The sequence below is a fragment of the Carassius auratus genome, chromosome 14 (genome assembly GCF_003368295.1).
Source record: "Carassius auratus strain Wakin chromosome 14, ASM336829v1, whole genome shotgun sequence".
NCBI lineage: Eukaryota > Metazoa > Chordata > Actinopteri > Cypriniformes > Cyprinidae > Carassius > Carassius auratus.
The window spans coordinates 32,320,636-32,430,212 of NC_039256.1; the positions used below are offsets into that span (position 1 = coordinate 32,320,636).

General features: G+C 41.5%; 6 protein-coding genes, 1 non-coding gene and 1 pseudogene across 9 annotated transcripts; all 8 read right to left on the reverse strand.

Annotated features, from left to right (window-relative positions):
- Positions 1-3,503: 3,503 nt before the first annotated feature.
- On the reverse strand, positions 3,504-14,990 carry LOC113114417 (ras-related protein Rab-28). Of its 2 annotated transcripts, XM_026281351.1 has the most exons (7): positions 14,606-14,985; positions 13,633-13,729; positions 12,812-12,900; positions 12,352-12,481; positions 7,592-7,695; positions 7,187-7,264; positions 3,504-4,017 (listed from the first exon to the last, which is right to left on the reverse strand). In XM_026281351.1, exons 1-7 carry the CDS (start codon positions 14,678-14,680, stop codon positions 3,925-3,927), a joined length of 666 nt encoding a protein of 221 aa, XP_026137136.1. In that variant the 5' UTR covers positions 14,681-14,985; the 3' UTR covers positions 3,504-3,924. The 2 variants fall into 2 exon arrangements, with proteins under 2 accessions (XP_026137136.1, XP_026137137.1); XM_026281352.1 differs by lacking the exons at positions 3,504-4,017; positions 7,187-7,264; positions 7,592-7,695 and adding an exon at positions 10,679-11,319 and having other exon boundaries at positions 14,606-14,990.
- A 5,679-nt stretch (positions 14,991-20,669) lies between these two features.
- Positions 20,670-23,917, reverse strand: LOC113114409 (homeobox protein Nkx-3.2-like). Its single transcript, XM_026281343.1, has 2 exons — positions 23,308-23,917; positions 20,670-22,430 (listed from the first exon to the last, which is right to left on the reverse strand). The coding sequence occupies exons 1-2, from the start codon at positions 23,621-23,623 to the stop codon at positions 22,015-22,017; spliced, it is 732 nt and encodes a 243-aa protein (XP_026137128.1). The 5' UTR covers positions 23,624-23,917; the 3' UTR covers positions 20,670-22,014.
- Positions 23,918-27,835: 3,918 nt separating this feature from the next.
- Positions 27,836-36,753, reverse strand: LOC113114432 (AP-3 complex subunit beta-1-like). Its single transcript, XM_026281369.1, has 13 exons — positions 36,748-36,753; positions 36,615-36,669; positions 36,175-36,227; positions 35,045-35,114; positions 34,908-34,963; positions 30,638-30,689; positions 30,485-30,537; positions 30,337-30,394; positions 30,180-30,241; positions 29,870-29,927; positions 29,540-29,630; positions 29,391-29,465; positions 27,836-28,769 (listed from the first exon to the last, which is right to left on the reverse strand). Exons 8-13 carry the CDS (start codon positions 30,377-30,379, stop codon positions 28,670-28,672), a joined length of 429 nt encoding a protein of 142 aa, XP_026137154.1. The 5' UTR covers positions 30,380-30,394; positions 30,485-30,537; positions 30,638-30,689; positions 34,908-34,963; positions 35,045-35,114; positions 36,175-36,227; positions 36,615-36,669; positions 36,748-36,753; the 3' UTR covers positions 27,836-28,669.
- Positions 36,754-37,720: 967 nt separating this feature from the next.
- Positions 37,721-47,441, reverse strand: LOC113114364 (biorientation of chromosomes in cell division protein 1-like 1; annotated as a pseudogene).
- Positions 47,442-48,507: 1,066 nt separating this feature from the next.
- On the reverse strand, positions 48,508-48,589 carry trnal-aag (transfer RNA leucine (anticodon AAG)). The gene has a single exon. It is a non-coding gene; the product is annotated as a tRNA-Leu (tRNA).
- Positions 48,590-49,020: 431 nt separating this feature from the next.
- Positions 49,021-53,448, reverse strand: LOC113114393 (aurora kinase B). The gene is made up of 9 exons (XM_026281324.1): positions 53,371-53,448; positions 53,052-53,090; positions 52,889-52,946; positions 52,745-52,778; positions 52,413-52,601; positions 52,079-52,217; positions 51,723-51,871; positions 49,993-50,167; positions 49,021-49,522 (listed from the first exon to the last, which is right to left on the reverse strand). The coding sequence occupies exons 1-9, from the start codon at positions 53,374-53,376 to the stop codon at positions 49,352-49,354; spliced, it is 960 nt and encodes a 319-aa protein (XP_026137109.1). The 5' UTR covers positions 53,377-53,448; the 3' UTR covers positions 49,021-49,351.
- Positions 53,449-56,579: 3,131 nt separating this feature from the next.
- LOC113114382 (tripartite motif-containing protein 16-like) lies at positions 56,580-91,827 on the reverse strand. 2 transcript variants are annotated; one of them, XM_026281309.1, is made up of 7 exons: positions 91,136-91,827; positions 86,309-86,404; positions 85,996-86,229; positions 78,312-78,471; positions 78,124-78,171; positions 76,394-76,942; positions 56,580-57,356 (listed from the first exon to the last, which is right to left on the reverse strand). In XM_026281309.1, exons 1-6 carry the CDS (start codon positions 91,703-91,705, stop codon positions 76,422-76,424), a joined length of 1,629 nt encoding a protein of 542 aa, XP_026137094.1. In that variant the 5' UTR covers positions 91,706-91,827; the 3' UTR covers positions 56,580-57,356; positions 76,394-76,421. The 2 variants fall into 2 exon arrangements, with proteins under 2 accessions (XP_026137094.1, XP_026137092.1); XM_026281307.1 differs by lacking the exon at positions 56,580-57,356 and having other exon boundaries at positions 75,562-76,942.
- Positions 57,382-64,459, reverse strand: LOC113113334 (tripartite motif-containing protein 16-like). The gene is made up of 6 exons (XM_026279447.1): positions 63,750-64,459; positions 63,147-63,242; positions 62,834-63,067; positions 62,282-62,441; positions 62,094-62,141; positions 57,382-57,950 (listed from the first exon to the last, which is right to left on the reverse strand). Exons 1-6 carry the CDS (start codon positions 64,317-64,319, stop codon positions 57,382-57,384), a joined length of 1,677 nt encoding a protein of 558 aa, XP_026135232.1. The 5' UTR covers positions 64,320-64,459.
- Positions 91,828-109,577: the final 17,750 nt, after the last annotated feature.

Sequence of the window (109,577 nt, forward strand, 5' to 3'; positions counted from 1 at the left end):
CCTGTTTCAGGCTTGAGCTGAAGTGATGAGTCCAGGTCCACAACGTCTCCTCTGTTCTCGTGTGTGTGTGTGTGTGTGTGTGTGTGCCAGGGTTCACGGGAAGAGCCCTAAAACACTCCTCTGTGTAAAGGTCACGCGCCTCGAGTTACAGGTCAGCGTGGACGAGACGAACACATGCACGGTTAACACCAATCACGTCTGACGTCACTGCGACAACACTCGTAAAACACACACACACACACACACACACACACACACACAGACACAGACACAGACACACGTTTTGTTTTTGTGAAAAGTGGGGGGCCCGAGACTAGAACTCACACAACCCTTCGATCGGAGTCCGACTCTCTAACCATTAGGCCCACAAGTAAGACATATTGAGTGCAATTAATCTAAAATATTAGAAGAAATATATATTTGGACAACATTTTTTAATATCTTTCAACCAGATTTCGTTCTTTAGAAAATGTTATGCTAATCTTTGAAGATCCTATTTCTGTTTTAAAGAAAACCATGAACAGCAAAACGTTTTTAACGTGTATTAAATCATAGTTTAGGCCGAGATGGTTTCCAAACAATTACAAAAATAATAATATGGCTAATGTTATGAATGTTAATTATGATCATTAAATGGATAGTCCACCCCAAACTAAATCTTTCTGTCATCCTTTATATTGAAGAACATTTTTATCCAAACAATTAATCCATTTTGTGTTAACTACACATGATTGGAATGACAAGAGTAGCTTAAATAAATGACAGAATTTTAATTTCTGAGTGAAATATACCTTGAAGTTCTCGTAATATTAAATAAAATAAATAAACATCCTTCAGGTAACATCTTTTAAACTAGATGTTATGCTAAACTTAAAAAAAAAAAACGCCCTGTTCCTGTTAAGAAGAAAAAGTGAGGTTTTTAATGACACAAAGCTGTTAAATGTTATCTTCTTACCGGTGTTAAATCACACTTTGCGTTTGGATGTTTCGTACCTCTGTTAATGTTGTTTCGAGATGTTCACTTAAAATCTTTCTTCAGTGTTAACGACAAATAATTCGCGCCATCACTCAAAAGCCCGCGCGCGGTCCCCCGGCGGATCGCTGCACATCTGTCAAAACTTCAGCTCTTTTCCTCGCAGTATTTTCCATCATATATTATTCTTTCCTCGCGTCTTCTTCGAGTAGGCCGGGAGTGTGGTGGGTGTTTGAGCTGGAAGCGTCTTACTGTTGTTTTCTTTCCTAAAACACCTGAACAAACAGCGGCCGCGTCAAATGACAGCTTGGCCCTGAGCGGAAGCGCGGGAACCGGACTCTCACGTGCTCAAATCTTAATTTATTCATTTAGGACCGCTGTCAGCACTGCACAACAACAATAATTAACATAAATAAATTATACTTAAACAGATATAAAATGTAGATTAAAAATATTACAAGGTATAATGATATATATATTATATATATATATATATATATATATATATTTTGTGTGTGTGTGTGTGTAAAATCATACACCTTAAAAGTCCAAGGTTGGATAATAACTGTTACATTTAAGTAGATTTAATAAACGTCTTCTAAGTTCTCGTTTTTTTTTTTTTTTTTTTTTCAGAAGATGAAGATCAGAAACACTGGCAGCCAATCAGAATCCATCCTGCTTTAAAACAGCGCAAGCATTTAAAGCGACAGCGCTCTTTTTATTAATAAAGTGTTATCGGGTGCCAGTGTTGATGCTATGGTGTACGGTTTCATGCGTTTTTGTTTTCTTCTCTAGAACACATTCACACCAAAGATGATAACTAGCTTCTGTCACGAAACAAATTCCTCGTATGTTAAACATACCTGGCAATAAAGCTCATTCTGATCTGATTCTGATTCTGATTCTGAACTATATAGTAAAAAATAAAAAAAAACGTTCTAGATTTACCATAATTAATGAAATTTAAAATATAAAATGCTTATTTTTCAGCTCATTAACGATAAATAACAGCACTTAAATGTGACAGAAAGAAAAAAAACTGCAGTACGCTTCTAATAAACGCTAATTACAGTTATCGTTCTTGGTGTGTAACACATCTTTATCCAGGGCTAAAAATACTATAAAGATGCATTAATGATTATTTACTGTAAACCTATATATAATATTTATTATACGGGCTGAAAGCTTAATATGTTTCTCTCTGGTCTTAGCGAAGGTCAAGGAGGAACGGTCCCCCATCGAGGGAAACATATGAACACTGAAGTTTGGAGCGTGTGTTAGTTCTCCATCAGAAGAAGTGATGAGCGCTGGACTCGTTCTGAGCAGCTCGTGTGTAAGTGCTGTCAAGTCGAGACTATTTCAAGCACAATTACTCACTGGCATCACGTTTCAGTAAAATTACAGGCAGACGTTTGAGTGATATTAATATTGGACAATATTCCTGACCACATGTCTACATCCTCCTCCGCATTAATACATCTTCTGACCGTTAGGGATTTGAAAAAACATATTTACTTTTCCAGAGGAATGAAGACGATGGAGAGGGAAGAGAAAAAAAAAACAGACATCCATGTCAACGTGTGTCGTGACATTTATTCCTAAACTACAGCGCTCTACAACACCTGGACAGGCCTGAGTTTACAAATACAGCCAATATTCAGAGATCATACAATGAAACTTCTCTAAGTACAGGATCCCGTGGAAATGAAAACACTCACGCTCACACAAACCAACAAATCACTCAAACAGAGTTAACAGGCCGTCTGCAAACACTCTACACAAGACGTCTCTGTGTGACTCCTGCTTTACTGCAGATCACGGCTCCAATATGATGCTCATAAACGTCTAATATCAGTCATGAGCAAGCAGTCGAGAGACTCCCTCCGGATTTGATCTAATTTTAAGCATAAAAAGGGGGAAATACGTTGTAAAACAAGTCATTATTTCTATAAAATTGATATTTAGTTCTATAAAAAGTTTTTGAACAGTTTTTTTTGTATTTTTTTAAGGTTTCTCTTCTGCTCACCAAGCATTTTTCGTTTTTTTCTGTGAATCTGTGTTAAAGTGTAATGTATTTCTGTGATGCTCCGCTGTATTTTCAGCATCATTCCTCCAGTCTTCAGTGTCACATGATCTTCAGAAATCAGAATAATATGATGATTTACTGCTCAAGAAACATGAAGATTTTGAAAACAGCGGAGTAGATTTATTTTCTTGAAGATTTATTTATTTTTTTTTATGAAAAGAACAGCATTTCTCTAAAATAGAAATCCTTTGAAACGTTATTAATTTCTTTATCATTATTTTGATTAATTTAAAGCATCCTTGCAAAAAAAAAAAAAAAAAAGTATAAATTTCTGTAATTTGTAAAGGTGTAAAATTATGTTAAAAAACCTATTTATTTCAGATAAATACTGATCTATGGATACTGAATAAACATGTTTTAATTGGTTCTATAAATAATAATCAGAACTGTTTTTTGAGCAGTAAATCTGATTTAAACTGTAATAATATTTCACTATATTACTATTTTTGCAAATAAATGCATGCTTGGTGAGCAGAAGAGAATTCTTAAAAAAAAAAAAAAATCAAACTGTTCAAGAACATTTGACTGGTTGTGTACTTTCTCTCCTAACACACACACACACACACACACACACACACACACAGTGTGAGCGAATTCTCCCGCAGATGTGAGATCTCGGCTCGTTCTCAGCTAAATGAACTCCAGCAGCATTTACACACACCGCAGCGCTCTAGAATGACCCGGCATCCGTCTGTCTCGAGCAGATGTTACTGGGTGAAGCTCTGGTACTTGCACACATTAAAGACTGTACATAACACAGCATGTCTACTTGGCAAATGAACGAGGGAGGACAGTATGAAGCAGAATGTGTGACCATGAGTTCAGAGTCCGTCTGCATCAGACGCGAGCGAGACGGAGACGATGATCACTGTATGATGCACATGGAGCTGCGCGGAGGGTTGACGGTTCGAGCCACAGACTCCTGACTGTAGTTCACGATGTCTGCTTTGACCACGTGCTGCAGAAACACAACACACACACAAGAGAAAGAAGAACCGCTATCAACAACATGAGGTGTGTTAAACATCACATCACATCAAGGTTCCTCAAACTGAGCTTGTGAAGGAGCTGCAGGGGGTTTAGGAGCTTAAGGAAAAGCTAATAATCAATTAGATCATAAAAATGTTACATTAAAACAAATCATTTTAAGTGAACCAAATAACACACTAACTGAAATTTTTTTTTAATTTGTTTACCTTCATGTCATGTGATCATAGCCATCATCAGAGAACCTTGAACATACACATGTCATACTACTTAAAATCTCAGGGGTACTTCAAATAAAACTATATTAGAAAGAGGATCAGATAAAAATAAATAAAACAAAGTTGGTGAATTTGTGCATTTTAATGTGATCTGGGTATTTTACATTACATCACACAAAGCTCAGTTTGGGAAACCCTGGTGTAATGCATTTAATAATGCAGATTTAAAAGAAAAACACACCGAATATATATACGTACATTCTTTATCTTTGCTTTTTATAGAACAATATTTACATTTACATTTATTCATTTAGCAGACGCTTTTAGCCAACGCGAATATGTTAAATTTAATTCATCTTTTTAAAGTCTAAAATAAGTCAGATCAGAAAGTAATGTAAAAGTAATCTAAAAAGTAACCTTAAATAAGTAGCCTAGATTACATTAATAACTAAAATTTTCATCATGTAATGTGTAAAAAGTAATGGACTGACTACAATTGGTAAGTAATCCACCCAGCACTGGTAGTGCATCATACAATACAAGATAATAATCATGATTACTGAGCCACACGACTGATGCTACTCACACATAGAGCACACACTACAGAGCAACAAACACACTTCACATCTACACTAAACAATAAAGGGATAGGAGTTTTTGATTGATCTACACAAAACAAAGAAAGAACACACTCACTCTCTCACAAACACATACACTAGCATTAACTCACTCTCGCACTCACTCACACACTCACTCTGGCACGCACGCACTCACTCTGGCACGCACTCACTCTCGCACGCACTCACTCACTCACTCACTCACTCTCGCTCGCACGCACGCACTCACTCTCGCGCACACTCTCTTGCACGCACACACGCACTCTAGCATTCACTCACTCTTGCACTCACTCACACACTCACTCTGGCACGCACTCACTCTCGCACTCTCTCGCACTCACTCACTCTCGCTCGCACGCACGCACTCACTCACTCACTCTCGCACGCACTCTGCTGCACGCAACGCACTCACTCTCGCTCGCACGCACTCACTCACTCACTCACTCACTCACTCACTCACTCACTCACTCACTCACTCACTCACTCACTCACTCACTCACTCTCTCTCTCTCGCACGCACGCACTCACTCTCGCGCACACTCTCTTGCACGCACGCACGCACTCTAGCATTCACTCACTCTTGCACTCACTCACACACTCACTCTGGCACGCACTCACTCTCGCACTCTCTCGCACTCACTCACTCTCGCTCGCACGCACGCACTCACTCACTCACTCTCGCACGCACTCTGCTGCACGCAACGCACTCACTCTCGCTCGCACGCACTCACTCACTCACTCACTCACTCACTCACTCACTCACTCACTCACGTCACTCTCTCTCTCTCGCACGCACGCACTCACTCACTCACTCTCGCGCACACTCTCTTGCACGCACGCACGCACTCTAGCATTCACTCACTCTTGCACTCACTCACACACTCACTCTGGCACGCACTCACTCTCGCACGCACTCACTCACTCTCGCACGCACGCACTCACTCACTCTCGCACGCACTCTGCTGAACGCAACGCACTCACTCTCGCTCGCACGCACTCACTCACTCACTCTCGCACACACTCACTCACTCACTCTCGCTCGCACGCACGCACTCACTCTCGCGCACACTCTCTTGCACGCACGCACGCACTCTAGCACACACTCACTCTCGCACGCACGCACTCACTCACTCACTCTCGCACGCACACACTCATGCACTCACGCACTCACTCTCGCACGCACTCACTCACTCACTCTCGCACGCACGCACCTCACTCTCGCACGCCACGCACTCACTCACTCTCGCACGCACACACTCTCGCACGCACACACTCTCGTACGCACGCACTCTCGTACGCACGCACTCTCGCACGCACGCACGCACTCACTCACTCACTCTCGCACACACTCACTCACTCTCTCTCGCACGCACACACTCACTCACTCACTCACCTCACTCACTCTCTCTCGCACGCACGCACGCACTCACTCTCGCGCACATTCTCTTGCACGCACGCACGCACTCTAGCATTCACTCACTCTTGCACTCACTCACACACTCACTCTGGCACGCACTCAGTCTCGCACGCACTCACTCTCGCACGCACTCACTCTCGCACGCACTCACTCACTCACTCTCGCACACACTCACTCACTCACTCTCGCTCGCACGCACGCACTCACTCACACTCTCTTGCACGCCCGCACGCACTCTAGCACACACTCACTCTCGCACGCACGCACTCTCGCACGCACTCACTCATGCACTCACGCACTCACTCACTCACTCACTCTCGCACGCACGCACGCACTCACTCTCGCACGCACGCACTCACTCTCGCACGCACTCACTCACTCTCGCACGCACTCACTCTCGCACGCACGCACTCACTCACTCTCGCACCCACGCATGCACGCACTCACTCACTCTCGCACGCACTCACTCTCGCACGCACTCATTCACACACACACTCTGTCACTCACTCACTCACTCAGACTGTTATTGGACAGAGCAGATTTTGCTCTGATTGGTCTCTTGTCTGATTGGTCCCTCATCCTGAGGATAGTCCACCAACTCTGCTTTGACAATACGCTACATACACACACACACACACACACACACAGACAATGGAAACAGAGAAATTGAGAAAAACAGAAGAGTAAAATGAGGTTACATGCATTAGATAAAGAAAAAAATAAAGATAAAATGACAGAAGATGATTTACAGATATAAGAGAATGTGTTTAAATGTGTAATAGCTGAACACAAACACACACAGTGTCAGATGTGAACTGATCGAAGTCTTAGTATGAATGTGTTTGAACAGAGGTGGAGTAAAGAGAAACAAACACAGATCATAGTCACCTGTGACTGCTCCATCTCAGCCTTATTCAGCTTTATGCCTAAAATCTCAGCTGCCAGCCTCTGGAAACACAGAAACACCTGCAAACACACCGAATAAACACTGACACGCAGCAGAACACCACAGAGAATCGCTCACATGTCCAACCCAGTCTCAGGAGAAGACATTTGTGCAATGTGGCAAAATCATGAGATTTCACAACTGTACAAAAACAAGCCAAGTCTAAACCTAACCATAAGACCAGAAACACACTTAACACAAGTATTAAAAACAGTCAGAATTGTTATATAAAAAGTAATAAGTACCTTTTTATATTTATATTCTGTTTATTATTATTTTTATATATTTGTTTGTGTGTGTATATAAATATATGTAAATACACGTTTATGTGTTTGTGTGTTACTCACAGAGTCTCCCGTCTTCGCAGACACAAACTGACTGACCAGTCCATTTTCCTGACAGAATCGCTGATGTTTCTCCATCTTCACTGTCCGCATGTGCTCCAGATCAACTGCACACACACACACACACACACACACACACACACACACACACACACACACACAGTAGTTGAGTGGCTCTGAATTCTGCTGGTTTGACTGGAATCACTGATATACACCTCTGGCCGACACACCACAGTAAAACCCAATCATCACGTCTGATTCTGTCTGCTGGCATGTAAATCAGAACGATGTGTTATTTCAACAAGCTGATTTTATGAGTTATTTGTGTCTCACACTGAAAACAACATTCAGCTGAGCTTCTGATCCACAGAAAATGACGGTCATCTAGAGTCTGAACAGAAGTGTTCTGAGCTGCTTTCACACACCTGCACACACAGGATACCAGACCTGAGGGCACACACACACACACACACACACACACACACGTGTCCTGTGATCACGCTGCTCAGCGTCATGTGTGATCCAGCATCACTGTCAGCAGGACTGTGATTCAGTGAGAGCTCAACAATGGTGCTGTGACACAGTGTGTGTGTGTATGTGTGTGTGTGTGTGTGTGAGGTCACTGCAGGGTCACGCACAGGTCAGGGCACAGGGGTCACGCAGGAGATTCACCCCAGCTCCATTTACACTGCTCTTACAGACACACACCTGCATTTGTGTGTGTGTGTGTGTCATATTTCACCAACTCTGAATAAACAAACAACCAGAACCAGCTCAGTGGTAATAATAAATAACTATAATATAATAATAATAATAATAATAATAATAATAATAATAATAATAATAATAATAAATAATTTTGAAAAATGAAATCTTTTTTCAATCCTATATTAAATTGCAATTGTCATTTTACAAAAACTGTCAACTGAACAGTAAAATGAAATCATCATTATTACTATTATTATTAAATGCTTTTATTTTACAGTGAATGTTTCTTATTTCAAGATATTACAGTAATACAAATTAGAGCAAATTAATCACTTTTTTGGCCAAATTCCTCTGCAAATTGGAGCTTTTGAAATCTTATTTAAAAATATGTTTTTATCAGAAGAAACCCAGTTGGATCTGTTCCCCAGACAGCAGCGTTGTCTCCGGGACGGCCGTGTGCTCGTGTGCGGATCACTTTCACGTCACAGGATCTCAGTGACAGGCCTCATTCATTACCAGCACAAGCCCTGAACAGAAATATTTAGCTAAAAGCTATTGTTACCAAATATAGCGTCCAGATCCCCAGAACAGAGTTATTGTAGATCTCTGCTTACATCCTGAAGAACAGAGCCATGTTATTCTGCTCCGAGCTGAGCGTCACGGTGAGACACACACACACACACACACACACACACACACACACACTCTCCTCCAGGGGCCGGCCGCGGATCAGGGGCCACTTCTCTGCTCTCATCTAATCTAAAGCTAATCTCTGTCAGACAGATTCAGAGGAGGCTCAAGATACTGAGAGACCGATGGCTGCTCCTGCCCTGTTTACCTGGAGCCCTGCACACACTCACACACACACACACACCACAGCGTTCACTACAGGCATCGGAGCCCCCACAGAAGAGAGAGGGGCGGGGTCAGCAGAGCTCATTAACATTTAAAGGGACATGCACCATAACGGCTCACAGTGAACAGAGCTGTTTTAACACTATCACTGAAACATTTTAACCAAAGCATGTTACAGACTTTTCATTATGACCCTGAAGAATCATGTCAACTTGTGGAAAATTGGCATCCAGTGACTCCTTTAAAGTAGATCCATTGTCATGAATGTCAGCATTTCTGTCTTGTTTCCAGTACAAATATCTAAACATTCTTGAAATCAAGTTACACTTAGCTAAGTGATGACAAAAGATATGAACAAAAACAGAAATACTAAAGAAAAGCACAACTTTCTGCAGAGCATGAGCTGCAATATCCTCAAAAAGCATGTTGAACTGATGTAAACCAGAAGTAGAGCTCAAGACTAATTTATTCTGAGGATGTCCCGAGCTGATCTCAAGTATCAGAGCTGATAGAGTATTCTTTTTAATTATCGGTATCATAAGCCGATCCTTATTTTAAGTCAGCTGTAATGCTGGTGTCATACAGGAGGTGTCAGTATTCTCCTTCCAGCAGATTTGCCAACCACCATTAAAACCAAAAGAAGAAAAGCAGGACCAGTGAGGTCTGTTCTAGTGCGTCACACACCTTTAACCTTCTGCCTTCAGTGTATCTGATGCACACTTCTGTAAGGATTACAGTCTCACACACACACACACACACACACACACACACACACACACACACACAGCATCAGACGTGACGTCAGTGGCAGCTCTGGACATTTAACAGAGACTGACTTGACTCAAACACATTAGAGAGCATGAGCAGAGTTTACCGTCCACTCTTCCCCATTAGCAGGACAGCAGGCGAGTGAGAGGTCAAAGGTCAACACCCGCTGATGTGCGACGCTAAGTGACTGTAAACACAGGAGCGTCGGTTCACGTCAACACTCGGGAGCTGTGATCTAGTGCAGATCCACACGAAGCCATTACAGGAGGAGAGTGTGTGTGTGTGTGTGTGTGTGTGTGTGTGAGAGAGAGACTCATACAGCTTTATGGATCCTCAGGCGTGTTGAAAGCCAACAAAAGCCCCAGTGCTGAAGAGGCCACACAAGACGCTCACACACACACAGTATCAGACACACACTTTCCTTCTGTACTGGTATAGACACACACACACACACACACACACACACACACACATACACGCGTGTGTGAGGCGTAATGGCCCGTGATGTACCACACAGGCTGGTCTCAGCAGCACCATGTGCACCAATATTTACCCAACGACTCAAGCGGCACATGGAGAACTTTCCACACACACATGTCACTGAAAGAGATCACATGACCCTGATCCTGAGCTCTGATTGGTGCTCTGACTCGAGTCATCTGACTGCTGAATGCTACAACAAACATCAGCACACACACAGATACATGTTACACACACACACACACACACACACACACACACACACACACACACGTTACAAGTGCACACACACACAGTGTAGTGTTGTGGTCAGATTGTGTTTTATCATAGACGCTAGTAGTAGTTTATTTCAGAGAACAGGTGAAATGGCTTTCAGTGCTGAATCTGTGTAGCAGGTTTGAGCCGAACACAACAGCAGGGTTAAACTAGAGCTCGGTCAATCTTTCCTCTCTGAAGAGGTCCACATGCAGTCATACTGAAACACCATTACAGTTATGTTATGTTTGCAGGAAGCACAGATTCACTTGAATCGTTACGTTGATACATACAATAAAATTGAATAACATTCTGTCAGTTTAATACGAGCGAGAGATCTGTGCTGAAACGGCTTTATTCTGATCCTCAGATCGATGATGTGTGTGTGTTATGAGTGTGTGTGATAGATGGGGGGGGGTTTAATCAGAGAATGTATGATTCTGACCTGTGACCTCTGCTGACCCCTGTGTGTGTGTGTGCGCAGATTAAACATGACCAGTGCTGTGATGAAGTGCTGGAGCTGTTTGTGTGTTTCTTCAGGATGCCGTTCATGGGTTTAAGAGCTTGTAAATGATCCGCTGCTCTTCTGATCATGAGCAGACTCAAACCTCTTTCTTTCGTCTAGGACGCTGTGTCTGTCTCTCTCTCAGTCTTTTGGGAATCGTCTGCAGAGAAAGTGAGCACTGTTTTTCTTTCTTCTCTTTTTGTTTTAGTTGTTAAGCTTGTGTGTGTGTGTGTGTGTGTGTGTATATGTGTGTGTGTGTGTGTGTGTGTGTGTGTGTAGACCTACATGTTCCCATGAAGATGAAGAGTTGAGGGCAGACCTCACAAATATAGATTCATTTTTATAGCGGTCTCACACACACACACACACACACACGCACACACACACGCACACACAGTATAATGATGATTCTATTTAAATTCTAAAATGTAATGATTATTTACTGTTGTACAATAAAATAATTGATCACTGTACAGTATTTATTTTTAATCAAAGGTGGTACAACAATAACCAGGATGTAGACTGTATTCAAACATGGACGTAATGTCTGTGATGTCACCCACAGGTTTCAGAAGAGAGTTTTTGAAACCAAAAGTGGGCGGAGCGTCACCGCACGTCACTCTGGGGTGACCAAAAATGGGTAAAAAGGCGGGAGCTGGTGCTGAAGCCACGCCCACCTAGCGTGACGGCAGTGTCAACAGCGGAAAACCACCTGTCACTCAAGTGGCCACGCCCTTAATTATGCAGAACTTTAAGGCTTCATATAATTTAAACGGATGAGTTATAAAAAAATTCACCCTCCTACAGTTGTCATGAAGGGCAAAATTAGCAATATAGACCAAAATCTTTTTTTGCACCAGGCTGTAAACGTTTTTTTCTGCTGTAAAGTTGGGCATTTTAACATGAGGAGTGTATGGGAGTGACCCCCTTCTGCACCAGCCTCAAGCGGCCGGTCGATGAAATACAGCTTTAGTCACTTCTGTGTGGGCTTCACGAGAGAGAGAGAGAGGCTGACGCATGGTCTGTACGTCTGTGAGTGTGTGTGTGTGTGTGTGTGTGTGTGTGTGTGGGTCTGTGAGTGTGTGAGTGTTTGTGTGTGTGTGTGTGTGTGTGTGTGTGTGTGTGAGTGTGTGTGTGTGTGTGTGTGTCTGTGTGTGAGTGTGTGTGTGTGTGTGTGTGTGTGTGTACTCACTCTTGTTCCCGATCAGTGATATCGCCGGCTGTGTGTCAGACTCTTCGTTGGCTTTTCTCACCATGTTCAGCCAATCTTCAAGATTCTCAAAGCTCTGAGAATTAGTGATGTCATAGACCAGGAGCACACCCTGCTCACACACACACACACACACACATTAACATCATCACCTGGGTTTCATCACAAGACATTTAGCAGAATTACACAAACACACACACACACCTTCCCAAAAGCAGCAAATGTGTGTGAGCAGCAGGTGGCGCTAGAACCTGAATGTGTGTGTGTGTGTGTGTGTGTGTCTGTGTTTGTTGTTACCTGCTCTCTGTCTGTGTGTGTGTGTGTGTGTGTGTGTGTTTGTGTGAGTATCTTTGTTTGTTGTTACCTGCTCTCTGTCTGTGTGTGTGTGTGTGTGTGTGTGTGTGTGTGTGTGTGTGTGTGTGTGTGAGTGAGTGTGTGTCACCTGTGCTCCGTAGATGTACTTGTCGAGCATCTTTCCTCCAATCGTCTGTCCTCCGATGTCCCACACCTGCAGCGTCACGTTCAGGTTTCCTTCGACACGAGTGAAACAGGATTAGAGCTGAACTCATCATCATCATCATCATCATCATCATCATCATCAGTGCTGAACTAATCCTGCTCTGAACACCATCTTCTCTTTAACATCCCGGTCACGACTCCAAGAGGAAGTTTAAATCTTACAGTTAAACACTATATAAAACAATCAAAGTGTCAGTAACACTTTATGTTGTTCAAATCAAGTTCTTAGCAATGCATTTTACTAATCAAAAATGAAGTTTTGATATATTTACAGTAGGAGATTTACTAAATACCTTCATGAACATGATCTTTACTTAATATCCTAATAAAAGAGAAATGTATAATTTTGAGTTTTTGTGTGTCCTGTGCTGCTGTGTGATCATATAGAATGTAATATAATAATATATGACGATGATAGATGATGAAACTGTAAACAGAATAGTTTCTGTCCAGTCACTGAAGCTCCGAGCGTTCCAGTCAGTAGAGTCAGACTATACAGTCATGTGTAGATACTGCTCTTCACGCGCTTCTGTAAAGATGGGTTCTTTATTTATTCTACAGTTCAGTCTTGACGGTAAGAGACGAGCTGCTTCTGAATGTGCTGACGCTCAGAACACATCCAGAACATCACAAGATCAAACACAGACTGGTCTAGATTGGGCACTTATTATTATAGAAAGTAAATTCTGCTTGTGTGTGTGTGGGGGGTGTGTGTGTGTGTGTGTGTGTGTGTGTGTGTCTAACCTGGCAGGGTGATTCTCTTGAGGAAGAAGTCCAGTCCTATTGTTTGTTTATACTGTTTCCCAAAAGCCTCTTGTGCAAATCGGATGGCCAGAGAAGTCTGAAAACACACACACACACACACATTAGAACAGTTGAAATCGAATGACATTGTTCTAAGCTCCGCCTCCCCTCTGGTTATAAAGGGAGGGGAGTGGCTAAAGGATGAGAACATCTTTGATTGACAGGTGTTTCACACAGAGTGCCACAGCCAATCAGATCGTGTCTGTGTGCTGTGAGAGACGGCCCAGATTCCCATCACCACACACACACACACACACACACACACACACACTGTGGTCAGGTTGGTGTGCTGATGATGGCTGTAAGTTTAACAGACAGCACTCTTCACAGTGAGACCAGCAGCAGATTCACTCACTACCCACAGACTTCAGCTTGTCATCTTAAGATTTCATTCAGTGCAACCCAACACAGTTAAACAATAAGAAATAACAGCATATTATCTAACCAGTGTATAAAGTCAGGCTCATAATTCTAGTCTAATTTTGTCATCATATTAGAGTTGTAGGTTTGTCCAGAGAGGATTGTGGAGTCCTCTTTTTACCAGAAATCAGAAAACAAACACATTTCACCATGTTTTTAGGAGTAAACTGTAGTAGAAATCCTTGTGAAAGATATAAGAAAACACCTCCAGAATACAGAGAGGAGTAACACTGAGAAGTTTGGTGTTTGTAAGAGAATAAACTCTGTAAAGATTGAGATCTACAGACACAAACAGAGTAGCATACAGTGTGGTATTTCATTAGGCTATAATAACATGTCTGATTCGTGTTTATTGGTGTATATATCCATTAATGTGAAGGCTATTTGCATGTAATCCTCCGTGTGTTCATTAAGCGAGTGTGTTGTGCAGCAGGACTGAATCTGATCTGCTGATGATTGTGATCAGATGATAAGAGTTCTCCTGGATCTGTACCTTCCCGGATGCTCCGTCTCCCAGCAGCACGATCTTCAGCTGCCGCTCCTGGATCTCCTCCTCAGAGTCCGACATCCCTCGCAGATCACGACACACACACGCGGTCACGAACCGAACTCACGCCGTTAATCACGGAGAAGCGGAGATTTAAGAGCAGCGCGATGATAATCTGATCACGATCCGCTCGCCGCCATCTTTCCTCGGAGCGAACCAACACACCTTCATCAACGCCACCGCGAGCCGAGCTCCAACACGAGGTTCAACCGCTGTGTGACGTCACCGTCTCACAAATATCCAGCTAAACTCAGCAGTTATCAGTTTACTGTTTAATTCTGGAGCGAGCGCGATTTACTGTGTTTGTGTGAACAGCGCACCCTCGATGCGCAGGAGTGGACTCGTCCTCCGTGACGCTTCCCTGTCGCCATGGACACAGAGAGCGCGCGCGCGCGCGAGGGAGATGGGCGGGGGGTTAAATAAAGCATATTTTAACATTAAATCAAAGATTTACAACAACATTGTTGTTTTATCAATTAAAATAAAATTAAAACTCCATCATCAATAACACATAAAACTTAAATAATACCCCAAATAAATAAAAAACACATTCATAAACACACACACACACACACACACACACACACACACATTTATTATACATGTATAATATAATAATTATTTTATTCTGTTCGTGCAATAATCAATGCTTTGACAATACTGTGCAAGTCAAGGCAATAAAGCTCACTTGAATTGAATTGAAACGAGAGATGATATTTGTTCTACTGCTCTAAAAGCATAGCCTTCATGCATGTATTATTTATTTATTTCATTTCTGTTGTAGAATTAATGTAAATATGATTTGTCATGACAACAAATCACACATTACATAGACATGATAAAAAGTATACTGTACTGCCAAAATATCCAAAATTAAAACAGTTTAGAACAATGGAAATATGATTTGAACAAGATTTCGTGAAAGCATTGATGTGTGTGAAGAAAGTCACAAACATCTCTTGATGAAACAATAAAAACGCCAGACCCAAACAAAACCACTAAACTGGCTAATTACTTTAACCAAACTAAGGAGAGACTAATTCTCTCTAGATGAGATGAAGTGACCAGGATCTTGGAAAACAAAAACAAGCCAACGCAGAAAGAGTGAGGATTCACTGGAGAGATCCTGAATGATGTTTTTTTAGAAAAAAAAAAAATTTTTTCAATGCAAAGTATTATATATCCATCAAATATGTTGGTGATACTAAACTCGTTGTCATGCCAAACAATATTTGAGCAGTAAAAGGGTTAAAATATAGAATATGTTAGAGAAGATGAATATGTGATCTGATCTCATGAATCAATCAATAGACTTATGGATATATTGAATAAAACTATACTATATTTGATGTGAATGTTATTACTGAGAATGTACTATGTGATATATCTGCAACTTTGATTATGAGGATATTGGAGCCTTTTATTCACTAGAGCAAACAATATAATTCAACTTAATTATAATAAACTGGGAAGATCACAAAGTATCTTTACTTTACTTTATTTATCTGAACTTAAAAGTCAGGAATCAAATGATAAAACCACGGTGCATTGATACTTATACTGCGAGTAAAACCATGTACAAACACTTGCTACTTTTAAACATTATTATTAATAATAATAATAATAATATAGCACTATAGCACTGTACTTTATTTTACGATTTTAATTTATTATTAAAAAAACACTTTGTATCTGTATTATATGATCTTGGTCTTAATAAAGCACTGTTTTGGGTGTGTCTGGTGTCATATGATGAGGGAAACACACACACACACACACACACACACACACACACACAGTTCCTCCTTACAGAAAGCAAATCAACAAATATCACCAGGATATCTCTTTAGATCTAACTTCATTTGACTGCAATTACACAATCACTTGTTAAAGTGAAAATAAATGGCTCAACACATTTGTCTGAGTCTAAATGTTAAAGATTTCTCCACCCCAGAGATCAAATATCACATGTGCGTTTCTATTTCATCTATTATCTGAGTGTGAATCTGGCTAAAAACCTACAGACCTGAGCTCTGATAACACACAAAAACACACTCCGCTGTACTCTCAGAGATCTCAGACCCTCCACAGACTCCAGATCACTCCAGAGTCCCGTCTCTCAAGCTTTCATTCATCAACACATCATCTGAGAACATTTCCAAGGTGAGATTTCAATATGCTGTGCACAGTCAGAATGAGAAAAACCAACAACAAGAATAGATCTGCTCTGAAAGTTTTCATAAAGTCATGGAGAGGTTTGACCTAATGCAGCTCCCGGGATCTCTAGACTGAAATAAATCATCAGACAGACACAGAGAGACGGTGAGATCACCACTGGCTTTCCACAAGTGCTAAACGGACCGTTACGAACTCTAGGAACATCCCTCACTATTATAACAGCATTATAACACTATTATATCAGTATAAATGATCGAGAGGCTCGGATCACTATTCCAATTTATTCAATAAACATTTGCTTGCTTTAAGAGTTTATCTGAGATAATGCACACAAAATATACACTATGCATTTGGATTATTGCAATTTAAATTATAGCTATTAAAGAGAAAAAATATATTTGCAAACTGTGCACTGACTTAGGCCTACCCTAAGACATAAACTGCAATAAGATAAATAAAAAATGTGTTTTATACTAAATATAGGAACATAACAGCTTCATAAAAAAAATAAAAAAATAATAAAAATAAATAAATATGCCTGAATCTGTAATGTTAACACACACGAGAGGTTTGAGTTAAAAAATAAACTTGAGTTCAGATTAGGCGCCTAAACTGCTGAAGAAACGCTTTTAGTGAGCTATTGTTTTTGTTTTTATTCATGTAGTTGAGCATTAACATGCCATTTTGTTTCATCAAATTTATAATTACACTTATATTTATCACAAATGTATATACACACACAGAGAGAGAGACTAGAACAGAGAAAAATCACTACATACAATGATAAAAATAATGAATTGTTATTATTATTATTGACCCAAGTGTGTTAGCCTATTTATAATTATTACAAGGCATAACTGACATTACATGAGCGCTTAGACGAAACAATTGTAATAGTTATAATAATAATAATAATAATAATAATAAAAGAGTCTTAATGTGAGTTGCCTGATGTGAATTTTTATTTTTATTTAAAAGCAAGGAAATGTTTTCGGGGCGCTCTTAAATATTCCATTTATTGCAGAAACATCCCAAAAGTCAAGTTGGAGTGTAATTGGACATGATAATTAGACAAGATAATTAGAGTGATGCTGTGACATGTTAACTGCTGGAGGCGCGAGGTTAAACACGCACGCACCTGTAAAGCATTTCCACGCGCGAGACATCTGCTTCACATCACACTCTTCATCTGCGGGATTACCGACGATCCGATGACCGGAGAACCGAGCAGCTGCAGAGAGATCCACCGAGAAACCGCTGCAGGGCCCGAGCACGTGAAGAGAAAACAGAGGTTAATTCAATTAGGAGTTAAATGACTGCCTCGCAGGTGGACCGCGAGAGCCAAGTGTCTGAAATGGCCATTTTCTTTCATTAAACGTGAAACTTGATCTAGAACAACAACTGGCTCATGTCTGTGCGCGGGAAATGATTGCCCTGATTACGCGCCATTATGTGTGACAGGCGCGCTCTATTAGCGTGTATAAAGAAATGGTCTTTGACGTCCGAAATTTGACCAAAAATATACAGGCATTCACGGAATAGTAAAAGAGTAGGCTACTTATGAACTGGGAAATTGCGAGGCCTCGTTAAAATTGCAAGTCCTGTCAAAATATGAACTAGACTATAGTAGACTAGATGACAAATGACACGCGGGAAACACAACAGAGCGATCATTACACGACGACATCTAATAACTACGACAAAACTCCTTGCCCTCTTCAGAATAAAAACTTCAATTCGAATCAGCTAGAGTTTGACATCATGACGTCACCGACAAGCGTCCATAAATGGCTTTTCCATTTCTAAATACACTGGTTGTTTGTAAACAAATGAATCGATATAAAAAGCTTGTAATGAAACATTAATCTCCAGAAACATGAACTGAACCACTGGAGCTTTGTTATGTGTGTGTGTGTGTGTCATACCTGTCAAGTATCCCGTTTTGGCCGGGAAAGTCACGTATTTTACCCTTCTTTCCCGCCGTCCTCCCGAATTAGTATTTTCCCGTAAGTCTCCCGTATTTTTATTATTATTATTTTTTTTACCTGCGTTATTAATAAAATAATAATAATAAAAACATTCCCAATCTGAGCTCTGTCACTAGTCTCGCGATAACTCCCACCTATAGTAGCCTGTCGCGAGGGGTGTGTGAGGTCAGATGACATGAGTTAAAACGTGGGAAAAACAACAACAACAAAAGAAAAAACAGAGACGGATGATGGATGCTACAATAGAGAGTGAAGGCACACCTGCCAAAAAAACCAAAACCCATGTGTAAATACCGTGATAAATGGGACAGCGAATTTACTTTTTTAAAGAATGCAAAGTCTGCAACAAATTGGTACAACAACTCACTAAAAGAGTAAAAGAAAAGTTATGTGAAATGAAAAGAAAAACTGTTAAAGAAAAGCAATATGAAATGAAAAGAATGTGTGGAATTAAAATAAAATGTAAATGTAAAGACAAGCAATGTTAAATTAACAGAAAATATGCAAATAAGCCTTTAAATAAATGCTCTTCATATATACCCTTTTGTGTTTTAATTTGGGCTATAACACCTGTCTTAAAATGTAAGGGATACTGGAGCTTTGTTGGGGTGGTGGGACTGCTCGCAATGGGCGCTGGAAAATTTCCCTTATTTTCAAATCCAAAACTTGACAGGTATGGTGTGTGTGTGTGTGTGATCATTTCAATGCCAGTAGAATCTGGAGTGGCAAAATGAAGCTCCATCTGCGAATGATTTCTAGATCAGCTCCAGCGAGTCCCGTTTGAGCTTGAGACTAAAGCTGCTCTCTCTTTCTCTTTCTCTCTTTTTCTTGGTCATTACACACATTTTCCCGGAAAGTTGAACCGGACTCGCTGCATTTATGCTGAAGAATGTAAGGACTCGTGCCCGTCTTTGCACGTGCACGCGCTCGCTGAGAAATGACCTCAAAATATCGACCATCAATTTAAACACGTTAACCCGAATCAGAGACACGCTTTTAAAGGAAAATGCTCGTGTTGAGAATGGTTTTGTGTTTTTTAACTCCGCATGGGCCTCAGAACAACCTCTCAAATTGACATAAACGGACTCAAAACCAACAGCAAGGCATTAATGTCAAATATGCCTCACATTTCCCAGCATTCATCATAAATCTGTCCTTGTTTTACACATTAAAATCTGAAGAAAAAAAACTGGATGAATTGCGATAAATATTCGGTGTTTTTAAATTGATATAACGCGCTCATACAGACCTCATGTGTAATCAAATATATTTCTATAATTATTTCAATTCAAACTGCATGCATTTAAAATGTAGCGCAACTATTTTGCATTGAAAAATTTACTGGTGTTTGGCATATACGCAGCAAGGGTTAATTATTAGTTTATTTGATTGTCTCCACACAAAAACCTTATTTGAGCTCAGAGACTAAAACTGAAAAACAAGAACACAATGTCACCAGCTCGAGGAATAAAAGTAGCCAATCTTTGCGTGTATTAAAATGCCACGTGCTCAGAAAGCAGAGATGTGAAAGTGTGTTTCATCTCTCCATCCATCAGAACAGAGACGATCTTCATCATGTGTTCATGAGAGTTTAATGAGAAGACAGAGACAGAGTCTTACCGTGTCTTAGAGCTGCTTGTCTTTTCGTTTTTAGCTCGCAATAAAACACCATCAATCTGACAGGATTGAAAGAATCTGATCTGATGTAGCATTAAACAAACGCTTAAAACTTTAAGTTTATTCCACTAATCACTCAGTTCCGAGAATAACTCGGTATGTCAGTCAGAATAACCACAATAAACCAAGCGAGATGCAAGCTATGCTAATCTTTTATTGAAATATAATTCATACATTTATATACACAAAGTTAAACCGAATTAGCTCTGTAATATAGTCAAGTGTATTACAGAGTTGATGCCTTGATCTGATCATAAATCAAAGTGTTTGAAACGGCCGACAAAACAACATTAAATCATAACCCGATGCATGTGTTATTAGTTTCATGATTATTATTTTTGAACAGGGCTGTGATGGTTGCATAGTTTGGTTTTATGGTTTGCATTATTAATAATCTCAGTTACTTTATGTTTATTGCTGTTGCGAATTTCAGTCATTTTAATATTCCGAAGTTCCTTTTTTGTCTCCAATACATGAATGAGACTAAAATGCGTAAATGTGGAGAGAAGATTTTAGTTATTCTGAAATATGGATTCAACTTTAAAGCAGAATTCAGCAGTATGATAGCCTAAAATACCATACAGCACCCTCGGAGGAACAACATTTACATGCTTCTAAACGTGGATTTAACGATTATTCAGCGACTCTTCTTCTCTTCTGTCAAACTTACACTAGTTTAATGACTCCAGAGGGCTCGTGTCACGGGTCATTAATTCCATAATTTGACTTTGAGGATCTCATAAAATGCAGAGAAACACGACTGAAATTATGCTTTTAATGTGTGATTTCTTTTCCATTAAACAAAACAGGTAGCACTAATATGAAAGCACACATAGGTGGAGTAAACTCTGAGACGTCACTGTTCTCTCGTGAGTCCATGTTTCCTGCCGTGATGAACTGTGGGAAAGTGCCGGTCTTACCGTTACCGAGAACAAACAACAGCAACGGCTGCTTTCCAACCAGAAGAGAGACAGTTTGCTAAAACCAGACATATTTTCCAAACATTGTGACACAAAATCCTGGTTTTATAGAGTGTAAAACTCATATAGTAGCCGAGTTCTGAGCTCCAGAAGCACATCTCTGAGGGTGCTTCTCAAAATAGTGAGGGGGCTCGAACCTTAATAATATCTATAAAGGTTTTATAAAGGTGCCGTCCATTGCTGTGGCGTAAAGAGCTGTTTACAATCTCTAAAACTCGCTCTTAATTATTGTAAGTTCTCTTCGATGCTCAATGAATCTCTCTACACTTCTTTATAATGAGATGATTCGTGCTGAACACAAATAGCGGAGGATGATTCTAGCATAAACGCATCTGATTGGCTGTTGGGTTCAAGAACTCGAGAGAAGTGTCTGTGATGCTGATGTGATCCGTAAGCCGTGGTTTGCCAAAATCCTCAGTGAAATGCCATTAATGCAGCTTTAGCTGAGAGTTTGAGCACCCCGTAGAACCGGGCCTGGCGTGTTCAGGTAACGAATGTCTTGAGTCGAATAAATATAGTGTAAGTCCCGGTGTCACTGGCTTCCCGTGCACGCGGAGGACAGGCTCCAGGCGGGCAGGCAGTACGTGTACGGGTAGTAATAGGAGAGCAGCGGCGGTCGCAGTAGTTCTCCGGGGCTGTATTGTCTCCGGTCGTCCCGGACCAGCACCTTCACGGCCACCTTCTTCGCCGCCGGGGCCGAGGCCAGCAGATCGGCGGCCATCTGGCGTCGCTTGGTCTTGTACCGTCGGTTCTGGAACCAGATCTTGACCTGCGTCTCGGTGAGTTTGAGGGAGGCGGCGAGGTCCGCGCGCTCCGGTCCCGACAGATAGCGCTGGTGATTGAAGCGACGCTCGAGCTCGAACACCTGCGCGTGAGAGAACGCGGCGCGCGAGCGCTTCTTCCGCTGCTTGGGCTGATCGCTGCTCTTCTCCTCGGCGCCGGTGCAGTCTGCAAAACAACCCACACGCGTTACTGCATGCGCTGTTTGTAGATATAACTGTCTCTGAAGTTCAAAATAATAGAATAGAATAGAATAATATAATACCATGGTATCACCACGTGCGCGATAAACACCACCAACAACAAAGTCTACATTAATTAAAAAAAAGGTGCATGGACGTGCCATTTTGTTTGACTTGGAACATTGATACACACGTTTACAGGCATATAGCCCACCTTTCTCTAACGATTTTATAAAGCATGTTGTTTTTGTACAATTACCTCAAAAGTATCCTATATATGTATAATATAATACCATGGACTTAGCACATTTGCGATAAACATAAAAGTATTTTATAGTTTGAAAAAAAAGTGCACGGCAGTGCTATTTTTGTCATTCAACCTTGAGAATACATAAACGCGTTTATAAAAGACACATTTCTCCGAAGTCGTTTTTGAAAGCGTGCGCTTTTTGCACAATTACCTCCAAAGTATACATAATATAATACAATATTAGGACATGCGCGATAAACAAACAAACAAACAAAAGTCTACTATACTTAGAAAAGACTGCAAGGTAGGCCTACACGGTTATAAACATATATAGCACATCTTTCTCTGATGAAGTCTTTCAAAGCATTCCCTTTTGTACAACTGCCTCTAACACCGTGATATTAGCAAATGTGCAACAAACAGAAAAGTTTATTAGTCTATAGAAAAAGATGCATGTTAGTTCTTTATATATAAATGGATGTGGATATATATATGGATATATATACACATTAAAGACTATTATAACTAAAACATAAAAATAAGTTTGTGTTTGATCAAGTATATTTCCAGACTCCGTTAATCCGTGCGAGTGTCGGACGGAGATGTTACTCACCGGACACACGCTCCCGGGCTCCGCAGTGCTCCGCCGTGGACTCCGGGTCCGTGTCTTCCGCTAAATCTGCGTCTTTCTCGGGCTTTGCGTCGATCTGCGCTTTACTGTCGGTGTCCTCGCTCATCCCGGAGTCCGAGTCGTAGTTCTTGTGCTCTCTCTCGTCGCTCCTGTCCGGTTCATCCATGCCACCGAAGATCTTCCAGCAAGCGCTTTTTGAGAAACAAACCTCCAGATCGTTCAAGTGTCGAGACTCGTCTTTTCGGTTCAGGATGGCTTGAATGGAGAACGGCATCAGAGAGTTACTGCGCACAGCCATCCTCGGCAGGAGAAGTCACTGTTGATTGTAAAGCGGCGGGGTTAGGAGCTCCAGATCCGGGTCAGATGGAGATTGAGCCCCGAGGCGGCAGCTCGCTCGCATCGCGGCGCGCGTGAAGGGGAGATCGGTGATGCGCGTCCACGTCGCCAGAACGCGAGTGTGAACGAACACAGCGCTACTGTACACTTCACCTGCGGCTGACACTGACCCTCAGCGCACTCCCATTGGCCAGACAGACACCCGTCCCAACTTCTGATTGGCTGCGGGGAGCGTCCACAGATTTCAGAACACCCAGAACGCGTAACCCCTTAACCCTTAAACACCCGAGGAGAGCTGCAGCCCTGTGTGAAAAGAGATCAGTGACCCTTTAAATGACAGTGACGACTAAATACGAGCTGATGATAAAGTCGATCTACAAACACGAACAGACGCAAAAACTGAGTTTCAGGTGATTACGCATCGTTCAACTGAACATTTATAAGAAACAAAATAATTAAGGTCAACTCTATAATATTCAGTGTTCATCACATAAATCTCGCTTATGCGTGATTTTATTCTCAGGTCACTCGGATCAAATGGATTTACACTTGTAAGTAGCTATTTCTTTTAGATTAAAGAGCTGTCACTGTTTTCTTCTTTTCTTTTTTTCTTTTTTCTTTTTCTTTTTGGTCGCGACGGCCTTGTGTCCTTCGAGCTAATGGTGAATTATTTCTATATTTTGATTAATAATTTTAAATGTGATTATTAAAAGCACTGCATAACATATTTCGTTCATTCCACAAAAATAAAGTCGCTAATAAAAAATATGATAATAAATAATGTTTCGTCAAAATATTGTCGAATAATTTCGAACACATTTATGAAAGTGGAAATGAATGAGGCCTAGGAACTGTAGCAGAAAATATTAATTCGCTATAGACTATGAATATGCGACTCTTGTCTTAATTTTCCATGTAACAGCAACAGCATTAGTTGTTATACTACTACTAGCCTACTACTAATAATATATATATATATATATATATATATATATATATATATATATATATATATATATATATATATATATATATATATATTTATCTTAATTGATTCTTATTCTTGATGCAGCTGATTTCGGCAGACTTTCATTCAAATACATTGCGAAGTGTCATTAAATAATTTATTTTTAGGCTATCTGGTTTAGATTCATATATAGGCTATATATATATATATATATATACTATATATATATATATATATATATATATATATATATATATATATATATATATATATAGTTATGGTAGGCTATATTGTGAGGATTTACGACAAAAATAGTATTAGTTTAAACTGTAATATATTATATTACGGCTATCTGTAAATATCTGAGGTTAATGTACATTTAATGAACCAATCCGGTTTGTTGATCGTTGACGGGTAATTATCAAATGTAATACAAATTTTTTTAATTCAGTGTTAATTCCGATTCCGATTAATAAATCGCGATGTTGGACTTTAATCGTCATATTGTTTTTTTCGTGTTGAAGTTATAGCCTAAAGCCTTAATTCGATTCCTACATTAATAAAAGTAAAACAATGTTTATCTATCTCGCTTCTTTTCTCACAAACACAATCGCACTGCATTTAAACTGGTTTTCTATCGTTTTATTTTCTAATCCAGTATAATTGTATATATTTTCTGTCCTGCTTTTACCAAAACATCAGAACAGAAAATATAAATTCTGCTTTATTCACTATTAGCCTAATCAACACAAATAACTAAATTACGGCTGAAGTTTAATATAAATAGATCAAAGGATACAATATATCAGGCTACCATGAAATATGCAAGCCTACACTGAAAAAAATAGGCTACATGTTTCTTTTTTTATAAATGTAAGTATAGTTGCAAACAATTTATTTTACCTACATTTAATAAAGAAACTATTTTGTTAGTCAACTAAATGTGTTTATTTAAATGTATCTAAAATAAATTGTTTGCAACCACTTACCATAAAAAAATTAGTAAATTCAATAAATCATTCTTTTATTCAGTATAACACAGTTAATATCTAAACCTTCAGCAGTTAAACGGCTATGATAATTCAGAGGCTGACATTGAGAATAAAGCACATCATTTAGCTACGAGCGAATTTAAATCTGAAGTTGTCTTTATTTAAGGGTCTTAAAATCTTAATCTGTTAACATTATGATCCAAAAATGATTTTCTTGGTAAATATCAGTAAGTGTGCTGAACTCCAGCGCGCGCAAGACTCTCTCTCCATCTAGCGGCCGCGCGCCTCACTCACGCGCGCTGCTATCTGTCTGATAAGTGACTTGAACATTGTTGTTCTGCGCGTGACCGCAGATGTTTGCGGTGGTTCACCGCGAGCGTGCACGCAACATAATTTGCGCGCGCACGCGAAAAATAATAAAGGCTTCAGTAAACTTCAAAGCACTTCATTCCCGCTGTTTAACAACGACGCTCGGAACCATCGAATCTACGTTTGAAATAAAGTCTCAAAGTCAAAGGTGGTGCATGCAGTCATAAATAGCCTATTTATTAGCAAATAACCCTGGAGGACAAAAGCAGTCATCAGTAGCACAGATGGACATTGGGTCAAAATTATACATTTCTCTTTTATGCCCAAAATCATTAGGATATTAAGATAAGATCATTTTCATGAAGATATTTAGTAAATTTCCTACCTTAAATATATCAAAACTTAATGTTTGATTAGTAATATGCATTGCTAAGAACTTAATTTGAACAATTTTAAAGATGATTTTCTCAATATTTACATTTATTTGCTCCCTCAGATTCCAGATAGTTGTATCTCAGACAGATATTGTCCTCCGAACAAACCACACATCACTGAGAGATGATTCAGATACTGTATAAACCTCAGGGTCACACACACGTCGGCAAGAGTGAGTTAATCTGACTCAACTATGACCTCAACGGGAAAATGATTCATAAAAAAGTAATAATAAATGTGCAGTTTAGCGTTGGTCTGTAGTCATTATAATTAATATTATTTTCATAGAGATCTCTGTGTGTGTGTGTGATATGACTGTCAGATGAGTTTAACAGTATATGACGGAGCTTGTGTGTGTGTGTGTGTGTGCAGGACTCTTCAGGAGAAGACATTCGTGTATGAAAGTCCTTCTGTCTGGCTCTTCTTCCTGACAAAACTCATGCGCGGCGATTGAAAGCTCCATCTCGTCCACATGAGTGTGACCCGGTCCCTCATCCTCACGGACACGAGCACAGACGCAGAGACGCGAGGGATGCTTATACTCACCTGAAAACGGAGAAGTTCACGCGCTGAACTGCGTTTAAGGCGCGGTCACGCGCCCCGCTGCTCGGAGACATTTCAACAGGAATCTATTTCCCGAAGGAGAGAAACTTTTCCACATTCACATTTCACTCTGGGATAAATGGCTCATTGGAACTGGCTTTACTGACCAGCAGGAGAAAAAAAGGTTAGGAAGTTTACTACATCTCTGCACTATTACACAACAGACCTCTGTCGTTAATGTTCGTCAAGCACACGGTGCATTCAGATCTCGGGAAGTGTGTATCGAGTTGGTTAGGGGTAATAGCGACTGGCTTTGGCCGTGCACCTTTTCCCGCATCGAGAGCAAAACAATTATATATATATTGTGCAGAAGCCTTCTATCATAATTTGCACACACAACTTTATTATAAACGTATTATATGCACGCCAAAGTCAATTTAGCGTATCAACAGCACGCTTTTCTGTTTTTATTTGGCTATTTAAACGATTTTCTATGAGACGGGGCTGCTCGGAAAACAGATTTAAAAGAGAATCCCGTTTCCTGAATTTGACCCTTATAACTGCTCTTGTGGTTCAGGGTCTCACACACGATCTTCCCGATGTTTCTCTTGCTCTGTACTTCTGTGTTGTTCTGTATTCCCCGTGTGAGTACAGCTGCAGGTTCAGTTTGGAGGTGGCGCCACCGCGTGGAGAGCGCAGGTACTGAGAACAGCTCAAACTCCACAGAAACACTAGACACTAGTACATGCATTTTAAACGGAAACATTGGAAACTGACTGAATTTTAGCATTGCAGGTGTTTGCATATTTGTTTTGTGTATATATATTTTCATGGCGATTCGGAAAGACACACCTGTAAAAAGTTCTTAATTTTTTAACTTCAGTGGCTTTCTTTGTTAAAGTAAAAAAATAAAATAAATACATCATAATTAGCTTCGTGTCATTATGTTTATTTATTATTATTCTTTATTAATTTAAATTCTACACTTTTATTTTATCTACCAAAATTAAGTGCCAATGGGATCAGAAAATAAACTCAAAGTGAGAGCATGATTATTTTCCTGACCACATCGGCAGATGTTTATGTTTTCAGCAAAAACTCAAACCATTTTGATATCTTTCATCAGGTCACTTTGCTTCTTCGGTAAATGTTTCTTGATTTCAGAATGTTTCAGTATTTGAGCTGAAAACCAGACAGAGACACTGAGAAACATCATATGTTTTAGCATTATACAAGGGATCAGGTTTTAATTACTGTAAGCACAACTGTAAAGGTTTTTCTGTCATGTTCTGATCACTTGTGCAGTGTGTCTGAGGGACTGAGCTGTAAATGAAGGGAATAAGTGAATGGTTCATCTGAAGAGATCCTCCTGCTGGAAGAAACGAGATCACAGCTGTGTCCTGCAGCAGTAAACGCCCAATAACACCCGAGACACGGATTCTGAACCACACACACAAGCTCACAGAAACATCAAATAACAATTAAAAACTTGCAAAAAAAAAAAAAAAAAAATCTAAAAACACCTAAAATTGGATCAGAGCAATATTAGGGTTTATAATAAAAAGGTAAAATATAAAATAAAAAATACTGACATTCACAGAATGAGCATCTCTGACACACACACACACACAGTTTCTGATGAACTGGATGAGTTACACACACAGCAGCTCTTCTTCCTCCGTCTGCAGATCTCCATCATGTTGATTCTCGGCTCTGATTCAGATTGATTTCCCAGTGAACTCCAGGAGATCAGGCAGACTCTTCATCGTTTGCCTCTTTTTGGAGGCGGCTCGTCAGATTTCTGTGCTCCACGTGTGCGAGGAAGTGCAGGACTGGAGTCACGCTTGCGTCCCCTCGCCGACCTGAGACACACACACACACACACAGTATCATTGTTCATGACCTATCATTAAAGAACACATTGCATCCCGTAAACCAAAGCACATGATTGTTCTTTCATTTCCAGTGTGACGATTGAACAGTAAGTGATTTTTAACATCTTTTTTGACTCATTATTATTAGATCAGATTCACTTTCAGACATTTTTTAAAAATTTGTCAAAATGCAAAAGCGCTGTGTGCTGCTCAGTGTAGGATACAGGAGCGCCCTCCGGCGGCTGGAGACGGTAATGTTTCTCTTGGTTCTAAATAAATGCGACTTACAAGATATATAAAAAAATAGATAAATATCAAAATAAATATATAAAAAAAAACAGCAGTACTGAAAAAATGTGTTAGACACAAATCTAACAAGAATAAATATCATGGCAAAGGAGTTTCCAAATGTTCGTTTGTGTGATATTTTGAACACAGTGCTTCATTCTGCAGGAGATGTGAGACATTCTGCATCCTGTGTGCAGTTCTTGGATTTGTGTGTAAGTTTTGAAAAGAACGAGGTTAGGTGTTGAAAATGTGAGTAAGCAGCTGAAACATCTGTAAATAGAGTAAGAGGCTCTATATGAGCAGCTAGTGTTTCAGACTGACCGTGTGTTCGGGGAGCTTTCCTCTTTCCCGCTGAGTTTACTGAGCGCTCGAGTGGACGGTTTGCTGGGTTTATTCCTGAAACACAGAGCAGAAGAATGAGTCTGGAGAGACGGATCCGTGAGCTTCAGAGCATCAGACGTCTGTCGTACCTCTCTGCCTCCAGACGAGACGCAGCTCGAGTCGTCGCTCTTCCTCTGCTCTCCTCTTCATCATCCTCTCTCTTCTCTGACGCTCCGGTGTCTGTGAACCACACAAACAGACTGAACACCCTCCTTACAACTCTTCTGATCAAACACTACAATACAGGGAAATTAGATTCAAATAAAATAAGATAAGTATAATAAACAGTACTAAAACCATACAATAATGAGAAGTATACTTTAACACAGCTTCATAGAACTGAAATGTTTTCAAATAATATTTTATAGATATTTACAGTATTCATATTTTACAGCTGGTTATTAATTGAGTCTACACACCCGAGTCATCTGTGGCAGAAGACGTTTTGGAGGGTCGTCCGCGACGGGTCGGTCTCTGCTGAACACACACACACACACACACACACACACACACAGAGACACACAGACACACACACACACACACACAGACACACAGAGACACACACACACACACACACAGAGACACACACACACACAGAGAGACACACACACACACACACACACACACACACAGAGAGACACACACACACACACACACACACACACACTAGTGTCAGTCACTCATACACCTTTGCTCGCACACAGATAGTGTTTCAGTTTGTTTGCTCACGGTCACATCTTCCTCCTCCTTCCTCTCCTCCTCTTCATCACTCGCTTTGATGGTGTCCTGATCTTCAGACGGAAATGAGCCCCAAAATGAGACGTTTAACAGAATGATCACGCTGCTCTTCCTCACACAATGAAGATTAATGTAGACGACTACTGACCTTCATCTTTTCTCTGTTTGGCAGATTGGTCTGGTTCCTCCATCTCTACTGTTGAGTCCTGCAGAAACACTCATTATAAAGCTCTTCATCTGTCACACACACACTCACACTAACACACACACACACACACACACACTTGCTGACTTACTGGAGCCGAAGCAGGAAGATCGTCTGATCTCTTCCGTTTCAGTCCAGGTTTCACTAGAGAGAGACAGAGAGGTGAAGTGATGATCCACAGACGTGTGTGTGTGTGTGTGTGAGAGAGAGAGTGTGAGAGTGTGTGTGTGTGTGTGTGTGTCACCTGCAGGAGTGTCTCTGGTCTGAGCTGTAGAGCGGAGACTCCTGCGGTTCTGCTGAAAACAGCATCAACACAAACACTTCAGTCCCATCACAAACTAGGATTCATCTGAAATCTGATCACATGACCTGGAACGAATCTCATCAGAGTCTTCAAGAATGATATTTTATTATAAGATATGAGTCCAATATTAAAGTAATGCTGGATCAGATAGAAGAAACAGTCGAGCAACATAGAAGGACAGCATCTTGTGAGTGTTTTGTCTTGTTTTCTCATCAGACTAGTGTGTGATCATCATTGCTAGGAAAGTTTTTGTTTTGGTTTAAATTGTGTGTGTCTTACCATGGTTAATACGTGCTGAAAGTGGCGCTTGGTTTTGCGTTTGCCTATCGCGGGACTGCCTGGTTTCGATCTGCTAAATAGTGAGGCGTGGCCAAAGCCAGTGAAAGTACTTAATTAGCTGTTTGGAAAGCACTTGTCAGAAGAAACAGTCGAGCAACATAGAAGGACAGCAGCTTTGAGGCGTGTCCAGCTGACTTCAATCACAGGTAATCAGGCTAATACAAAGCGCTAGGTTTCACCGCGGCAGCGGTCGCGGCAACCCTCGTGTGAACCCTCCTCGTGTGAAGACCGATGAGTGTAAAGACAATCGACTCTACCTGCGCGACTCCACCGAGCAAGGACACCGACAGGGCACCTGAGTATTGCTTCTCTCTTTTTTTGCACTCTTTGTATAGTTTGTTCTCAAATATATCTTACACTTGTAGTCACTATGTGCTTTCAGATCTCTACTATCACTACTAACACTCGGAGACCACGCAATGTACGTCGCAGGAAGGACTGTCTGACAAACCTACGCCATGTCCCTCTGACCTCTACTACTACGCTCTCTATTCCAGTTGGTCTCTGGAACTGCCAGTCTGCTGTTAACAAAGCAGACTTCATTTCTTCTATTGCTACTCATTCCGGTCTCAACCTCATGGCTCTGACTGAGACTTGGATCAAACCTGAAGATACTGCCACCCCTGCAGCCCTCTCTACTAATTTCACTTGTTCCCACACTCCTCGTACCACTGGGAGGGGTGGAGGTACAGGTCTCCTTATATCCAAAGAATGGAAATTTGATCTTCAACCATCACCTACAGGTACTGGTTCATTTGAATCACATGCCATTACTGTAACCCACCCTGTTAAAATCCACTTTGTGGTCATTTATCGTCCTCCAGGTCAACTGGGAAACTTCTTGGAGGAGTTGGATGTGCTGCTATAAAACTTTCCTGAAGATGGTACTCCTCTGGTACTGCTTGGTGACTTCAACATCCACCTAGATAAACCCCAGGCTGCTGACTTCAAAACTCTGCTCACCTCATTTGATCTCAAGCTAGTGTCCACTACAGCGACTCACAAATCGGGCAACCAACTTGACCTCATCTACACGTGCTGTTGCTCTGTGGACAACTCTTCAGTTGCTCCACTGCACACATCTGATCACTTCCTCATTACTGCTAACCTAACACTTACTCCTGAAGTGGCACACACTCCAACGCAGGTCACCTTTCGACGGAACCTACGCTCACTCTCTCCATCTCACCTATCTGCTGTGGTTTCATCCTCTCTTCCACCATTCTCTCAGTTTTCTGCTCTGGACACGAACAGTGCTACGGACACTCTTTGCTCCACTTTAACATCTTGCTTGAACAACTTTTGCCCACTGTTGTCTAGACCAGCACGCACTGCCCCATCTGCCCCCTGGCTGTCCGAGGTTCTCTGTGAACATCGCTCTAAACTCAGGGCTGCAGAGAGGAAATGGCAGAAATCAAAAAACTCTACGGACCTCAGTGTGTATCAATCTCTCCTCTCTTCCTTCTCTGCAAAGGTCTTAACAGCTAAAACATCCAACTACCACAACAAAATTAACAGCTGCTGTGACGCTCGGACACTATTCAAGACTTTCTCTTCTCTTCTTAATCCGCCGCCTCCACCTCCTCCTCCATCGACTCTTACAGCGGACGACTTTGCAACTTTCTTCACAAATAAGACGAGATCCATCAGTGAACAATTCTCCACACTACAGACTGAGGAAAACTTCACAATGACCGATGCACACTCTTTCTCCTCCTCCTCCCCACTCTCAGAGATGGACGTCTCCAAAATTCTCCTCTCCAATCATCCTACTACTTGTCCACTTGATCCTATCCCCACTCACTTCCTTCAAGCGATCTCTTCTTCAGTCATACCTTCGCTTACTCACATTATCAACTCCTCTCTTCAATCTGGAACATTTCCCTCAGCATTCAAGCAGGCTCTGGTAATCCCACTGCTCAAGAAACCATCTCTAAATCCAGCGCTTCTAGAAAACTACAGACCAGTATCCCTTCTTCCATTCATTGCAAAGACACTTGAGCGAGCTGTGTTCAACCAGCTTTCTATGTTCCTTGGACAGAACAACCTCCTGGACAGCAACCAATCTGGCTTCAGAAGCGTCCACTCAACTGAGACTGCTCTGCTCTCGGTTACTGAAGCCCTGCGACTAGCAAGAGCAGCTTCAAAATCCTCGGTACTCATCTTACTGGACCTGTCTGCTGCTTTTGACACTGTTAATCACCAGATTCTCCTGTCCACCCTCAGAAAGATGGGGATCTCTGGAACTGCTCTCCTGTGGGTTAAGTCCTACCTCTCTGACAGATCCTTCAGTGTGTCCTGGAGAGGTGATGTTTCAAAGTCACACCACCTTGCTACTGGGGTTCCTCAAGGCTCAGTACTTGGACCACTTCTCTTCTCCATCTACATGACATCTTTAGGATCTGTCATTCAGAAGCATGGCTTTTCTTATCACTGCTATGCTGATGACACCCAACTCTACTTCTCATTCCAGCCTGATGACCCGACAGTAGCTGCTCGTATTTCAGCCTGTCTGAGTGACATTTCTAGCTGGATGAATGACCATCACCTTCAGCTTAACCTTACAAAGACTGAACTACTGGTGATTCCAGCTAACCCATTGATTCATCACAACTTCTCTATACAGCTGGGCTCGTCAACCATAACTCCTTCGAGGACAGCCAGAAACCTAGGAGTTGTGATGGATCATCAGTTAAGCTTCACGGACCACATTGCTACAACGACCCGGTCCTGCAGGTTTGCCTTATACAACATTAGGAAGATTAGACCCTTCCTGTCAGAGCAAGCAACCCAACTTCTTGTCCAAGCTCTTGTTCTCTCCAGACTGGACTATTGTAATGCTCTCTTGGCGGGCCTTCCTGCATGTACTGTCAAGCCCCTGCAAATGATCCAGAATGCAGCAGCGAGGGTTGTCTTCAATGAGCCAAAAAAAGCTCATGTTACTCCCCTCCTCATCAGGTTACACTGGCTACCAGTAGCCGCTCGCATCAGATTCAAGGTACTGATGCTTGCCTACAAGACGACCACTGGCACGGCACAAACTTACCTAAACTCACTGGTTAAATCCTATGTGCCCTCCAGAAGTTTGCGCTCTGCAAGTGAACAACGCCTTGTGGTGCCATCCCAAAGAAATTCAAAATCACTCTCACGGACCTTTTCCTGGACTGTGCCCAGCTGCTGGAATGACCTCCCAATCTCAATTCGTACAGCGGAGTCTTTACTCACTTTCAAGAAACATCTAAAGACTCATCTTTTTCGCCTGCACTTAACCTACTAACACCAGTACTTTTCCTTTTCTTGTCTTTTTCATTTAATTAAAAAAAAATAAATAATAAATTATATACACCTGGCTATGCGTTCTATACTAGACTAACTGAGACTTGTCATGGCACTTGTATTCTGTTGTTGTTCTCTTGTTGACCTGACTGCTTCTATTGTTCTCATTTGTAAGTCGCTTTGGATAAAAGCGTCTGCTAAATGATTAAATGTAAATGTAAATGTATTTCCGTCCTACACCAATAAAAACACATGTAAACAGTTAAACCATCTGTAAATGTTTGGTGTGACGATGGCATCAGTCCTGGACAGTGAGTCTTTATCTACACACAAATAAATATAAACTGAAACTAGGATCTTAAGAAAAGCAGTGTCTCCCTGATTTTAAAACATTATATAAAATGATTATAGACTTTAACTTCAGTAGTCTAGGTGAACACATTCTCCAACAATTCAACACACTTCAAAATTGGGAAAGAGACAAAAAACAAGTTTAAAGCTATATGTGTAAGTCTTTTAAAAAGAGAATTATTAAGTATTTTTTCTTTAAATCATGTTTTTCTCGAACTGATCAGGTGAACACAATCAAATGCACCTCTTTTGGCTCCTCCTCCACGGCTGGCTCCGCCTCCTTGGGCTGTGAAGCAGAGCCTTATGGGAAAGAAGAGAAACGGTCACATGATCTGAGTGTGAGAGGAGAAGGGCTCGCTGCAGGCGTGATGAGACTCTTACGTGTTTCAGATGCTCTGGAGGATCTTCCTCTGCGTGTCCTGCTCGATCTCTCCTCCTCTTCATCCTCACACTGTCACATTACAGTTACTTCATTTATTTATTCACTGACAAACAGCATAGTTAAAGAACTGACTATGGAAGAAACTTAGACAAAATTATGACATACTAAGTTATGAGATGAAAAACACTAAATCGATCACAAGTGCAGTATGGAGTACCTCAAGGCTCAGTACTAGGGCTGCTACTCTTCACGCTTTATATGTTACCCTTGGGAGATATCATCAGGAAACATGGTGTTAGCTTTCACTGTTATGCTGATGATACTCAGCTCTATATTTCCTCGCAGCCCGGTGAAACACACCAATTTGAAAAACTAATGGAATGCATAGTTGATATAAAAAACTGGATGACGAGTAATTTCTTACTGCTAAATTCAGAAAAAAACAGAGGTGTTAATTATAGGGCCTAAAAACTCTGCTTGTAATAACCTAGAACACTGTCTAAGACTTGATGGTTGCTCTGTCAATTCTTCGTCATCAGTTAGGAACCTAGGTGTGCTATTTGATCACCATCTTTCATTAGAAAGCCATGTTTCTAGCATTTGTAAAACTGCATTTTTCCATCTCAAAAATATATCTAAATTACGGCCTATGCTCTCAATGTCAAATGCAGAAATGTTAATCCATGCATTTATGACTTCAAGGTTAGACTATTGTAATGCTTTATTGGGTGGTTGTTCTGCACGCTTAGTAAACAAACTACAGTTAGTCCAAAATGCAGCAGCAAGAGTTCTTACTAGAACCAGGAAGTATGACCATATTAGCCCGGTCCTGTCCACACTGCACTGGCTCTCTATCAAACATCGTATAGATTTTAGAATATTGTTTATTACTTATAAAGCCCTGAATGATTTAGCACCTCAGTATTTGAATGAGCTCCTTTACATTATACTCCTCTACGTCCGCTACGTTCTCAAAACTCAGGCAATTTGATAATACCTAGAATATCAAAATCAACTGCGGGCGGCAGATCCTTTTCCTATTTGGCTCCTAAACTCCTAAACCAGACAGAGAGAGAGGGAGAGAGAGAGAGAGAGAGACAGAGAGAGAGAGAGAGAGAGGAAAACTGACCTCTTTAGTAGCCGCTTGCTCGTTTTCAGCATCAGTTCTGGTTTGATTCGCTGCTGTCAGAAAAACAGCATTTGAATTCAGATTCCACAACTGATTCAGGAATCATGACATCTAAAGTCAGTAATATGCTGTAAATATCAAAGTTTACATGAATCTTTGCTAGAACTACTAATGTTATGTAGTTATGAGCAGTGAGTGGTTTTCTCTATAAAGCAGAAGGTTTATTAGGCTGCTGTCACTTTAAGACCTAATGTACAGATCCAATACATTGGCACACATCTGACTTCTTTCTCAAACTGTTTACATTCACTTAAGACATAAATGACCGTGTTAACAAAGATACTCAACAAAGGGTATTTTAACATAAATTAAGTACCTACATTTCAAAAAATACAATTTTACTTCAAGCACCTTGTAAGCATCTTGAAACACATACACACCTGTCCTCTGAGCGGATGACCGTCCTCTCCGCGTGCCGCTCTCCGTCTGCTCCACCTGATCAGACAACATCATCAGTGACACACACAGGATTTCTGTTGAAAATCTGCAGATGAAATGATTCTGGTTCATTACCGTCTCAGAGGCATCTGATGACAATCTGTTCCTGGTCGTCTGAGACGGATGCAGCGCCTGGATCAAACACACAGGATACACTCAGACGTGGCTCCACACAATCACACTCTCACCATCAGAAACGCACAACTCATCATCACTAACCTGTGTCTGTAGAGTCTGTCTGCGCTGGCTCCGCGGTATCAGTGTTCTTTACATCTGCAAAGAGGGTCTGCGCAGACTCATCAGTTTCAATCTCTTTTGTGAGGATCTGTGCAGATTCTGCTGTATCTGTGTTCTTTATATCTGCAATAAGGGTCTGTACAGACTCAGCTTTATCTGTGATTTGGGTCTGCGCAGGCTCGGGTGTGTCTACATTGAGGGTCTGCGCAGGCTCAGCTTTATCTGCGATGAGGGTCTGTGCAGGCTCGGCTTTATCTGCGATGAGGGTCTGCGCAGGCTCGGATGTGTCTGCGATGAGGGTCTGCGCAGGCTCGGCTGTATCTGCGGTGAGGGTCTGCGCAGGCTCTGCTTTATCTGCGATGAGGGTCTGCGCAGGCTCGGATGTGTCTGCGGTGAGGGTCTGCGCAGGCTCGGCTTTATCTGCGATGAGGGTCTGCGCAGGCTCTGCTGTATCTGCGATGAGGGTCTGCGCAGGCTCAGCTGTGTCTACGTTGAGGGTCTGCGCAGGCTCGGCTGTATCTGCGATGAGGGTCTGCGCAGGCTCGGATGTGTCTGCGTTGAGGGTCTGCGCAGGCTCAGCTTTATCTGCGATGAGGGTCTGCGCAGGCTCGGATGTGTCTGCGTTGAGGGTCTGCGCAGGCTCGGCTGTATCTGCGATGAGGGTCTGAGCAGGCTCTGCTTTATCTGCGATGAGGGTCTGCGCAGGCTCTGCTTTATCTGCGGTGAGGGTCTGCGCAGGCTCTGCTTTATCTGCGATGAGGGTCTGCGCAGGCTCGGATGTGTCTGTGGTGAGGGTCTGTGCAGGCTCTGCTTTATCTGCGATGAGGGTCTGCGCAGGCTTGGATGTGTCTACGTTGAGGGTCTGCGCAGGCTCGGCTTTATCTGCGATGAGGGTCTGCGCAGGCTCGGATGTGTCTGTGGTGAGGGTCTGCGCAGGCTCTGCTTTATCTGCGGTGAGGGTCTGCGCAGGCTCGGATGTGTCTGCGGTGAAGGTCTGCGCAGGCTCGGTTGTGTCTACGTTGAGGGTCTGCGCAGGTTCGGCTGTGTCTACGTTGAGGGTCTGCGCAGGCTCGGCTGTGTCTACATTGAGGGTCTGCCGCAGGCTCAGCTTTATCTGCGGTGAGGGTCTGCTCAGGCTCATCAGTTTCAATCTCTGTTGTGAAGATCTGCGCAGACTCAGCTAAATCTGTGTTGTTTTTATCTGCATTGTGGGTCTGCGCAGACTCGGCTGTATCTGGAGGGACCGCTGGCGAGAGTTCAGCTGCATCTTCAGTAGTGAAGGTCTGCATGGATTCAGCAGTGTCTGCAGTGAGAGTCTGCGTGGACTGAGCTGCGTCTGCATTGATCGCAGGTGTAGATTCAGCTGCGTCTCCTGTACACATTTGAGCGTCTCTCTCATCCATCTGCTCATCACCAGTCTAAAAAGAAAAGCATAAACACATTACAGAAAACATAATTTGAACAGCAGATTAAAAACAACTTGGTTAAAAGCAGCTGCGTCTAACAACTGTGATCGACATGATGCCTCTAGAGTATTTTACTCCAGCAAGATGTCACTGCAACTCAGACAGCATTTCAACACATCATGTATTTACCTCTGATGTCACTTCCTGTGACCCGGGAGCCTCTGTCTCCATGGGCTCCGCTGCGGCGGCAGATGTAGTGATTACACCGGACTCGGTCTCAGAGCACTCCAACACACTTCCTGTGTCCACAATGCCTACAGGAAGTGTCTCCACTGCGATCTGAGAGTCTGTGGCTGTGAGATCCGAGGAGCGAGTGATATCCGGATCCATGGAGAGCAGCGTGAGCGCCGCCTCCTTCATCTTCCTATCGGCCTCCGTTTCTTGCTGTGAGGTGCGGACGTCCATCAGGCTCAAGAGGGCGTCGGCTTCTGCAGACAGAGGGCGGGGCTCTTTAGGCACCGCCTCCTCGTCCTCAGATTCGGGAGTGACGTCGCTCAGGGTGGCGTAAGGGTCGTCAGGTAAAGGTGTGGTACTGGAGACGGTATCTGACAGATTCTCCTTCCCTCCCAACTTCCTGTCTGAATCTTTCTGCCCCTTCTTCTCAGTCGTTTTCTTCACAACCTTCGCGTCCTTCATTTTCTCCTCTGAAGTTTTCTTGTCGTCTTTTTTCTGTTCTAAAGTTCCTGGTTTAGTCTTGGCTTCTATTTTTTTCTCTGATTTGGGATTCTGGGATTTAGACTTGTGTTTCTCCGTTAGGGATTTGACCTTCAGTCCTTCGGTTTCCAAGCCAGATTTCTGCGGATGAGTCTTGTCCACAGACGAATCCTTCCTATCCATCCGTACCTTGGGCTTCTCTCCCGGTTTAGCCTCCGAGAGGCTCTTTGACCTCTTGGGAATCTCTTTAGGCTGCTTGTCTTTCTTCTGGCTGACCTCTGAACCTGTCTCGACCTCTGACCTCTCCTCTGAGGAGCCGGTGGAGTCCAGACGCCGGAGCTGCTTTGAATCACCCTTCGGTTTCTCCTTCTCATTTACAGCCATCTTTCCTTTCTTCAGATTCCCTTCATCTGTCGCTTCAGACACACTTGTCTTGCCTTCTCGGGAAGACACAGAACTTTTCCTGTCATGCTTGACCTTTGACCCCTTCTTCTCATCAGCTGCTCCTTTCGCAGTCCCTCCGTCTTTCTCGTCGGCCGTGGCGTCTCCGCTCTTCCTGCTCTCCGTCTTGTGTTTGTGCTTGAGCCGTTCGTCAGGGACGCCACGCTCTTTCTCCTTCTCTTTGCGCTCCTTTTCTTTGGAAAGCGAGTCTTTGCGAACGGTTTTCCGGCGTTCTTCTGTTCCCAGCTCCAGGTCCAGGATGAAGGAGTGAATGCGGTTTTTCTCAGGGACTTTCTCCTCGCTGTCTGTCTTCCTCCTGCGCTGCTGCTCCTCCAGATCAGACGGCCGTCGCTTCAGACCCGCGGGCTTCACCTGCAGAGACACAGAAGTGTTCACTACAGAGAGAGACAGAGAGAGACAGAGAGAGAGAGAGAGAGAGAGAGAGAGACAGAGCGAGAGAGAGAGAGAGAGAGAGACAGAGAGAGAGAGAGAGAGAGAAAGAGAAAGAGAGAAAGAGAGAGAGAGAGAGAGAGACAGAGGGACAGAGAGAGAGAGCGCTGGAGACTGAGACACACTTACATCTTTATTGACTGAATCACCTTCAGTATCACTTTTCTTCCTCTCATCCTCTTTTCTGTAGGACACAGTTGTACACACACAGCAGCGGTCAACCATTTGACGGCAAACAAAAGAGCATGGCTTCAACAACACCATTGTCTGTTTGCATGTATAGCTTGAGAAATAATTAATTGCACTTGAAGCTTTTGTAAAATTCTGATTATAAAACAGATCATCCTGGTCCTTGATTCTGATTGGCTGAGATGTGTTGTAAGTTACTCTACAAACACACACCTCTTTGTTTACATTTGTGTGTTGCTCAGCAACCACTTTGTTGCAACCACAACTGTTTCTGAGGAAATTGTTTGGTGGAAGAAAACTGTTTTTATCAATATCATTAAACTATATCTGCTCTGTTTTATTCTGTGAAACCTTAATATGTATATATGGAATAATTGTTTAATAAACCCAATAAGCCCCTGTGAAGACGTGGTTTACAGTGAATTTATAACAGCTAAGAATGTTTTAGGCGGGCAAACAATGCCTCTTAGCTGTAATAAATTCAATGTAAACCACAGTACTTTGAACTTATTGCTTGAAACAAACACCCAAAACTGCATATGGCATCATACAGGCAAACAATGTTTAAACTTGAAATTGTGGAGAGGACATGATGATGTTGGCATTGCTTGGGAATTATTTGCCATTATTTGATGATGTAAACACCTTAATCATAATATTGTCTAATTTAGAATAAGGTAAATAATTTAATTACTAATAATTTTGTAAACGTAGTCAGTGAGTAAACGTAACCGTAGTCTGTTTTCAGGGCTGAAACAATTACACAACATTATCGGAAACAAAAAACTGTCGACAAATATTTTGTAGTTGAAAAGTCATTTGATCTCATGTAAGGGCCTGTAATAACGCGATGTTGACCAGTGTGGCGCTGTAGAGCAAGACTGAAATTCGGCTCTCCTGGATGCAATTCAAGAAAAGACGACGCACATAAGGCTTCTCAATTAACGAAATAAAAACACAACAAAAATGACAGCGGTGAGAAAACAGCAGTTAAGAAAGCATCTGATCATAGCCATGTGGATAAGTTTGCATGACCTCAGCAATTGGTCCTCCAGTAAATTAGGACCGATTGATAAAAAAACAAAAACAAAAAAAAAACAGTGGCAATGACACTTTCAATCAGAATTACAACCTGATTTTCTGTTATAAAACAGCTCTCCAGTGTGGTGCAAACTAATGACTAATGAATTTATAATATTTTTTATGTAATATCAATATTTTTACTACCTGTAAAAGCTGAATAATATAACAAAGCCTACTGATTAACCAAGTCTCTGAATTTCTGCACACAACAACCTCCTTGACAGCAACCAATCAGGCTTCAGAAGTGGACATTCAACGGAGACAGCCTTGCTCTCAGTTGTTGAAGCTCTAAGACTGGCAAGAGCAGAATCCAGATCTTCAGTACTCATCCTGCTTGATCTGTCCGCTGCTTTTGACACGGTTAACCTCCAGATCCTCCTATCAACCCTACTGGCAAAGGGCATCTCAGGAACAACACTTCAATGGTTTGAGTCTTACCTATCGGATAGGTCCTTCAAAGTATCTTGGAGAGGTGAGGTGTCCAAGTCTCAACATCTAACTACTGGGGTGCCTCAGGGCTCAGTTCTTGGACCACTTCTCTTCTCTGTCTACATGGCATCATTAGGTTCTGTCATTCAGAAACATGGCTTTTCATACCACTGCTATGCTGATGACACTCAACTCTACCTCTCATTCCATCCTGATGATCCGACGGTAGCTATTAGCATCTCAGCTTGTCTAACTGACATTTCTTCCTGGATGATGGACCATCACCTTCAACTCAACCTTGCCAAGACAGAACTGCTTGTGATTCCAGCAAACCCATCGTTTCATCACAATTTCACCATCAAGTTAGGCACATCAACCATAACTCCTTCAAAAACAGCAAGAAGCCTTGTAGTTATGATTGATGATCAGCTGACTTTCTCAGACCACATTGCTAAAACTGTCCGATCCTGCAGATTTGCTTTATTCAACATCAAGAAGATCAAGCCCTTTCTTTGGGAACATGCTGCACAACTCCTTGTTCAAGCTCTTGTTCTGTCCAGGCTGGACTATTGCAATGCCCTCTTGGCAGGTCTTCCAGCCAATTCTATCAAACCTTTACCATTAAATCAGAACGCGGCAGCAAGACTAATTTTTAATGAGCTGAAAAGAATACACGTCACACCTCTGTTTATCAATTTGCACTGGCTTCCAATAGCTGCTCGCATCAAGTTCAAGGCATTGATGTTTGCCTACAAAACTACCACTGGCTCTGCACCCATTTACCTAAATGTGTTACTTCAGACTTATATGTGCCTCTAGAAGCTTGTGTTCTGCAAGTGAACGTTGCTTGATTTTTAATCCCAAAGAAGCACAAAGTCACTTTTACGGACTTTTAAATTAAATGTTCCCTTCTGGTGGAATGACCTCCCCAAATCAATCCGAGCAGCTGAGTCCTTAGCCATCTTCAAGAATCGGCTTAAAACACATCTCTTCCATCTTTATTTGACCCTCTCACTTTAACACTCACTATTCTAATTCTATTCTTTAAAAAGTCTTTAATCTTTTTGTATTTATTTTCTTTTCATTTATTTGGCAATTATGTGTGTGTGTGTGTGTATATATATAAATTAATAAATGTAATGATTAATCAGTGAAATAATCAACAATTAGTCAATGAATCGCTGTAATAATCATTAGATGAATCGATTATCAAACATAGATTGTTGCAGGCCTAGTGTGTTTATACATTATATGGAGCTTCCTGAAAACCACCAGCACCAATCTGATCATCTGACTTTAGAGAACCAAAGTGTGACCCACAAACCTGGAGTCTCTCTTTCTCTGTCTGCTCAGAGCCACTTTCTTCTCAAGAAACTTCTTCTCTTTTCGAGCCTCTTTGGCTCGAGGTCTCTGATCCGCAGAGAGACTGGCCAGTTTCTTCCGATCTGAGGAGAAGACCTTGTCAGAGATCCGATCATTGACACACACACACACACACACACACACTGCATGTACCCTGTTCCTCGTTCTGAGCTGCTCTCAGTCTGCGTTTCTCCTCCATTCGCTCGCGGTTCTGCTGCCGCTTCAACAGACGCTCCTCTTTGTCTTTGGCCTGAAGAGTGAAAGTGAGATTTATATCAGAATCAGATCGGAATGGTTTGAACTTGGGATTAATCGATGATTGATTGATTGTCGCTAAGAGATGCGATCGATTAAGGCAGTCGATGGTCGGTTGACCAGTGTAGTATAGTGCTGCGTGCGGCTCATGATCAGAACACGAGCGAATTCTTAATTCATGAAATCTTTCATTTCCCTTCCCATGTTTACCACACACAGTAAGAGATGCGATTAAAAGTGAAAGATAATCAAATAAACCTCTGAAATTAGAGGCTTAGACTGTGAAGATTTAGGAAAAGAGACCGGCAAACCTATATTAATGAACGGCATCCAGAGGCACGCTCACCATCTAACATTCTCCTAACCCTGTAAGAGCACGAATCTTCTGTTTTTATTGTGAGTACAAATGAAACTAAAAACTTTTGCGAAAAAGTTTTTTTTTTCTTTCTAAAAATGTTTTGCTGTTTTGATTGCATCAGAGCCTGGCGCACACGTTAGGATTGGGAGGTAATACAGTAATATACGGGATATAAAAATATCAACGGTATCAGTTTCAATACCGTAAAAAAAAAGCACTTATATATGAGACAAAGATTAAATATTAAATAATATATTTAATGCCTAAAAATGCGTATGCTCATATGAAGAGGATCACCTTTTCTGTCTGTGTGCAAATGTGTAAGTAGTTTACTTTATAAATAATAGTTTAACATTCAAATACATCGGGAATATGGAAACATTTGGATTTGTGCTGAATGAGACATGAGCAGTAATCTCCAAATAAATGTAGTCAAACCCGCGCTCGCTCGTTCTCGTCTGCACACACACACTGTCAGGATCTAATGCACTGTAAGCTGGATCTTTAAAAACAATTAGGCTAGGCCTACCTGAACACAAAAATACAGAATCGGACATTTCCTAGAGTTTTGCAGCAGTATTGTTCAGACCTCAACACAAAACATTGCAATTGTGTTTTAAAATTAAATTACCATTAAAAGAGGCTCGTTCAGCGGTCTCCGTGCCAGAAAACAATAAGAACAATTGTGGGCTGGGCTGAAAATGTGAATTTTCTATTTTACAAACATTCTTCAGTTGGATAAACAAATATTGATTCTTAAATCCTAAGATTCATCAGTGTGGGTTTTAGGACAGCCATTGTTTATATGTTTATTAAAAAACACACACATTAGAATTGAAACAATTTAATTATTCAAATGTATTGTAACGTCATTATTATATCAACTGCTTTATGAGCAATTCAGACGTTTGTAAAGAAATATTTAACTAAATTATCAATTTTATTAATATAATAGTGTTGTTAAAATAGTCATCAGTTTGCCTAAATGTATTTATTGATTAACTGTTTTTCTAACGTTACATCGTGTAATTAATATAAAAACACTACAAAATATAGTTTAACTACAGAAAATGTTTGTTTTACACATATTTAACATGTGTTTAGTACTTCCTTTTTTTATGCAAAAAAATTGATTTATAATTTTACCCCTAATGAACTTTCGAAATATAGACTGTTTCAAAGCAGCTTAATGGTGATAAACAAGATTTTTATTATGAATGTCTTCTAGTTTCATTATTCATTGTACAGTATTTGGTAAACACAAGTATATTGTATATTTCTGTGAGACCGAGCAGCTTCACACATGATGAATTCTGCGGGTGTTTGGTGAAGTGTCTCACCACCGAGCGTCTGCGCTGCTCCACCGTCACCTCGTCATCAGAGTCGCTGTAGTAGCGCGAGTACAGGAAGGGCTTGTGTACGTATCCCTGTCTCACACCACGAGGCTTCTTCTCCGAGTCGTCCCCGGCCGGCGTCTCCCGCCCCCCCTCACCTACACACACACACACACACACACACACACACAGGTGTCGGAGCGCTGCAGTGACACACACACACACTGATCACGTGATGCGCTTCTCACCCCCCGAGCTGATCTCTCCCTCCTCGGTGGACTCCGACAGAGGCTCGTTCTCATCGCTGTCTCCCTCGAACGAGGACAGATCGCTGGTGTGGACCGAACTCACTGTGATGTCACTGAGACCGTCCAGATCAGAGTCCTCCAGAGAGTACTCTAACACACACACACACACACGCTCTAGAATCAACACTTTCACTTTAATTATTAGTCACTTCTGACTCAAACTCTTATTTCATTATTTCAGTGAAGTGATGAAGAGGATTCTTCTGTCTGCTGTACCTTCTCTGAGTCTCTCTCTGGTCTTCTGTTTGACGCTGGAGGGTTTCTGGGAGTCTGTGTCTGTGCGGTTCTCCTCTCGGATCTTCCCTGAGGATTTACTGCTGTTCCCGGCGTCTCCCTCGTCCTTCACCTCCTCCGTCTCCTCCTCTTCCTCTTCCTGTTTCCCAGGCTGTGGTTCCTCCGGCTGCTCCTCCGTCTCCTCGGGGAGGCTGATGTCCATCTCCTCGTCTCTGTGCTCAAGGCTCGGGTCAGTGCCGCTGGTCTCCGGGATCTGGACATCATCAGCGCCGGAGCGCCCAGCCGGAGCTGTCAGAGAAACACCACACAGCCGGACTCATCCTCCGGATCATTTCTAATGAGAAGACTGTATGAGATATTCATTTGTGAGAAGCTCACCGGGATCATTTCCGATGTCTGCGGTCAGCAGTTCGACTTCCTGGTTTTCCACAGGAAGGGGCGGAGCTACAGGAGGAAGCTCATCCTCCTCCACGTGGCTGTTTGGAGACAGAAACTTCCGGACGACGCGCTCCACCTGCGGCCGAAAGGAGTGATGGACCTTTGGATCGACGACCTGAGCCACGATTCGGTCCACTCCCTGCTCCAGCATCCCTGACCTGCCGCGCACACACACACACACACACACACACACGGTGAAGCTCAGGACACACACAGATGGACAGACAGACGGACAGGACACGTACTGCAGGACCAGCTGTCGGATGCTGTTTCTCAGCTGGTTCTTGTTCAGCTGTGGGCTCCATGTGTGGTTGCCAGATGATTGGACACGAAGTTATCCACTCGCTGTCGAAGGTGCAAATACGCCGGCTGAGAGGAAGAAAACAATCACATTAAGCCTATAAAGTTACCGTATCATACCTGAGATGTGTGTGTGTGTGTGTGTGTGTGTGTAACGCCTCTTAATGATCAGTTCAGAGTGTTTTATCCAGTCAAAGCTCTTCTAGTGTAATTGTACTTCACAAGTCTTTCTCGTGTCAGATCTTGTCTGATTGCGATGAAGTAAAGGTCAGAATAAGGTCAGTAATATCTCCAGATGAACTCTTCCTGGACTGAAGCAGCTCAGCTTTACTTGATTCTCCATCAATCATGTTTTAGAGTCTCAAATCTGATCCTCAGGATCTTTTGAGGAGCGTTTGTTTCCAGAAGCTTTACTTTCACTGTTCCTCAGCGGAGGAATGATCTTCACAAGCCTCCAGAACATCTCACATCTTCTGAGGAGCCTTGATTTCTTCAGCTCTCCATCACTGTGTTATATGTGCGGATCATTTACATCTCATCTCATTACTGGAGATATAGAGCACAGACTCATATTCAGATCAGTTTATATCAGTATCTGCTCTACTGTTAGAATCATCTCAGTGGTTTACATCACAAGCAGCAGAACTTTTTGTTTTAACAAAACATAACACCATACTCGGTCACCATTACAGGCGAGATTTCAACCCAAACCCTATCAAAATACACCCACTAACACACATCTGTGAGCTGCTGAACTGACCGTTAGCTGATAAAAGAGCGGTTAATCGATATTGTCATATAACGTAATCAATTACGTTAAGACTATAAAAACATTATTAGCTGTGTTATGGTATTATCGGAAGCACGTCACAGCAGTGACGCTATTTCCTTCAGAGAGCATCATGTTATAACAGTGTAAATCATGGTAAAAGCGTGGTACTTCGGTGTTGTTGTGAGGTAAATGTGTGCGTGTTTTGCCTTTGTGTCCACGTCTGCCAGACAGTCTCTGCGGAACTGATCGAACAGACCCTCGGTCTTCAGGTGACTGACGATCATCGACACCAGCTGCGGGTCTCCGGGGTGAAGCGCCGACATCGCGGAACACAAACACCGGCAGAACCTCCGGGACGAACCGAGCCGAGCCGAGCCGAGCCGATCCGAACCGAACCGAACCGCCGCCGCGTCACAGAATAAGCACCCAGGCGGAAGTTTACACCGCGCGCAGGAAACAAGAGAAGAAGAAGAAAACACGCGCGAAAATTCAGCGCCATCTGAAGGATGGAGTTATTAATGCTTTATTTAGTAACAATTCGCACAGTATACAATTATAATATTAATAATAGCAATAATTATAACAATTAATAAAAATGATGATAAAAAAATGATCCTGATATTGTAAAGGTATGCACTTGTTCTAAACTTTTTTTACCGTCCATGATTTTTACACGAAACGCCACCCCCTGCTGGTCAAACGGTGTACATGCAACAGTCTTCTACAAACCGATTATAAATTACTGAGGGTGAAATCTATTAAATGCAATTATTAACAGACCACCAGATACTATTAATTATGATATGTCTGTATAATTTCTCTTTTGCGGAGCTAGTTTGTTTAAACCAGGGAAAATCTGGGGAGAAACGAGCCTTTTCGAAGCTTGGAATACTTGGATTGCTTCTCAAAATGATTCATGTAGCGACGCCTGCTGGTCAAACTGTGTAAACGCACCTAAACCCTAAACCAAATACATTACATCTACATTTACTCATTTAGCAGACGCTTTTATCCAAAGCGACTTACAGATGAGGACAGTGGAAGCAATCAAAAACAACAAAAAACTAATAAATACAGCTTTTACAAATGTTTTATTGAATATTTATGCAGTTAACCTAATCCCATTAAATATGAAGTGTTTGTATAATGTGTTATTATATTAATTTGCAGGACTTGTTTTGTCTGTTACATGGAGGACAATAAGAGACTATTAGCTAGTACTCTTCCTTTCAATTCTATAAATGTCTCATTAAAATGTCTACAAAGTAATGAGCTGATCTGAGATTTAGTGGTTCACCGCTGGGGGGCGATCTCCGTAGAGTTAATCGCTTCTCTGCAATTTCGAATCCATTTGAAACCACGTGACTTTGGCAGTTTATTAAAAGACATAATACTTATTACATATGTATCATGTCTATGGTTTGATATGCCCTACAAAAATATAATGGGCTGCTCCACGAAACTGGCATCATTAGCGATAGACGTGTTTTAAATCCGATTTTAATTAGATTGTATAAAAACGATATGGCAGCGGTGGGATTCGAACCCACGCCCCCGAAGAGACTGGAGCCTTAATCCAGCGCCTTAGACCGCTCGGCCACGCTACCCCTGCGCCACTACCCCTCTCGGCTAATCAAACCATCGCGGACATGAAAAATATATACAAATCATTAACTAACTTTACAACGGTCTCATAATCGTCTAATTTATATCTTCTACACTACTACACAAACCTAACTGAAACAACCAAGAGCTAGTTCTTTATTTACCGTCGCAACCCCCCCTTCCCAAATAAAGGGATTCAAATATTCCTTCAAGTTGTTTCACCAAAATAAAAAGCTAATTAAACTAAATTAACTTCAGAGGAACTATTCTGTATTATTCCAGTATTAGCCAAACTACTATTAGACTGAACAAGGAAGTTAAAACAACGGTTTAGTGTTTCTAACGGTCTGTGTATTCTGCAGAAACTGAAACCTGAATGCATCAGGAGTAAATTCACTGTGCGCTAATCAAAAAGCTACACCACAAAACATACTTAAAACATACTGGTTTATATTTAATAGGTTCAGTAGAAGACAGATTCATAGAATATAAAACAACATGAATATGAACAGAACACACAAGACTGTGTAAAAGAGAAGGGACTAACTTTAGAGTTCGTTTACATCTGGACTCATTAACAGTCACAATTAAATAAGTTTGTGACCAATTAATACAGCCCTCACACACACACACACACACACACAGGGACAACTGAGCCCTCGATCCGATGTTTCTGACACGGTGCAACATTCAGCTCACAGCACAACCATCACCGGTGGAGGCCGGGCTGTGTGTCTCAAACAGGTCCTGGAGCAGTGTGTGTGTCAGTGGTGTGTGTTGCAGACGGGCGGCAGGACGCGGCGTGAGTTGGCTTTGACCCAGGGATGCTCCATCACGCTCCGGAGCGGCAGACGCATGGATGGACTGTGACGCAGCAGCTTGGAGATCAGATCACGAGCACCGTCAGACACCAGCTTGGGGAACTGAAGATCCACCTGCTCACACACACACACACACAGAATGTTACTCACACTTTCCTTAAAACTTGATTTGAATTCCTGAAAAGAACGCTTTCAACCCTTTTAATCCCATCAGCACAATAGAGACCATACAAGTTTATTTATGAAGCTCTAGAAACCTTACTGACTGATGTTTTAGTGAATTTCCTGCAAATATGGAAGATTTAGATTCTCAATGAGACCTGTTTAGTGTCACATGACCTGTTTGCACTTGAGATGAGGATAACAGCATCAAAGCTCTAAACGAAAACATGAGTGATTTTCTGCCTCTTTGGGATGAACACTAGTGACTTTCACTCACAGAACACAAGCTTCGAGAAGCACATGACTCTGAAGTAAAAGTAGTATTTAACAAAACACTCCTCTCCAGAGTCAACTTGCTGTCAGACAGTGACTGAAACAGAGGTATTTCAGAGAAAAGCAGAGGTGAATAAACGCAGACAGACCTTAGTGATGCGCTTGTATGTCTCTGTGTGGCTGGCCGTCTCGAACGGAGGGTTCCCCACCAGACACTCGTAACACAACACACCGATGCACCACAGATCCACCTTCTCATCGTGAGTGTGACCCTCGATCATCTCTGGAGGAAGATAGTCCAGAGTCCCACACATGGTCCGCCGTCTGAGAGAGAGACAGAGAGAAACATCTCTTTACAGACAGGTTCAGTTCGGTCCGGTCTTAGGCATGCAGTGGTTCAGAATCAGAATCAGAATGAGCTTTATTGCCAGGTATGTTTACACATACGAGGAATTTGTTTTCGTGACAGAAGCTCCGCAGTACAACAGAATGACAGCGACAGAACATAAAACACATAATAAAAGAATAAAAAATACAAATAAGTAGATAGTGAATGAAAATATACAAATGACAATTGTAGGCAGGTATATTACAAAATGCAGTTATGTATGTACATGTGTATTATGTGCAAAATTTAAGTGTATACTAAGTATTCATTCACTGCTAAGAAAGCAAATCTGGATCCTGTTGAATTGGGTCTATAGTTGTTAATATCAAACTCGCCATTCTTACCAAAAGAATTGGAGAAAACTCTTACATTGGTTATCATATTATTGGTTATTGAAAATATATAGCATCCTTTTCAGTTTGGATTTAGATCCAAGCACAGCACTGAATCAGTGGTAAACAACTTATTTGTGGATTCTGGGAATTGTGCAGTTTCGGTACTGTTGGCTTTAAGTGATTTAAGTAGATCACTTTATCCTTTTAGACCAGCTAAAAACTGAAGCTGCTATTTGTGATTCGGCCTTAGATCGGTTCGAATCATTTTACTGCGAGGAGTTCCTCTGTGGAGATCGATCAGTCTCATTCATCACCTGCTTCTATTACTGGTGGGGTGCTGCAGGGCTCTGTTTTAGGCCCGATTTTGTTTTATAAATGCTCCCTCTTCATTACATTTGAGTCTCACAAGGTCGCAGATCACATTTATGCAGATGATACCCAGTTGTATACGTCAATAAAACCTGGGTCAAAGTCCTTATCCAACTTCCTTGTGTAAATGACATCAAAACCTGGATGGGTGATAATTTTATCCAGTTAAATGAAAAGTAAATTTTATTTGGCTTCCCTCATTTGGTTAACAGCATGTCCTCTAGTTTAGGACCTTGACAGCAAATATCCTTACTCAGGTAAAGAAACTGGCTGTTGTTTTTGATTCAGAGTTAAAATTCGACAAGCAAATAAATTCTGTTGTAAACTGAAATCTTTTGTGTTTAAAGTAGGGGTGCTCCGATCGGCCGATCGTTAATGCACATCTCGTCAGTAAAGCCGGTTCTCTAATCAGCAGTAAATTCCATCAGGTGCGTGATTTCACATAGAGCAGCTGTTAATGCGCAAATCCAAGTTCATTTTCAGCGTTTATTTGCGCATCTTCTCAGTTAAGAATGACTCTGTGTGGGAACAGCTGTTAAAATTGAGAATTGCTTTCCTTGGCTGCGAGCTGAAATTAAACTCTTATTTCAAGACTATTGTCTTTCTTTAATCGTTTTAGTTAACCTGGTTTCAAACAGCTGCTGTAAACTAAAATCATTCTCTTGAAGTGTCTGTGATAAACTGTGCATGTCTAGTCATGATTTATGAATGTTCGGATAACGGGACTCAATCTCTGCTGAAGAACTGAACTAAATGTCCCGGTGCATTATGGGTGTGTGTGTGTTACCTGAGAGAGGGTGCATGGACGGACCAGCCGAAGTCTGCGATCTTGAGCTCTCCCCTGTATCCCAGCAGAAGGTTCTCCGGTTTAATGTCTCTGTGGATCACCTTCTTCTCGTGACAGTACAGAAGAGCGTCCGCCAGCTCCTCCATGTACTGCAGACACAAGAGCAGCGTCATGTCACCTACAGTATTAACAGCTGAACTATAAACTTTCATCACGGTACTTCTCTGGTAATACGGTGTAGTTGAAAAGATGGGGAAGAATCTAAACTAAACGCAGTACTACTCGAGGCAGGTTTGAACTATCCGATTTTAGAAATGAGTGTCTGAACCGAGATGGTGATGGATGTTGTGACTCACGGTGGCGGAGCGCTGGTCGTCGAAGCGTCCGCAGCGCTGAAGCTCTTTGTACATCTCTCCCCGCGGAGCGAACTCCAGGATCAGAAACACACGCGTGTCATCGTGGAAGTAGTTGTAGAAGCGCAGGATGTTGGGATGCCTGGAGAGAAGGGCTCAAACGATTAGTCAACAAAATAAATAAATCTTGATTACATTCCAAAGGTTTGACCAATTCTCGGTTTTTAACTAGTCAACTCGAAAATGTAACTACAACATTATTCAAGTAAATTTCTGGAGACGGACGGTTTTAGTTCCTGCAGGGTCATGAAAAGCGTCTGAAGGACGGAGAACACACCTGAGGTGAGACTGGATCTCGATCTCTCTCCGCAGCTGATGCTCCACTCCTTCCTTCTCCATCTGAGACTTGAAGAGCACCTTCAGAGCCACGATCACCTTCAGCTTCCGCTCGCGCGCCAGATACACGTTACCGAACTTGCCCTTCCCCAGCGGACGGCCGATGTCGAAGTCTCTGATGGACAGCTTCCTGAAGGAGAGACGACGGCATGTTCTTCCTCAGTACAGATAAATACATCTAAACCTTCTTAGTGACGTCAGGGCTCACATGATCTTCAGCAGGAATGAAAACCATGAAGAACAGAATATATTGGATTCCTACATCAGACTCACTTTGTGTTTGATTTCACAGGAACTCTCCCAGGACCTGAAAGAAGACCAGAGACTGAATACAGCACGTGTCTATCAGCAGTGAGACCTCAGCTATAATCTAGTGCACTAAAGTCTCTGAAGGAGGACTTGTTCTGGAGATGTTACCTGAAACAGCGTGTGTGTCTGGATTCACACTGACTCTGAGAGGACCCACAGCAGCCACCTGACACACAAACACACACACAGAGCGTCAGACACACAGTGATCCCTAAGAAGCGCACTCTGTAGTGAACCAAAGAGGAATGAGACGCTGGCGCTAGCTTCTAACCTGTGTTTGCAGAGCTCTGGGCTCCCGGTTCTCTTTATTCTGATAAAACAAACACAATACATCACTTACATCCATAAAACAGCTCTCATATGGGTAACCAAAACAAGTAACAAGTTATAAAATAATAATAAATCACGTAACGTAAACTTATCTCTGAAATCATTCTAACGTTAGCTGAGTGGATTTAGCACTCGGTCTCGTTTAACAGGAAAGACTTTAATTTGATATACATTAGTCACCGAACAATACTAACATCATCTAAACACACATATATACGCGCTTACGTTTAAATGAGATGATTGATAATTGTTTATTTTACCTGCATGATGATTATTTAGTTCTTGTGTCTGTTTCTGCTGTCTGTTCTTCCTTTTCGCTCTTTCAACCGCCTGGATTTAAAATGAAAAGCAGATGCATTTCTATTGGCCGAGACAATAAAAACTCACCGCTGATTGGCCCATTGACGCGAACTCTCATTGGGCCAGTGACGTGCCAATCATTCTGGCCCCGCCTCAGAGATTCGCGCATGCGCTTTGAATTGGATCTTTTTATAAGTAAAAACAACAACTATAGAGTTATGAAGAGTTCGTTTGCAAAAACAGATAACTCCGTTTTTAACAACATTCAAAAATCATGTTTTGTTTATCGTGCATTCCAATTAATCTCAATCAAACTGCATTTGGGTTTTGATTAGGTTAAATAATACAACTAACCCATAATAAGTAAAACCATAATAACATAATAAAAAACATTATTTTTTTTGAAAAGAAAACAAAAAAACAGTTATCTGTTGTTGCAAATAAAATCTTCATATTTTCTAATTATATGATTTAATCAATCAAAATATATATACAGTAAATTTAAACCATATAATTATGCATATTGCAGATATTGTACAAGAGAACAAAATATGTTTTAGTTAAATTGAAATTCTGACATAAAAAGTTAAAATTATGTCATGAAAAGTCATGAGTATGAAATCAAAGTAGAAATCATGAGGCAACCACTCAGTTAGGAGATTAGTCATTTATGTTATGAAATTATGACATGGAAAATTGAAATTATAACAAAAAGTATGAATTATGAAAAATAAGTCAGTTATAAAATAAGGTCAAAATTATGAAAAGTTGTATTTATGACATAAAATTATTAGAGTTGGGGTACTCGAACTTGGACTCGAGTCCGGACTCGAGTCCAATTTTGAATGAACTCGGACTTGTCACGCACTCGGGTGAATTTGTACTCGGACTTGACACGGACTTGAACATTTTGGACTCGGAAAATATTCCGAGTACAGTCGAGTCCACGTCATGTGTAACAATAAAACCAGCATAAAATTGAAATGATAAATTAATGAATGTCTCCCCTTCTGTCATTTTACTGCACCACACCGGCAGGCAGAAGTCTCCTGCTTGCAGACGAAACACACGCACCACTCACTGGATATCAGTGTGGATTAGTGATGGGAAGTTCGATTCTTTTCCGCGAACCGGTTCTTTCGGACGATTTGATTCAATAAACCGGTTGAAAAAAAAAAAACAGTTCACCGGATACATAATCCATTGCGATGTATTTATTATTAAATGAACTTACGTTTCGTCAGATTGCCCTTCATTCAAGCCCTCGGTTTACCCGCACTCATTACATTAGCACAAAATCAGTTCAGAATCAATCACCAAAAGAATCAGTTCGGTTCAGACGCGCTGTGAGTCATTCGGCTTCATTCTGAATCACGCATGCGCAGTATCATCAGCTCCTCGGTTCTCGAATCGGACGCGTCCGAAAGAAACGGTTTTCGGTTAAGTTTACTGATGATCTGAAAACTGATACAACCGGTTCTTGACTCGAGAACGAGAATCGCTCAAAACCCGGGTAGGAAAATCTGACAGGGTAGGATAAAATGTCAGGACATCGGCACATGCTGCAGTTCAGTATCATCAGCTGCTCTACTCGTGTTCATGTTCTGTTTACTACAAACTCAGTTTGTGAATCTGTCATCATTAACTATATATACAGTACAGATATTTCATAAATCATCCCTTATTCATTTTAAACATGGAGTCTTTAGAGTCTTAATTATTGTCCAACTTCCCTGAAAACCCCTTTTGCCCATACATAATCTACAATATACAGATTAGAAACATGTAGCCCCTATCTTAAAAAAAAACGTGTGTATATATATATATATATATATATATATATATATATATATATATATATATATATATATTTTATTACATTTTTATATTGCCATTGGTTTAATGGGTTGAAAGGTTACAATATTAATAGAATGTAAAAATGTACAATACCAATTTATAATCTTTTTTAATTTAATGGACTCGGGCGGGCTCGACTCGGACTCGGCCTTTAAGAACTCGGACTTGAGTCCAACTCGACCCCTTTTGGACTCGGACTCGGACTTGGACTCAATGTTTGTGGACTTGGTCTTGACTCGTACTCGACAAAGGTGGACTCGGACCCAACTCTAAAAATTATGACTTGTCATAATGACTTTGTAATCTCATAATTAAGTCTTTTTTTACCATTTCAAAAACATTTCTATCAATTCAATTCAAGTTTATTTGTATAGCGCTTTTTACGATACAAATCATTTCTAAAAAAAAAAAAAAAAAAGAAAAGAAAGAAGAGATTTTTAGCATTTATAAACAACAACAAAAAAGTATATTAAGGGTTTAATGTGTGTTTTAAGGAAAATCATGTTATCATGTTGCAAGCATTAAAATTGAATGTTCTCTGAAACAAATAGTTATGTTTCTAAAGCTTCAGATGTTCGAAGGACATTACTGGACACCCAATCACTTTAAACGACCCTCTGATTATTAACATGTCTGGAAGATGTGTGTTCGTCGCCAGAACTGGGGTTATTATAAAACACGTGTTTCATCGTTTAAAGAGAAAACCACAAACTGTTTCAGATAAATGGCTTGATTTCACTCTAAACACACAGTTCGTCTCTGAATCGGCTCCAAACGTCTTGAATGTGTTTAATAACTTAAATAACACTCCTCTCGCTTTATTACAGTTATTATTATTAACTGTATAGTGGAGATGAACCATATTTAGTCACATGTGTATCCTCAGGCGCGCGCACGTCCGCGTTACTACAGCAACGGTCTTCCCGCTGAACTCGAGCACGAGCGCCATCTGCTGGCGCGGAGTCATTAATCAAACTTTATCTTAACCGACTTTAATTATTATGCATTCAGTCATTTCTTCACCATGTCATGTACCACTGCAATCTCGAATTTGAACTAAAATGAATGTTTCATCATGTTTCATTTATTTGACACATTATGCTGTACTGTACTCATACAGGCTTAATTTCCCCAAACTATGTAATCAAATATCTTGATTCTTAAACATGTGCAAGTAAATGCACCTTTATCAAGTCCAGCAATCTAGAAAATAGCATAACCTTAACAGAAAACTTGCAATAAATGTTTATTTATATTTATGCAATATTTAATACACTGTATGAATGTATCATTTCAGACAGCATTTAGATGCTTTTTAAAAATGGGCACCCATAGGAAATGAATGGGTAATACTAAAGTTCAAAGCATTTTTTTTATTTGTCCAATAAATATCAATAAAACCAACACAACAGATCATACACATAATAAAGGGGTGAGTCTATACAACATTATCAATGTGACAAGAACACACTCACACACAGAAAAAAAGAAAAAGAGCCAAAGGCCGTAAAACATCCCAAACATGGATTCAAAGCTCCAGCAAGCCTGAAGGTAAATCATCAGAATATTTAGCAGTTTGTCACACTTTAATTCTTGTAATTAACTATATTTCTCATTATGATCACTTGTCTTAGTTGATACTAGTAATCTATAAGACATCATATTTATGATATTTTATTAAAACCATATTAATAGTAGGCCTATACATTAAAAAGGTAATATAAATGAGTTGTTTGTTAGTATATTATATAGATGTATGCTGTATAATATTAAATTACATGTCTAACTTATACTTCCATTTAAGATGAGGCATCATCGTAATTTACAACTTATTTAATTAATTAACCTTAATTGAAAATCATAAAAGATTATCAAGATATTTCAGGACATCGGTTTATCTGTCGATCAGATGTACAATCACTGCATGAAAAATAATAATCTGTTCCGTTCATCGCCTGAAGAAACAAGAACATTTAAAATTAGGAACTTGAGCACGCAAAAGACGAGATATGTGCACGACCCCAGAGAGAGAAGAGACTCTTTAACATCTCACTGTTACTGATTCATCATGCAGCTCAAAGCATTATGGGTAGAATCTTGTCTATTCTGATTCATCAACACAGTTTCACTGATGATCCAAGACTATAAACCCGAAACCCAGGATAGAGCGTCTGAGTGAATGTGGTCTGGACTGTGTGGATGAGGCTCATTGTGTCAGAGACGCTGTAGAAGGACAGAGTTCCTGCTCTGTGATCCACAAACACTCCTATTCTCCTGACATCATCATCATCATCATCATCATCACTACACACTCCTGTTCTCCTGATGATGGACTTCACAGAGACATCAGTCTCAATGTTATTGTGTCTGAATAAGTAACTGGAGGAAGAGCAGAACAAACTCCAAGACTGATCATTATATCCAAACAAACACTCATTACCCCGTCCCTTCCTGCTGATGCTCTTATATGACACTGATATCTCCACATATCCACTCCAGTCAATCTCCCAGTAACAGCGTCCACACACACTCTCTCTGCACAACACCTGATAATACTCATCAAATCTGTCTGGATGATCAGGATATGGTTGATCTGTGTCAGTGTATGTAATCACTCTGTTGTTCTCAGACAGACGGAGGAGTTTATTCACTGTGTTCAGATCCAGAGTGAACTGATGGGAATCTGATGGAGATAAAACACATCAGAATCAGGAATTATGAATCTGTTTGATCTTTTCATGTAGCTGAACTCTTCATGTTCAGTGAATCATCAGTGTCTCAGTACAGATGAACAGATATCTGTGCACATCATCATTTACTAGAGCTGTCCCATGTTCTGCTGAAATATGTATGTGTCTTGTACTTGTATGTGTATGAATATTTGATGTTATAATGTTGTTATAATCTATGTTTATGCACGTTCAATTCAAAGATCTGTACAGATACACGGTTTAGATTTATGTTTACTGAAAATACATACATCAGTGATGCTGATATGGGACATCTGTATTATCATATTAGCATGTAGCTTACATGATGATTTGATTGAGTTAAGAATGATATCACGTTGTATGGTCTGTTCTATTACTGGTGTATTTAAGCTTTGTCATTTTCAATTCCCATTCCAGTGTTGCTTTAATTATTGTAATTTATTTGCAAGCGTTGTATGTTGTTTGGAAAGTTTATTTAATTTATTGCTGTTTCTTTATTTCAGAAACCACACACACACCTACATGAACAAACTAATTGTGAAATAAATCACTGCTTGAGACCTGAAACTGTGATGGATCAACCTTCTGACCGAGGCTGTGGGATAGATGTTGATAAGCCAGTGCATCTACGGGCAAACATTTTAACAAAGAAATTCACATTTTAGACACTATATATCCCTGTAAAAATAATCCCATCAGAGCCACAGCACTGATTTGCGTCTCTGAGCAACTGGAAAGTGTTTAGTTCCTGAATGAACCTAATTTATTTTATCTTTTTAATAATTTTTTTATTTATTATTTCAAATATGGCTGTCGTCGCCTCATCCTGGTGGAAGCTGCACACTGCTGGTGGATGAGGAGATATCTCCTGACCATGTAAAGTGCTTTGAGTGCTTAGAAAGTGCTATATAAATGTAAGAAATTATTATTATTATTACTACATCTAAACTCCGCTTCAGATGCAGCGTCTGTGTTTCCTCTGCATTGCAAAGATACTTTCATTTGCTTGGCAACAGCCCAAATTTCTTAATATTCTTATCTTATCCATTGATTAAACATATGAATTTGGCTCATTGCTGATGCAGACGTTTAGACAAAAATGTATAAATAAATGTATAAATGCCCATAAAATGTAAAGATTAAGCCTGGTAAACAATTACTTAAAAAAATCAAATGAATTACCCGATGTGACGATTAATTAATTAAATTAATCACAAATTAAAGTCATTGTTGTGTAAAGCATCAAACAGACATTACAAAAAGTAGCTTCAGCAAGAAATATTTAGTTTGATAAATTTATTACGTATACTCTTTTGGACCATGAGGGTGAATAATTGATGGGTGGGTGATCTATATCTTTAATAATTTATTTTATTATTATAACTATGGAAATGTGAAATTATTTCTTTAATTAAATGATACTCTAAATAACAAACTAAAACTGCTAGTTGGTGATGGTAAATGTCTCAATGATTAAGTCATAGAGTCATTTATTCATTCATTTGATTTGTTCAAATGGCTGATTCATTCAGGAGTGAAGTAAATGGTTCTTTATGAATGAATCACTGAATCAGGGGCGTAGCCATCTTTTCAGAAGTGAGGAGGACAGAAATTATATATATATACATACATACATATATATATATATATATATATATATATATATATATATATATAAATAACATTTCTGTATAGCCTACCAATCAACAGTTTTTGAACTGTAAGATATTTTCTTTTTATCTTCTGTTCACCAAGCCTGCATTTATTTGATCCAAAGTACAGCAAAAACAGTAATATTGTGAAATATTTTTATATTTAAAATAACTTTTTTTTCCCTATTTGAATATTAAAATGTAATTTATTCATGTGATCAAAGCTGTATTTTCAGCATTTTTACTCCAGTCTTCTGTTTCACATCCTTCAGAAATCATTCTAATATGCTGATTGGCTGATTATCAATATTTAAAACATTTTTTTTCAAGTTTTTTTTTCAGTATTCTTTGATGAATATAAGGATCCAAAGATCAGCATTTATTTGAAATATAAAGCTTTTGGAACATAATACACTATATCATTCAAAAGCTTAGAGTCAATATAATTTTTGTTTTTTGGAAAATAAATTACAGAAATGAACACTTATTTTTAGCAAGGACTCTTTTGTGGGTTCGAGTCTCAGGCCAGCAACACCACTGCTCCCCGAGCACCACAGCATAAATGATGACCACTGCTCCGGGTGTGTGTTCACTGTGTGTGTGTGTGTGTGTTCACTGTGTGTGCACTTTTGATGGGTTAAATGCAGAGCACGAATTCTAAGTATCGGTCACCATACTTGGCTGTATGTCACTTCACTTCACTTTGAATTGATCAAAAGTGATGATAAAGCAATCATTTTTCAAAAGATTTTTACTTCAAAATAAATGCTATTCTTCTGAACTTTCTATTGATCAAACTTTCTGTTTCAACATTATCATAATGTGTATCATAACTTCTGCCGGAAGAGCGCGCGCTCCCGTATAGCAGAGCACTGAGAGCACAACAGACTTCACTGATCAGAGCGAGAGCGTCGCCAAATGTCACAAAAGAAGTGTGTTTTTGGTTGCCAGGGCAAGACAACCCTGCACAGATTACCAAAAGAGAAACAGCATTAAGGGACCAGTGGATGGAGTTTATTTTTACAGAGCATCAACGGAGTTGTGCAAGTGTTTGTGTTTGTTCCCTGCATTTCGAAGATGCTTGTTTTACAAACAAGGTCCAGTTTGACGCCGGATTTGCTCATCGTTTATTTCTTAAGGATAATGCAGTCCCAACGAAAAAGGGTCACGATCGTGTGTTGGAACCGCAGGCGGTGAGTAAAACTGCTTCAAATATCTCTGTGTTATTAACTTAGCTATCGGCGCGTAAGCACATCAAGTAAACAACATGCGATGTTGTCATCAAACTGCACTTTCCAGATGTACAGCTTAAAAAAAAAAAAAACACGACATAAACTGGAACTTAGTCATTTTCCAAAACCGCTAAGCAAATATATACAGTTTCAGTACATACCACATAGAGACGCATTTGCTGATGCTGCTCTTGTAAAATTTCAGCCTCTGGATCTGATTCTGGATCATAAATAAACGCTGAATCTGACTGTTAGCCATGGTTTGTTTCGGATGATGGTTTTTTCCTCACGGTAATGTCACAGCTTCCAAACGCTCTCAACACAAAAGCCTACTGGCGCTCGTGATTCTTTAGCTCCGCCCACACGTCACGCCTCCAGACGCTCGTGTTTTTCTGGGAAAAAACGGTACAGACTATCTTTCTCTTATGAATATAATAAAACTAAAGACTTTTATAGGTGTACTATAAAGTAAATTATAAAAAATATATTATAGGCTACTCTATAGGTACTCAAGATTAACAGGTTATTGAGTGAAAATGAGCATTTCACCCCCCCTTTAAAATGCTACATCATTTTTGATCGTACAGACAAGAGCAATATATCTTTCGAATCTGTTAAAGGTCTACATTTATTTGTGTGCACTGACAATGACAACAAGACATTGTGCTTTAGTAAAATAATGAAAGCAGACAGGGTGCACTTTCTGCCGTCTAAACTCCATGCTTGTCTCACAGGCATGAGAAATATATCTACAGAAAGTGAAATGCCTTCATTTAAATGAAGCAATTCAAATGTAAAACAAATATTTTCAGATTTTGTAATCCGTATAGAACTTGCACGTCTGCTGTGATGACAAATCAGTGTCATCGACTGCAGCCGGAAATACAGAAAACATTAGTTTATTAATGAATTATTATGATGTTAGGAGTCTTCTTGCTATTTATTTTCCTGAAACATTCATTACTTCGGTGGTGCTCTGTGGCAAGCTTTGTGTATGTGCTTGAGCGCTGATAGGCAATTAAAGGGTCATTATTATGAATTTTATGGCTAATTAATTTAAATGTGTGATTAGTTGATTAATCAATTTAAATGTATGACTATTAGTCGATCAGAAAAATATTTAGTCGAGGGCAGCCCTATCATTTACGTTATTTATAAAACTCTTCTTTCTCCTTCTACAGGAAGAACATGAACACACAGAGTTTTTCTGCTTGTTTTCTTACTGACTTACATTGTAGGAAGTCGTTCCTGGTCCAGAGATCAATGTTGGTGAATGTGTCTGTGGAAATCAACAGACATGAACAGTGTGATTCTCATGATCCTGTATCTATTCCTAACACATTTCTAATATGATGTTCTCCATGATATGAGATGATGATGGACTGGTTTCTGAGAGCAGATGAATCTCCAGGACTTTACCTCTGTCTGAGATCTTCTTGAGCTGCTCTTTACAGAAATCCTCCAGTTTGTCTCTCAGCTGATGGACAGATTCTTTCAGATCATCAGAAGAGAAGAGAGAACTGAAGAGATCATCATTTACATCTGTAGATTCAGGAGGAGCTGAGAGAGACTGGAAACTCTACAGAAAACAGAAATCAAACTCATCAGCTCCAAACTTCACCCAATAACCTGCACCAACATCAGATTTGATCTTTAGTAACTCTCCTCAATCCAGCACTTACACAGCATCGGGTTCATTCTTCTCATATTCATAATATCACATTATAACTACAGATTCTAGTGTTTGTTACTTACACTTTGGGTGATAAAACATGTCATTATAGGGTTGAGTAGATTAACTCAGGAAAAGCAGATCAAAGGCTTTGAATTAATTTACCATTATTTATAACTTTAGAGTGGTTAAAGACACTGAAACTTCACAAGGACCCTTAACACATGCTCAGGTTTGGTTTGGTTTCAATACACTGAACCATTGTCCACTCTGATCCTGTTCTTGTAGATGTGTGTTACCTGCAGGAACTGGATGTGATCCTGTGTGTGTGAAAGCTGCTCCAGCTCAGTGTCTCTCCTCCTCAGATCATTGATCTCCTGCTCCAGTCGCTCCAGTCGTTCTTCAGCTCGACTCACTGCAGTCTTTTCCTGATCTCTGATCAGTCGTATCAGCTCAGAGCGGCTTCTCTCAATGGAGCGGATGAGCTCAGTAAAGATCCTCTCACTGTCCTCCACTGCTGTCTGTGCAGAGCGCTGTTAGGACACACAGTGATTCAGCTTCAGTGAGTCTGAACTGAGACGGAGACAAACTTCTCTTCTTCTCCAGACTCACCTTATGAGACTCCACAGTCTCTCTCAGCTGCTGGAGATCTTTCTCTCTCTGCTGGATTCTCTGCTGGAGCGTCTTCTGTGTCTCCTTCAGCTGCTCCTGCAGGACAAACACATGATAGTGAATCTCACAGAAAACTACCGGCAACAAAATCATCATGAACAGATCAATCCAGTAAAAGTTAAATGGTCAATGTAAATGTAGTGTGAGGCAGTTTAAAGGATACTTATCTAAACTGATAACAAATGGCTGTAGGTTGAAACTCCAGAAGTGATGATCGGTTGCAATTATCATACATGAATTACTACAAGTGTAAGTATTATTAAAGTGAAACTTCACACTGACAGTGTTTCTGCATTTTGACTGATGGAAGCATATATTTATTGTCTGTATTATATGTCAAAGAACTGGAAAATAGTGTAAAGAAAGGCCATTTTACTAAAGACTGTGTTGATAAAGGTTTACAGATCATTTTCAGGAAACTCTTCTTGCAGCTGCTGTTTATTTCTGCTGCAGTGTGAATGCTGTCAGCTGTTAATATGGGTGATGATATAAACACTTATGAAGTGAGTGTCAGTAATATTTCATCAGTTTAGTGTTAAATACCTGTTTCTCTGTCCTCTGTGCTGTCGCTGATACAGTGTCGTGGTTTTTATGGTCATCCATACACAACACACATATACATTTCTGGTCAGTGCGACAGAAAACCTCAAGGATCTTCTCATGTTTCTGGCAGATCATCTCCTGCAGTCGTCCAGTAGCTTCAGTCAGATTGTGTCTCTTTCCTTTAAACCAACTCTCATGTTGTTCGAGGTGATTCTGACAGTAAGATTCCAGACACACCAGACAGGACTTGACAGCTCTGTATTTTCTTCCAGTACAGACGTCACACTGCACATCTCCAGCTCCAGCGTAACAGTCATCAGAGAGTCTGGTCTTCTTCAGTTTCTCCACCACTTCAGCCAGCATGGTGTTTCTAGCTAAAGCAGGTCTTGGACTGAAGGTCTGTCTGCACTGAGGACAGCTGTAGAGTCTCTTCTGATCCTCCTGATCCCAGCAGTCTGTAATACAGCTCTTACAGTAACTGTGTCCACAGGGAATAGCCACTGGATCCTTCAGGAGATCCAGACACACTGGACACAAGAACTCATCCTGAGAAACTCTGGCTTCAGCCATTTTACTGAATGAATACAGAGACACAAACACACAACAGCTCAACTACACTTCAGTTTCTCTTTCCCTGAAATCATTTGATTCCTGTTTCCTGCTTCTGTGTCTGAGTCATGTGTAAAACAGGTTTGTCTGTGGGACTGTAAACCAGCAATCTCATTCCTTCACCTGTAGTCTCTCTCTCTCTCTCTCTCTCTCTGCGCATGCGTGTGCTTGAGCGTCTGCTGAGAGAGTGGAGTGTGATTCAGAGAGTGACTGCTGTTTTTCCTTTCATCTGAAGGCCTGTCTTTTTTTTGTTTTTCTCATTCACAGTTTTTTTTACATCACTGTAACAAGGTTCAACACAGTCTCAATAGGAAGGAAGAAGGCAGGGGTCGGCTTGTTGCTGGGACACTCGTTTATTCAGTAATACAAAATAAGAAAAACACGATGCCCTCTGGGCGTAGACAGCAAACGATTGCTTAAACTCGGTCAATAACTTCAATAACTTTAAAGCACTGTTGTAGCTTCCCTAGTGCAGAACGAGGTCCCAGCGTGTCTCTCTCTCCTTCTCTCTGCGGTGACTCGGCTTATATCCGGTCTCTCCACGCCAATTACTGCAATCAAACACACGTGTTCGTTAATTGCATTTGACCTACTTACGCCTCGCTCCGCTCCCTCCGTCTCTCTCCCGTTGCGGATTCCGCTAAACCACGCCCCCCTCGCCACATACCCCCACCGCCCGACTCAGGCCGGGGAGCCGTCCGGCCTGCAGCCTCCCCCCCCCCCCTCCTGGAGAGGAAGTCAGCCACAGCCATCTGTACACCCGGCCTGTGGATCACCTGAAATTTAAACGGTTGTAAAGCTAGATACCACCGGGTGATCCGCGCGTTGGTATCTTTCATGCGGTGGAGCCACTGCAGAGGAGCGTGGTCCGAACAGAGGGTGAACTCCCGCCCCAGGAGGTAATAACGGAGGGTAAGAACAGCCCACCTGATCGCTAGACATTCTTTTTCTATGGTGCTGTACATCGTCTCTCTCTTAGAGAGCTTCCGACTGATGTACAGCACCGGCCGTTCTTCCCCCTCCACCTCCTGGGACAGGACTGCGCCCAACCCTCTGTTCGACGCGTCTGTCTGCAAGATAAAGGGGAGAGAAAAGTTAGGTGCATTCAGGAGCGGTCCGCCACACAGGGCAGCTTTTAACTGGGTGAAAGCCTGCTGGCACTGCTCCGTCCACTGGACTGTATCTGGTGCCTCCTTTTTAGTTAAATCGGTCAGCGGGCTAGCAGTATCCGAAAAATTAGGTACAAACCTTCTATAATACCCTGCCAGCCCCAGGAACTGTCTAACCTCCTTTTTGGTCTTAGGCCTTGGACAAGTTGCAACTGCTGCCGTCTTATCAATTTGGGGACGCACCTGTCCATGACCCAAGTGGAAACCCAGATATCTTACTTCCACCCGCCCAATTGCACACTTCCTCGGATTAGCCGTGAGCCCAGCCCTCCTCAGCGTCTTCAGGACCGCTCGCAAATGCTGCATATGTCGCTGCCAATCCCCACTGTAGATGATGATGTCATCCAGGTAGGCGGCGGCATATGCAGCATGCGGACGGAGAATTTTGTCCATGAGACGCTGAAACGTGGCTGGAGCCCCGAATAGCCCGAACGGAAGAGTGACAAATTGGTGTAACCCGAACGGCGTGGTGAAAGCTGTTTTTTCTTTGGTCATGGGAGACAAGGGGATCTGCCAATAACAGTTAAGTCCAGCGTCGAGTAAAAGCGAGCCGAGCCTAGCCGATCAAGCAATTCGTCCACCCGGGGCATTGGATATGCGTCAAATTTTGACACAGCATTCACCTTTCTATAATCCACACAGAACCGCACGGAGCCGTCTGTTTTAGGTACTAAGACGATCGGGCTCGCCCAGTCACTGTTGGATTCTTCTATTACTCCCATCTCTAGCATTGCCTCTAACTCCCTTGAACCACCTTTTTTTTTATGTTCAGGTAATCTATACGGCCGGCTGCGAACTACCACGCCCGGCTCGGTCTCAACATGGTGCTGAATGAGATCCGTTCGACCAGGCAGGGGCGAGAACACATCAGCAAAGGCTGCTTGAATGGACTTGATATCAGTGAGCTGCGATGGTGAGAGGTGGTCTCCTCCAGGGGCCAGAGCGAGAGATTGGGATTTTGAACTCGCTTCTGGACCGAGATCCTCCTCCCCACTCACTACCGTCGCCAGCAACACTGATTCCGCCTCAGACCATTTTTTTAATAGGTTGAGGTGGTATATTTGATGTGCCCCGCCCCTATCCGTTCGAGCTACCTCATAGTTAAGATCCCCAACCCGCCGTGTGACCTCAAAGGGTCCTTGCCACTTCGCGAGTAACTTTGAACTAGAGGTAGGGAGTAATACAAGCACTTTATCTCCCGGTGCAAATTGACGTAGCCTAGCCCCCCTGTTGTACAACCGACTCTGTTTATCTTGAGCCTGCAACAAATTCTCCATGGATAGCCGCCCCAACGTGTGGAGTTTTGTTCTCAGGTCCATGACATATTGAATTTCGTTTTTACTAGCAGAAGGTCCGTCCTCCCAAGTTTCTTTAAGGACGTCAAGGACCCCGCGGGGCTGGCGCCCATAAAGAAGCTCTAAGGGGGAAAACCCCGTGGAGGCTTGCGGGACCTCCCGTACAGCGAACAAGAGGGGTTCTAGCCACCTATCCCAATTTTTGGCGTCTTCCTGAACGAACTTACGAATCATGGATTTTAATGTGCGATTAAATCGCTCGACCAGCCCGTCTGTTTGTGGGTGATAGACGCTTGTTCGAATCGATCTAATGCCCAATAATTCATAAAGCTCGCGAATAGTACGTGACATAAACGCCGTGCCCTGATCGGTGAGGATCTCCTTTGGGATCCCCACCCGGGAGATTAATTGAAACAGTGCACTCGCCACACTCTTCGCGGAAATAGAGCGGAGAGGCACTGCCTCAGGATATCGCGTTGCATAGTCCACCAGAACTAATGCAAAGCGGTGTCCTCGTGCTGACCGCTCTAATGGCCCGATGAGGTCCATGCCAATTCGTTCGAAGGGGACCTGCATTAATGGAAGGGGGCACAATGGTGCTTTTGGGGTGGCAGGTGGATTCACCAGCTGACATTCACGACAAGCCGCGCACCATCTGCGCACATTCTCGTGAATGCGCGGCCAGAAGAAGCGGGCCATGAGACGGTTTAGTGTAGCCGCTTGCCCTAAATGCCCGGCCATTGGATTACAATGAGCCGCCTGGAAAAGCATTTCCCGGCGGCTTTTAGGTATCAACAACTGGGTTGTATCTTGCTTTGTCTGGGCGTCTTGGGTCACCCGATACAACCTATCTTTTAAAATTGAAAAGTAAGGATAAGAGAGCGGTTGGTCAGGGAGGAGAAGCTGTCCGTCGATCGAGCGAACCTGGTCAAAAGCATTTTTTAGCGTCTCATCGCGGGACTGTTCCAGGGGAAAATCATCGCGCTCCGGGAGGATGTTCCGCTCGGGAGCACTCGGTTCCCCTGCAACAGGTTCCGGTGGTTCCGGTTCAGCCTCTCCCACCTGCGCAACCGCTACTCCATCCCTCCCTTGTTTCCCCCAAGAGCCATCCGAACATAAATACCCCAATAATTCATTAAACGCGGCCCAATTCGTACCCAAAATTATCGGATGCCTGAGGTGCGGATTAACGGCCACCTCTACTCTATGTTTTCCTCCCCTAAATTTAATATCCACAGGCAAAATAGGGTAATTCACCACTTCCCCGTGTACACACCGAACCCTAACCATGCGGCTATTATCCAATGCCTTCGGATGAATCAGGCTTTGATAGATGGAGGATTGGTTACATCCCGAATCCACCAAAGCCTGATATGTACCCCCCCTGATACTCACTGGTATTTGGTATAAGCCAGCCTGATCGAGGGCAGCCTTTGGCGCGTCGGGGACCCGGATCAACGTCCCCACTTCCATCACCGGACACCTATCGATAAAATGCCCTGGGTCCCCGCAACGCCAACAGGCCGGCCCAGACTTTACCGCCACCCTGGCGGCAGGAAGTAGGTCAAGCGATTGGCGAGGAGAGAGTGGAGAGGCCGGGGCCTGGGGAACGGATCCCATGGGCGAGGTCCCACCCCTGGGAGGAGCCCTGGGACCTGCTGGTCACTCAGCCCCGTAATTCGTCCTCCACCTCGGGGCTAGCTTCGACGGAAGCCCCCCACGGGACCTGGGGAGAGGGACAGATTTAGGGAGAGAGAGGGGAGGGGAGGAGAGAGAAGGAGAGAGAGAAGCAGATGGTAAGGGGTCGCCGACCCCTGGACACGCCACCATTTGGTCTTCCGCCAGCTGGATGGCCTGGTTCAGCGACGTCGGGCGGTGGCACTGGACCCACTGCGCTGTCTTCCTTGGTAGCTTGGCCACGAACTGCTCCAGTACCACACGATCGATCACGTCCTCGACGTCGCTACTGTCGGCCATCAACCACTTGCGGCAGGAATCCCGGAGCTGCTGTGCCATCACGAAGGGCCGGCCAGACTCTTCCAGGGTTAGAGTCCTGAACCTCAGGCGATGTTGCTCCGGAGTCCGACCGACCCGCTGGAGGATGGCACGCTTGAGGTCCTGGTAGGCCAGGAGGTTTTGGACTGGCAGTTGGTGAGCGGCCACCTGCGCTTCCCCGGACAGCAGGGGAATGAGCCGCAGGGGCCAGTCCGCAGGGGGCCACCCTCGAGCCTCTGCCGATTTTTCAAACAGGTCCAGGAAGGCCTCCGGGTCATCCTGAGGCCCCATCTTGTTGAGCGGCAGAGGAGATGTCTGGTCTTTAAACGAAGGGGTGGCCCGGGCCTCCCGGTCTACCCAGCTCCGGAATAGCTCGCGGTCTTCATGCTGGGCCCGGAGGAGCGCCTCAAAGCGTTTGTCCTGCTCCTCCTTGATCGCCAGCATGTGTTAATGTTGTTCCTGATGAAGACCGGCGAGCGACTGGATGATGTCCGCAAATGGCGTACCTGACGGAGATTGCATGGCGGCGATGCTCTTCTTCCTTCCCGGGTTTCGGCACCACTGTAACAAGGTTCAACACAGTCTCAATAGGAAGGAAGAAGGCAGGGGTCGGCTTGTTGCTGGGACACTCGTTTATTCAGTAATACAAAATAAGAAAAACACGATGCCCTCTGGGCGTAGACAGCAAACGATTGCTTAAACTCGGTCAATAACTTCAATAACTTTAAAGCACTGTTGTAGCTTCCCTAGTGCAGAACGAGGTCCCAGCGTGTCTCTCTCTCCTTCTCTCTGCGGTGACTCGGCTTATATCCGGTCTCTCCACGCCAATTACTGCAATCAAACACACGTGTTCGTTAATTGCATTTGACCTACTTACGCCTCGCTCCGCTCCCTCCGTCTCTCTCCCGTTGCGGATTCCGCTAAACCACGCCCCCCTCGCCACAATCACCTTTCTCTGTGTACTGTAACAAAGCACTGAAAGTTTTAATATTCAGTTCAATTCAATTCAAGTTCATTTGTATAGCGCTTTTTACAATACAAATCATTACAAAGCAACTTTACAGAAAATAACATTTCTACAATATTTAGTAGTAGTTTATAAATGGTGGCTGTAAGTCTGTGCACGTATGACAGGATTTTTCAGAAAAATGTATACAAGACGTAGTCAGCCAGATGATGAACATTATTAATATTATTAATAATTAATAATTATTGTATGATGCAGTCACACTTGTAGCAATATTTGTTAGTTCTTAATCCAGGGTTAGCATCATCTGAGGTCCTCTGAGGGTCAGCACTCTTCTCAAATAGAGACATCATTAGCATAGCTGCTGATCCAACAAAGTAAAATTAATTAGTTTAACCCAAGCTAAAGAATAAGAATGCACATTTGATCAGATGCAATTACACTCACAATTTATGAGATGCATTATTCGTATGCTTGGCGAAAGAGATGCGTTTTTAAATCTAGATTTAAACAGAGAGAGTGTGTCTGAACCCCGAACATTATCAGGAAGAGAATAATAAGAGAATTATTGGTCATCCAATCTTTTACATTTTTAACACACTCTGTTAGTTTAGATAATAATAAAAAAAAAAAACGGCATATTAAATGGTTTTGGGATGTGACCTAAAGATAACGACGAGTTAATGATATTGAAAAGCGGTTCTTCGGCTACAGGTAACAACTCTTTTAGTAATTTAGTGGGTACTGTCACGTACGGGAACACAAGAGACGGAAGATCCAAGTACAGTGTGAGTTTAATAGGGTTATCCAAAATCAAAACAGAGTCAAAACAAGCCGGGGTTGTAACCAAAAATCAGTCAAAAACAGAAACAAAAAAACAAACAAACAGGAACAGGAACTCGAAGACTAGGAACATGAGGAAACTTGGTGACGGAAAGTAAGGACTCCATGAAGACAAATAGAAGGGACTGGTTAATATAGGCAGGGTAATGACTATCAAGTGAAGACACCTGAGTGCAATTGACAGGAGTGCAATTACTGTGATGAAGGGACAAGGCTTAGTGGGAATTGTAGTGCCTACGGTGAGGTGCCTATGGGGAAGTGAGACAACTAGTGGACACCCAGGAAAACAGAGACCAGACAGCGTGACATTACCCCCTCCTCCACGGAGCAGCTACCAGATGCTCCACCCGAACCAAAGAACAGACCAAGGAACACAGAGACCAGGAGGGAGATGGACCGACGGAGGACCAGGGGGAGGGATGGACGGCCAGGTAAAATGGGGAAACAGAGACAGTGAGTGCCAAAAAACAAAAAACAAAAAACAAAACAACAACAAAACACAAGTCCAGGGGAGAACAGAAAGTTCAGTGGCCCAGAGCCGAACTGATAGGGCAGGAATCCAGGGTGGAGCAAGGTGGAAATGGAGCAATGCGGTTGAGTCAGAAACCCACCAGGGCGGCACAGAAGACCACCACAGTGGGATCGAGCAAGTCTGGATTGGCAAGTCTGAAACAGAGAACATGAACAAGTTAAGGGTGGCCTCCGTGGCCACGACAGGATCAGTTGAGTGCTCAGAGAGTTCGGCTAAGACGTGGAGAGGCTCTGGTAGTTCCGCAGAGTTTAGACTGGATTCAGGAAGATCAGTGGTGACTTGACTCTGCTCATGAAGATCAATGGTGACTTGCATTTGCTCATGAAGATCGTTGGTGACCTGTCCTTGCCCATGAAGAACACTGGTGACTTGACCTTGACCATGAAGATCATTAGTGACTTGACTTTGCCCATGAAGATCATTTGTGACTTGAATTTGCCCATGAAGAACACCGGTGACTTGACTCTGTCCTTGAAGATCACCAGTGACTTGACTTGACTCCTGAGGTCTAACTGTGGTAGTGCTTAACTTATGAGTGTCAACGGTGACTTGACCTGAATCTGGAGGGTCAACGGGAACCTGACTCGAGTCTGGAGGGTCAACTGTGGCTGTCATCCCGTGTAGAGGTGCTGGACAAGCGGCCATCTTGTGCCATGACTCAGGACCGGCAGCCATCCTTGGCAGTGGCGCTGGAGCGGCGGCCATCTTGGGCAGAATTCCTGTGCTACACTGCCCACCTCATAAATAGAGTTATCCAAAATCAGAGTGAAAACAAGGGGTGGTCAAACCAAACATCAGTCCAAAACAGAAACAAACAAACAAACAGGAACAGGAACTCGAAGACTAGGAACGCGAGGAAACTTGGTGACGGAAAGTAAGGACTCCATGCAGACAAACAGGAAAAGACTGGTTAATATAGGGAGGATAATGACTAACAAGTGAAGACACCTGAGTGCAATTAACAGGAGTGCAATTACTGTGATGAAGGGACAAGGCTTAGTGGGAATTGTAGTGCCTACGGTGAGGTGCCTATGGGGAAGTGAGACCACTAGTGGAGACTCAGGGAAACAGAGACCAGACAGCGTGACAGGTACAGGATCTAATAAACATGTTGTAAAGTTTATTTAGCTCTTCCTGTCCTATAGTTGTAAAGAACTGCAGTTTATCTTTGGGTGCGATGGATGAAACTGAAGTGTTAGACGCTGTAGAATCTACATTCGCTATTGTATTTCTAATGTTATCTATTTTATCAGTGAAGAAATTCATAGAGTCATTACTATTAAATGTTGGTGGAATATTTGAATCAGGTGGCGTTTGGTAATTTGTAAATTTAACCACTGTGCTAAATAAAAACCTTGGATTGTTTTGGTTATTTTCTATTAGTTTGTGTATATGCTTTGCCCTAGCAGTTTTTAGAGCCTGTCTATAGCTGGACATACTGTTTTTCCATGCAATTCTAAAAACTTCTAAGTTAGTTTTTCTCCATTTGCGTTCAAGACTACGAGTTACTTTCTTGAGAGAGTGAGTATTACTGTTATACCATGGTACAGTACGTTTTTCTCTAACCTTTTACAATTTGATGGGGCAACAACTTCTAATATATTAGAGAAAATAGTGCCCGTGTTGTCAGTAATTTCGTCTAATTCATGTGTATTTTTGGGTAAAAATAGCAGTTGAGATAGATCAAGCAGGTTATTTGCGAATCTTTCTTTGGTGGCTGGAACAATAGTTCTGCCCAGACGGTATCGCTGCGACATATAGTTAATATCAGTTATACGCTGCATGCACGATACAAGGAAATGGTCTGTAATATCATCACTTTGAGGTACAATATCTATAGCAGTAAGATCGATTCCATGCGATATAATTAAATCTAGTGTATGATTAAAACGATGAGTGGCCCAGTGACATTTTGCTTGACTCCAAAACAGTTTATTAGGTCAGTAAACGCAAGTCCTAATGTATCATTTGTATTATCAACGTGAATATTAAAATCTCCCATGATTAGCGCCTTATCAACTGTAACTAGAAGGTCTGAGAGGAAATCTGCAAATTCTTTTAGGAATTCTGTATATGGCCCTGGTGGTCTATACACAGTAGCCAGAGCGAGAGATACATTAGATTTCTTTTGCATGTCTGACAGAGTAACATTAAGCAGAAGTATTTCAAAAGAGTTAAACCTGTATCCTGTTTTCTGGGTAACATTGAGAATATCACTATATATTGTTACAACACCCCCGCCACGACCAGTCTGACGGGGCTCATGCTTATAACAGTAGTTTGGTGGAGTAGACTCATTTAGACCAAAATAATCATTTGGTTTTAGCCAGGTTTCAGTCAAGCAGAGTACATCAAGCTATTATCTGTGATCTACCTTTGTGTGTGGGTCCATGCACATGGTGAGTCAAGTCAAAAGTTTTTAGAGTCGTTATTATTTCTTTTGTAATTTTGTTTTCTGCATTATCTATGTGAATATTAAAATCTCCTGCAATAACAGTCAAACTCTGAGGAAATTATTGATGACATTTCTGTGACCTCTTCAACAAAGGCTGGGAGAGTATTTTGGAGGCCTGTAAATAATAATAAACAGAATGCGTGGAGCACCTTTCAGCACAATCCCTAGATATTCAAAAGATAAGTACTGACCGAATGACACTTGCTTGCATTGATAGACATCTTTAAATATAGCAGCTACACCTCCACCTCTCCTAACAGTCCTGCAAACACTCATGAAATTAAAGTTAGGAGGCGCTTCATTGAGGATTGTTGCATTGCAGCTGTCTTCTACCCATGTTTCATTTAGACATTTTTGAATGGGTTTTGTTTCACAATCCTCTCCAGGGTTACCCCTATTGCTTGTACACTTTTTTTCTGCCACATCTTTTCGCTCCCTTCTCCTCTCTATTAATATGCTGGGACACAGATCTCTGTGAACAGCCAGCCTCTTTTGCAATGACCTTTTGTGTCTTGTCCTCCTTGTGCAAGGTGTCAATGGTCGTCTTCTGGACAACTGTTGAGTCAGCAGTCTTCCCCATGATTGTGTGTCCTACAGAACTAGACTGAGAGATCATTTAAAGGCCTTTTCAGGTGTTTTGAGTTAATTATCTGATTAGAGGGTGGCACGAGGTGTCCTCAATATTGAACCTTTTCACAATATTCTAATTTTCTGAAATGCTGAATTTGGAATTCTCCTAAGTTGTCCTTTATTATCACATATAAGAACAGATATATAAAAATTAAAGAAATAAACATTTGAAATATATCAGTCTGTGTGTAATGAATGAATATAATATACAAGTTTAACTTTTTGAATGGAATTTGTAAAATATATAAACTTTTTGATTATATTCTAATCACATGACCAGCAACTGAAGATGTTCTTATTTTTTTTTAATGAAGTGACATTCAGCCAAGTATGGTGACCCATACTCAGAATTGGTGTATCATTAACACAATTCATATTGTTCTCACACAATATTCAGTTAATTAACACGTTTCTAAAATGCTTTGTTCTTTTCACACAAGCTTACCCCATACCAAAACTCATGGATCTTTTATTTTTATTTATTTATTTATTTGAAAGTTGAAATATAGTGTAAAGTCTCTACTTCTGCAGTAAAAGCAGCTCAAAGAGTTACTAAGAATAATTTTAATTACAGAGCTGTAACCCATCGTGAGTCACTATGCACTAACTTAGATCACTTTCAAAACTTATTACACTCCTGGTCATAGCACTTTTACGCAACCAGTTCCAGTTTTTCATAGTTTAGTCATAGTCTCGCCTTGCCTGGTTTCCTGTGTTCAGATTCTTGCCTGGATTACTCTTTTGTCTTGCTGTTTCGGATTCTGTTTGCCCCTGCTTGGATTATTGCTGTGTACCTGGATTATCTCACTTTGCCTTTACCCTGTTGGATATTGTTCACCGTTGATCTACCCATGCCTGTTTACTGGACTACTTATGTCTTGCCCTCAATTTTATAGAAGTTTTGTCTGTTTAGTGAATTGTTTTGTGTGTTTTGTAAGAAATCAGCTTCTGATAGGGACCCCAGCACCTCTCCAGTGCCATGGATTAATTTACCTTAATTTTATATTTTATATACAGTACTGTATGTGTGTGTCCTAAGCATATACCACATGATCCATTCATTCAATTCCTGTATGTAAGGCAATGACTGAGGGAAAGTGAATACAGGTAACCCATTAGTAATTAATAAAAATATATCAAATAAGTTAGAACCTGAAACAGTATTCTAAAGTGAATAATAATTACTACATCATTTTGGCTCAAGTCAAATATACACTCTAAAACAAAACCTATAAAAGTAAGAAACTTTGTAAAATACACGACAACTTGTTTATGATCTTTATTTCAGATGAAAATATTAATACAGCATATTTTATTCAATTTTAACATGTATACTGCCCAGATTTAAACTAATTTAACAAACATTTTATAATCAAAAGTTAAACATTTAGAAGCAAACAAAATGCACATTTCATTTCCATTATAGGCAAGTAAACACATCTTCCTTAGTAGTTAACAGCAGTGAGTTAAGTCTTTTATGAATAATCAACTGTTAGTTTTTCAATAATTTCTTATTAGTTATGCAGTAAGTAAGAAACAGTATTCCAAAGTGTTACCATTCTTTTTAAACATCTACAATAATATCTGAAATTAGTAATGATTGTGCTGTCTTTTATTTTAAATGTATATTTGTAACAACTGGATAATTTGTATTAACAAGCTCTAACCCCCTTAATGCCCTCTTTTTTGCTTCAGGCCCCTGTCATGCTCTGATCATTAACATGTTAATTATACAAACAAATTTTTAGCATTTTGTCTCTAGGAAAAACAAAAATCAGCAACGATTGATGAGCATATATTCATTTATTGTAGAGCTTCGTACTCTGTGAAGCAAATATGTCTGAAATATCACAACATATAGTAGAAGAGCACGCGGTAGGGTTTGTTACTATAGCAACAGTAGACTCACAGGCATTGTGTTATAAACATCAAACAATCATTGTGAGAAAAACAACTGAGAAAGCAAGAAAGACAAATAATCATAATCTGTAATGATTAGCTGTTCCGTTCATCGCCTGAAGAAACAAGAATATTTGAAATTAGGAACTTGAGCACGCAAAAGACGAGATATGTGCACGACCCCAGAGAGAGAAGAGACTCTTTAACATCTCACTGTTACTGATTCATCATGCAGCTCAAAGCATTATGGGTAGAATCTCTAGTCAGTGTATTCTTATTCACCAACACAGTTTCACTGATGATTCACTAGAACCAACATAAAACCCAGGATAGAGCGTCTGAGTGAATGTGGTCTGGACTGTGTGGATGAGGCTCATTGTGTCAGAGACGCTGTAGAAGGACAGAGTTCCTGCAATGGGATCCACAAACACTCCTATTCTACTGCTGATGGACTCTACAGAGAGAATAGTGTGTATGTTATTGTGTCTGAATAAGTAACTGGAGGGAGAACAGTCCAAATTCCAGGACTGATCATTGTATCCAAACACACACTCATGACCCGACCCCTTCCTGCTGATGCTCTTATATGACACTGATATAAACACACTTCCACTCCACTCAATCTCCCAGTAACAGCGTCCACACACACTCTCTCTACACAACACCTGATTCACATCAAATCTGTCTGGATGATCAGGATAGTAATGGGGTCTGTTACCAACAGTAATCACTCTGTTACTCTCAGACAGACAGATGTAATTATTCACTGTGTTTGGATCCAGAGTGAGCTGGTGGGAATCTGATGGAGATAAAACACATCAGAATCAGGAATTATGAATCTGTTTGATCTTTTCATGTAGCTGAACTCTTCATGTTCAGTGTATCATCAGTGTCTTAGTACAGATGAACAGATATCTGTGTAAATCATCATTTACTAGGGCTGCCCCATGTTCTGCTGGGGGCAGAACATAGACTGATCACAGTTTGTTTAATGTGTGCATCCTTGCAAATGTAAGTTTACATTAATATACATTTTTAGGAAATGTGTATGTCAGAAACATGTAAGTAGTAGCATCATTACATGACCACTAAGTCTAATATGAATCTAGAAAAATTTTCACTATTCCAGTGTTTGCGTGGAGTGTAGCTGAATAGTAGTACACTCAATGCATGACCGATGTGATCATTTGCATTTAACTTGATCATACAGATAAGAGCAAAACATAATGAATTATTACATCTTTTGAATCTGTTAAAGTTCTACTTTAATTTGTGTGAACTCACAAATAAATTTTATTTTGTGCTTTTGTAAAATAATGAAAGCAAACGGTGCACTTTCTGCCGTCTAGGTTTCTATGAACTTCAACACATACATAAAAAAAACAAAACTTAACTATATATATATATATATATATATATATATATATATATATATATATATATATATATATATATATATATATATATATCCAAAATGCTTTGCTTACAAAGGGTTGTCCCTGACTAAGGATTTTCATAGTCAAATCGAAATTTTCTAATCTTGCCGATAATTGACTGATAGTCGAATCATATGTTTGGGGGCGGGGCAAAATACATTAACAAGAGTCAAGTCAGAAATTCGACCAACATAATTACTGATGTTAACACACAGGGAAAATGTTGACTATTCAGGGGGCACCCCTACTTGTATTCATAATCATTACTTCTGCAGTGCTCTGTGGTAAGCTATATGTGTGCGCTGAGCACTGATAGGCTATAGGTAATTAAAGAGTCATTATTTTGAATTATATGGTTAATTAATATAAACGTGCGAGTAGTCTATTAATAACTTCAAATGTAAGACTATTAGTCAATCAGAAAAATATTTAGTCAAGGGCAGCCCTTTCATTTAAATTGTTTATAAAACTATTCTTTCTCCTTCTATAGGAAGAACATGAAGACACGCAATGAGTTTTTCTGCTTGTTTTCTTACTGACTTACATTGTAGGAAGTCGTTCCTGGTCCAGAGAGAAATGTTGGTGAATGTGACTGTGGAAATCAACAGACATGAACAGTGTGGTTTTCATGATCCTGCATACTTTCTTAAGACATTTCTAATATGATGTTCTCCATGATATGAGATGATGCTGGACTGGTTTCTGAGAGCAGATGAATCTCCAGGACTTTACCTCTGTCTGAGATCTTCTTGAGCTCATCTTTGCAGAAATCCTCCAGTTTGTCTCTCAGCTGATGGACAGATTCTCTCAGATAATCAAAAGAGACGAGAGAACTGAAGACTTCATCATTTACGTCTGTAGATTCAGGAAGTGCTGAAAGAGACTGGAAACTCTACAGAAAGCAGAAATCAAAACTCATCAGCTCCACACTTCACCCAATAACCTGCACCAACATCAGATTTTTGTGGCTCTTGTTGACTGATCTTTAGTAACTTAACTCAATCCAGCATATATATATATATATATATATATATATATATATATCTATATATAAAATGCTTTGCTTACAAAGGGTTGTCCCCGACTAAGGATTTTCATAGTCAAATCGGAATTTTCGAATCTTGCCAAAACCCGGGAAGGAAGGAAGGAGAATGACACCACCATGCAAACTCCGTCAGGATCATCAGGATTGCCATTTGTGGAGATCATTACATCACTCGCTGGTCTACATCAAGAGAAACATCAAGCCCTGCAGAACTTGCGGGTGGACCAGGAACATTGGTTCCAAGTGATGATGCAAGCCCAGCAGGAGGACCGCAAGCTGTTCTGGAGCTTGCTGGACCGGGAGGTTCGGACGAGGACGGCTTCCCCCAGTCCCATCACCGCTGCTCACATGTCTCTCACTAAGATGGGGCTGTCAGATGATCTGGAGGTGTTCCTGGACCTGTTCGAGAGGACGGCCGAGGCATGTGGGTGGCCACCAACCAGCCGACCGGTGTCGCTAGATATTGCTATCCAACTGATGGAGGACCAGCTGGCAGCATGCTCCGGGGTCGGCGAAGCCCTTCCATCCACCTCTCTCTCTCTATCTACTCCGGTGTCTCTCTCTTCCCCTTCCCCTAAACCTCTTCCTCTCCCGTTTTGCTGGGCCACTGAGGGCCGCCCCCTGCTGGAGGACGGGAACTGAGGCACCGCCCGGGGAATGGGGTTTTCTCACCCAGAGGGACTCGACGAGGCTCATACCACCTCCCCACATCCATCCCTTCACCCACTTCCTGCCACTAGGGAGGCCACAGAGGATGGTTCTGGGGAAAATAGATGGTAGGAAGGGGGGGGGGGGTGAGCACTCAGGTTGGAGAAACTGGTACCCAGTAGGGTAGTTTCATGGGAACCAAACGGCTTGGTAAGGCCAAACCTCTCCAGTCGCGATGATTTTCCCCTGGAGATGAGAAACTCAAACATGCATTTGAACAGGTCCGTTCTATTGATTGGCAGGTCTTCCAACCTGGCCACGTGCTCTCCTATCCTTATTTTGCCATTATTAAAGACCAGTTGTATTGAGTCACCCACAACATTCAAAGAAAGGAGGAAACAACCCAATTGTTAGTACCTAGGATTGTAATCCAATGGCGGGGTATCTAGGGATGACAGTGACATTAAATCATCTAATGACTCAATTATTTTGGCCGTACATTCACAAGAAAATGCGCAGATGGTGCGCATCGTGTCGGGAATGTCAGCTGGTGAACCCACCGGCCACCCCAAGAGCGAACTGGTATGGACCTCATCGGGCCATTACAACAGTCGCATGGGGACATCGCTTTGCATTAGTTATCGTAGACTATGCAACACGATATCCTGAAGCAATGGTGCTCCGCAACATCTCAGTGAAGAGTGTGGCGGACGCCCTGTTTTTTGCCCTGAGATTTTCACAGATCAGGGCACAGTGTTTATGTCATGCACATTAACCAAATTGTACAAATTATTGGGCATTAAATCGGTACGTACCAGCGTCTATCACCCACAAACAGACGTTCTGGTTGAACGGTTCACGTTGAAAACAATGATTCATTGATTCGCACAAGAATATGCAAAAAATTGGCATAGATGGCTGGAACTCCTCCTATTCGTTGTGCGCGAGGTCCCACAAGCCTCCACAGGGTTTTCCCCCTTCGAGCTTCTTCATGGTTGCCAGCCCCATTGGGTTTTAAACAAAATTCAGTATGTCATGGACCTGAGAGCAAAGCTCCATACACTGGGGCAGCTCTCTATGGAGAATTTGCTTCAGGCTCAGGGCAGGCAAAGCTGGCTGTATAACAGGGAAACCAAGCTTTCAAGTTTGCAGCGGGAGATAAAGTACTCATATTACTACCAACCCCCAGATCCAAATTGTTAGCAAAGTAGCAAGGACCCTTTGAGGTCACACAGCGACTAGGAAATCTCAATTATGAAGTAATACGAACAGACAGAGGCAATTTACGTCAGCTCACTGACATCATAGGATTGGCATATGAAGCATTTGAGGGCTGTCCTCGGAGAGCTGAGACAGGCGGAGCTAATGGCCAATCCGAAGAAGTGCGCAATTAGGCGGGTGGAGGTAAGGTATCTGGGGTTCCACTTGGGTCAATGGCAGGTGCGTCCCCAAATTGACAAGACTGCAGCAATTTCAACTTGTCCCAGGCTTTAAACCAAAAATGAGGTGAGGCAGTTCCTGCTGCTGGCGGGATATTACAGAAGGTTTATTCCTGGTTATTCGGACCTCACCAGCCTGCTGACTGACCTCACTAAAAGGGAAGTACCAGATACGGTCCAGTGAACGGAGCAGTGCCAACAGGCTTTTACCCAGGTCAATGCTGCCCTGTGTGGCGGACCGCTCCTGCACATTCCTAACTTTTCTCTCCCTTTTCTGTTGCAGATTGACGTGTCGGACACGGGGCTGAGCGCTGTCCTGTCCCAGGAGGTGGAGGGGGAGGACCGCCCGGTCCTGTACATTAGTCTCTCTCTTTGACAGCTTGCGACTAAGTACAGCACCATAGAATAGGAGTGTTTAGCCAGCCATTTGCTACTACCTCCTGGGGCAGGAGTTTACCCTCTTTCAAGATCAAGATGATTTACAGGCCTGGGCCGCAGATGGCTGTGGTGGAGTTTGCAGGCCGGATGGCTCCCTGGCCTGAGACGGGCAGTGGGGGTGTGTGACGGTGGAGGCATGGTTCTGCGAAGTTTGCGATGGGAGGGAGAGCGAGGAGACATGCAGCGTAAGTGAGTCAAGTGAAAAACGACGAACACCTTAAGTCATTAAACAAAAGCCTGCAAAGATATACCCTATGTAATAAGTTGAAGCATCATGTTAAGGTTTGCATGCTCTGCAACAGGTCAATTGGAAAACAAACAAACTTAATTTCTTGTTTAAGTGCAAATTGATCTTAAGCAATAAAGATAAGCCACATCTCTGCTTTTGTGATTTTCTTGGTGCAATCTAACAAATAACTTATAATCCTCTTCAGTAACTGTGTGTGTGTGTGCGTATGTATACGCGCGTGTGTATACATGTATGTGTGTTTTCACTGGGTTTTAGATCCATGTAATAGAGTAGCTCAATAAATTCTTGTTTCATTTATAAAGTAATATTGTCTTGTCCAGATCCTGTGCTATCAAGCTCTTAGCTTATAAATGATCAGTCTCATTATCCATGAAGTAATATAAATAGAATTGTAAGGATATATACTGAATTTTACATTTGTTGGATGAACCCTTGATGAAGTATAAACTAATTAAATTTGGAATCAGTTCAATTAAAGCAATTCAAATCTTTAGATTCAATTCTTCTTTAAAAGAAAATAGCTCGAATTATCTTACAAAGATTATGAATATACTAACCATTATTTATGACTTCAGAGTGATTAAAGATACTGAACTCCACATGGACCCTTAAGACACTCTCAGGATTGGTTTAGTTTCATTATGCTAAAGCAATGCTAATATTGACATCATGCCTGACATCATGAATGTGTTACACACAATTAAAATAACTTTTATCAGATTTGTGGATCACCTGATCCAATTTTGATGATTCATACTATCAAGTTCACTGATTTCACCATGATGTAATGAATCAGAAGGAAAAATAAGTGAAAAAGCTGAAATGTTAATGAACTGTTGGTGGTGCTATTGGTGTTTGACAGCTAAATATATCTTCCAGAAGAAAGAGCTGAGAGAAATGATTCCTAAGAAATCTCCAGAGCTGAAAGCCATTTGTAAGAGAGGATAATCAGATGAGAGTCTGACTGACTGAACATCCAAACCAGGTTAAGATTAACAATTTAATTGAGGTTCAACAAATAAAAAACAGATGCAATACGGATAAACAAATGATAAAGCTTGGCTTATTGAATATCAGATCCCTTTCTACGAAAACACTTTTGGTAAATAATAAGATCACTGATCATAATCTAGATGTGATGTGTTTGACAGAAACCTGGCTAAAACCTGATGATTACATTACTTTAAATGAGTCCACCCCCCCAGATTACTGTTATAAACATGAGCCGCGTCTAAATGGAAAAGGGGGAGGTGTTGCTTCAATTTATAACAACGTTTTCAGGATTTCTCAGGGGGCAGGTTTCAAGTATAACTCATTTGAAGTAATGGTGCTTCATATAACATTATCCAGAGAAACAAATGTTAATGATAAATCCCCTGTTAGGGTTGTACTGGCTACTGTATACAGGCCACCAGGGCACCATACAGACTTATTAAAGAGTTTGGTGATTTTACATCCGAGTTTTGGCAGCAGATAAACTTTGAATAGTTGGTGATTTTAATATCCATGTTGATAATGAAAAAGATGCATTGGGATCAGCATTTATAGACATTCTGAACTTTCAGGACCAACTCATTGTCAAAATCATACTCTAGATTTAATAATGTCACATGGAATTGATGTTGATAGTATTGAAATTATGCAGCCAAGTGATGATATCTCAAATCATTATTTAGTTTTGTACAAACTTCATATAGCCAAAATTTTAAATTCTACTTCTTGTTACAAGTTTGGAAGAACCATCACTTCTACCACAAAAGACTGCTTTTTAAGTTATCTTCCTGATGTATCCAAATTCCTTAGCATATCCAAAACCTCAGAACAACTTGATGATGTAACAGAAACCATGGACTCTCTCTTTTCTAGCATTTTAAATACAGTTGCTCCTTTACGCTTAAGGAAGGTTAAGGAAACCAGTTTGAAACCATGGTATAATGAGCATACTCGCACCCTAAAGAGAGCAGCCCGAAATATGGAGCGCAGCTGGAGGAAAACAAAACTAGAGGCATTTCGTATTGCTTGGCGGGAAAGTAACCTAACCTACAAAAAAGCATTAAAAACTGCTAGATCCGATTACTTTTCTTCTCTTTTAGAAGAAAACAAACATAACCCCAGGTATTTATTCAATACAGAGGCTAAATTAAAGAAAAATAAAGACTCAATAAGTGTTGACATTTCCCAACATCACAGCAGTAATTAGTTTATGAATTACTTTACTTCTAAAATCAATATTATTAGAGATAAGATTGTAACCATTCAGCCGTCAGCTACAGTATCACATCAGACAGTGCACTATAGACCCCCTGAGGAACAGTTCCACTCATTCTCTACTATAGGAGAGGAAGAATTGTATAAACTTGTTAAATCATCTAAACCAACAACATTTATGTTAGACCCTATACCATCTAAGCTCCTAAAAGAGGTGCTTAGATCCTCTTCTGACTATTATTAATTTCTCATTGTCATTAGGATATGTCCCAAAAACCTTCAAATTGGCTGTTATTAAGCCTCTCATCAAAAAACCACAACTTGACCCCAAAGAACTGGTTAATTATAGACCAATCTCGAATCTCCCTTTTCTGTCCAAGATACTAGAAAAGGTGGTATCCTCACAATTATATTCCTTCTTAGAGAAAAATGGTATATGTGAGTATTTCCAGTCAGGATTTAGACCGTATCATAGTACTGAGACTGCTCTCCTTAGAGTTACAAATGACCTGCTCTTATCATCTGATCGTGGTTGTTTCTCTCTATTAGTTTTATTGGATCTTAGTGCTGCATTTGACACAATTGACCACAACATTTTTTTGCATAGACTTGAACACTTTGATGGCATTAATGGAAGTGCATTAGCATGGTTTAAATCGTACTTTTATGACAGCCATCAGTTAATAGCAGTGAATGAAGATGTATCATATTAATCACAAGTGCAGTATGGAGTACCTCAAGGCTCAGTACTAGGGCCACTACTCTTCACGCTCTATGTTACCCTTGGGAGATATCATCAGGAAACATGGTGTTAGCTTTCACTGTTATGCTGATGATACTCAGCTCTATATTTCTTCGCGGCCCGGTGAAACACACCAATTTGAAAAACTAATGGAATGCATAGTTGATATAAAAAAACTGGATGATGAGTAATTTCTTACTGCTAAATTCTGAAAAAACAGAGGTGTTAATCATAGGACCTAAAAACTCTGCATGTAATAACCTAGAACACTGTCTAAGACTTGATGGCTGATTTGTCAATTCTTCGTCATCAGTTAGGAACCTAGGTGTGCTATTTGATCGCAACCTTTCCTTAGAAAGCTAAATTTCTAGCATTTGTAAAACTGCATTTTTCCATCTCAAAAATACATCTAAATTACGGCCTATGCTCTCAATGTCAAATGCAGGAATGTTAATCCATGCATTTATGACCTCAAGGTTAGATTATTGTAATGCTTTATTGAGTGGTTGTTCTGCACGCTGAGTAAACAAACTACAGCTAGTCCAAAATGCAGCATCAAGAGTTCTTACTAGAACCAGGAAGTATGACCATATTAGCCTGGTCCTGTCAACACTGCATTGGCTCCCTATCAAACATCGTGTAGATTTTAAAATATTGCTTATTACTTACAGATCCTTTTCCTATTTGGCGCCTAAACTCTGGAATAACCTACCTAACATTGTTCGGGAGGCAGACACACGCTTGCAGTTTAAATCTAGATTAAAGACCCATCTCTTTAACCTGGCTTACACATAACATACTAATATGCTTTTAATACCCAAATCCATTAAAGGATTTTTAGGCTGCATTAATTAGGTAAATTGGAACTGGGAACACTTCCCATACCACCCGATGTACCTGCTACATCATTAGAAGAATGGCATCAACGCTAATATTAGTCTGTTTCTCTCTTATTCCAAGGTCACCGTAGCCACCAGATCCAGTACGTATCCAGACCAGATGGTGGATCAGCACCTAGAAAGGACCTCTACTGCCCTGAAAGACAGCGGAGACCAGGACAACTAGAGCCCCAGATACAGATCCCCTGTAAAGACCTTGTCTCAGATGACCCCCAGGACAAGACCACAGGAAATAGACAATTCTTCTGCACAATCTGACTTTGCTGCAGCCTGGAATTGAACTACTGGTTTCGTCTGGTCAGACGAGAACTGGCCCCCCAACTGAGCCTGGTTTCTCCCAAGGTTTTTTTCTCCATTCTGTCACCGATGGAGTTTCGGTTCCTTGCCGCTGTCGCCTCTGGCTTGTTCAGTTGGGGTCACTTCATCTACAGTGATATCGTTGACATGATTGCAAATAAATGCACAGACACTATTTAAACTGAACAGAGATAACATCTCTGAATTCAATGATGAATTGCCTTTAACTCTCATTTTACATTATTGACACACTAATGTTGTTTTCCTACTGAATGCTGTTCAGTTGCTTTGATGCAATGTATTTGGTTTAAAGCGCTATATAAATAAAGGTGACTTGTCTTGACTGATGATTATATAGTAAGACATTCATGAAATGTTTCTCTGTGAGTTTCTGTCACAGCAGGATCTGCTCAAATCCACTATGACCTTGTTCTTCTAGATCTCTGTTACCTGCAGGAACAGAATGTGATCCTGTGTGTTTGAAAGCTGCTCCAGCTCAGCGTCTCTCCTCCTCAGATCATTGATCTCCTGCTCCAGTCGCTCCAGTTGTCCTTCAGCTGGACTCACTGCAGTCTTTTCCTGATCTCTGATCAGCTGTATCAGCTCAGAGCGGCTGCTCTCAATGGAGCGGATGAGCTCAGTAAAGATCCTCTCACTGTCCTCCACTGCTGTCTGTGCAGAGCGCTGTTAGGACACACAGTGATTCAGCTTCAGTGAGTCTGAACTGAGATGGAGACAAACTTCTCTTCTTCTCCAGACTCACCTTATGAGACTCCACAGCCTCTCTCAGCTGCTGAAGATCTTTCTCTCTCTGCTGGATTATCTGCTGGAGCGTCTTCTGCATCTCTTTCAGCTGGTCCTAGAGGACAAACAGATGATACTGAATGTAACAGAAAATTAATAATGATTTATTAACAAAGTTTGCGAGAAGTGCGTCAGATACTTAACCTAATTAACACAAGAGGAACGTTGTCATGAAACAAAACAAGGGAAGTGAGGAAATGAGGAGTAAACTTCTAAATAAACAATCTTTTAATGATCCACAATCCAACAGGGGCAACACAAGACAGGGAGAACACAACATCTACGTTAATAATGGACGCTACACTAAGGAAAACACAGGGCTTAAAGGTGCTGTAGGGAACTTTTGTAAAAAAATATTTTTACATATTTATTAAACCTGTCATTATGTCCTGACAGTAAAATATGAGACAGATAATCTGTGAAAAAAATCAAGCTCCTCTGGCTCCTCCCAGTGTCCTATTGCCATTTGCAGAAACTCCATCGCTCCCGGTAAAAAACAACCAATCAGAGCTGCGGCCCGTAACTTTGTTTGTGTTCAAAATTTAGAAAAATGTATATAATAAGCGAGTACACCATGAATCCATTTTCCAAACCGTGTTTTTGGCTGTTCCTGAATCACTAGGGTGCACCTATAATAAGTGTTTATATTCAGACTATTTTAGATTGCTTCGGGGATACCGCGGCGGAGTAACCCAGTACCTTTGTGATTCTTCATAGACATAAACAGAGAGAAGTAGTTCCGGCTACGATGTTCTTCCGCAAGACGCAAGCAGTTCTGTTTATTAACCGCTAGAGCGTCAAAAGTTCCCTACCGCAGCTTTAAGTACACTTGGTAATTAAACACAGGTGGAACAGAATGAACATAAACTAATAAGAATATAATCAGGGAGAACTGAAACAAGCAGGAAATTAAATTTACTAAATGGGAACAGGAAAAGGAACAAAACCAAATATGGTCATGGTAGTTGTAAAACTAGGACATGGCGAGAACGAGGACAGAAAAGCCAACACAAACACAGGCCTGACATTACCTCCCCCTCCAGGAAGCACTGGGGGGGGGCCTTCAGGAGAAGTAACACATAGGGATGGTCGGGCTTCAGAGTGGGACCCAATCTGGGAGACCCTGGGGGAACAGGAAGCTTTGGAGGCCATGGTGGGTCAGGTAGTACAAGATGCAATGACGGAGCAGGGACTTTATTATCACCCCAAAAAATTACATTGGGAGAATCTTGGATCTCAAGGCCCTCGCTGGGCTGGATTTGGGGACTGAAGCCCTCACTGGGCCAGACTGAGCAACAGGAGCCCTCCTTGGGCTAAAATTAAGAATAGGAGCCTACCTTGGGCTAAACTCAGGAACAAGAGCCCACTGTGGGCTAAACTCAGGAACAGGAAACCATTGTGCTACTAGGGCTGTCCACAGGAACAGGAGCCAGTTCTGGGCTAGGCTCAAGATTAGAGCCCCTTTCTGTACTGAACATGAAACCAACAGCTATCCTTGGGATCAATGTGTTGACAGGGGCCCTCTCAGGGGTGAACTCAGGAACTGCTTCCATCGAGGCAACATGAGAAGCAAGCGGCTTGGGAATGGCCTCCATGGCCATGACAGTAGAAGCATCCTGCTTCTGAGGAACCCCAAAAGACAAGATAAGACTGGTTCAAAATGTTTCTGTGGACAATACTTTAGGGGACATTACTTGCCTCTGGTCAGGAGCTGGTCTCTGATCAGGGGCTGGAGTCTGCATTGGTCAATGGTCAGGGGCATGGAACCTGCACTGGACTCTTGGTCAGGGGCTGGAGCCAACACTGGATTCTGGGTCTTACATCGGAGCAGCCGTCAGGCTTGACTTTCAGAGAGGTGAACTTGACTGATGAGTGACTGGCGGGCTTGGGTTAACTGCAAGCCATGGGCTGGACAGATGAACGGCCGACATGACTGAAGATTGACTGACAGGTTTGAATGAGCTGTGGCTGGGGGGCTTGACTTTGTATCAGCTGGTGAACTTGATTGATGAGTGGCCGGTAGGCTTGGGTTAGCCACAGCTGGCTGGCATGCCTTTCTAGGATCCTGCGAACTTGACTGATGAGTGGCCGGCGGACTCTCAGTACTCACAGTGATCCTGCTGAACTCCCACATTTACTCACTGCGGTCTTGGATGGAATAGTAAGAGGTGACTCAAATGCCACGGGGAGCAAAAACAGGGAAAACAAAAGTTTAAAAACCGTCAAAACAAATGAGGAGAAGGGGAGAACACAACATCAATATTACTACCTGATGCTAGATTAAGGAAAACACAGGGCTTATGTACACTAAGTAATTAATAAACACAGGTGGAACAGAATGAACCGTCATGGTTGGTAAACCGTGATCTCGGGTTGTTTACACTTTGTGGTGAATTCTGTGTGTTCTGCGTCTGCACTGATTAGTTGTGGGCGTCTCCGTTAATTGTATCAGCAACAGCTGCCACTCATTACTCATCCACTATATAATGGCTTGTCTCACGTCTTGTGTTTGTGAGATCGTTGTTTGATGTCATTGTGTTTACCCCCGTCTAGCTTCTGTGTAGTTTGCGTTTGGATGTCTGTGTTTCCCTAGAACCTCATCCACTCTCCGCATGATCACTCAGCCACGGACACTTACCTTCGGCTCTGTTCCCCACAGTTCCTGTGTCACTCTCTCCTGCTGCCTCACGCCGTCAACACCCGGACTCCCCACCTGCACTCCATTACCGTCTGGACTTCTCATCACCTTAATCATCCCTCTGGAGTGTTCCCGTATCCCAACATGGAAGCAGCGAGCACCAACACCCTCACCGATTTCATGCACCACAGTGTCAACAGAATGGATCAGCAGCAGGAGAGCATCTCGAACACCGGACGCGCTGTCCAAGCGCTCGTGGCACAGGTGTCCGAGCTCACCCAGCAGATCCATCAGCTCACGTCTCCCACTGCGCCCATCGCGCCGCCTGCGCCGACAGTTCCCCCGGGGATTCCCCAGGACCAATTCCGGCCAGAGCCGCGACTTCCGGCGCCGGAGAATTACGCTGGTGAGCCAACTTTTTGCAGAACATTCCTTAACAAATGCTCTATGCATTTTGCCCTGCAGCCCCGCACTTTCGCCACAGAAGAATCCTTCTTCCTGGAGTCAACAACTCTCTATGGTGGAGTACGCCCACAATTCGCTGCCAGTGTCAGCTACGGGCCTCTCTCCGTTTCAGTGTAGTGAAGGGTACCAGCCACCAGCGTTTCCCAGTCTGGAATCTGAAGTCGCGGTCCCCTCCGCTCACGCGTTTGTCCAGAGGTGCCACCGCACCTGGACCAGAGCCCGTGAGACTCTGCTCCGGGTGAGGGAGCGCACTAAGGCCAAGGCCGATCGCCACCGGTCAAAGCCTCCCGTCTACGTCGTGGGTCAAAAAGTGTGGCTTTCTACCAGTAACATTCCATTGCGATCCGTTTCTAATAAACTAGCTCCCAAATTTATTGGCCCGTTCACTATCACCAAGATCATTAGTCCGGTGACAGTCCGCCTCAAACTACCTCCTGCGTACAAGAGGATACACCCCGCCTTTCATGTGTCCAAAATTAAACCCGTGTTTTATGCACGTATTAATCCACCTACTCCGGTTCCCCCGCCGCCGCGTCTCGTAGATGGGGAACGGACATATTCGGTTAATCGTATTCTGGATTCGAGACGGAGGGGACGAGGATTCCAGTATCTGGTGGACTGGGAAGGTTACGGTCTGGAGGAGAGGAGTTTGGTACCTGCTAGGGACATATTGGATCACTCCCTTATTGATGAATTCAATCAGCAGGTAGGCCCTTCTGGGAACTCCAGGAGGAGTTCTTAGAGGGGGTGGGGGATGGTACTGTCACGGTTGGTAAACCGTGATCTCGGGTTGTTTACACTTTGTGGTGAATTCTGTGTGTTCTGCGTCTGCACTGATTAGTTGTGGGCGTCTCCGTTAATTGTATCAGCAACAGCTGCCACTCATTACTCATCCACTATATAATGGCTTGTCTCACGTCTTGTGTTTGTGAGATCGTTGTTTCATGTCATTGTGTTTACCCCCGTCTGGCTTCTGTGTAGTTTGCGTTTGGATGTCTGTGTTTCCCCAGAACCTCATCCACTCTCCGCACGATCACTCAGCCACGGACACTTACCTTCGGCTCTGTTCCCCGCAGTTCCTGTGTCACTCTCTCCTGCTGCCTCACGCCGTCAACACCCGGACTCCCCACTTGCACTCCATTACCGTCTGGACTTCTCACCACCTTAATCATCCCTCTGGAGTGTTCCCGTATCATCGTCTTTGTGTGTCTTTGTACAATATCTCATCATCTCATTAAACTTTGTTAACTCGCTATTGTTTCCAGACTGTCCTTTCACCAGCCGTCACATGAGCATAATAAACTAATCAGGGAACATAGTCAGGGAGAATTGAAACAGGTGGGACTAAATTAAATAGCGAGAACAGGAAAAGGAGCAAAACCAAATATGGGCATACAAGAGATAAAACTAGGAGCTTCACACTGACAGTTTCTGCATTTTGACTGATGAAAGTATATATATATATTATATGAATTATATGTCAAAGAATAGGTGAATAGTGTAATTAAAGGTTTCATAAATCTTAAAGGTCTATGGTTAATTTTCAGCCAACAGTGAAACTCTTCTTGCAGCTGCTGTTCTTATGTGCTGCAGTGTGAATGCTGTAAGCTGTTAATATGGGTGATGATATAAACACTTATGAAGTGAGTGTCAGTAATATTTCATCAGTTTAGTGTTAAATACCTGTTTCTCTGTCCTCTGTGCTGCAGCTGATACAGTGTCGTGGTTTTTATGGTCATCCATACACAACACACATATACATTCCTGGTCAGTGCGACAGAAAACCTCAAGGGTCTTCTCATGTTTCTGGCAGATCATCTCCTGCAGTCGTCCAGTGGCATCAGTCAGATTGTGTCTCTTTCCATTAAACCAACTCTCATGTTGTTCGAGGTGATTCTGACAGTAAGAGTTCAGACACACCAGACAGGATTTGATGGCTTTGTATTTTCTTCCAGTACAGACGTCACACTGCACATCTCCAGCTCCAGCGTAACAGTCATCAGAGAGTCTGGTCTTCTCCAGTTTCTCTACCACTTCAGCCAGCATGGTGTTTCTAGATAAAGCAGGTCTTGGACTGAAGGTCTGTCTGCACTGAGGGCAGAAGCAGATTCCCTTATGATCCTCTTGATCCCAGAAGTCTGTAATACAGATCTTACAGTAACTGTGTCCACAGGAACTGGTCACTGGATCCTTCATGAGATCCAGACACACTGGACACAAGAACTCATCCTGAGAAACTCTGGCTTTGGCCATTTTACTGCTTGAATACAGAGACACAAACACACAACAGCTCAACTACACTTCAGCTTCTCTTTCCCTGAAATCACATGATTCCTGGGTTTCTGGTTCTGCTTTTGAGACATGTGTAAAAAAAAAAGCAGCTTCCCCATTCATGCTCCTGTAGAGCCCACCCCCCCCCCCCCCCCCCCAACACACACACTGTAATGCAGTGCATGGAGAGTCTTTACAGTGTCTGCTCTGTTCATGTCAGTGTTGTGGATCATTCAGATGAACTTAGAACACCTTTAAATTACAAACTAATGAATCATTTTTAATTGAGGGAGTAAATGGGATAGGGTCTCACCTCAGTCTTGGTATTTAAAGGTGGAAGAATGCGATGGTCATTTTTCTCCCCATCCTACAATCCATGCTGGTACAGAGACTCGAACCCAAGACCTTTGGGTTACAAGTCCAACTCTCTAACATTTCAATCTTAGTGAAAACTGTTTTTACACTATTTTGTGTGTGTGTGTATAAGCCTGCATAATCAAATTTTTACAACCTGAATTCAGAAAACTTTGGGAAGTTTTTTTTAATTTGAATAAAATTAAAAAGTCAAAGAATTTCAAATCACATGAGCCAATATTTTATAAACATTAGAGCATATTGTTTATAAAATATCTTATTTTTACAACCTGAATTCCATAAATGTTGGAATTGAACTAAAATAACTTCAAATGGCATGAGCCAATATTTTATACACGTTAGAAAATAGAAAATATAACAACTGTTTAAACTGAGAAATGTTAAACATTTCTGCACAAATTGAGCTAATTTCAAATGTGATGGCTGCTACAGGTCGGGAATGTCAAATTTGGACTCCTCTGACCATAGAACACTTTTCCACTTTGAAACAGTCCATTTTAAATTAGCCTTGGCCCACAGGACACAACAGTGCTTCTGGACCATGTTCACATATGGCTTCCTTTCTGAATGATAGAGCTTTGGTTGGCATCTGCAGATGGCACGTTGGATCACGTTTGTGTAAACTGTGTAAATTCATGATGACCTGACAGAACCTCTCCCAGAGTCCATGCTGTAGTGAGCTAATACTGACCTAATGGGCTAATTACATGAGCGATTTGGGCCACACTTTTGTAAACAGTTTCAGTTGATTGCATCTGAGACGCAATCACAATGTAAATGCATCTGACTAATGATACACATAATCTTTCAAAACCCTTGTCTGGGATAGTTGAAATTTAGCTCAGGAACATTAATTTGGCTTGTAAATGTTACAACACTTTAAATGAAGTTAACAAGCCACGAACTCAATTGAATAGGCATGATTTGGAAAGGCACACATTCTAAACAGCTGAAAAATATAACAATTGAGAATGCATATTTGAGCAAAGACCAAACCCTGGGGTAAAAAAAAATAGCCTGTAGACTGTAGACAGGATTGAATCAAACCACACATCTGGAGAAGAGTTCAGAAAAAGACGTTTGGAACAACCAGGACTCTTCCAAGAGACTCTTCCAAACCAACAGGTTTTCTTGTTGACCATGTATTTGATGGCTGTTTTTATTGTTTTTATGACAAGTTATTGTTCACATTTTACTATCATTGTCATAGAAATCTAACTTTAGTGCAACATTTGCTTATAGATTAAAAAAAAAACAACAACAACAACAACAAAAAACACACACACACACAAAAAAAAACACAAGGGGTCCTTGCCATCAGAAGAAAAACATTGTGGTCCAAAACGCAAAACCGATCTACTTTTTACCGTCAAGCTGGATGAGAACACGGGAACGAGTTTAAATAGGAGATGCTGTTTACCTGTTTATCTGTCTTATTTCTGCTTCAACATTTATTTAATACATTATTTATATTAAAATATATGTATTATGTAGGTTTAACAATGTTCGTTGTGTAGAAGGGAAGACGGCAGGGTCGGCTGTTACTACTGACGAGTGATCCGTGCATTGGTATCCGTCATGCGGTGGAGCCACGGCAGGGGAGCTTAGTCTGAACAGAGGGTGAATTCCCATCCCAGGAGATAATAGCGGAGGGTGAGGATGGCCCATCTGATGGCCAAACACTCCTTCTCCATGGTGCTGTATTTAGTCTCTCTCTTAGAGAGCTTGCGACTAATATACAGCACCGGCCGTTCCTCCCCCTCTATCTCCTGGGACAGGACAGCACCCAGCCCCCTGTCCGACGCGTCCATCTGCACCAAAAAAGGGAGAGAGAAATCAGGAGAGTGAAGCAACTTCCCGCCACATAGAGCAGCCTTCACCTGGGTGAATGCCTGCTGGCACGGCTCCGTCCACTGAACCGTATCTGGTGCTTCCTTTTTAGCGAGATCAGGCAAGGGGCTGGTGAGGTCCGAATAATTAGGCACAAACCTTCTGTAATATCCCTCCAGCCCCAAGAACTGTCTCACCTCCTTTTTGGTCTTGGGACACGGACAGGTCGCAACTGCTGCAGTTTTATCAATCTGGGGAAACAACTGCCCATGTCCCAAGTGAAAACCCAGATACTTTACCTCCACGTGCCCAATCGCACACTTCTTCGGGTTGGCCGAGAACCCAGCCACTCTCAGCGACCTCAGTACCGCCCTCATATGCTGCATATGCCGCTGCCAGTCATTACTAAATACAATGATCTCATCTAGATAGGCAGCAGCAAATGCACCATGGGGCCGCAACACCCTGTCCACACCGAACAGCCCAAATGGGAGTGTAACAAATTGGTGTAATCCAAACGGCGTCGTGAAAGCGTTTTTTTTTCTCTGGATAATGGAGACAAGGGGATCTGCCAATAACCTTTTGTTAAGTCCAATGTCGAAAAAATCGAGCCGTACCAAGCCAGTCAAGCAATTCGTCAACCCGTGGCATTGGATATGCGTCGAATTTTGACACAGCACTCACCTTGCGAAAATCCACACAGAACTGCACTGAGCCGTCCGTCTAAGGAACCAAAACTATTAGGCTCGCCCAGTTACTGTTGGATTCTTCTATTACCCCCATTTCAAGCTTCGCACCTAATTCTTCCTGAACTATTTTTTTCTTGTTTTGAGGCAGTACTCAGTGGTACCGGTTCAGTCTCTCCCGCCTGCACACTCGCATTCCCCTCTGGTGCTTTCTTTCTCCAAGAGGCATCCGTGCATAAAGCCCCCAATAATTCTTTAAACGCTGGCCAATTCGTCCCCAAAATTAACGGATGCCGGAGGTGCAGATTAACTGCCACCTCAACACTATGGTTTGGTCCACGTTGCTTCCGTCTGCCAGCAACCATTTGCGGCGAGGGTCCTGGAGCTGTTGGGCCATCACAAAGGGTTGGCCAACCTGCTGGATGATGGCCCTCTTCAGGTCGTCAAAAACCAGGAGGTTCTGCACCGGAAGCTGCTGTGCCGCAACCTGGGACTCCCCGGAGAGCAGCAGGATCAGGCGCATCGGCCACTGGTCCCACGGCCAATCCTGTACCTCAGCCGACTTTTCAAATAAATCCAGAAATGTCTCCGGGTCGTCCTCAGACCCCATTTTGTGCAGAGGGAAGTGGGCGGGCATCCAGCTCCGGAACCTCTCGCGGTCTTCCTGCTGGGTTTGGAGGATGGCTTGAAACCACCTCTCCTGATCATGTTGCATGACCGCGAGGGATGTAATCAGCTCCGCAAATGGTGCAGCGGAGGGCACAGACACGGCGGCGGCATCCATCTTCCTTCCCGTGGTTCGGCACCAGTGTAACAATGTTCGTTGTGTAGGAAGGAAGACGGCAGGGTCGGCTGTTACTACTGACTGATTTTATTTCAACAAAAATAATAACAAAACAAAGGGCACGGAAAATAATAACTAACAACATAAATTTTGTGGTCCAGGAGTGTAGCAGATGATAATTTGGTGGACAATTAAAAAATTTCCGTTAATCACCTGTGGGTAGCGTATTCATTCTCATATAAAATTAACATTCTCCTCAGGAGGCTGTAAGACATTATCTTATCTGAGCTCAAAACACTGCTCGGGAGAGTTTCAAGATGCTAAAAATAATAAATACATATAATTATGAAAATGTGTTAATGTTTATTTTTGTTCTCACTATTTTAATAGTATTTAATGATAATAAACATAAAAGCATTACAAAACAAATTAATAATATACCACCAATAAAACCACTGTTAACGGTTATGCTGGTGTGTAAGGAAGGCGCACGAGGAAGACTATATACAAAAGGTACTTTTAATAATCGTAGGAGAAAAAGGGCACATCCAACATAAGACAAACGTAACTCAGGATACAACATCAATCACGGACGAGGAAGAACTAAACAGACAGAGTATTTAAGCACACGGGAGGTAATCAGGGAAATGGAGACAGGTGGGGATTAATCAATTAACAAAACAAGAAAATGAAGATGACCAAATAAGGAAACAGAAAGTCACTGAATGTAACAACCACAATGCTGACGCGGGGGTATGTATAATTACAATGTATTGTCAATTTGAGTGTTATTGCTATTAATATTATTTTCTAAGTTTATAGAATTATTATTATTTATTAATTATTTGCATTATGGGTAGAATCTCTCGTTAGTGTCTTCTGATTCATCAACAGTTTCACTGATGATTTATTATCAACCCAAAACCCAGGATAGAGCGGCTGAGTGAATGTGGTCTGGACTGTGTGGATGAGGCTCATTGTGTCAGAGACGCTGTAGAAGGACAGAGTTCCTGCACTGTGATCCACAAACACTCCTATTCTCCTGATGATGTACTTCATAGGGAGACGAGTCTCAATGTTATTGTGTGTGAATGAGCAACTGGAGCGAGAACAGAACAAACTCCAGGACTGATCATTAGATCCAAAGAAACACTCATCACCGTCTCCCTTCCTGCTGATGCTCTTATATGACACTGATACACACACATAATCTCCACTATATAGAAGCTCCCAGTAACAGCGTCCACACACACTCTCTCTACACAACACCTGATAATACTCATCAAATCTGTCTGGATGATCAGGATACGACTGATCTGTGCCAGTGTTAGTAATCACTCTGTTGTTCTCAGACAGAAGGAGGTTTTTATTCACTGTGTTCAGATCCAGAGTGAACTGATGGGAATCTAAAGGAGATAAAACACATCAGAATCAGGAATTATGAATCTGTTTGACTCTTCATGTTCAGTGAATCATCAGTGTCTCAGTACAGATGACCAGATATCTGTGTAAATCATCAGTTACCAGGGCTGCCTGCTAATAGAGGCTTAGTCGATCAAAATTTCGAAAGGGGAAAAAACCCCACAGAAAGTGAAGCCAGTATTGTAATGGATGGGTCATTAACAGCTGGTCTATGTGGTAATGACGGCACATCGTTCAGAACTAGGGTTGTGCGATATATATCATCTGCGACAATATCGTAATTGTAATTTTAACGATGTGCGATTTGACATTATCGAGTATATCGCCAAACATTAGCATGATTACAAATGTTATATTGATTTTTTACAACAGTTCAATAAACAAGAAGTTAAAAATAAGAGACTTACGTTGTACATTTTAGACAAATTAAAGAAAGAAGTTACTCCCAAAAGAAAATGTTTAATCATTGTTGTGTAAAGCATCAAAGAGAAATTACAAAAAGTATCTTCAGCAAGAAATATTTTGTCTGATAAAATTTATTACATATACTATTTTGGACCATGAGGGTGAATAAATGATGACCCAATTGACCCATCTGTAAGCCCCTCCCCTCTACCGCAGTGAGTATCAGTTGACCGAAGCAGAACTCTGAAACCTAAAGAAGATCTTTAGATTTCAGCACCATAAAGAAACATTGTTTTAACATGTGGATCACATGTTAGCTACATTTAACAAATAAACACGTTCAAACACAAACAATAACACACTCAGCAAAATATTGCCTAATAATCGTAATTGATAAAATCCCCGAAAATATCAAGATACAATTTTTTGTCAATATCGCACACCTCTAGTCAGGACATGCAAATGTTTGTTTCGATCATTGACCTCAAATATGGCTTATTATCAGAAACATGTAAGTAGTAGCATCATTACATGGACACTCAATCTAATGTAAATCTAGAAAAGTGTGCGCTATTCCAATGTTTGTGTGGCTGATTAGAAGCAAGCTCACTGCATAACTGGTGTGATCATTTGCATTTAACTGAAAATGCTCTGTTATTTTAATACATCTTTAGAATCTGTAAAAGCTTTACTTTCACTTGTGTGCATATACAATAACAACAAAATGTTGTGCTTTTGTAAAATAATGAAAGCAAACAGCGTGCACTTTCTGACGTCTAGGTCTCTGTCTCAGTCTTCTTGCTATTTTTCCATAAAACATTCATAATCATTACTTCTGCGGTGCTCTGTGGCAAGCTTTATGTGTGCTCTTGAGTGCTGATAAGCTATAGGCAATTAGAGGATCATTATTATGAATTATATGATTAATTAATATAAACGTACGATAAGTCGACTAATCGCTTCAAATGAATGACTATAAGTCGATCAGAAAAATATTTAGTCGAGGGCAGCCCTATCATTTACGTTATTTATAAAACTCTTCCTTCACCTTCTACAGGAAGAACATGAACACACTCAGTTATTCTGCTTGCTTTCTTACGGACTTACATTGTAGGAAGTCGTTCCTGGTCCAGAGAGCAATGTTGGTGAATGTGACTGTGGAAATCAACAGACATGAACAGTGTGATTCTCCTGATAACTTCATCTATTCCTAACACATTTCTAATATGATGTTCTCCATGATATGAGATGATGATGGACTGGTTTCTGAGAGCAGATCTCCAGGACTTTACCTCTGTCTGAGATCTTCTTGAGCTCCTCTTTGCAGAAATCCTCCAGTTTGTCTCTCAGCTGATTGACAGATTCTTTCAGATCATCAGAAGAGAAGAGAGAACTGAAGAGATCATCATTTACGTCTGTAGATTCAGGAGGTGCTGAGAGACACTGCAAACTCTACAGAAAACAGAAATCAAACTCATCAGCTCCACACTTCACCCAATAACCTGCACCAACATCAGATTTGTGCAGCTCTTGTTGACTTGACTGATCTTTAGTAACTCATCTCAATCCTCGATCCACTTTCACAGCATCAGGTTCATTTTCTCACATTATAGCTACAGATTCTAGTGTTTCTTACACTATATGTGAACTTTCTAGGAAATAGTTTGATTGATAAAACATCTGCTGAGAACACGTTAATGGAGTCTTATTGTAGGGTTGAGTAGCTCAGGAAAAGCAGCTTTACAGCAAAACTCAGGCATCTTCGAGATAACAGGACTTAACGACTACAGACCTGTGGCTCTAATGTCTGTCGTCATGAAAAGTGGTTTGACTTTGAAACTGGTTCTGGATTATCTGAAGGACATCACTGGACCCTTCCTGGGCCCCCTGCAGTTTTCTTATGGATGATTTGGTCCTCCAGACCAGACTGACCCAGCTCTCTGTTCCTAGCTCAACCTGTCAGTGGCTCACCAGCTTTCTGACAGATAGACAACAGTTAGTGAGACATGAGAAATTCATGTTAAACACTGGTGCCCCTCAGGGATGTGTTCTCTCCCCACTGCTCTTCTCCCTGTACACCAATATCTGCACCTCTAAAGACCCCTCTGTCAAGATCCTGAAGTTTGCAGATGAAACTACAGACATCGGTCCATATATTAATTTGTTACCACCTCCATCCTAGTATTTCACTCTATTCTATTATCATCGATAGCACAACTGTTCGTACAATTGATTTATTTTTTTATTTCTTTTGCAATATTTGTTTAAATATATATATATATATATATATGATCTGTGTGTTGTTGTTGTCTCTGTGTACTGGAAGCTTATGTCACTAAAACAAATTCCTTGTATGCACAAGCACACTTGGCAATAAAGCTCTTTCTGATTCTGATTCTGATTCCACTTTAAATGTGGACGAAAAACTCAAGTATGCTGCGGTGGAAAAACGATTCAATGATCATGTTGAAGTGAAGCGTAATGTTATTTTCAATAGAGCAGAGTTTAAAATGCGTAAAGAAGAACCTGATGAGTCAGCTGACAGCTTTATAATGGCAGCCTATGTCCTGGCAGAACACTGTAATTTTGAGTTTTTAAAGACTAATTAATTAGTGATTGCATTGTTGTGGGTATACGAGACTTGGTCCAGCTGGACTATGATCTGACATTGAGCAGAGCAGTCAGTCAAGTGAAACAGAACCAGTTAAATGGCAGCAAGCTATAATGTGGGGCAGCTCTCCACAAACAGATGAGAAAAGTGAAGTGGATGCACTGTTATATGCAATAAAAAAGAGATGCATCCAGCAGTAAATGTTCAAAATGTGGCAGAACCCCTTTCCAGAGTTGGAAAGAATGTTCTGCTTAGGATGAAGAAAAATCTAGGATATGTGTGGATTTCACCAACCTAAATGAGGCAGTATGCAGTGAGCGGCTCATACTATAACCTTCTGTAGAACAGTCACTGGCCTAACTGAACAGACTAACAATTTTTACCAAGCTGGATGCACAATCTGGCTTTTGGCAGATACCACTGGCACAAGAGTGTAGAGAACTCATTAAAACATTAATCACACCATTTGGTCAATTCTGCTTTAATGTCCTACTTTTCGGCATCAACTCTGGTCCAGAACACTTCCAGAGATGTATGGCTCAGCTCTTAGAGGGAATAACAGGAGTCAAATGCCATGACAATAACATGTCAAAACCACTACGTGATCAAAGATCCAATCTGATTTGTCAATTGTAAGTATTGGCCAATACAAGCCAGAAACCAAAAAAAGTGTCCATATTGACACATACACTTTTGGATAAGGAGCAGTCTGTACCCAGATGCAGAATGACAAGGAATGGTGTTCTGTGGCTTTTATTTCACAAACCCTGTCTGAGACAGAACAGAGATATGCCCAGGTGGAGAAAGAGGCATTAGCAGTAACGTGTGCTAACGAAAGACTGTACCTGATTGGCCTCCAGTTTACTATACAGACAGATCACAAGCTACTGTTGGCTCTTCTGGGAGCAAAGGCACTGGAGGACTTAGCCTCGATGCTTCAAAATATTCTAACTGAGCCTCTGATGTCACATGGACTACTTTGATGATGTTTTTCTTACCTTTCTGGACATGGACAGTAGACCGTACACACAGCTTCAATGGAGGGACTGAGAGCTCTCGGACTAAATCTAAAATATCTTAAACTGTGTTCAGAAGATAAACAGAGGTCTCACGGGTTTGGAACAACATGAGGGTGAGTTATTAATGAATGAACTAACCCTTTAAATAGCTATACTTTTACTTAAGTAAAATATTTTTAGTACTCTTTCCACCACTGCCCCTTAAGACACGCTCAGGTTTGGTTTGGTTTGAATACACTGAAGGATTGTTAATATACAGTCTGATTCCTTGTTTGGGGTTTTCATTAAATTCATCAATATGTGATGTTTGATGTTTCACTATGACATAATAAATCAGAAGGACAAATGAGGTAAAAAGTTGAAATGTGAGTGAAGTTTTGAACTGTTGTTGGCACTAGTGATGTTTGACGGTTAAATACATCTTCCAGAAAAAAAAGAACTATGAGAAATGATTCCTAACAGATTTCCAGAGCTGAAAGCTGATTGTAAGCGTCGTCTCTTTCAGAAGAAGATGATCAGATGAGAGTCTGACTGATGATTATATAATAAGACACTCATGAACTGTTTCTCTGTGAGTCTCTGTCACAGCAGGATCTGCTCAAGTCCACTATGATCCTGTTCTTCTAGATGTGTGTTACCTGCAGGAACTGGATGTGATCCTGTGTGTGTGAAAGCTGCTCCAGCTCAGTGTCTCTCCTCCTCAGATCATTGATCTCCTGCTCCAGTCGCTCCAGTCGTTCTTCAGCTCGACTCACTGCAGTCTTTTCCTGATCTCTGATCAGTCGTATCAGCTCAGAGCGGCTTCTCTCAATGGAGTGGATGAGCTCAGTAAAGATCCTCTCACTGTCCTCCACTGCTGTCTGTGCAGAGCGCTGTTAGGACACACAGTGATTCAGCTTCAGTGAGTCTGAACTGAGACAGAGACAAACTTCTCTTGTTCTCCAGACTCACCTTATGAGACTCCACAGTCTCTCTCAGCTGCTGGAGATCTTTCTCTCTCTGCTGGATTCTCTGCTGGAGCGTCTTCTGAGTCTCCTTCAGCTGCTTCTGCAGGACAAACAGATGATCGTCAATCTCACAGAAAACTACTGCCACTAAATCATCATGAGAACAGATCAATCCAGTAAAAGAGGAGCTGATAACTAACCGCTCAAGGTTCAATCTCCAGAAGTGATGATCGACTACAATCATCCTACATGAACTGTACAAGTGTACGTATAAAAGTGAAACTTAGAGCTTCACACTGACAGTGTTTCTGCATTTTAACTGATGGAAGTATATATTTTATGATATGAATTATATGTCAAAGAACAGATGAATGGTGTAATGAAAGCCCATTTTACTAAAGGTTTACAGATCATTTTCAGGAAACTCTTCTTGCAGCTGCTGTTTATTTCTGCTGCAGTGTGAATGCTGTCAGCTGTTAATATGGAGCTGATAAAACACATATGAAGTGAGTGTCAGTAATATTTCATCAGTTTAGTGTTAAATACCTGTTTCTCTGTCCTCTGTGCTGCAGCTGATACAGTGTCGTGGTTTTTATGTTCATCCATCGTACACAGCACACATATACATTTCTGATCCTCCTGATCCCAGCAGTCTGTAATACAGCTCTTACAGTAACTGTGTCCACAGGAAGTGGTCACTGGATCCTTCAGCAGATCCAGACACACTGGACACAAGAACTCTTCCTGAGAAACTTTTACTGAGTGAATACAGAGACACAAACACACTACAGCTCAACTACAGCTTTTCTTTTCCAGAACTCACGTGCTTCCTGTTTCCTGCTTCTGTGTCTGAGTCACATGAGTAAAAAAAAAAAAAGAAAAAGCTGATTCCTCATTCCTGCTCATGTAGAGTCTCTCTCTCTCTCTCTCTCTCTCTCTCTCTCTCACACACACACACACACACACGGCAGGTCTTTAAAGTTTACAGTCTCTGCACTGGCTACCTATTAAGTTCCGTACCACTTCTACTAGACAGTTTCACACTGAGTGCAGATATATCTGATCAAATGCATATTAGTATTCTTTAGCTTGGGGTTTAAACAAATCATTTTTGCTTGGTTGGAACAGCAGCTACACTAGTTATGTCTCTATTACCTTCTCTGTTTCTGCCGTTTCATCCCGTGGTAAACTAGGATTTACACAAGCTTCAGTCTGGATCCAGAACACCGGAGAAGAGATATATTAACCCCTCAGAGGACCTCAGAAGATGCTTTAATATATATAACCCTCTAAGTCAATAATCAATTCTAAACTAATTAAAGAAAAAGAAAGGTCAAAATATGAGGCGTTTTATTCCTAATAAGAATATTTATTGTTGTCAGCCACTTTAACATTGTAAATACACAGTTTGAACATTAACAGTGCACGGTGCTTACATACAGGTAAATAAAATAACGTAAAACATGTTTTAATGAGCAGCACCAGATAGCAGAACGACATCGAGTCAATGTTAATGCATCAATCAAATTATAATTGAATCAATGTTGATTTTTAACATTAATTTTTCGTCAGGTTTGCATCATGAAATAATATTATTTTAGAGATGAAAAATAGATCAAGATGATCATCAACAACTTCAAAACATATGAACAGATTCACAGACAGGGCTTAGCTTAAGCCAGGGACTAGTCTTAGTTAAATTAGGATATTTAAATAGCTTTTATAAAAAAAAAGTGTGTGCAATGGCAATGACATTTTAAGATCTGTTGGAGCAAGCTATTTTAAGTTAAAACAGCTCAAGCATGCATTTTAAATACAAGAATATGCTTAAAATACAACATACATACAGTATATGATAACATGAATGAGAAAGTGACTTAAACAAATACATGAATTTCTAAAGTGAATGCCAGGAGAAAAGCTTGTAAAACTCACAACATATTACAAATGCACTCTGCATCTGCAAAATAAAAGTAAATACAAATGAAAACTCACAAAGGCAGAACCACTAAAATACCACAGACTGAAACATTACCAGTTTGCTGTTCTGTACTTCACTGATTCAAAAAAGATGTCCTTGCTCCTCATTAAACAGATGTTCAGGACCACAACCGAGTCATTTTTGCACTGTCACAGCAAAGATCATCTCTGAGGCTTGCTTTTTCTCAGCTTTCACTTTTTCTTAGGCATCTAAAGGATAAAAACAAACAGGATGGTAAAACCGCACTATGTTGTAAAACATTTGATTGGTAGTAGTGTATTACTGAAAGAAGGTGGCTCCTAAATATCTATTAATGTGACTTAGTGTACAACAAAATCAAATTGAAATGATAAGTTCAATCAGGGTGGATTCAAATTTAAGACTATTTAGTTGATTTTAGAATAGAAATACCTGCATATTACTTACCCTTAAAGCGTTCATCTGATTCAATTTCTATTTTTCCATTTCTTTCGTGTGCGCTGTAGCTATTTGTGCAAGTTACAAAGCTCAAAGCCTCACACAAAAGGAGTTATTATAGATGTGTGTGTGTGTATCTAAGAGAAAGCAAAAGCACTTTATTTGTTCTTCTGAAAGTAGATGCAATGAGGAATCATTGGTTAAGATTTATTTACAACAGAACAGCACAACACAGATGTTCCAATTTGTGCAATGGATTTTATGAACGTGTATCTAGGAGCGTACACGGCCTGTGTTCTGCAAACACATACGAGCTTCATCACGGCGTCTGTCTCACCACACTGTTCCTCTTTCAGTCTTGAACTGATGCTATGACTCAGGACATTATTAACTGTCTTTACATTTATTTAGAAAAATGAAGCTCATGATTATGGAAAGGGGCTTGTATTTCTGACGTGCTCTTGTGGTGTTCGGCCAATCACAATGCAGCATCTCAGCTGGCCAATCAGAGCAGACTGTGCTTGTCAAAACGTTTGAGAGAGAGGCGGGGCATGGAGGACCTACAATAATGTTCAGTATTTGAAATAGAATGTGTTTTTTAAAATTAAATAGCGATTTTTATATAATTAATGTGTGTGTTCATTACCTGTGGAGGTGGAAGTGTGAAGCCACTGCGTTGTCCTGACATGACCTCATCTGTGATGTCACGTCCTCCCTGATTAGGGTCTCTGATCCTGATCTAGAGAGACACATTTAGCACACGAAACAGAAGAAATGAGAACATTACTGAGATTTTTTTTTTCAGAAGATTTTTATTTCAAATAAATGTTGTTCTTTTGAATTTTCTATTAATCTGTGAATCCTGAAAAATAACTGTTAACACCTATATTAATCAGAAAATTAGCAGCAAATAAGGATCATGTGTTCACATGGAGTAATGATGCTTTGATTACAGCAATAAAGTATATTCACATAGAAAACAGTTACTGTAAACTGGAATATTTCACAATTGTAAAGTTGTGAAAAATTATAAAAAGGCATGAAATTAACAGATTTATCTGGATAGATATGGACATATGGTTCGCTAGAGCAAATGATTGTTGATTCAGAATAAATTCAAATTAACAACCTTGAGTGATTAATTTATGATACAGTGAGATATACAAACACAATCTACATGAGATAAAGAAATATTAGGAGAAACACACATTCAAACAATGGCCACAGAAAGCACTGAAGCTCCAGGTGAAGAAGACAGATCGATGCCTTACCTGCTTGCGTTCCCTTTTGGGCGGAGCTTGCTGAATTTGAGGGGACGGGGCTTTCAGCAGCTGGGGGGGCGGGGTTTGTGATGATGGGCGCCAGGGCAAAAGGGGGTGTGAACTGGGACAGAGCATGGTAATGCCCTCCAGCTGGAAACAAAAATGCCACAGACATCTCAGACTTTCTGAAAATGACAATCTGTGCAATAACTCAATTCAGATTCACAAATCTCTAGGATTAACCTGAGGTGAAATCTCACAAAACACTGAACTGCCAGTGATTCACATGATTACACACACATGCACGCACGCACAAACTCGTGTGCACACACACACACACGCAGACACCCTCTTTTAGCAAACACACAATCTGTAACGGATACATTTTTACATGTAAACCGCACAAAAAACAGTTACGCTCTCATCTGTATACGAACTGGTGTTCTGTACAATAGAATCGTTTTAATGTCCACACAATAACAATAGAACATTGTGCTTTTGTAAAATAATGAAAGCAAACGTTGCATTTTGTATCTACTCTTCCTCTCCCTGCAGTTTGGTAATATAAAGATTCCTCCTTTGAACTCCCACCTCTTCTGTGGGTTTTATTGTTCTCGGTCTGAATTTGGGCTCCTGGGGTCTCAAAAAAGAAACATTTTCAATCTCCAAGGTGAACGTTATGACAACACACTCTCAGAAAAAAGGCTCCATTGGGGTTCTATACAGAACCATAGGGTTCTTTACTCAACTCCAAAGAACCTTTTATGCTAAAAAGGATCTATAATGACAAGAAAGATCTCTTTTGACACAAAGGTTCTTCAGGCTATTATTCATTCATATATTGCATTATTCTGCAATGTATTTGCAATTAAATTATTGTTTGTAGTAACTTTATCACATTTTAATCATGCTGATTTTTGGAGAAAAACTGAAATGGCACTCTTCGTGTGATATTGATTAACTACATAAAATGATATAAATATATACATTTTCTAAGCCCCATATCTTGAATTTTGTGATCATTCACATGCATTCATAAATGCATTTGAATACACCGAATAATGCACAGACAGAACGCACTCAAAATGCACACGCGCACTAGTATGACTTCATCATGTAACTTTACATTAGCCACTTTTTAGGCACGATTTGTTTAGTTTTTGAATATACTTGATACTGTTAAAAGGCACATAATTAAAAACAAAAATTACGAGTTCACATATCACACCTAAACACGCTTGGAAAACGTAATTAGAACTAGCTACTAAATTAGTTAAAAATGCCTATCCATATACAGCTATGATGACTCAAATGATTCGCGAACCCGCTACGAACTCCCGAACTGACTCAAATGATTCGCGATGCCCAAACGGACTCAAATGATTCGCCATCCCAAAACAGACTCAAATGATTCGCGAACCCACTTTGAACTCCCGAACTGACTCAAATGATTCGCGATCCCCAAACTGATCCAAATGATTCGCGATCCCCAAACGGACTCAAATGATTCGCGATCCCGCTACGAACTCCCGAACTGATCCAAATGATTCGCGATCCCCAAACTGATCCAAATGATTCGCCATCCCAAAACAGACTCAAATGATTCGCGAACCCACTTTGAACTCCCGAACTGACTCAAATGATTCGCGATCCCCAAACTGATCCAAATGATTCGCGATCCCCAAACGGACTCAAATGATTCGCGATCCCGCTACGAACTCCCGAACTGATCCAAATGATTCGCGATCCCCAAACTGATCCAAATGATTCGCCATCCCAAAACAGACTCAAATGATTCGCGAACCCACTTTGAACTCCCGAACTGACTCAAATGATTTGCGATCCCAACAGGGGCGGAGCGGGGGGGTGGCTAATTGGGCTTAAGCCCCGAATGTTTGTCAAAAGCCCCGAATCTTTTAGGTTTTTAAAAATAATTTCAACTTTGTTTAATTTCCTCTCAGTCTTTCTGACTGGAGCGGCAAAAAATGAAACAAAAGCACATACCGTGCGTGGTGGCGGACGGTAATGCATCGCGCATCACTCAGCTTGTTTGCCAACTGCCAATAAAAACTAACGAAGAAGAATATAAATCTTCTTCGTTGTTGTCATCAGGGGCTGGCGGGCTATTGTTACTATAGTTACTACTATTGTTACTGGCGGGCTACTGTTTTTCACCGGCTAACCGGCTGAAGTTATGGACATAACAAAGTTTTTTATACGGAACACTAACAATAAACCTCACCGGCCAGAGAGAGATTCAGAAGCAGCGTCAGACGAACCGCGGACAAGTGTTACAGGTTTGTGAATCCGTGACTGTATTGCTGGCTATCTCTTATCTCAAACAGCATCCAAAATAGTGCATTTAGCTGACGTATGGGGGGAAAAAAATCTCCTGAGTTTGCCCCTGGACCCCCCTAGGTTTGGGCTAAGCCCCGAATGTTTACATTGTCTGCATCCGCCCCTGATCCCCAAACTGATCCAAATGATTCGCGATCCACGAACGGACTCAAATGATTCGCGATCCCGCTACGAACTCCCGAACTGATCCAAATGATTCGCGATCCCTAAACGGACTCAAATGATTCGCGAACCCGCTTTGAACTCCCGAACTGACTCAAATGATTCGCGATCCCCAAACGGACTCAAATGATTCGCGAACCCGCTTTGAACTCCCGAACTGATTCAAATGATCCGCAGCACTGGACATTTCTAATATGATGTTCTCCATGATATGAGATGATGATGGACTGGTTTCTGAGAGCAGGTGAATCTCCAGGACTTTACCTCTGTCTGAAATCTTCTTGAGCTGCTCTTTGCAGAAATCCTCCAGTTTGTCTCTCAGCTGATGGACAGATTCTCTCAGATCATCAAAAGAGACAAGAGAACTGAAGAGATCATCATTTCCGTCTGTAGATTCAGGAGGTGCTGAGAGAGACTGGAAACTCTACAGAAAACAGAAATCAAAACTCATCAGCTCCACACTTCACCCAATAAGATGCATCGGTATTTGTTCTTGTATAGTCACTCTAAACAGTGTTGTATGAGAAAAGCATCTGACTTGTCTCATTTACTCTGAACTACTGTAGCTGCACACACTCTTAGGATCTAAATGAACCGCAGACTGAAGGAGCTATGTGTTGGAGCCCACCAGGCATGATCACACCGACTCCAGCTCTTCACATGGCCCGCTATCAGTTTTTTGCAGAAAACTTAGCAGAAGAAGAAGAACACCTGGGTGAACTGTGCATGAGGTTTCTAAGGTCTAATATTCACGCCTCTCAGGATGGGCTTGTCCAATGAGGAAGGCTGAAATTCCAAGCAGGAGGTTGGAAAAACCACTCGAGTGGGGGATAATGCTAAATCACTAAAGGTTCTTAGAGTATAGTTAAAAAAATATTAATATATACTCTCAATTAGATCATCCGAAGATGAATTCATAGAGAACAAACATGATATAATGTAAGGTTACATGAAATGAGAGGTTCAATCATAAGCATGCATAAACAGTATACAATACAAAAGACAATATGTGATATAGAACAGTAACAACATACACGATGAACGAGGGTGTGTGTGTTAATACAGAGAATGGTTTTCCTATGAACGTTTTAGAGAAGAGTCAATTATTATGAGCATTATGTGCCTGTTTTAGAGAGACTTGTGTAAGGGCTGCCCTGCCCACATTGCGTTCAGCCATAAAAACCAGTGTTATCAGAAAGTGTGTATTTGGTTACCCTGGAACCAAAAGCCTGTTCGGCCTTTTTGAGGTGTTAGTTGCATGGATAGATGAGGGGGCTTTAGATATTATTTGTTAAATATAAAAAGTAGTGTGTGTCTGATTGGTCCAAATGCTACATACCATAAGATATTACCAGAGCACTCACTCGATAGAAGGATGCAGTTATTTCATGGATGGAGAAAGAACAATAGGGCTTTTCACACTGTGCTTAACCCTGGGTTATCGTCATTCTAAACACTGCTTTTAACCCGGGGGAAAGAACATTTTCACACCTGTAATTTGTTAATACCTGGGCTTATGAAACTTGCTCCACTGCATGTACAATGTTAACCCCACTCTGATCCTGTTCTTGTAGATCTGTGTTACCTGCAGGAAC

Excerpts from the sequence above, each read along its gene's own strand:
- LOC113114393 (XM_026281324.1), bottom strand. Across the intron at positions 52,602-52,744 it reads CCTGTGAAATCAAACACAAA|GAAGCTGTCCATCAGAGACT; the intron begins GTGAGTCTGATG and ends TCTCTCCTTCAG. Across the intron at positions 49,523-49,992 it reads CATACAAGCGCATCACTAAG|GTGGATCTTCAGTTCCCCAA; the intron begins GTCTGTCTGCGT and ends GTGTGTGAGCAG.
- LOC113114417 (XM_026281351.1), bottom strand. The coding sequence starts at position 14,680 with ATGTCGGACTCTGAGGAGGAGATCCAGGAGCGGCAGCTGAAGATCGTG. Across the intron at positions 12,901-13,632 it reads CAAGAGAATCACCCTGCCAG|GAAACCTGAACGTGACGCTG; the intron begins GTTAGACACACA and ends CTCGTGTCGAAG. Across the intron at positions 7,696-12,351 it reads ATCACTGATCGGGAACAAGA|TTGATCTGGAGCACATGCGG; the intron begins GTGAGTACACAC and ends GTGTGTGTGCAG.
- LOC113114382 (XM_026281309.1), bottom strand. The coding sequence starts at position 91,705 with ATGGCCAAAGCCAGAGTTTCTCAGGATGAGTTCTTGTGTCCAGTGTGT. Across the intron at positions 86,230-86,308 it reads AGGCTGTGGAGTCTCATAAG|CGCTCTGCACAGACAGCAGT; the intron begins GTGAGTCTGGAG and ends GTGTCCTAACAG. Across the intron at positions 76,943-78,123 it reads CAGGAACGACTTCCTACAAT|ATTCCCACCAGCTCACTCTG; the intron begins GTAAGTCAGTAA and ends TATCTCCATCAG.
- LOC113114409 (XM_026281343.1), bottom strand. The coding sequence starts at position 23,623 with ATGGCTGTGCGCAGTAACTCTCTGATGCCGTTCTCCATTCAAGCCATC. Across the intron at positions 22,431-23,307 it reads AGCCCGGGAGCGTGTGTCCG|ACTGCACCGGCGCCGAGGAG; the intron begins GTGAGTAACATC and ends GTTGTTTTGCAG.
- LOC113113334 (XM_026279447.1), bottom strand. The coding sequence starts at position 64,319 with ATGGCTGAAGCCAGAGTTTCTCAGGATGAGTTCTTGTGTCCAGTGTGT. Across the intron at positions 63,068-63,146 it reads AGACTGTGGAGTCTCATAAG|CGCTCTGCACAGACAGCAGT; the intron begins GTGAGTCTGGAG and ends GTGTCCTAACAG. Across the intron at positions 57,951-62,093 it reads CAGGAACGACTTCCTACAAT|ATTCCCATCAGTTCACTCTG; the intron begins GTAAGTCAGTAA and ends TATCTCCATCAG.
- LOC113114432 (XM_026281369.1), bottom strand. The coding sequence starts at position 30,379 with ATGGAGGAACCAGACCAATCTGCCAAACAGAGAAAAGATGAAG. Across the intron at positions 30,242-30,336 it reads CAAACAGAGAAAAGATGAAG|ATCAGGACACCATCAAAGCG; the intron begins GTCAGTAGTCGT and ends TTCCGTCTGAAG. Across the intron at positions 28,770-29,390 it reads GAAAGCTCCCCGAACACACG|GTCGGCGAGGGGACGCAAGC; the intron begins GTCAGTCTGAAA and ends TGTGTGTCTCAG.